The 127,056-nt window shown below is 57.1% G+C and overlaps 21 protein-coding genes across 21 annotated transcripts in view; 15 read left to right on the top strand and 6 right to left on the bottom strand.

Moving 5' to 3' along the window:
- BESB_084850 (ankyrin repeat-containing protein) overlaps nucleotides 1–114 on the top strand; it is a gene marked incomplete at both ends in the record, with an annotated part of 6,007 nt that extends 5,893 nt beyond the window's left edge. Inside the window, one exon of the mRNA XM_029366835.1 lies at nucleotides 1–114. This exon is cut by the window's left edge and continues 484 nt beyond it. Coding sequence (XP_029217295.1) covers nucleotides 1–114 — 114 coding nt within the window.
- Nucleotides 115–5,183: 5,069 nt separating this feature from the next.
- On the bottom strand, nucleotides 5,184–5,594 carry BESB_084840 (histone H3; the record flags this gene model as incomplete). Its single annotated transcript, XM_029366834.1, has 1 exon — nucleotides 5,184–5,594. One exon carries the CDS (start codon nucleotides 5,592–5,594, stop codon nucleotides 5,184–5,186), a length of 411 nt encoding a protein of 136 aa, XP_029217294.1.
- Nucleotides 5,595–6,221: 627 nt separating this feature from the next.
- On the top strand, nucleotides 6,222–6,608 carry BESB_084830 (histone H2A1; the record flags this gene model as incomplete). Its single annotated transcript, XM_029366833.1, has 1 exon — nucleotides 6,222–6,608. The coding sequence occupies one exon, from the start codon at nucleotides 6,222–6,224 to the stop codon at nucleotides 6,606–6,608; it is 387 nt and encodes a 128-aa protein (XP_029217293.1).
- A 5,206-nt stretch (nucleotides 6,609–11,814) lies between these two features.
- BESB_084820 (histone lysine demethylase JMJD6a) lies at nucleotides 11,815–17,513 on the top strand (the record flags this gene model as incomplete). The annotated part of the gene is made up of 10 exons (XM_029366832.1): nucleotides 11,815–11,911; nucleotides 12,541–12,724; nucleotides 13,200–13,321; nucleotides 13,721–13,890; nucleotides 14,226–14,314; nucleotides 14,638–14,718; nucleotides 15,175–15,276; nucleotides 15,614–15,761; nucleotides 16,188–16,420; nucleotides 16,859–17,513. The coding sequence occupies 10 exons, from the start codon at nucleotides 11,815–11,817 to the stop codon at nucleotides 17,511–17,513; spliced, it is 1,881 nt and encodes a 626-aa protein (XP_029217292.1).
- Nucleotides 17,514–23,567: 6,054 nt separating this feature from the next.
- On the top strand, nucleotides 23,568–31,246 carry BESB_084810 (uncharacterized protein; the record flags this gene model as incomplete). The annotated part of the gene is made up of 8 exons (XM_029366831.1): nucleotides 23,568–27,157; nucleotides 27,544–27,692; nucleotides 28,172–28,262; nucleotides 28,666–28,853; nucleotides 29,303–29,651; nucleotides 30,008–30,149; nucleotides 30,606–30,756; nucleotides 31,110–31,246. 8 exons carry the CDS (start codon nucleotides 23,568–23,570, stop codon nucleotides 31,244–31,246), a joined length of 4,797 nt encoding a protein of 1,598 aa, XP_029217291.1.
- A 3,305-nt stretch (nucleotides 31,247–34,551) lies between these two features.
- On the top strand, nucleotides 34,552–35,498 carry BESB_084800 (putative ribosomal protein S8; the record flags this gene model as incomplete). The annotated part of the gene is made up of 2 exons (XM_029366830.1): nucleotides 34,552–34,734; nucleotides 35,292–35,498. The coding sequence occupies 2 exons, from the start codon at nucleotides 34,552–34,554 to the stop codon at nucleotides 35,496–35,498; spliced, it is 390 nt and encodes a 129-aa protein (XP_029217290.1).
- Nucleotides 35,499–38,093: 2,595 nt separating this feature from the next.
- Nucleotides 38,094–41,015, top strand: BESB_084790 (uncharacterized protein; the record flags this gene model as incomplete). Its single annotated transcript, XM_029366829.1, has 4 exons — nucleotides 38,094–38,334; nucleotides 38,862–39,287; nucleotides 39,731–40,129; nucleotides 40,666–41,015. 4 exons carry the CDS (start codon nucleotides 38,094–38,096, stop codon nucleotides 41,013–41,015), a joined length of 1,416 nt encoding a protein of 471 aa, XP_029217289.1.
- A 424-nt stretch (nucleotides 41,016–41,439) lies between these two features.
- Nucleotides 41,440–41,913, bottom strand: BESB_084780 (uncharacterized protein; the record flags this gene model as incomplete). The annotated part of the gene is made up of 1 exon (XM_029366828.1): nucleotides 41,440–41,913. One exon carries the CDS (start codon nucleotides 41,911–41,913, stop codon nucleotides 41,440–41,442), a length of 474 nt encoding a protein of 157 aa, XP_029217288.1.
- Nucleotides 41,914–42,735: 822 nt separating this feature from the next.
- Nucleotides 42,736–46,129, bottom strand: BESB_084770 (protein-tyrosine-phosphatase; the record flags this gene model as incomplete). The annotated part of the gene is made up of 6 exons (XM_029366827.1): nucleotides 42,736–42,795; nucleotides 43,148–43,205; nucleotides 43,509–43,588; nucleotides 44,148–44,236; nucleotides 44,483–44,533; nucleotides 45,043–46,129. 6 exons carry the CDS (start codon nucleotides 46,127–46,129, stop codon nucleotides 42,736–42,738), a joined length of 1,425 nt encoding a protein of 474 aa, XP_029217287.1.
- A 1,778-nt stretch (nucleotides 46,130–47,907) lies between these two features.
- BESB_084760 (uncharacterized protein) lies at nucleotides 47,908–51,606 on the top strand (the record flags this gene model as incomplete). Its single annotated transcript, XM_029366826.1, has 2 exons — nucleotides 47,908–49,159; nucleotides 49,436–51,606. The coding sequence occupies 2 exons, from the start codon at nucleotides 47,908–47,910 to the stop codon at nucleotides 51,604–51,606; spliced, it is 3,423 nt and encodes a 1,140-aa protein (XP_029217286.1).
- A 3,088-nt stretch (nucleotides 51,607–54,694) lies between these two features.
- BESB_084750 (uncharacterized protein) lies at nucleotides 54,695–56,706 on the top strand (the record flags this gene model as incomplete). Its single annotated transcript, XM_029366825.1, has 3 exons — nucleotides 54,695–55,188; nucleotides 56,169–56,260; nucleotides 56,675–56,706. The coding sequence occupies 3 exons, from the start codon at nucleotides 54,695–54,697 to the stop codon at nucleotides 56,704–56,706; spliced, it is 618 nt and encodes a 205-aa protein (XP_029217285.1).
- Nucleotides 56,707–60,101: 3,395 nt separating this feature from the next.
- BESB_084740 (uncharacterized protein) lies at nucleotides 60,102–60,818 on the top strand (the record flags this gene model as incomplete). Its single annotated transcript, XM_029366824.1, has 3 exons — nucleotides 60,102–60,153; nucleotides 60,488–60,530; nucleotides 60,782–60,818. 3 exons carry the CDS (start codon nucleotides 60,102–60,104, stop codon nucleotides 60,816–60,818), a joined length of 132 nt encoding a protein of 43 aa, XP_029217284.1.
- A 4,316-nt stretch (nucleotides 60,819–65,134) lies between these two features.
- On the bottom strand, nucleotides 65,135–68,446 carry BESB_084730 (ARM repeats containing protein; the record flags this gene model as incomplete). The annotated part of the gene is made up of 10 exons (XM_029366823.1): nucleotides 65,135–65,194; nucleotides 65,442–65,589; nucleotides 65,906–65,972; nucleotides 66,130–66,255; nucleotides 66,462–66,516; nucleotides 66,724–66,797; nucleotides 67,053–67,152; nucleotides 67,509–67,594; nucleotides 68,023–68,101; nucleotides 68,417–68,446. The coding sequence occupies 10 exons, from the start codon at nucleotides 68,444–68,446 to the stop codon at nucleotides 65,135–65,137; spliced, it is 825 nt and encodes a 274-aa protein (XP_029217283.1).
- A 4,821-nt stretch (nucleotides 68,447–73,267) lies between these two features.
- On the top strand, nucleotides 73,268–78,910 carry BESB_084720 (uncharacterized protein; the record flags this gene model as incomplete). The annotated part of the gene is made up of 7 exons (XM_029366822.1): nucleotides 73,268–74,327; nucleotides 74,678–74,845; nucleotides 75,272–75,880; nucleotides 76,391–76,557; nucleotides 76,987–77,259; nucleotides 77,697–77,833; nucleotides 78,187–78,910. The coding sequence occupies 7 exons, from the start codon at nucleotides 73,268–73,270 to the stop codon at nucleotides 78,908–78,910; spliced, it is 3,138 nt and encodes a 1,045-aa protein (XP_029217282.1).
- A 14-nt stretch (nucleotides 78,911–78,924) lies between these two features.
- On the top strand, nucleotides 78,925–79,826 carry BESB_084710 (uncharacterized protein; the record flags this gene model as incomplete). Its single annotated transcript, XM_029366821.1, has 2 exons — nucleotides 78,925–79,322; nucleotides 79,700–79,826. 2 exons carry the CDS (start codon nucleotides 78,925–78,927, stop codon nucleotides 79,824–79,826), a joined length of 525 nt encoding a protein of 174 aa, XP_029217281.1.
- Nucleotides 79,827–83,128: 3,302 nt separating this feature from the next.
- BESB_084700 (transcriptional elongation factor FACT80) lies at nucleotides 83,129–89,373 on the top strand (the record flags this gene model as incomplete). The annotated part of the gene is made up of 12 exons (XM_029366820.1): nucleotides 83,129–83,242; nucleotides 83,835–84,026; nucleotides 84,605–84,710; nucleotides 85,167–85,290; nucleotides 85,602–85,695; nucleotides 86,032–86,204; nucleotides 86,621–86,811; nucleotides 87,233–87,419; nucleotides 87,932–88,064; nucleotides 88,261–88,405; nucleotides 88,718–88,842; nucleotides 89,332–89,373. The coding sequence occupies 12 exons, from the start codon at nucleotides 83,129–83,131 to the stop codon at nucleotides 89,371–89,373; spliced, it is 1,626 nt and encodes a 541-aa protein (XP_029217280.1).
- A 2,118-nt stretch (nucleotides 89,374–91,491) lies between these two features.
- BESB_084690 (putative U6 snRNA-associated Sm family protein LSm6) lies at nucleotides 91,492–92,707 on the top strand (the record flags this gene model as incomplete). Its single annotated transcript, XM_029366819.1, has 3 exons — nucleotides 91,492–91,588; nucleotides 91,998–92,111; nucleotides 92,670–92,707. The coding sequence occupies 3 exons, from the start codon at nucleotides 91,492–91,494 to the stop codon at nucleotides 92,705–92,707; spliced, it is 249 nt and encodes an 82-aa protein (XP_029217279.1).
- Nucleotides 92,708–95,092: 2,385 nt separating this feature from the next.
- Nucleotides 95,093–96,529, bottom strand: BESB_084680 (uncharacterized protein; the record flags this gene model as incomplete). The annotated part of the gene is made up of 2 exons (XM_029366818.1): nucleotides 95,093–95,386; nucleotides 96,062–96,529. 2 exons carry the CDS (start codon nucleotides 96,527–96,529, stop codon nucleotides 95,093–95,095), a joined length of 762 nt encoding a protein of 253 aa, XP_029217278.1.
- A 1,330-nt stretch (nucleotides 96,530–97,859) lies between these two features.
- Nucleotides 97,860–103,601, top strand: BESB_084670 (phosphatidyl serine synthase; the record flags this gene model as incomplete). Its single annotated transcript, XM_029366817.1, has 9 exons — nucleotides 97,860–97,984; nucleotides 98,715–98,822; nucleotides 99,130–99,280; nucleotides 99,662–99,769; nucleotides 100,201–100,365; nucleotides 101,030–101,367; nucleotides 101,825–102,043; nucleotides 102,855–102,978; nucleotides 103,419–103,601. The coding sequence occupies 9 exons, from the start codon at nucleotides 97,860–97,862 to the stop codon at nucleotides 103,599–103,601; spliced, it is 1,521 nt and encodes a 506-aa protein (XP_029217277.1).
- Nucleotides 103,602–105,358: 1,757 nt separating this feature from the next.
- BESB_084660 (uncharacterized protein) lies at nucleotides 105,359–116,432 on the bottom strand (the record flags this gene model as incomplete). Its single annotated transcript, XM_029366816.1, has 10 exons — nucleotides 105,359–105,681; nucleotides 106,172–106,247; nucleotides 106,586–106,670; nucleotides 107,133–107,733; nucleotides 108,002–108,116; nucleotides 108,193–112,054; nucleotides 112,399–114,009; nucleotides 114,252–114,992; nucleotides 115,376–115,989; nucleotides 116,397–116,432. 10 exons carry the CDS (start codon nucleotides 116,430–116,432, stop codon nucleotides 105,359–105,361), a joined length of 8,064 nt encoding a protein of 2,687 aa, XP_029217276.1.
- A 5,488-nt stretch (nucleotides 116,433–121,920) lies between these two features.
- BESB_084650 (hydrolase) lies at nucleotides 121,921–126,199 on the top strand (the record flags this gene model as incomplete). Its single annotated transcript, XM_029366815.1, has 7 exons — nucleotides 121,921–121,980; nucleotides 123,194–123,392; nucleotides 123,623–123,712; nucleotides 124,164–124,421; nucleotides 124,613–124,714; nucleotides 125,108–125,331; nucleotides 125,588–126,199. 7 exons carry the CDS (start codon nucleotides 121,921–121,923, stop codon nucleotides 126,197–126,199), a joined length of 1,545 nt encoding a protein of 514 aa, XP_029217275.1.
- Nucleotides 126,200–127,056: the final 857 nt, after the last annotated feature.

The raw sequence follows: 127,056 nt of genomic DNA, 5'->3' as shown, positions 1-127,056 counted from the left end.
GCTCGCGCCAAGAGCAGCGCGCGCGGCGGTAAGAAGCTGAAGCTAGAACCCAAGAGTGTGCTGCAGGTCGCGAAGTTGCCGATCGCGCTTTTTCGCGCCGCGAAAGCCAAATAGGAAATTGGGAGTGGAAGAGAGAAAGAGAGAGGCTACGACGACTGAAACGATCGACAGCCGTAGGCGCCGCCAGGAAGCGCAAACAGCGACAGCAGAAGGGGGGGGTGCGGGGGGGGCTTCACAGGTCGATGACCCCAACGGGAGGAGGCGGAGGAGAGACGCGCGTCTTCGCGTGTCTTTTTCGCGAAAAAACAGCGGCGGACGTGTGCAGAGACTGGCGAGCTGCAGTCTCTTCTGCACAGCACGCCTCCCCCTCCCCCCTCCTCCCCCCTACCCCGCGCGCGGCGGTCGCGCCACTTTTTTCACTGTGGACTTTTAAGGACGAGAAGTGCAAAAGAGAGAGGCCAGGATAGCCAAAGAAGACGCGTTTTCTGTGTCAGTGTCGCCGTGGGTTGCTCAGCCTCTCTTCTGCTCCCGGTCTGCGGGTGGGTTTCGGGTAAAGGACGCGGAGAACAGGAGTTTTTCGAGGGGCGTGCACAGAACCTTTGCTGCAGACAGGACGGAAGTCGCCAACGACTGAGGCGCATGCAAGTCAAAAGCCTTTGCAGCGAGAAAGAGTCGCAACGAAAGGAGTGATAAGCGGCGCGAGATGAGAGAGAGAAAAGGAATCGCGGCGACTCAGGCAGAGGGCCGGCGTTCAAGCAAGAGATTTCAGTTTCAGAGGCACAGCGGGCTCGCTTGTATAGATCATCGTTGCAGCCCCTGCATTATTATTCCGTGCGGCGCCCAAGACGTAGAAGGAAACGAAACGAGTCCGCAAACGAGAGACGGTGCTCTCTCGTGGGGGACTTCGTTCTTGACCGAGCGTCGATGCGCTTCTTCCGATAAAGGCAGGAAGGGCAGTACGCGGAAACCCAGCAGCTAGCACCAGTTTGCTGAGGAGAAACGAGAGTAGTCGTGATGTGTGAGTGTGTCAAGGACTCGGCGACTCCGTCTTCTTCCTGTCTTTTAAGTGAGGGAGCGGCGCTTGTGAGGAAATCCCAGGAGGAAGCGACAAAGTGTATCATCATACGTCTATTGTTTTTGTTTTTTATGCAGTGTGCGGTGGTATCGTGGAACCGCGTTTAAAGTGTTTAAGGAAACTGGGGCGAGCGAATGCTCCTTATATACGGGCTTCGAGCCTATTCAACGATGTAGCATCTGGAGCGCAGCGGAAGGATAATGTGTGTTATTGTGTGTGGACGTTTAGAGGACAAACAGGGAGACGAAGCTGGGTGTAGAGAGAAGGAACCGTGGAAGTTTCGCGAGGGGTAGAGTCGCGGAGTAGTGAGATCATGTGCGAGTCGACTGTGGGAGCTGGCCAGAAGACAGACCCTGCTCTTTTTCCTTTCCTCGTTTCACGTTCCGTGTATCTCCGTCAGGACTTCTCTAGTCGTTTTTTCGTACTCGTGGGCGTCTCTGTAGTCGTGTGTCCGAACCGGCCGTTCTTATGTCGCGTGGTCGGTGAAGCGGAGAGATCGCAGCTGGCCTCGCAAGTTCTCACCAAGCAGGCCGGCGTCTTTCCGCCTCTTTTCGGTGCACCACCCCTCTTCTTGTTGTCTTCTCTCGTGTACGACTACGCGAAACGTGCATCCGTGAATATCTGTGTGTGGACTTGTAACTAGTCTACAGTTGGGTCGGACTTCGCAGTTCTCCGGGCGTCGCCAGCACTGAGTCATACACTTCTGGCGCCTCGATAATATTGTAGAGCACACGCGTCCTTTTTTCGTGTCGCCAGATAGCGGCGAAAACTGAACTTGCGTCAAAAATACTCTACGAGACGTGCAGCCTGGCAGACGCATCCGGTCCTGCTCACACGGCGCAACCGTAGGGACACGGATCACCAGCGCGAAAACCATGAAAAATTCGTGCGACGTCACTGAGAGCCCACTTTCTGCTGGTCGGCGTAGCAATCCAAATCAAGCAGCTTCGCGGAAATGTTTGGCTTCTGTCTTGAGGGCGCTGTAGACTCCCATATGGAAGCGGCGCTCTCTTTCGGGGAGGGAAGCGGTGCACAGCCCCGCTCGCGGTTCGTAGGTTGTTTTCCACGTGTGGGAGAAGGGAAGACACACAGGGTGGTTAACCTTGAAGCAAAGGAGCACAGTTTGACAAGAAATAGAGGTAGTGCGTCGTGGGCGGGAAGCGAGGGACGTGCTTTCGGACTCGGGACAGAAAGTCCTAGCCATCTCGAGATTTGCCGACCAGAGGTCAGCAACAGCGAGGCCAGGAATATCTTCGACTTATAGTTTGCCACATCCATTATTCAGCAACGGCGAACGCGACTAGTACTCCTGGCCCGCGGATTGCCGCTACTCCGCAAAAAACCGGTGAAATAGAAATGCTTGTGAAGATACCTAATCCTGTCTGCCACCCCATCCTTCGCACCTCTCTGTGTCAGTATCGACCCAGTAAGATGCTTCCCTGAGCGTCCGCAGGGCGTTGTGAGCCCGCGGCGAGAGCGGGGAGAACACGGTAGATCGCCTTCGTGATCAATCACGTTTACATCGAGGGCTTGTGAGCAAAGCTACGTGAGTCGAATTGAACTGCTGTAAAGGTGGCACCTATGCAGAGACGTATCCCAGGTTATCCGTGTGCCGCCGCAAGATATCGATCACAAGATCCGTTTACGACGCAGAAGGCCAACGAGCCTTTGCGCTTGCTATTCCTGCCGCAGCACTATGGTGAAGGCAACACTGAGAACACTCCTGCGGTCCTTCAAACGTGTTTTGGGAGGCACACAACTTCTCTTTCATCTCCCAGCCGCAGGAAACATGAGCTCTTGAGAAGTGCTACACGTAGCCAGAGCCGAATCCCGCTGGGTACAGATGTCCCCTTGCGGAAAAGCTGCAGCTTTGCTTGCTTGTTCACTGACGGAAAGGAGAAATGCAATGATTAAACGCTGCGCTGACGTCCAACAATGACTTGGGCATAGCTCAAGCCGGGCGAGCCGATTTACATATGTGAATGTGCCTAGGTTTTCCGTGCCGCACAAGGAGCAAGCCAAAGGTGCTGCATCCGGTAGTCAGAGATGGTGCAGTGGCTAACCATCTAAGTTGTAAGTCGCTTGTGGAATAGAACTAGCGATATAGGAATCAAGAAGATGCATCTCTAACTATAAGCCGTGTTACACGAATCCAGGATGGTTCCATCGACGGGTTTTAGCACGCTGTGAATATTGCCGTCGGCTGAGTTGTCGGTGGAACTGGAAGCATTATTCTTCACTGACGTGGCGAACTCTCGGACGCCGCTGCCTCTTACCTGCTTTTGCTGCAGTACCTCAGACCGTTCAGATATACGATGGATACCACTACACCTAAAACACTTAGCACGATGACATCCCATTACCAAATGCATTATCATTAGTGTAGCGGGGCCTTCTAGGTTTTCCATATGAAATCTATTTGGCAGAAAGAGGCTCAACAGTATCACCCTAATCAAATAATACACAGTCGCACCAGTTGCAGTTGAACAATAGAAGAGCTGAACACTATCCATGCATACCAGGTGTCAATGTGTTTCATCCGGCCACTGAACACGTGTGAAAACAACCATAATCCACAATCAATAGCTGCACGGTTACGGTTACTAGAAGCATTTAAATGTAACAAAAGATTGTCTGAGCCACGGCTCGGATTCATGGTGGCCTGGTGTGGGTAAGGGGACATTAGGCCGAACCTGCTCTTGATAATTCGATTCGAGACAGCTGCGTCGCCGGTGGCTTTCTTTCTCACGGGTATCGCCAAACGTCACCCAGCTCTTCTGGGAAAAAATTTGCCACTGGAGCTGCGACAACAAAACAGGTCGGTATCACTATCATCTGACTGCCAGGATGGATGTCTCGCTACCCAAGGATGCAACCGCTCTCGGCCGGCAGGGGCATCTGCAGGGTCAGCAGAAATTAAGCTGTGAAGAGCTATGTAAATTTCGTAATGGTGACTTGCGGACGCAGTCGGCCGGAAGCGTATTTCCGTATTGGTCTCGCATTGTCTGGCAGAGCGATTCCCAACGACTGATGGTGCTGCGGCCGCTCCGGACATCAACAATCTGCTATCCCCCTGAACGCACACGTAGGTTTTGATTTAGCAGGCGCGACTGTGATGAGCAAACCAGAGAGAGGCCCAGTTCCGCATCACGACGCAGAAAATCTTCGAAGAACGGGAGAAACAAGTCACAAAAAACAGGCTACAGATCTTGTATATATACATATCTGGCGCAGTCAGCTCCGCCGACCCCTACAGTTGCGTTTTTCCGAGATCCGTTGCCAGACGTTAGCTCTTCGCATAACACGTTTCTGGTGTGCTGGGGAGCCCCAAAGCATTGCCGTTGAGCGCCGTAATTGCCGGTGAAAAGGCATGTGTGTACGGGCCGGCCGCTCCTTTCTCAGAAACTAAAGCTGGAAGTCTATGCTAGGTTGCCGAAAGGCGCCCATGTACATTAACTAGTGTACTTGTGGAGCTAATATGAATTCGAGTCTCGAAGACACCTAGATATCCCGGACGTTCGTAGCAAGTTTCAACCTTACTCGCATACTGGAGCTCCTCTAGTCAGTAATTCAATTAGCTCTGGCCCCAGTATCGGTTGAACCATGAGACTGATTGGCAGCGACACTATCGTCTTCGTATAGAACTGGCTGCGCAACATTTCCCTTCTCCGTGGGTTACAGTGAACTCTAGGAAGACAGAACTCCGGGATAGCTCAGTGCACCTTTGGTCGTTGTTCGTGTTAAGCAAAGCTTTGCAATATACCAACCACGGTGTACCGTCACTGGCTGGGACAGATTGGCCAAGACGACACCGAATTCATATATACTGATGAATCCAGAGCCACGAACACTGCCGACCTGAGGGAAATCCTAGAACTGTTGACAGCGTCCAAGATATCCGCCGCCGCATGGACCGAAAGTAACACAGGTCGCTCGGATGATGCCGTCTCATGAGGTGGCTTCTAGTGAAGCCTAAAAGGTGCTTTAAAAAATGCTGTGGTCTTACATCGTGATTTTTACGCCGCACTTCTTCGAATAACCCATCGTGCCCCCGCTAGAGTAGGCAGTATTGTGGCCTTGGCGCTGAGACACGCGGCCCTTGAAAAGTTTAAGAGCGCTCGCCACGAATTCGGCGGGCCAGCTGGATATCCTTTGGCATGATAGTGACACGCTTGGCGTGGATTGCGCACAAGTTGGTGTCCTCAAAGAGCCCGACAAGGTAGGCCTCAGCAGCCTCCTGAAGAGCCAGGACAGCAGAGGACTGGAAACGCAGATCCGTCTTGAAGTCCTGAGCAATTTCACGCACGAGCCTCTGGAAAGGCAACTTGCGGATCAGGAGGTCCGTCGACTTCTGGTATCTGCGGATTTCACGGAGAGCGACGGTACCGGGGCGGTATCGGTGAGGCTTCTTGATGCCACCGCTCATGGGGGCAGACTTGCGGGCAGCCTTGGATGCAAGCTGTTTGCGAGGGGCTTTCCCACCCGTCGACTTTCGGGCCGTCTGTTTCGTACGCGCCATTTTGCCGATGAAAGTTCCCGCCAAAAAACGATACGGCTCGTATATGAAAACACGAAGTGCTCCGTTGCGTGGGATGATGAAGTCCGGTTCACCCTATGGACGACGATGGAACGAAAAAGAATGTTAGTGACGTTTCGTTCGCGCCGCGCAACCCACCCCCAGTTCGCAGTAGACGACGCCGTCGACGCTGGGAGGGGTGAAGAACGACGATCCGCCGGGTGCACTATTCCGCAAACACACCTCTCCACCGGCGCGCCTCCCACTGTCTGCGCCAACCAGGGGGTGTACGTGTTTGCGTGTCTGGCGTTGCCGCCGCGTCATCGCGCGGGGGATTTTTCCGAGGAACTCGCGAGGGATATGGAGGAGCTAGCCGCTTTTTGGTAGATGAAGGCGACAGCGGACAGAGAGTGCGGCGTCTTTATCGCCCTCTCGTTTCTCTGCGCGGACCGTTTGTGCGCAGACAGCCCGGGGGGGGGATGCTGGTGCAGGTGTTTCGGTTACAGAAGTATCATTCTTCGACTCTCAGTATTTCCGCGGTAGCAGATTTTCTGACGTGTTTTACACGGTCCCCTTCTTCCCTCGTTTCGGTTTACCAGCCCCTCCTTTTCTTGTTTTTAAATATTAAAGATGTCGGCCAAAGGAAAGGGCGGTCGCGCGAAGAAGTCCGGAAAGAGCAGCAGCAAGTCTGCCAAGGCCGGTCTTCAGTTCCCTGTGGGAAGAATTGGACGCTACCTCAAGAAGGGAAGATACGCCAAGCGTGTTGGTGCCGGTGCTCCCGTGTACATGGCTGCCGTCCTTGAGTATCTCTGCGCTGAGATCCTCGAGTTGGCGGGCAACGCCGCACGTGACCACAAGAAGTCGAGAATCATCCCTCGTCACATCCAGCTGGCTGTTCGCAACGATGAGGAACTCAGCAAGTTCCTCGGCGGTGTGACCATCGCCAGTGGTGGTGTGATGCCCAACGTCCACTCTGTGCTCCTCCCCAAGAAGAGCAAGACCAAGAAGTCTCAGTAAAGAGTCGGACGCAACACGCGGAAACAGATTTATCCATGAGATACGGAAGAATGTGTCTCTTCTGATGTATGAGCCGTGAAAAGAATGATTGAGTTGTTTTCAAGCTGCTGGGCTTTCTGAGGAGGTCCCTCAGAGGTGTTTCGCCTGTTCAGCACCCAAAAACCTCTTAGGCTTCACTAGAAGCCACCGATGAAGGCCAGTTTGCCATTTGGCATTCGTCTGGTGTGCCTTCCAATTTGTGCGGTGTTCTCGCAGATATGTTCCATTGAGTCTTTAAGGCACTCCCAAGTCCAGCATCGTCAGATCGTTCCTCATTGGCTGTCATCCAGCTGGTGGCAATAACCTGATTCGTTCTGACCATCAGTGGACTGTACTTTTTAGCTACGGCAGCCTGGCGCATTTTTTGATTCAGGGAGCGGCAACAGACTGCAATGAAGTACAAAAACAACAGGGTACACGGGACGATAGGGCTTGAGCCCAAGTGCTCACTCAATATGGCTTAAGACAGCTAAAAGTGTTAAGTTACAGTATCACGGCAATCATGTTTGCTTGAAAGCTGGAAGACGGACTTAAAATGTCGACTTGGATTATGGCTGAGGTATAGCCTTCGTGATACATTGGCTGATATGCGTGGATGCGTCATCAATTTCACCGCAGCTTCCAGACACAAGGTTCGCAGGACTCTCGCGTTGCCGTCTTCGTCTCAAAAAAATTTGGGCACGCCATGTGCCAGCTGGTGAACGTCTTCAGCTGTACGGGCCACCGTCGTACCCTGCCTAGGTAGCACTTTATTTGTACGGTTCACACAGGACAATCGGATTGCGGTTGGGGCTCGCCCCAGAGCCTCTAGAAGGCTCGTTGCTGCACAAATGAGGCGCAGTTTCTTTCTACGCGTACGTCAGGGGCCATGGTATCCCGTGACTGTCCAGTTACCCCAGTCCCTGGCGTCCTTATTTTGAGGTAACCTGCCTGATCGCCTTTCCTTCTACACTGGCAGAGATGACAATAGAACTGGGGGGCCTCGTAACTCCGGCCCGTGCGCAGAGTCTCGTTTTACAAATACAGTTTGTTTGCCATCAGAAAGTGTAGCTGCGATTTACTCGTTTATCCGGATATGTGCATGGGTCAGCTACGTCGAAATTAATGGTACAGAGTTTAACTGTGGGTTAGTTTTAACGCCCACGGCAGAGCGCTGGATTGGATACCCCGGACAGTGCGCTCCCATTAGTAAGAATCATAGTATAAGTCACCGGGCATGCAACACCAGTCAGATATCAGCTAGCGCTGAAACCCTGCCCCCCCTCGCCGTTGGTGGCTCCTAGCATAGTATGCAGTCTACACGATGGAACGCTAAAAGGTACACAGACAGAAGGTGTCCGTGTGCAAACCCGAAAATTCAAGGTTTACAACGACGGGCAGATCATTTAGACTTGTAAAAAGAACAGACATGGGACCTCGCCGTGTTTTCGTGTGCTGTAACAACAGTGTGTCTACCTGTGGAACCAATCTTAAAACCAGGACCACTCCCAGAAAACCTAGTGTAGCCGACAGCTGGTTTTCTGTGCTGAGGAAGCAGAGCGATATACATACACGCTGAGCGACACAGGGAAGCAAGTTCGTATTCCACTACATCCGGGAACACACGATTAACATACCGGAAGTCACATGCGGAGCAGAGCATCCTCTGCCTCACCATTCCAGCATATGGTAGAAAATCAGGGTCTCCTCCCGTGTCTCGTGTGTGCAGCTATTTTTTCTTTGTAAAGCATCCGTTACTTTTTCTTTATCGGCGCGATAGCTTGGAAAGACAGTGCTGTGCTGTCCGGTCTCTGAACTTGCTATGACGCCTATGGCGTAGGGGATCTCTTGATTTCTCTTTCCTTCATCAGCAGTAGTTTTTGCGCCGACAAATCGTCATGTCCGGGGAGTGAGTAGGAGTCGTCCCTGAGAATCCAAGAAGGTATAACACGAACACCATCTGAGGCGCCTTCTACCGCAGCTCCTCGTGTTGTTTAAGTTGGGGTAAGTTAGCGCAGGAGCCAGGCGTAGCACGGAGAAAAAGTTCAACCCCTTTCTAGTGCGTTCCTTCTAACCCTTCGTGAAAGCTCCCACACTACAGCAAGGGCTTCCGTAGCATCAAGGTTCGCTCTTGAGCCTCCTGTGTTGTAACACACGTGCTACGGAGATTGGCCGTTGGCGAAAGAAGGCAAATTGGTCAGCGAATGTGGTCAAACCTTACGGTAGAACTATCAAGTACTACCTTAAGTACATAGTATACTGTCCCACCAGTTGCGGCTAACTATAGAAGATTTGAGAGCTTTCCATGCATACCAGGCGTAAAAAGCGTTCATCCAGTTACTAAACAGGTTCCAGGCCAAACAAGGATCCGATCCTCGTATTCTTTACAGACCCAAGAAGCTGGCTACCGAAGTGAACGCCATGATATTCGTACAGATTGTATACAGATGTTGGTTTTTCAAGTATACGCTGGACACCACTATACGTAATGCACTCAACATGAATCCGGTAAACAAAGACCGTCAACATTTAAACCAGTAGTCCAACTCGTAGTACATACTCCTTAGAAAAAGCTGAAAAAGAATCCTGTTTCAGAGATGATCGTTCCAAGTACGATGCTGCTGACCAGACTAGCATATGAGTAATAGCTTTTTTCCACTGTTAAGATGAAAGAGAACAGGGATCCATACATTACGCCTAGAACATAAAACCGATGTGGAATAGCCTTAGTGAAGGATATTGAAATCCAACACTTTTACCTGTCTTAAACGGTCCAGTGGGGTGGTGGTGTAGTTTGTGTCTCATAGCCGGAGTCATTTTCAGTATCTTAGGAACTATAATGTCTTTGTCTATTCGATCTGAGTGAACACATAAGATCATCGAACTTAGCGATATGCTCCTGAAAGTAAAGGTACAAGCTGTAAACGAAGGACTCCTTAACTTAAACTGAGGAGTCAAGTAGATACAAACCATACAAGGATTGATTATTGTCCATTTGTGAATCTATGTTGAGACTATCGGTTATTTATTTAGACGCTAACTTTCTCGCTATACATCCCTTCCCTTTGAAAAACACTTCTCTTCTCGCCGTTATCATGATCTCAAAGTACCAGAAGCCATGTGATATAAAGAAATGATGGGACATTAGACCGAACCTGTGATAGATAAATACGTTTCCGATGACTAGCGGCTACGTGTCATCAAACATGCGAAGCTTAGGTCTTCCAAGAAATCCATCTGGGGATCGCGGATCATTTGTACAGAGACGATAGCTAAAAGTGGTAGAAACCGTACAAGGATTAATTATGTCCATCTGTGCACGGCTCTGTCGAATTATCGCACCCAGATAACTAAAGTTTGAACAGAATCCAGCTTTAGCTCCTATGTTGTTATGGTGACCAAATCACTTTCATCGTTGTTGAGACTGCATTGACATGTTGCTAAAATAAATAGAAAAAAGACACCGGTTTTGTACGGGAGTACTTTTAAATCCGCATAATATCCTAAAAGTACCATTCAGGTACGATATGAAGCGAAATTTTGAACCGGTTCAATGGTGCGGAGTTATCAAGGTGGGATAGTTCCAAAAAGCTGTGATGTTGAGGAGCACTGGAGACGCTGCACGCCTTTATTGGTACTGCATTGATATAATTATCGTACAAGTACTCAGCTAGTTCTTGAGACACTCACGAGCCCAAAACCATACCTTCGTGGTCACAATGGTTTGCGACAGAACCATGACACAATGATCTTTACACAGTTCGACCATGTATTATAAATTTCAGTAGACTCATGTCCGTGTCGTGTATTTCGTCGAAACAGGTTGGACAGGGACTGAATATGTTTGCTTTTTTGAACACGCTACCGTATCTGGGCTACAGGCTTCCTACTTCCGCGGGACCGGTTGAGGATCATTTATCTAAGATTCGGGGTCACTAAGTTCTCTGAGAGGCCGCGCACGCCGTGTAAGAGGCCCATCATTATGCCACGCCAGTTGTGTAATGATGGTGAGTTATGTAAGTCCTTTATCCTACACAGGAAAAACCTCAGGAAAGACTTGGATCTGAGTGAGGTAGCGAGAAAGCACAACGCGACGTCGGCTGTAAACTGCTTGAAATTCTGGTACGGTGGACAGGGGCTCTAGCAGGGTTTGAATCACTCTTTTCGATCTGATATCTCATTCTTCCAACGTCTTATCGACACAGCCGAGCGCCATCAGCTACGACAAAGAACGCCTTTGTAACCAGGGGATGTCACGATGACCAGATCCTCACGAGAGCGTACCAACTCGGCCAATCAACCAGCTTTTCGCCCCTGAGTGATAATTCATCATTAAAGGAAGAAGTCGCCCAAGTTGGCAAGGCGGGTTCCGAGTGGCCCCTGAATATCGAGTTACGTTGCCTCACAGTTGCTTCATTCTGCGACGAGATATAGAGACCTGCCAAAGGCACTACAACATGTCAAGTGCAGTTCTGCCACATACTGGAGAGATACTCAAAATCGTCTGGACGCTCCGAAGTGCAACACCCAGTACACCCTCATTCGGAAGCGCATGCAGACAGGCCCCAAACTGTCAACGATCGACAGCAGGTCAGCTGAGGCCCTGTGAAAGGGATTCTACATGAACGACTGGGACAGAAGTCTCTAATCTTATTCTCTTCTATCCCTCGCCCTACATACCCGGCCGTTTCTTCTTTACACCAGTTCTCGATCGACTTTCGCAAGCGGGCGTCGACGACAGTTCTGCATTCTTGCGGATGCTACGGCGTCCAGCTAACCAGAATCATGCACGGAGCGCTCAAACGCGGACGGAAACTTCCCGGCGAATCCGTTGATATCGGTCGTTTTCCCGAAATCCCCAAGACCTGGATGGCTACGCTCGCGTACGCCCGCCAGGTCGCGCACGCGCTGTCTGTACACGGGGTACATACAGAGTCGGGAAAAAGGGCTTCCCGTACGATCCGCCGACTTCAACACTCTGGCAGCATTTTTTCTCTGTAACATTTTCTCAAAAGCGACTTTCGGTTCCCGTGCTTCTGTCCTATGTCAGCCGATGGTGCAGCGCGGATCTCGGTCACCTGTTCGAACCGGGACGTCGAGGCAATCTCCGGCAGGAATATCGTCTCCCTACAGCAGACCTTTCTCTCTTCGCATTTTTCCTCTTTTTCCTATTTCTTCTCATTCAAAAATGCTGGGACTCCTTCCTGCGGCCGAGCCCGCTGCTTCGTCACCTGAGAGGACGGCGCCGTCTGTGGCGCCACAGCCGTTCAAAGATCCCAACTCACGTAAGTCCTCCCTTCGTTTCGTGTCCTGCTTCCTCATGTTCACTCATTCGCGCTGCTTTTCTTTTTTAGCGTTGGCGAGTTTCGTCCACCGTCCCTCGTATCCTGTTTGCCTCCGTGGGATAGAGGCGAGTGCCGTGACGTCGACTCTTTCCCGCGGGGTCATATGTGAGAGTTTCAAAGCCAGCCAGGTGTAGCAGAGAATCTCCATCAAATTAGAGGCACCTACACTGTTGCGCGTCGCCGTTCTCCATAGTTTCTTCTGAAATCCTCCTGCGGCATTCTCGGCCGTCGGATATGGGCTTGACTCCCGATCCCAGGCCTCCACTTCTACAAACAGATCTACATACGTGCTCAGTACGCAAGCACGAGTGCAGATTTCCGTTTGTACATTTGAGATTCCTACGTTTTGGATTCGTGTGCACAGCGCTGTGCGTGGACAGATCCGACAAGAGGTTGGATTTTTGAGCAGTTTCCCCGCCGCCGTAGTGCACTGAATCGCTTGTCATTGTCTCGAGACGCGATGGGGTGTACACGAATCCTCCCCACTTCAGTCTTTGGTGTGGCTCCACTCCGCCTTTCCTCGTTCCTTCATCTGCGCGCTTGCTGCTGAGCCTGACTGCGCGTTTCAGATCCGATGCGCCACACGTCTTCTTCGCCGTCTTCTTCCACGGCTTGCTCCTCTTCGGTGTCTTTGAAGCAGGACAAGCTCGTCCTCAGAAGTCGCTCCGGATACACCTACTACGGGCCCAACGGGGAGATTTTCCGCCACAAAAAAACCGCCGACCGCGTTCGCCGCGCCAAGAAGTATCACAGGTAAAGTCTTAAAGTTTGTCTTGTTGGAATCCATGCAAAAACCTGCGTATTACTCGCGACTGTGCCCTCCCTGAGGGCTGAACGGAATATCGGCGTCGTCTCTTTTTGCTTCTTTCGTGAGTGGCTGGAGAACTCGTCTATGTGTTGATAGGTGCCGTGGTCTTCGGGAAACCCCTGCGATGCTCGCTTCGGCGTCGCAGACACCCGACACTCGAGCTCTTTGTTCTCTCGTATCTTTTCTGTTTGTTTTTCGCTGCGAAGTGCGGCCGGCAGGCGGTATTCGTGTCTAGCGGGGGGGCATTCTGCCGGTCTAGGATAGAATAGATCCTTCATCCTGGCTCGGTGGGCTCTACGGTAGGGTCCACGGAAGCTGCATCAAACGGCAGAACTGTTTGTCTTCTGGCCGCCGGCGTCGCCACTGAGAAGCTCTCGGCACCTCTTCGTTTGTCATTTTCGCCTTCCCTCCTTTCTGCAGGAAAGACATCGGGCCTTCCGAGTGGGGAAAATACAAGTACGTGGACTCCACGATCTGCGAGGACTCATTCAACATCAAGGAGACTCTGCCGCGCATCTACAAGACTAACACCAGTCTGAAAGGTGGGGCAACAGAAGAAGATTTGCACGCTGCTGTCTCGTCCCTCTGCACAGACATATATATGTAAATATATATATGTAAATATATCATCACATTCATGACTTCTGAAGCATTACGCGAGGCGATTCGCTTGGCTGGGCGTTTTCATTTATCTTCTCCGGGAGACGCGGGAGTCGTTATCTGCAGCGCCTCTCTCGCGTGTGAGCCTTTCGAGTTCTTCTAAGGGCCCGTCATCCCTCTGTGCTTCGTTCTTCGTCGTTTCCGCCGCGCCCGAGTTTCCTTCAGTCCTGTGGCTCCGTGGATCGTTCCCTTTTTTGATCTTGAAACCTTTTTCTTCGACTGAGGTTCATTCGCCATTCGCCGTCACGCGAATTGATTTGGCGAGTTTTGTTTTTTTTTAGATTTCGTCGAGAAATTCGAGATCCCCTGCCAGCCGGTTCTTCTCTGCGGGTGGATGGAAGGGTGGCCGGCGATGGAGCGCTGGGAGCCGCGCGTCCTGGAACGCCGCTTTCGCTCCGCTCGCTTCAAGGTCGGCGAAAAGGACGACGGCGAGAAAATTCGAATGAAGATGGTGAGACCCCACGCCTTTCTTCGCGCGGCACTTCGCGAGAGTTTTACACGTCTGATTTTCCTTCTACGACGAGATACCGGTGCTCCCAGGCTTTAGGGTTTGGCTGCGGCGCCCGCCCCCATTTCTCGTTCAAACGTGTAGGGAGAAAAGGAAAACGAGGTCTCTGAACGCTTGCTCTGCGCGCTTTCTTCGGTCTTTTGCTCTTCTCCTCCCCTCCTTCTCGAGGAGGGCATCTCTCCTCTGCGTGTTTTGTTCCTGACATGCGAGGAGGTTGGTACTGCTTCCTGCGCAACTAGTCATGTTTCCGCGGTGTTTCCTCTTGCTTCTTTTTACAGAAGTACTTCATCGATTACATGGAGAATCAACGCGACGACTCGCCTCTCTACTTGTTCGAGTCCGCCGTCGAGGAAAAAGCAGACACCTGGTAGGTCGCGAGGTTCGAGTGCGCGTCTTGGCTTCCAGAGTTTTCATCCACCCGAACCCCTAACTGGCTTCGAGGCGATCATTCGCCTCTTCTCTCGTTCGCCTCGCGGCACCCGGAATGGGGTTGCTCCAGCGCTTCATTTCGATACAGTGGCGAAGCAGGCGAGGCGTCTGCCTCGCTCAGCGTCTTCGACTGCGTGTTTCAAGCCTTTAGTATTTAGGGTTTAGGGTTGAACGCGTCGACGCGAGGGGACTCTACTGTGGATCTCGCTCTGGTGCATCAACGCTGTGGACCTCCACTTGTGTGCGTGTTTTTTTTCGCAGCGGACTCCTGGAGGACTGGATCGTTCCCGAGGTCTTCCCGGTTGACCTCCACGCAATCGTGGGAGAGGAGAAGCGACCGCCGTGAGTGATGCAGGCAGTCTGAAAGGTCAGCCTTTCGGCGCAGCACATAGATGATCCCCGAGGCCAATCGACACAACCAGACGTCTATCACTTTGATGCGGAATACAGGATCTTTCGCTATGAAGTAGGCGGAGAGGGGTGCCTAACGGCGCAGGATCTCACGCGCGAAAGAACTCGTCTACCGGCGAGCCCGACCGGCTTTCTTCTTCTCCGCATTCCGTTGACTTTCTGGCTGAAGAAGCATGGTTTTTCTAATGGCGCCTTCTTCCGCCTCCCTCGTTGCCTGTGTGGGCACGAGCTATGTTGTTCGTTCTCTCCACGAGATCCGCAAGTTCGATTCTGCGCCGGTTTTCGTTCCCAAGACCGCTTTGTGAGGGGTGTCGGCTCTCTGCAATCACCTTTTGCGGTGGAGTACGCTGTGCCTTTTTGTCTACTTTTGCAACATTTTCTACGCAGACACCGCTGGTTTTGTATCGGCCCCAAGAGGAGCGGCACCACCGTACACGTCGACCCCCTGGGGACAGCAGCATGGAATGCAGTCACTCACGGCTACAAGCGGTGAGCGTGGCAAGAAAAAGAAGGGAAAAATACGGCAAAGAAGGAACAGAAGGAGCTAGGGCAGTCTTTAGGCAGTCTTTCGCGCCAATATCACATAAATGTGCTCTTTTGGCGTGGGCAATGGAGAGGAGTCAGAGGCGTCGGTTGGGACTCGGCAGGCGGGACAGCGACGGGGAGGCAATACGCGCGTAGGGAAAGGCTGTGACATTTTGACTGGATCTGCGATCTTTTGCTGTTGAGATGGACTTGATAACGTGGGGAGACACACGCGCGCGAGGTGGCCTTTGTCCGTATTTCTCCCTTTTTCTCTTCTCGACCGTGGCTGCCCTCACTTCAGCTGGGCTCTATTTCCGCCCTCCGTCGCACGCCACATCGTGAAAGGGAAGCATCTTTTGAAACGTGGAGAAGACGACGAGGCGATTATGTGGTTCGACTTCATTCTTCCGCGGATTCGAGAAAACTATCCAGACGTCCCCATCTATGAGGTAGGCGCTCGCCCTCAGTGTCTCGGCTCGCTTCCCAAGAAGCAGGTTTCTACAGCCTCTCCACGCGGAGGAGCCTTCCTCGCCTCGATCATGTGCGTAGAGTTCACGTTTAAGCGGTCGCCCTTGTCTGGGCTAGCTGACCCTGCAGTTCTGTATGCGTTCACCTCATTTTTGACCGACTTCGCGTCTTGTTTGTTTATTTATCCCGAGGGTTGAGGCAGAATGCGAGGCAGAGTGCGAGGCAGCGTGCGCCGGCACATCCTCCAAGTTTACAACATGAAGCCGCATGGTCTCCACTATTCAAAGTGGCCTCATGCCGTCTGCTTTCTCGGCTCGCGCGCGCGGCGGTCGGTATTTTTTTTTGCGTTTTTAGCGAATTTAAACCATACAGGCGCTCGCGTTTGCGTCGATCCTTTTCTTTTTCAGTGCATTCAGCGACCGGGCGAGGTCATCTACGTCCCAGGCGGCTGGTGGCACGCAGTCCTGAACTTGACCGACTGCGTGGCATGCACGCAGAACTTTGTCTCCTTCTCGTTTCTCCCCTCGGCTTGGAGAAGCACCAGACGCGGCAGAAGGCGCTACGCGGTTCTGTGGAAGGAACGCTTCCGCCGCTTCTTCCCCGAGGACGTCGGCCTGGGCGTCCTGAACGACTGCGACGCGTAAGACATGAAGAAAACGTGCTGCAGGACGTCCGCAGCCTGAAGCAGGAGGCGGCGCTAGGAGGGGGAAGCGAACCGAGAAAATCTTGTAAAAGCAGAGAGGATGCACAGAACGCGCGACGGAAGAGGAGGACGGAGGGAGGGGGGCGGGGCTGCGAGGTGCGAGGCGGAAGGCCGCGCGACCAGGGCAGCGTCTCGCGCTGTTTTTAGAGAGAGACGCGCGGTATCGAAGCACAAGAAGAAGCGCTGCGACCGCGTCGACGTGCTTCCGCCCAAGCGCCACCCCCATCCATCCACCGCTCGTGTGCAGCATCTTGACCCTCGCGAGCGCCCTGTTTTCTTTCGACGGATGTTCCTCGGCGTTTCGCCTTTTCTCTCCTTTGACAGTCCTGCGCAGCTGCGTGGAGGCATTGTTTGCTGTATTTTCGTTTTTTTTAGGAACGACGGCTGGCAGGTGCGCGACGGCAAGTTTTGCCGCGTGCAGCCTCCGCGCGGAGCGGCGGAGTACCTCTCGGAGTCGAGTTCGTCGACTTCCTCCAGCAGCAGCAGCGACAGCGACTCGTCCGACGACGAGGACGAGCTGGAGCTCATTGGGGAGCAAGTAAACCGCATGCGTGCGGGCGTCGACGCCGCCACATGGGGCCTTTACCGGAGGACGAATGCCTTGCTTCTCACTCAGCAGCGCGGCGCCACAAGCGCCGCCACCCTCGTGCCCCCCCCGCCGCGCCGTGCGGCGCCGTTCTCGGAGGACTGCCGTCGGGAGGAGAGCACTGCGAAGGAGGACGCCGCTCAGGAGCGAGCGATGGAGGAAGACGTGCACCGCCGCGCAGCTGCAGGTCGATGTGGGCTGATCTTCGAGGAGGGCGGCGATGGCGGGGCTGCAGCGAAGTGCCCGGCGAGGGCGAACGGCGCGCCCGAGCGAACTGTAAAGAGACGCAGCGGCGACGCGGCACCGAGTGAAATAGTCGAGGCGCCTACCCAGCAGAACGTCGCGGAGGCAGGCGTGGGAGCTGCGGACGCGGACGCTACGCGGTTGCTGGCGGCGGAGGCTAATGAGCAACAAGTCAAAAAGTCGCGCCTCGCTGATGCGTAGATAGGCGCGACCCACGGCCTCTCGCCGCTTGCCCCCCTGCGCGATATCTCCACGCGCGATCGATGGCTTCTTCAACAGGAGCGAGACACGAATATACATCTGTATATCTATCGGTATGTCTATCTATATCTATATATATTTTCCCATGCGCATCACGCGCACACACGAACGTACCTTGCGCATTTGCGCTTTGGGGGGGGGGGGGGGTACGGGGGGCCTCTGCATTCAGCGAGCGAAGACGTGCGTGTTTTCTTTTCGGTTTGTCTATTTTCGAAGAGACTTGTGCGAGGTGGATGGAAAGGGGCAGGGAGAAAACGGTGCAGGATGCTTAGCAAACTGAATCGGCGCGGAGACAGGTGCCGCTTAGGAGACGAAGAGACAGTGAAGGGCCTTTTCGGGGCAGTAGGGCGTCCTCCGCGCCTGCTTACTGTATCTGTGCGTTTTGCATCAGCAGAATCCATATCGGTTCAGCGTTTCTGCAATACATCTTCTTTCTGTGTGTAGCTCTTTTACTGTTTCGCGGTTTTATATTCGTTGTACCCACCTCTTCTTTCTCGTGGCTCAAGGGGCATGCAGCGCAGCTGTGATTTGCAGAAGAGTTTTTAGAGCGCGGCGAGAGTGTGCGCATGTGGGGGCTGGAGGGGGAGAGGAGGCCCCGGGACAACATCAGGGAAGTACCCAAGGCTCTGTCTCTTTTTACATTTTTTCTTCGTTTTTTATTTCGTCGTGGCGCTGCCTGAGGACCTCGGAGTTGGTCGGGGGTCGGGCGGCAACAATTTGTTTTTCGATGCCTTTTTTTTTTGCACTTTCCGTTGTCATTTTGCAAGCCAAGGGAGGTCTGCATGCGTCTCTGTCTCACACTCGACGAGCGTTTTTGTTTTGTCTTCGCCTTCCGTCCCAGCGCGGCGCCGCGTTTTATCGGTTTTCCCTCTTGTTTTGCACACCAACGTGTCGGAAGCAGACGTCGAGAGCGACCCTGCGACTCCGCAGATGCAGACGTGCCACAGGCACAAGCTCGAAAGCGCGGAGAGGGACGCTCCGGCGCTGTGAAGGCGCGAAAACTGCAGACTCAAAGCAACGATCCTGAATTTGAAGGGACATCTGGACTTGACGCGCGTGTCAAATTCCGTTGGCAGTTTGCGGAGACACCGCCGCCTCGTTCTCGACTCAGCCGTGTATCCCTTCCCCTACACACTCACATACCCACGACCTCGCATATATATATATATATATATATATATATATATATATATAAATATAAATATTTACATCGTATATATATGCTTACGAAGTATATATATCTATATACGTAGTACCAATTCCATGCGTCCGATATATGCACATCTGACGGCCATATGCACGCCCAGTTTCATAGTTTTTGATATTTCATTGACATCTTGATAACGTAAATACTAGCACACCGGTGGTGTGCTAGTATTTACGATGGGTTCGCCCGTAAGCGTGAGACTCTTCTATACAACCTCGCCCAAAAAAACCTGCTCTGACTTTCCGTGTGGAGGCCTACACGATCACAAGTCCTTCTCTTCGTGTGCAGAGCGAGCATGTACCTGCGAATATGTATGAAAATTAAGTAGCAAGAAAGTCTATGGTTCACGTCTTTACAGCCTTCCTGCACTTGCAGGTTGCGGGCGCGCCTGCAGACGCCAGCCAGTGCCTACATCCCTTTGATAACGAGGTAATCCGCTTCCCAGACACATCCGAAGCGTAGGTTTGCATGCCCGTATATTACCAAGTAGGATGAAGCAATACGTAGAGGCCCGGAAACTCGTGAGACAACGCTCTACAGTGTATTCACCGGTTTCTCATGCGATGGCTTCCCGCGCCGCTTGCGAGGTGAGGAAAAAAGCCGACGTCCGCCGCTTTTTCCTCGTGTCAGATCCTTCCTCTCTCCCTAAGTCTAAAATGAGGCTACGGCAGGTTGAATCTCACTTTTTCTTGTGCGTGTCGGGCACCCCCAAAGGTTGCAGCTCTGTGGAAGCGCGTGGTTCCTCCCTCTTTCTGCACAAACGCCGTCTCTCTCGCGCAATAAGACCTCTCAAAAATACACGAAGGCGGGAGATGCAGGAGAAAAAGACACCCGCCGAGCTGCCTTTCGCCTTGAGTGAAACCTTTCTGCGCCTTTCATCCGGCGCCGACCTTTTTGCTGGCGAACTCTTCTGTGGAGCCACTCTGCTCTACACGTTCAGCGCGTCGAGGGTATTCACCTTGAGGCCTCCCTCCCTTTTCTGCCTCTTCGCATCCTTTCTTTTTGCCTTGTGGCGGCATCTAGGCCGACGCAGCACGCAACGTTTGCTAGGGCGTCCCCCCCTCCATCTCTGGTTTTCCTTGCAAGACAGAGCGCGCCCAGGAACACCAAATGCCCGATAAAAAGATGATGAAACGCTCACCAGGCGTCAGCGTCACGGCGTAAAGAACTCTGAAAATCAGACAGTGGAAAGCTATCTCTCAGTAGGCCGCCAAAGGCGTGTGATAAAAGGGCGCGGGGGCGCCGCATACGCTGTGTGGCTCCCTTGCTTTCTCTCTTCCTGGAGGGTCCTTGCCGCGGCGAGCGGTAGCCGTCCACTTTGTCCGCGCAAGCCTTCGAGGCGCAGCTCCCATTGCTCATTTGAGGCATGGCATTTTTTTTCGATTTTTTGCCTCCGTGCGAGCTCTACCCTTCTGAAGTTCACGACGAATCACCCTATTTTATCGCAAGCAAAACGCAAATTTTCACGTTCGCCGGTTTTTTGTCAAAAACGCCGTCACGCAGGAGCCACGGTCTTCACTAGCTCGTGTGTCTTGCTATGGCCTCTCCTCTTTGCGCCCTGGTGTCTGCCGCGCGACAGGATCTGTGTTTGAGCCGAGAAAAAATCCTAAAAAATTTAAGAACTGCCAAAAGAAGAGACAGGCGATTCGCGTTCTCTTCCACCTCCTTGCTTCAGTGGACAATCGAATTTACGCAGGAGATCCCCCCGGCGCAAAACGCCATGAACGAGCCTCGACCGCCTGCCTTTGACCTCCGTGTCTTTGACTCGTCACCATACATCCTGTTCGGCGCGTGGAGGCCGCTTTTCCTCTGCGACTGATCCTACTTTTTGAACGCGTTTAACCCTTGTTTGACGTCTTTGCCATTTACAAAGTTTCTAGGCCCTCGCTTTTTAGAAAAAGCTTCAGGCGACTCGGCTCAACTGCGCTGCGCTGTGACTTCGATGCGTCTTGGAGAGACAACGACTCGCGCTTCAACCGCCTGCTCGCGGCGAAGTTTGCCTTCTTTCGCATTTTGCGACTCTCCCAAACACACGGGAAGCCCCGCGTTTCCTGGATTTCTGCGTAGCGGGACCGCAGGGTCTCGCGTCTTCTGAGAGTAGCCGCGAGGGGCCCGCGCAGATCTTCTGACGGGAGGCCACACCGTTTTTTGAGTAGCCAAACCCGCTTGAGAAGGGGAAAACATCCCAGGAACAAGCAGGATCGGGGAGACTCGAAGCTTGAAGTGTGTGCTGGACCAATTGTTCCATAAAGAACCGCTGTGTAGCCGGGGCAGGAGGTCACGCCGTACGTGAAACACCTCCGCCGACTCAACCCGAGGTTCCTCGCGTACTTTTTGGCTGTTTTTTGATTCCCAGAGGCGCAGGTCCTGCGTCTCTGAGATCGGCCGCAGCCCCCGTCGATTTCTCTGTGTAAACAGCGCGGGAGAGAGAGACAAGAGGGAAATGCTTGGCGCAGAAAGAAAATCGAGAGACGTCCCGACTCTCAACGGCGTTCTCTCAATTTTTGCGCCTTCTGACGAGCGCTTTCGTCGTCTCTGAGTCTACGGGCATTTTCGGGTTTTTTGCTCGTCACCGTTTGTCTTTTTGACCCGAGGAGGCCCTCTTTTACTTTGCATCCGCAGCCAGTGTCGTGACGCTTGGGTTCGGCGCACCCTTTTCCGCGTGGTTCGCTGTTTTCGCGCGTTTCTGCCTCGAGGATCATTTTTCGTTTTTCCCTTTTTCGCGTACGAAACGACCGCTTTCGCGCGTAGGTCGTCTGTTAACCGTGTCAATAACTCAATTTCGCGTGGCGAAGCGCGAATTTCGCGTTCGTTTTCGCGACAGGCTCTCCTACATGTCGACGACGCGGGTCGTTGCGTTTCTCGCTTGGCTCTGCGGCCTCAATCATCAGGTAAGAATGAATTTCACGTTTTCTTTTTTCGCGTTTTCGTGATCTCCTTTGCGTGTCCGCGATCCTTTTCCGGTCACTCCCCGTGGCTGTGCATTCGGCTACCATTCGCCGCCGATCAGACATCGCCGCGTGTCGACTTCGTCTCGCGTTGCCGCTTCTTCCCCAGCTTCCGCTTTTTACGCAATGTACATACACTTCGCTCGATGCGGGAAACGGGAATTTCGCAGCGAAGCAGCGTTTGCCAGTGCATCTGCATCTTTTCCGGCCTCGTTCCCGGATCCTGTTATCCTTGCCGTGCCCTTTGTGATCCTTTTGTGCCGTCGTCTCGAAGTGCTAGCTGCGCTCTGTCCCCCAGTGCTAAGCGTCGGTCTTTTCCCGGTGCCGCAGAGCGGCCGATACGGCTCCGCTCCATTCACCCGTCTGTGTAGCGTAATTCTAGTGAACTCGCGACGACGTTTTCGCTTCCGCTTCTTCTCCTCGGCGGTGACTTGAGAGTGTGGGGCCCGACTCATGACACTGCATCTACGCATCTGCGGTTTCTCTCTACCCGCGCGGATGCTCTTTCTCCGTATTTTGCCGTTGCGCTTGGCTGCGGTCTGGGTTTACTTGGAATGCGTGCGGCATGAAAAAAGACTCGAATGAAGGCGCTGGCCGCGATCATGGAGGACAGCCTGCCCTGCACGCTGCCTCAGCGAGACCTTGTCTCCTGGACGATGGCTCGGGGCTGTTTCTCTTGCGGAACACGCGCTGTACACGACATCTCGAGTTTTTAGTTGCGGACTCTGGGTTCAAGTCCTTCCATCGATCTATTCAGCAGAGTTCCGTTCATCTACGACCCATTTGACGGCGGTATCGGACCAACGCCGTTGACTGTGAATCTAAACAGCTAGCTCCTCAGGTCTCTCTCCCACAGATCCCGATAGATCTTGGCTGGCTTGACGACGTCGGTTCTGTCCGCGCGGAAAAGTAGCGATCTCTTCTGTTGGCTCGCGGCTGGGTCGGTCCAGCTATTTTGTGGTTTCTTACGGAATATTGACTGCGTCATCTCTCAGGTTCTTGATTCGAATGCTTAGTCAGTCTGCCTTCACTCTGTCTCAGAAGCGGTCCCGCTTGATTATACAGAGGAAATCTCTGTCGTGTCTCCCCCCAGAGCGCCTGTTTCTTCACTGCAGTTTTGCTGCTGTTCCTGTTTCCGCTGAGTCACTGAGTGCCCCGTGCCCGTCGCGCTGCCCTCCCTGCGTCAAGTTGGCTTTCGAGGCGCGAAAGCAGTTGGAGGACCCATCAGGAAGTCGGGATCCGTGGCTTCTTGCAACTCTTCGTGCGTCAAGATTCTGGTTGATCGTTGCGCCTCTCTTTGTCGCGATACATGCACATTCCGCTGTGAGTGTAGGTGCCTCGATGCAGGTGGATTTCTGCCTGGTAGGCGTTACGCGACGGCAGGCCTGTTTGTGTCCGCAGAACTGTGACGAGCTGCGCTTTTCAGGTGTCTTGTGCCTCCTCCGGATGATCCGTTGCGGCTGTGTCAGATCTTACTGCCACATCAGGCTTTTCGTTGCTTTTTGCCTCGGTGTTTTGACAGCATTTGTCTGTGCCTCCGTGTGGTGTTCATACAGGCTGTTTCCCGTGTCGGGAGTCTCGCCCGTGTCAGGAGTCTGGTTTCTGCTCGTCGGCCGTCGCCTTCCGCAACTCGCCTCCGCAAGAGAGGATTTCTCTTTTCAAGGACGTCAGCTGAGGCGAGAGCTTCGTCCGTTTCTCTCTTTTTTCCGTGGCTTGTTGTGTCGAACCTTTTTGGCGCGTCACTCTTGTCGCGTTTTCCAGAGTTGCTCCTGGATTTCGAGTTCTTCTCTCTCACGCAGCCGTTTCAAAGCACCTACGTGCCGCTGCCATCGCCCCGATATGAGGTCTCTCCACCCTCCTCTCTGCTCCCACTGCGGGAGCGGAGAGCGAGGTGAGCCTTTTGCCCGGCCGTCTTCGACTTCTTTTTCTTCCGCGTCTGCTCTCGCTTTCCCCGGGGCCTTCGGGGATGCCTCGTTCGCGGCAGTCTCATGCGATGGGCTACAGGGCTGCGCAAGAAAGGAAGATGGCGTTGGGGAGACTCAGGACGGGTCGTCGAGATCTCTCGGCTTCCCTTCTTCGGTGCTTTCCACGTCTGCGGCGAGCTCCTCGGAGCCTTCTGTAACCTCCTCAGTCTTCTCCGTGTCCTCTTCGTTCGCCTCGCTCGCCTCCTCGTCTTCTTCGGCGTTTTCTAGCCGCTCATCGACGACAGATCCCACTGATCTCCCTCCTCTGTTCGACGAAGACAGAGATTTTCCCGTGCGCGGAGACGGCGGATTTTCGTTGGAATCAACCGAGGGCGCTGCGGGTGCTGCGGCCTCGCCGTCCTCGCGCGTGTCCAGCCCCCCGTCACCGGCGAACCTCTTGTCTCCGTCCTCGGGCGCGTCTCCTCTGCGGCAGTCTGAGGGCGCCGCAGAGGAGACGCGATTCCCCAAGTCCGTGGTACAGACACTTGCCCTTTCGGCCTTAGATCGCTCGGCGTTTGACATCGGCGGGGAGGAGAGGAGCCGCACGCGAGCCGAGGTGCGCGCAGATCTGACCCCCGGGGCGGGCGAGAGGGAGGCGGCGTTGTATTCGTTTGACTTTGAGCGCCTGCTCGACGAGGAAGCCGGAGCTCCGCCTGAGGGCGAGGAGGCTTTCTTGCAGATGCTGAGGTCGGTGGACTCGGAGCGAGAGGAGGAGAGCCTTGGAGGGCAGCCAGAGGAGTGTGGCAAGCGCCCATCTGCGTTCCTCTCAGAGAGCGAGGACGAAGACTGGAGTGCACGCCGCGACGCCTACACACGCGAAAGCCGCTCCTTCATCACCGCCTTTCCTCTCTCGTCACCCACCAGGCACTTCACGCCTGCCTCGTCGGTGGCGCTGGCGGGCACCGACAGGAGAGCCGCACGAGAGGCTCTGGAGACGCGCGCCGTGCCGAATGCCGTGTCCGCTGCGTCGCGCGCTCTCCCTCGTCCGCCCTCTTCTTGTTCTTCCGTATCCTCTTCGTCTTCCTCCGCGTTCCTCGATTCGCGAGTTCGCTCGCAGGTTGCGCCTGCGCCTGCGGACTTCGACGCTGCAGTTGATGCGGATGGCGGCACCCCACAGGGCGCGGCTTTTTTCCGCGGCTTGGGGTACGAGCAAGATGTCGAGATGTCGGGTTCTCCGCCGCGGAAGAAGGCCAACACGCAGCAGGGAGAAGAAAAGTTTTTGATGAAGAAGAGACACACACGATCCACGCCTGCACTCTCAGTGCTGCCGTTCTCTTCGCAGACCGCCGCTCCCCCCGAGCGTCTCCGCGCGTCTCCATGCGTCTTCCCGCGCCAAGGCCTCTCTCGCAGATATGCCTCGCTGGCGTCATCCTGCTCCTCGCCTTTCTGTTCGTCTGCTGTGTATCCTCTCTCGTCTCCCACGAGCTCGCGCAGCCTCGTCGAAGACGTCGCCTTCTCTCTCCGTCGCGTGCCGCTCGCCTCGACGCGCTCGGCGCCTTCGTCCGTCTCTCAGCGGCGGAGAGAAGGCGTGGATTTCTCCCTGGGCGCGAGTTGCGTCTCTTCTCCAGATTCCCCTGCGTCGGCCTGCACATCGTGTTGCGTCTTTCCTCGTGTCGCGGTTCCGAACGCGCGCTGCGACGCCTTCTCTGCGCCGCCGTCTTCGTCCGCCACGTGTCTCTCTTCTCTGTGCCCGAATTCGATTTCGAGCGGCGTGCTCGCGGCGGAGAGGCGGGGTCGTGGCGACTCTGAGGCTCGCGTTGACGTAAGGACGGGCGAGGATGAAGAGGCTGACCACCTGAGTGTCTCCTCGCTGCGGCGCGGGCGAAAAGAAAGGGGCAGCGCTGCGTCCGATGCGGCTTCCACCTGCCGTGTGTCTTCTTTCTTCGCGTCTCCCGACCTGGCGCACAGCAGCGGTCCGCGCGCGAGTTTGTCTTCCCGTAGGCAGGAGAGCGGTGGGGATCTGCCATCTTCCGCTTTTTGCACTTCGCTGTCGTTTTTCACTTCGTCCACGCTCGCTGATTTCCAGCGTGGATGTTTCTTCTCCCCGTCCCTTCCAGCGCCGTTTGGCGAGCTGCGGAATGCGACGCAGACACCGCAGAAGTGCAACGCCTTCTCACCCGCCCTGCGAGGGAAGGCAGAGTCGCCTTGCACGGCGCTTCTCCGGGAGTCGTCCTCTGTTCTCTCAGGCCGCTCGGGGAAGCGCATGCGGCCGCGAGAGTCTCCACGGGCCTCCACTGCCCTTAGCACGGCTGCAGCGCCAGCAGGCGAGGAGGACGGGAGCGATCTGCGCGTGTCTCCGTCCTTTCAGGCGGCGCTGCCTCTTCTCGAAGAGACGCCTGCTCCATGGCCTTCTTCCCGACTTGCGGAGGCTGCGGCTGCGTCTCCTCCGGCTGGGGATTTTGAGGCGAAAGAAGCGAGTTCGTGGGGGGCGACAGTGAGACGTTTGAAGACCTTGAGGTTTCAGAGCCCGCGGACACCGATGCACGTAGACTTCCTCCGCGACGCAGGAAAGGGTTTGAGCGTGGACGATGCCTCTTCGCCGCTCGCCGCTCTTGACTCGGCGAACCTGCACGAGGCTTCCTCATCTGGCGTGTCTTCGCGCGTGCGTCTTTCTGGCTCTTTGGCTCTCTGCGGCGCGCAGCGCGAAGAGGTGAGTTGGGCGAGTCTGCCGCAAGAGGCTCTCGCGCTCGTGTGCGAATTTCTGTCCTTCAAAGAGCTCGCGGCTTTCCAGCGACTTGACAAACGGGCGCGCGCCGTCGCCTCGCACAGGTCCGTCTGGAGGTCACTCTGCGCGAACGAGTGGGTCGTAGCGCGCGAAGGGGGAAGCGACATGCGAGACGCGACGAGTGCGCCTGCGGAGGAGTCTCAGGACACCGTTTCAGAAACCAAAAACGGCGGGGGAGAGGCTCAGAGGGTGGACGACTCGCGCGCGCTGGCGGAGGCCTCAGAGTCGACGTCCGGCGCTGCAAGCAGAGAAGAGAATGCGCAGGATCGCGCAGGATTCGAGCGCTCGTGGCAGCGTCTGGTGCGTGGCGAGGAAGAGGAGGAGATCAAGGAGGCAGTCAAGACGCGCGAGCGCCTGTTAGCGACTGGAGGACGCGACGCCTTCCGCAGGTCTCTAGATGCGCTGTGGCGACACCGGCGAGGCGACAAAAAGTCAGCTGTCTCCTTCTCCTCCGTCGCGCTCGAAGTCACGCGCGAAGCGCACAAAGAGGAGGGAGAGGAGGCGACGCGTAGCGCGAGGGAAGCGCGGCGAGTTTTCTGGCTGAACGCCGGCGCATACAAGAACGACTTCCGGCGGCTGTATCGAGACGGCAACGGCTGGTTTCCGCACCAGCCGCGCGAGAGCGACGCGCAGAGCGGAGCTCGGAAGGGAAACGAAGAAGACCTCTGGAGAGGCGCGCCGCGGTTCACGACAGCGAAGATGAAGCTCAACCCCCACCTCAGCAATTCCATGGATACAAGGTAAAAAACAGTCGCAGCAGACCGAGGAGAGAAGACATAAAGAGGCCTCCGCAGCTCCTCTCCTGAAGAGGCAATGACTCAGTCATGCGCAGGGCTCCGCAGTGATGCGTTCGGCGTCTGCAGCATATACATATATATATATATGTATAAGTACCTCCTCCTTCTTTGCATGTAGGGGGAACGTGAAGGGAGCGGTCAGTTGACGGCGTGCCGACTGAGCTGCAGAACGATATTTTCGGACTCTCCGGACTCCGAGAAAAGGGCAAGGCCACCGTTCGATGAGCTGTCTTCAGCAGTGTTGTTTTTCGCTTTCGCCTTTCCGCATGCGTGTATATATATACTATATATATACTTTTTTCATTTGTTAGTTTGTTGTTTTGCTCCAGGGAGGACGCCAAGGAGATCCTGATTGCCAGCGAGGGTGTGGCGACTCCAGGAGGAGAACGCTCGTCTTATATTCGGGTGATTGACCGCGAGAGTCTGAGCGTTGTCCGTGAACAGCAGATTCCCACGCGGAGTCTCAACTGCTTAGACAGTAAGGCAGAATGGAGTGACATTCTCTGGCGTTGGGGGGTTCTCCTCTCTTTCTTCGGTTCGTCGCGGCTGCTGGCAGACTGGAGACGTGTTGGTGCCTGCGTAGATGAATATATTTACATACACGCATATACATAAGTAGGCAAATGTGTGTGGACATAGTATCGGCGTGAAGCCTTTGTGTAGAGAGAAGTATAACTGCGGCGTCTATTGAAAGATTCCACTCAACGCAGGTGTGCGTGTGCTGGCGTCTTTTATCAGTCAACATGACAGTGCTCATTTTTGTCTTCCTCGAGTTGAGCGAGAAAGCGAGCTCTGCAGGATGTTTCTTCGAGTTTCCTCTCTGCGCTGTGTCCGTCGGGCTAAGCCGAGGAAGGGAAGCCGTCTCCACTTTCGCTGCTTGTTTTCGTTTGAGGCTGCCGATTGCCCTCTGGCGCTCGAATTTCATCCGTGAAAATCTTTTTTTTTCACTTTCTGCAGTTTGCCCCGAGCTGTACGCATGCGGAGACGACAGCGGCACGATTCGTCTCTATAGCCGGCGAACGCACTCCCTCCTTCATCGGTACACGAGGTGAGAGTGACCGCGAGTGGAGAGCCGAAATCTCCTTCCGTCAGCCTGCCATGCATTCGAGCCCATGCACACCATGCATGCATTTTACGTACATAAATACACACAAAAATGTATATATATGTATATTTGTGCGTGCTTTGAGTAGGTCTGTATGTGTATCTTTGTTGTGCGGGTGTCTGCGCGGCTCGATAAACTACTGCTCTCATGGCGTCTCTGCAGCCGCTTCGGCTTTCAGAAGCGGTTTCACGGGGAGGACTCGGGCGCCTCTGTGCGTCTCGCGCGTGCGTGGCGTGTCTTCCAGGGCGTCGCGGTGCAGATCGTCGAGGTGGATTTCATCCGGCGCTGCTCACCGCCGCGCGTCTCGCGACTGTGTCTCTCGCGCGGGGGTTTCGTTTTCCTTCAGCGTCGGCGTGGTGAACATGATGGCCATGTACGGACTGAGCCCGTCGCAGGAAGTCAACGATTTGCGCATCTGTCGCACTGAGCAGCAGATCGTCTCGGTGCGCACCGCCAGCCGCTACCCCGCGGGCATTGAGGTCGTCGACTTACACACGGGGAAAGGTACCGCCATCACGCCGGAGAAAACGAACGGTGAGGGCGCAGAGGGTGGAGGTGCGGGGGGGGGGGGGGGGGGAGGCGGAACTCCGATTTTAGTGCGGAGGCCAACTGCGGAAAGAAAGCTGCGCCTGGCAGGGTTTCACGCATGCGGCGACTTAGCGAGGAGGGCGCCAGCGATCCAGCAGACACGCGAAAGGCAGGGACACCCTCAGTTCCAAAAGAAAGATCGGAATCGATGACGCTCCCTCGCGGCGCCTAGCTCCCGTGCCTCGCGCTTCTACACCCTAGAAGGATCTCAGTGTGTGACCGCACGTCTTCTGGTTTCCTCGCAAAAAACTTGCGCGCATTTCTCTGTAGCGGGCTGTTGTGCCCACGGCGAGTGGAGACTGGGCGAAGCGGAGGGGGGCGTGCGGGATTCTTCTTCCTCGGTTCTTGTCGCTTTTCACTGTGGAATTGCGTTCTTCTTCTCTGTTTTCCGTCAGGCAACTGGATCCACGCGCTGGACGTCGAGCAGGACTTGGCGCTGGATTTTCCTGCGTTCGCCGCGCCGAATCGCAAGAGTGTGTTGTTCGCGGCTGATGCGCCTTCCTCGTACTCGCCTCCGTGGCGTCGCAGCAGCATCACGAGCCTGGTTGCTGTCAGCGAGAGCTCCTCGGCAGGGTGCTTCTCCCTCCTCCGGCTCGACTTGCGGTGCGCGCGGCCGGTTGTCCAGGAAATTCCGCAGACGCGAAGAATGCTTTGGCCCTTGCGAGTCCACGGCGCGAACGTATTTGTGAACTCGGTCTTCGCCGCGAACGAACTGTGCGGAAGAATTCGACAGATCGACCTCCGGTGAGGCCTTCCGCCGCGAGGCAGCGACCCGCGAGCGCGGGGGCGGACTGCTCTCACCTACTTCTGCCTCTACCCTGCCGCGCAGCGTCACTTCACGCCCGAGCGAAAAGACAGCGACTGATGCGTCGCCCCCAGATTCGCATGCAGACGTGCCCGGGATCGTTAAGGGGCTGAGAGCGTCGGTTTCCATGACGCGGCTGGAGGACGCGTTTCCTGTCAAGCCGCGACAGCCAAACCTGCGGCTGTGTTGCTCTGTCTGAGAGACACTATCCGTACCCACGCGCATGTATCCACGTGTATTTCTTTCTGCGGGGAGTTGAATTTTGCGTTTCTTTGCGTCTCTGCTATCTCCGCAGCGCGCCCTCGCCCGACGTACGTTCGCAGCAGCACTCGTGCGCGGCGGGGATGAGTGAAGAAGGCAGCAAACGAGCTGGAGCTTGCATGGTGCATTGGTTACCGACTCGAAAAGTCGAAGACATTCGCGTCATGGGAGAGTTTGTAAGCGCATGAACCGTTGGTCTTCTTTCAGACACAGCCTCGTGGTGTAGACGTCTTTCATCACGCCTATACATACATATACACATGTACATCACATATTTATGTAGAGTTATATGCGTACGGGTACGCCTTCCAGCAGATTCTGTGTAGATGCGCGTGGATAGACTGGTTCGGCTCATTGTTGCTAGCGAACGCGCAGGTGTGTGGCTGCCTGCGAATGACGCGCCCAGCGTGGAAGGTCTTCGAAGTCGCTGTTCGCCGTCGCGCGTTCGTGGGGGTAGATATGTGCGTGTCCGCAGGCACAGCGGGATTCGCGCCCCTGTACTGCTGCAATAGACATTGCAACAGCAACATATATATGCGTGTCGAGGGGTGTTTAAGCACTTGTCAAGACGTCCGTGACGTCGGTGTGTTTAGTCGGAATTTTTCTGTATTTTCTTCGTTTTTTGTTTTCAGCTCTACGTGCTTACCGACGACGCAGACGGGTGCCTGCAGCTGCTGCGCTTCGACACCAAGCGTGAGGGTCGCGCTCAGGTTCTGACAACGATCGACGTCTTTGACTCTTCTGAATGGAGTGAACCCCTGCGTCTTCTGCAGGTCAATCCGCGTAAGTGCAGTCTTGGCGACACACATGCCTGGCTCCCTCTGCCTTCGCTCGGCTCTCCGCGCGAGGCTGCGGCTTTGGCTACTTTAGGCTCCGCGACTTCTTGTCCACGCTCTGAACACCTGAAAAAAACCGCGACTATGAAGCTCGAGTGCGCAGCCTTTGCTTGCCAGGCTTTTCATTGATATATATAATTGTTTGCCGGCAGGCGGCTCGAATAGAGCGACTTCTACAGGCTTATCTATGGACATGCAGCTGAGTGCCCGCATGCGTATATTGGCCGCGCGAGTCGACGAGGGAGGAGGACTGCGGTATACATGGGGCGGATCGGATGTGACTTTTTTGTTTTTTGTCAGATGGATGGACGTGCACGTACGGCAACTACGTCAAGTTTGGGCGCATCGCAGATCCCGAGGACGTTGCACGACAGACATGCGGAGAAGTCAGCCTTGCCTCTCCTCTCTCGCTGAGCGCGTTTGATCAAGCGCCCTGAAGCCGTGCGCAGAGCGTGTTCCAGCAACGATTCCCGAGCGACGTCGCATGCGCCTTCAAGACTGCAATGAAGAAAAAGAATGACGCGCGAGTCGGTGACGCAGAGAGAGATGTGACGAGAGGAAGTGTCGGGACTTTCTCGCTCGCTTCGGCTGCGGAGGACGCAGGAAGTGAAGGAGGGGCGGTATATAAATGTAAAAATAACGAGAGGAAAACAGGCGACCGCGTGCGCTGGAGGCGTTGCCGCCGCGCTTTGTCTTCCCAGCGAACGCTTGCGCGGCTGCTTGGTTGAGACTCGCACAGGTGAACGCCGCGCTCTCAGGTGTGGCACGTTGAAAGGAGGAGGCGACATCGAGTTTCGGTTGGTCAGCCGCCGCTGCTGTAAAGAATCACTCGTGGGCATCCGCTCTGCCCAAGCGGCCTGTTTGCAAAAAACTGCAAGATGCTGGCTATCGTTTCGGATAAAGCTCTGGATTGAGAGAGGTTTCGCAGTGTGTCTTTCTCTCGCCAGGGGAGTTTGACACTGAGGAGAGAAAGAGGCAGAACTGGTCCATTGGGGGCGGAAACGCGTGAGGCGGCGGAAGACGAGATTCGTAGAGACACGGCAGTCTATTTTCAGAGGCGGGACGACGGAGAAAAGGGTGACTGGATTCGCGCGCATCCGCTTTTTGGACACGAAAGTGTCTTCGAGTGAGAGGCGACGGAGACGCAGTGACCGTGGACGAGACTTAGGGACGCCAGGGATGTCTGACGCACAACAGGCTGTCTTGGGGGCGTGCAGGTTGGATGGCCGAAGCGGTTTTTGCGCGTCCGCCTGGTTCTGTAGGAAGGAGCTTCATCTCACATCCACTCCTCCGTTTCTCTCGGTCACCGTTTCGATTTTTCCCTTTTTGCGGCATTTTCAAGCCGTGCCTCTGGCGAGAGACTCGTGAGAGTTTCCCCGTCTTACGGTTTTCGCTGGGGAGCCTCGTCCCCAGCGCAAGCCTTCTGTTCTTCTCTCAGCATAGAGAGGAGATTTCTCCCTCGTCATGCAGACGCATTGCACTGCGGTGCTCGTCTCTAAATTCATGGCTACATGCCTTTCGCTGGAGCGATTTCTGTCTGTTCTATTTCCGTAGATTTTTAAAGGGATCCATTCTGTATTTGTCCTAGGTGCGTTGCCACGTTTTTCTGCCTGCACATACGTATATACATATATACATATGCATATATACATTTACATATGCATATATATGTACATGTATGCATGCATATACACATCCATACATGCACATGTTAGTGTATTCTTCCTGTGTCGTCGTTTTCCGACGGTCACATGCCATCACATTTCGACATTCTGTCCGGTGTCGCCTCTCTTTTCATCCTCGGAGATGTAAAAGAGAGCTCGTTGACAGGCGCGAGGGCTGGCGGTTTCCAGTGGAGCAAAGGATCTCGGGACGAAGTCTGTTGTCGCGCGTGGAAGGACCTCAGCGCCACGAATCGTTTTTAGTTTTCTCTAACTCCGCGAGGCACGCTGTCTCCCCGAGTTGTGTTGCCTTCGCTGGCTATGAGCTGCGAAGGAAGCTCAGCGACCCGCGCGACTCACTCCTCCTGTGTTGAGAGAGCCGCGACAGCCAGGCAGAGAGAGTTTTTTGGAACTCACTCGCCTTGCGTGTCGAAAAAAAAGTGCGCGAACACACAGCCTGAGGCCATCCACGACACGCGTTTAGCGCCTAACTCAAGCGTAGCCTCATCCCAACCGCAGACGCCAGCTCAGCACTGAAGCAAGGATTCTCGTCCTGAGATACACACATGAATGCATACGTATCAATAGGTACATATATGTATATGTATGCAAATACATATGTATTTATATATATATATATATATATATATATGTACATATCGATGCGGGCACACAGCTGGGTGTTGTGGAAGGCGATCGCTTGCCTCGGGCTGGTCAGTTCTAGCTTGTGCGCAGACCTTCTGAGAACGGTGTTACAGCCCAAAAAGCAGTTTGCCAGACTCGATGAAAAAGCAGCACCGTTGACAACTCTTCACCGTACGCATCCACATGTGTCTATGTCCATGAACACCTACAGACTGTATGTCGCTGCTTATTCATGAAGGCATGTATGCAGACCTACTCCCTAGAGCTTTGAGAGCGGTTTGGCAGGTCCTTCTCGCCCCCTATATCATCCCTCATGTCTACGAGGGACGAACCCCTCTACAGACAAACATACTAAACTATTTTTATCCAACCGGGATGTCTCCAAAACCCGTCTTTGTCTCGCGTGACGGCGGTCCCTTTTTTTCATGCACGTAATCTGGGCGCCTTCTGTCTCCACTGAAGATGGAGGAGTGTAGTTTTTTTTCTGCGAAGAAAGGCGATTCGTAGCAAAAGGTGAGACGAAAGACAAGGGTTAGCTGAGGCCGGGGATGCACGCAGGGACAGAACCGAAGCGGCGCAGCAAGACTCCCAGAGGCAACCTAGAAGCGAATGAGGGAAATCGAGAAACACCGAAAAAAAATGGGAAAGATCGACCGAAGCGACGCCTTCTCAGCTGCGAGACTTGTGCCGCCAGCGGGCGTGTCGCCTCCCGGCAGACGGGAGGAAGGAGAAAGACGCCTCGACCGCAGAGTCAGGAGAAAAAAGCGACTGGAACGATGAACCTGTCTTACATTTTGGAGTCTTTTTTTCTTGGAAAAAACGGCGCCGCCTCGCAAAAACTTGAACGAGTGAAAAGTCTCTGTGCGCATGCGGTTGCGACTGCGAAGGGACATCGCGTCAGACTGCAAACGAGGTAAGAGGCCACATACGGTGGCGCCACCTTCGAAAAGCGCAACTTTTTGTCGTTTTATTGCTTTTGTTTCTCTTTTGCGGGAGAACCGCAGGCGGAAGTGCTCGGAGTGTATCTACGCGGGGTCGCAGCCGCGTCCCTCTTCTCTCTCTGCGAAGAGGTTCCTTTCGCGCCGTTCAAGCTTTTGCGAGGCGGCGCCGTTTTTTCCAAGAAAAAAAGACTCCAAAATGTAAGACAGGTTCATCGTTCCAGTCGCTTTTTTCTCCTGACTCTGCGGTCGAGGCGTCTTTCTCCTTCCTCCCGTCTGCCGGGAGGCGACACGCCCGCTGGCGGCACAAGTCTCGCAGCTGAGAAGGCGTCGCTTCGGTCGATCTTTCCCATTTTTCCCGGTTTTTCTCGCTCATCCGCTTCAAGGCTGCCTCTGGGAGTCTTGCTGCGCCGCTTCGGTTCTGTCCCTGCGTGCATCCCCGGCCTCAGCTAACCCTTGTCTTTCGTTTCGCCTCTTGCTCTTCTGGAAGTCGCCACGATGCAGCGCGCGTGTGAAATGGTGGTCTCGCTCCTGCGCGTGGACGCACTGACGCAGCGCTGTCCGTTCCACGTGCTCAACGTCCAGATTCTTGATCTGCTGCAGAAGGAGGGCTTCATTCGCGGCTTTAAAGTCGACGGAACCAAAATCGACATTCTGCTCAAATACTACAAGGGCGCCCCCGTAAGGCCACACACCTCTCTCTCCCCCGGCTCAGTACTCTCCCTCTCCGGCGATTCACAGAAAAAATCTGTGTCTGGGTGTAAACGCGCGCAGGCGTTTAGCCCTGTCTCTTTCTTTCTCCTGGCTCTCTGCATCGTTCCCCTCGTCCCGCTTCGTCACATCTAGCACGACGTGTGCTTCCTCGCGTAGCTTTTCGCTTTTTTGTCTCCGCGACTGCGCACCGCGCTCGCTCCCGCACGCGACCTCAGTTGTGGATCGCAGAATTTTTTTTACGGAGATCAGTGCTACGCATAGAGTCGTAGTAGTCTACACGGATTAATCCCCCACTGCTATGTCGTTGAGGCTCGCTCACGCGCGCTGCGCTTTTCTCCACGGGGCATCGGCTTGCAAGGACTTCTCTCGCGCTTGATACGCTGCAGGCCTCGCCTCGCACTCGAGAACGCGACTCTGGCGGCACGAATGAGAGATTTTTGGATTCTCGCTCGCGCGTGAGCTTCGCAGCTGTTGCGTGTGGATTTTCATTTTTTTCTTCGGCTTCTGGCCGTGCCTGTGTGCAGGTAATTCGCAACATCCGCGTAGTCTCGAAGCCGAGCAGAGACATCTGGCTCACGCCGCACGAACTGAAGTTCCGCACGCGATTCAATACAGGCCTCTGGGTCATGCAGACGTCCTGTGGGATCATTTCTCACCGCGACTGCCTCAGAATGGGGATCGGCGGAAAAATGCTCATGGCCATTAACAACGGCTACCAGCACTTCTGCTGAGACACGAAGGCGCAGAGCCGAGGCGACACAAGCCCCGAGAGGCGCGCCCTTCTTGCGGCGCGAGAGGGCGCCTGTGACCTCCCGCCCCCCCCCCCCCCCCCCCCACCCGACACACACAGGTCTGTCTCTTTTTTGCTTTGAGGCCTCCCCAACTGCTCATCTGTCTACCTGTCTGTATGTCTCTCTCTAGGCCTGCCTACCCGCGTAGGCCTCCCTATCTGCGGCTGTTTATTCGGGATGCCGGTGCGCAACTCTGTCTTGCTGTACTTCGTTGTCTCCTTCTCTGTCGAGTCTCTCGTCTGTCTGCATGTCCGTTTTTTTGTCTGAACTCTCAACCCGGTGACGCTAAAAAGATAAAACCGCTTCGAGCGACATGCCGCAATCTGTCGCACACGCGGCTGAGGACCGGCGGAAAAAAGTTGCCTGCTTCTTTAAAGGATATTTTCACGTTTCAGCGACCAGCCTGCTCTGCTGCTAGCTTGCTGGCGGCGGATCCCGCGCTTGACGAGGAGCTGCGCGCAGAATGGGAGCTCAGAGGCGGCTAGGTTTTCTGAGGTTACTTAACTCTAACTTTTGGATTTCATTGGGGTTCTGTGTGTGCACGCAACACTTCGAGCTCGGTCGCGTGTCTTTCTGCGACCGAAGCTACACTTTGTTTCCATTCCCGGCGCACTGCTACCACAGAGAAGGCTATCCGTCTTCGTCAGCGATGCCAGTTCGCAGGCAGATGCTTGCCGCGAGTGTCAAAAGGTCGCGAGTGACTCGCATACACACAGCTGCCCTGTGAGACGCCTCCCCTCGCACGCCGCCCGCCCAACAGGCCGGCAAGCGGAATATCCCGATATTCCGCTTCGTGGATTCACGAAAGTCCAGGTTTCACTGCCTACTCAGAAATTAAGTGACACGCGCAGAGCCCGCAGTCTCTGCGAATCCGTGGAGCCAGGTAGAGCGAGGGCACGGCAGCGACGCACTTGGAAATGCTGCGGCGGCACGACGATGGAGGGCCTTCGGCACCGCCTGACTCACCTATAGGACAAGCCGACGCGCACACGCATCCAAGAAGCATATGGACGTGTCTGTCTTTATGTAAGAGCAGATGAAAGAGGAGCCTGAGGACTGGCAGTAGAGTTGCCTACTCAATCAGGATATTCAGCACATTTCCGTGTGAGTACATACACACGAGACAGCCAGAATGACACATGCGCCGCTCTTCCTGCCTCGTGACGGAAAGTCTGCTGAGGAAGGGGAAAAATCTCTAGTCTTGAGCTTTCTATGCAACATGTTTTCCCTCAGTCTCGCCCATTGACTGAGGGGAAACGGACCAAGGAACGCCATAGCGTTCCTTGGTCCGTTTTCAGCTCGTGGCGACAGCCCGCGGTTGCCCTCCGCCTGACGCGGTGTGTCTCTCAGGGCGCCGCCCCACTGCTTCTTCTGTTTCGCTTCAGCAAGTCCCGTTTTGGTCTCGCAGAAGACACGAGCAGACACCCACGCCCGCTGCAGTTTCATCCTCGAGCAGGCCGCTTTTCTTTGTCTTTCTTTAGCGCCCTTCACACGCCTTTCGGCTCGACAGCGCAGTGCGCGGTGAGCAGCATCTGTCAACCGGCGTGGCGCCGAGTGAACGAAAAGAAGATTGAGGACATGTTTGCGCCAGAGTTTGAGCAATCTGCGCAGTGCTCGCCGCTCTGTGGACGCCAGACCACCACCAAGGGTTGCGGATCTCCCCATTTTCTCGAGGAACTTCCCACTGAAGTGCCCGAGTGCCGTGTGCATGCGGTCACCGCGCAGCTCGCGTCGAGGGGGTGACAGGCCGGCAGTCTCTTGAGTAACTTTTTCGAGCTTTCTCACGGGGATTTTAGAAGCCCCGCGCAGATTTACTTCCCCGGAGACGCGAGTTGTGGGTCGCGCCGCAGGGTTGCGTCATTTGCTGTGTGTAGCCAGGCAAAAACTAGGGTTCCCGGTGACTCCTTTCCCCCGCGGGACGGAGAGACACCACAGTCCCAAGGTGTCTCCACAGCGCCGAAGGCGTTTTTGCCTTCCCAGGATCCGCAAGAAAAATCCGAGACAGAGAACTGTCTGGCGATCTACGCGTCTTATTCCTCTCACGTGCCGCATCCGCGCGTTGCGCGCCCTTCCTCCACGGCGAAAGTCGTCGTTTCCCCCTCTGCTTGACAGGGAGGCCGCGTGGCCTCGCGTGCGCTGCTGGTCGTTCTGTTTCGTCTCCGCACCAAGCAAGCCAGAGGGCGTTTTCTTGCCGCGCTTTCCCATTCCGGCGGCTTCGCTGCTTCCCCAGTTGCGATCTGGAGTTACTGTGACGCCTTCGCCGTCGCTGTACTACCTCTCCTTCTGCCTCATTCTCTTACAACGGCCGGCGCTTCGCCCCTGAGCACCGACCGTACTGCTCTCACCAGCGCAGAGGACGAACCCGCGACCGCAGTGCCGCTCTCTTCTCTTTCAGACTTCGAGTTCGCGGCTGCGTGGGAGAAGCCGGTCTGATTCGTGCCTACGAGGATTCGGCGCGCTTCTCGCTGTCGAGCTGCGCGGCCCCCCGCGGACGCGACAGTTCTCCCTTCGCGCAGCTCGTCGTCGTCATTCGCCATGGCGGGATCTTCCCGCGAGCTCCTCTCCCCCTCACGGGTGAATGCGCGCACAGGCGCGTGGGCGCGTCGGTCCTGCGCCATATTCTGTTTTCTGCGGGAGTCTCTCCTTGTCACCTGCTGCCTCCTGGCGTGCCTCGCGGACTCAGCGCGAGGGCGCGCGGCGGAGGAAAAGGGAGAAGGCAGCTTCTGCGCCAACGGCCTGAGACAGGCTGTGAACGCAGCGATCGTCGAACTCGCAGGTGCGTCGCTTCGGCGTGAAACTGGAGGCGCGGGTCCCCGCGGGCGAAGCCAAACGCTTCGGGGGTGAGGCCGTCCCCCCCACTTCCCCCCCCAGGGGTCGCCAAAAATGACGGGTACTGGCTTTGCAAGCGCGTGACACTCGCCATTCACAGGGCACGGGCTTCGATCTGGTGGCGCTCTCGACAGTAGTCAACGCACACCTGTAGTTCTACAGAACGTTCTCATTCTCGTCTGCGCGTCAAGCGCCGTGCGAGAAAGCACGTCCACGCTGTGCCTGCCGCTAGACGCCTCTGGTCTCGCGCCTGCGTGTGCGCGTGCGCGAATCCGTGCGACGGTCTCTGCGCGCGCGGATCCCATTCATACACTGCGCGTTTGTCGGGGAGGGGGGGGAGGAGGGGGGCGGCGGGCGGCAGAGGCCCGTCTGAACCCAAACGCGTCTCGGCGCTCATTCGCTTGCGTGGCTGCTGAGTCTGTCTTTGCTGTGCGCCTTGTGGCCTTCGCTGCATGGGGCTCGGGTCGTCTGCAGGCGAGAACTACGTCGGGAGCACGTTGCTGCCGCAGTTTCCGACTGTGCCCTACGTGCCGGTGCTGGCGTGTCCCTCGCCGGCGGCGGGCGACGCGCTGCCCGCCGTGGTGCAGCCCCCTAAGCCGAGCACGGTCGTGATCGGCGAGGCGGGGCGCCCAGTCCGCGCCGAGACGGCGCCGACGCCTCCCACGCCCGAAGTCCTCGCGCGAGACAGGGCGTCGCTCTGGCCTGCGCCGACGTCGCTCCACGAATCCGACTTGCTGCTGGACGTCTTGGAGACTGGCACGCTGCGCGTCGCAGGCCTGGGCCCGCGGAGCCCGGACCCGCGCAAGGGAAGCGCCTTTCTCAGCGAAGTGGACCCCCTGCAGGCCGACCGCGGCTTCAACTGGGGACAGGAGGGCGACTACTCCGTGTCGCCGCCCGTTGGTGAGCCGTGCGCGAAGCGGGGAGAGGGGGGGTCGGGGTCGGGGTCGGGGTGTGGGTGGGGAGTCGGGTTTCGGGGGGGCCGTTGACCCTGGAGAAAAACGCTGGATCTTGGAAGTCAGATGGAAGACGCGGGTGCTGCCGCGCGGCGCAAGCGCGGGTGCAGCTCCACGCCGATCGACGTCTGCGTTTCTCGCGCCGACGAGGCGCGTCTGTCGGGACAGAGACGTCGCGTGCACGACGTGGGCGAGAAGGGAGAATCCACCTGCTTTCAGGTGGAGCCTCTCCTCAGATTCACGGGGATGCAGAACTCCCGCTGGCGTGATGGCAGAGAAAGCCGGCGCAAGCTGCGACGCCGCGCGAGGCTTGAGAAGAGAGCGTTCGCTCCCGCACGCGCGTCGCGGTGCATTGCATGTTCTTTGGAATTCTCTGCGTGCGGCTTCCAGGGTATTTCCCGACCTACCTGCAGGCGATCGCGACGAAGATAGGGAACCACTACAAGCGGCGCGTCGTGCCGGAGTATCTCTTTTTCGTTAGAGGCGAGGACGCGATGAAGAGCGTGGCTCAAGGCACTGCCCACATGACGGACATCTACTTCATCCAGGCATACCAGCAGGGGAGCACTAGCCACCTGCCGGAATTTTACCGAACTTGTCCCGTCTCGGGGTCGCCGAACAACCTCCTCACGCTCAAGGAGTACAGAATTAACTCGCTCCAGAGCCTCGTCCGCACGCTCAGAATGGCGACCAACCCTGGCATGCGGACGCTCGCCTACCTCAGCTCAGGAAACTACGAAACTGTCCACTTTTTCTTCCCCAGACAGGCGCTCGGCGAGGTCATGACTCGTAAGAACTCTGCTGCCGAGCGGAAAACGGGGAGGGAGGGGGAGGAGGCTGCATCCCAAGGGGCGCGCCTCCAGAGGCCGGAGTCTGCTGGTCTCTTTCTCGCGTTATGTAGAAGGAAACTAGTCGGTTTCTTGTTCAGCTTGCGTGAGGGGCGGCGCCTGCCGGCAACCACGCTGCGTCAGCTCGCGTATTCGCGTCATTCACGTCGTCATGTGTGTTTTCTCGCGCGGGTTTCATCGGCTACAGCTCTTGGTCGGTTTTCTTTCTGCTCACTTCTTCTTTCTTTGGTCTGGTTCTGTGGGGCTCTCGGCGTCTGTGCACGGAGGCTGGCGCATGCGGGGGAGCGAGCGTCTGCTGCGCCTTGCTTCCGCTCGTGTCGCGTTGGAATGTCCGGCGTTTCTCCCTAGTCCCGCAGGAGCTCCGCGTGGCTGCTCCATCCGACGCCGGAGATCGGTGTCTCTGCGATAACTTCGCCACTGTGCTCAGTGTTCTTCTCGTGTGGGGTCGCCTCTGCGCACTTGCGTGGTTGCTCACAGAGGAAGAAGCCGAGCGCCGCATCGCCGCGAAGGAGATCCTGGGCAACATCCGCACGGGGTCTGCGGGCATGCTCCCCGACACGTTTGAGGTGGTTGACCTGGGGCTCGTCCTCGTCCAGGGCCCGTGGATCAAACGCACAGACACTCCGCACTGTCTGTACCACCAGTTGCTCGTCCGGCAGGACGCAAAGAAACACTACAGCTCTAGCGAGGGCGGCGCGAAAGACGCCGAGGCGAAGGGCGCGCAGGCCGCCGCCGCGGGGGGGCTAGGCGCGCAAGCGTCCAGGAGCCTGGCAGCTTCGGCGGCCGCGTCGTCGCTCGCCGTCGCGGCTCTCGTCTCGCTCCTCTGAGGCCCTCTGCGAGGAAGAAAGACCTGCATGTGCAGCTGAGCGAGGCGGGCACATGACAGGGAGCACTCTGGTCCATGGGGTGTGTCGCGTCTGTCCTACTCGACACACCGCGTGTCGTTCGAACTGCGGACGCTCCGCACGCATTCAATCGCCCAACGCACGTCGGGCAAGGCGCGCGAGCCGTGTCAGGACCAGGCGATGCATGGTGCGCCTAGTTGCCTTTTTTTGGCTGTATGAACTATAGCGGTTTGACAGAATGAACTCTGCGGGGTCGCGGCGACTAGGGCCGCGGGGAATTCAAGGACTGGAGCGTGTGCAGTCTGGCAGCAGGCGTGTCTCTTCGTGGCAACTTGCTTTCGTTGCGCAGCTCGCCTTCTCGTGACCGTGCGTGCCTGTCAGGGAGGGAGCTAAACACCCCCCGGTGCTAGGCGCGCCTTCCCCAGGTGGGGCTGCACTCGGTGACGGATCGCAGCTGCCGTTTTTGCCTCGACAAGCGCGTGCTTCGAAGAGCGCCGCTCGGCGACGTCTCCGCTGCCAGGCGCGCGCTCGCTTCGTCGCTGGCGCCAAACTCGGGTGCCGATGGGGTACGCGAGTCTGAGTGTACGTGTAAAAGGACGTATGTGACGTGTTGACTTCGTGGTCGGGACGCGAGAGCCGTCGCCGGGCGGGCCCCTGTGTGCTTTCGAAGCTCCGCCTCGTGGGGTGCCCCCGGGAGAGGCACGCCGGCATCGTGCTTGTCTGGCGGCTCCTGGGAAGCGCGCTTCCGTTTTTCGTTGCGTAGAAAAAAGAGCGCAGCGCGAGCTGTCATGAGGACTTGCGTTCGACTGTGAGGGGCGCGTCTTCGCGTCTTCTGGGGTGGGCGCTCGGTGCCCGCGCTTTTCACTTCCGCTGCGGGCATCTTTCTTGACAAGAAGGAGCGCCTGCGGCGACGGAACTTGTGCGCCAGCCGCCGTGGCGACTTGGTGCTCACGTGTGCCCGAGACGTTGCGAGACGAGTCTCAGGCATGCACAGCCCTACCTACGTGTCTGTACGAAGCCGGTCTCCGCCCCCCACGCAGGGCGGAGAACACCGCGTCCCCCTCTCTATCCAGACTCTCTCCGCCGTCTTTGCGCACACACTCAGCAGGTCGGCACTCTACGCATGCGTTCGTCGCAAGCAGAACTCGGCGTCCGCCGCGTCCGCGGCTTCGCGACCACAGCAAGCGCGTTCGCACTTCTACTCCTCTGAGTCGTTTTCAGTGTCTGGCTAGCTACTGACGCGGACAGCTCTCCGCGCGCACACACAGGCGACTGCAGAACTCCTCGCGTCTTAAAATCTGGCGTGACAGTGTGCGCCGCGAAACGCACGAGGCCGCGAGGGAGTCACGCGCTCAGCTGCCAGGGAAGGTGCAGAGAGCAATTTTATAAGAAAGAGCACGCAGCTTGTCTCCAAGAGAAGGCAGAGACCGGCGCAGACGCGCGCCGCGAGCGGGAAGGGCCGATAGACAGCGGAGCCACTTGTGAGACAGCGAGGTGACAGCAACCCGAGAGGAGGCGGAGAGGAGAAGCCGCATGGACAGCGATACACAGCGTACATACACGTGCACCTATAAATATATTATTAGGCACCTATACTTGCACATATTTGTTTGGATACACGCGGCAAGAACGGCGATATCGGGGGAGGGGGTGGGGACGGCGCGGGGCGCCCGAAACGTGTGCGTCGCTTTTTCAGGGCCTTTCAAAGGGGATGGACTTTGAACGCCTCGTTGAAAGCCTGAAATATCTTTTCCGCTCGAAACTGCACAGGCGCCACACGCAGGGCACGCGAGAGGATAAATCACGTTTCCCGCTGCTGTGAATCGCCCAACCGTGCCCACGAGGCTCTGCGTTTCCGCCCACCCTCTTGGCATACCAGCAGCGCGCCGCCGGTAATTACACTCATGAGGAGAACTTTTGAAATCTATTTGGTTAAAATCACATACGAAGGCCACCGGATTTGCAGCAGCGAGTGCTTCACAGAATGACGGGCGAGGGGGCACAGAGAGAGGCGAACACAGTTCCATTCGACGCGCGGGAAACAGAGGGCAAGACAGAAAGCAACGCTTCATCAGAGACTAGAAAACAACGCACGAGAGCGACCCGACGCTTACGAGTTGCTCAGCAGAGGAGGACTGATGTTTGTCTGGGTGCGTGAGGAGGAGCGCCTTCCTGAAAAAAAGTGCATGCACATGTTTTCCCTGGGAATTTCAGCCTGAACCTCAAGCCGGGACACGCCGACGTCACTGGCTCTCGAGACAAACACCTCGGGAACCCCTTCTCCTCTTCCGCAAACGCGGGGAAGTAGACATGCTCACGGAGACGGCAGCAGAGTCGGAACCCCTCGTTGACAGCACGGAGGCAGGAAGCCACGGCCGCTGCCTCCTCTCCGCGCGAAGAGCCCTGCTCGCCAGCGCATTCGAGTCTCCCTCTCCTTCTTGCTCTGCCGAGGCGCGTCTGTCCCTCCTAGCTTACCGGTAGTGCTTCTTCACTTGAGAAGAAATCATGAGAGTGCTAATCGACACTGGTTCCCACTCTGCGCCTGGCCAGAGCACCTGCGCGCTCGCGTAGACAGCGAGGAAACAAAACACGTCAAGCAGCCACGAAGCGTCTGCGACTTCGCAGCCCCAGCGGCTGCGCAGCGTTGCAGACGAGCTCACGAGGACTCCCGAGCCGCGGGCCGGTGGCGGAAAAGAAAGTCCAACAACAAGAAAACAGACGCCGGCGCACGGACTGACCCCGAAAAGGCACTCAAGGAAAGAACTCAGCTCACTGCCCCTAGACACGATGCCCTCCCCCTCCCCCCTCCCCTCCGCCCCCCCCTTCCACACTGTCAGGCTGTTGACCGGCCGGTGCACGCGAGCCGTTCTCTCTCGCTTCTGACAGAAAAGAGGAGATGGAGTGGCAAACCACCTCGTCCTTCCCTCCACTGCGGTCTCTCGCGTGTACACCCGGGGTCACGCCAGCTCCACACTGAAGCGCGTCGTCGGCAACAGGTACAGCCGCCGCTTACTGAGTTTTTTTTCTCAGGAAAAAGTATATCTACAGTCGTCGACTCCACCAGGCATTCAACCCTAAACCCGAACGAACGGGCGTCTGCCACAGGGCACCTACCTCATGTACGGTGCATAGGAGCGTGCGAATGTCTTTGTATTTCCCGTCGGCCGACTTCGCCCACTTCTGGAGTTGCTGCTGCAGTTGGTCTGAAGAGACAGAGCGACGCGCAGCGCACGCCTTCGCCTCGCTAAAAGCGACCATCGTGAGCTCCGCCGGCGTGCCAGAGGGCTGGCGAAGCTAGGCAGACTCTTGACTGCGAACTGAGGCTGAGAAACGCAGCGCCCGCAGGAGTCGACGCGCCCGAGTCGCCTTTGTCCTCGTCTCTCGCGGGCACGGGCGCGGCCTATTGGTGCGCCGCTGGACGGAAGCGCGCGCCGGATGGAAACACTTACCCGGAATCGCTAGCCGCTCCTGCTGCCGACTGATCTCCTGCTGGCGTCTCTCTGCAGCAGGGCACGACAGACAACGACGCGAGGCACGCTGGAGGCTCCTGGGGCAGGAAGGAGCAGGGTGGGGCTGTGGCACGATTCAAAACGATTTTTTCCCGAGGCTGCATGCGACGCGCGCTTCAAACAACCGCCCCCGCGCGCTATCCACTCCGCAGAAATGAGTCAGGCTGACTCTGCCAAGCTTCACTGCACGCCGACTCAGCACACTCCCTTGAACGGCCGCGCCTCGCTGCCCTACCGCGCAGAGCCCCGCAACAGGCTTCCGCTCACGCATCTGAGACACGCCCTCTGCGTCGCGTCCACTCTTCATCGCCGCCGGGCGCCCCATCCCCATGACCAGAGGCGTCTGTATATGTATATATATGTATGTCATGTTGTGTTACGTCATGCAATGTATTTATGAATGCATGTCTGTGTGTCTATGTGTGTATGCATGTTTATGTATGTATAGGTGAATCTACGGATCAGAGTGTGTTTGTATCTGTTCGTATCTCTCAACTGACCTTGGGCCTCCTGCAGTTTTTCTTGCATGCGCGACTCGGTGCGGGCGAGGCGGTCGGCGACAAGTTCTTCGCGCTTGGGCATTTCAACTTTGGCTGCCGCCGCAGGCCTCGGTCTCTGCAGCGCACCGGGAGTGCCGGATCCGCTCGCGAAAGCGACACCAGCAGCCGGCGGACTCTCCGCACGCGAGAAGAGACCTACGCTGGCCTCTGAGCGCTTCGCCGCGTCTCCGCCGCCCCCTCCCCAAAAGTCGAACGCCTCCCCACTCGCGCCGGGGGAGGCCGCGGAGGCGGCTCTGAGCGGAGACGCCGAAAAATCGCCTGGTGGAGCCTGCCGCGGTCCCTGAAGCCCGGGGCTGTCGCTGGCGCCCGAGGAGGCCGGGTGGGCTACTCTGGCATGGGGGGAGGGAGAGGGAGAGGGAGAGGGAGACGGGGAGGGAGAGGGAGAGGAGGGGGGGGGAGAGGGTTTTCGGCATGAAGAGGCAGAGGGCGCAGACGCGCAGGAGTAGACGGCGAAGCAGGCCTCGGCTGGCACGTTCGCCTCGGGGGGAATCTGTAGAGCGCGGCACACAATGGAGCCGTGGAAGCTCGGGACGAACGCGTCCTCTTCGTCTCTAGACATGTGACGCCACACGTATCCCGCGGGGGAGGCGTCGGATGGAGTTTTGAACCGAAAGCTAAAGTGCCCAGGGACTGGAAAAAGCGCCGCGAAGAGCGAGAGGCTCACGGCGTCTGCGAGGAGGCCGTCTGGCAGCAGAAACGCGTTGACGATCGAGACAGACGGCGAAGAAGCGTCCGCGGGGGGGAGACTGGCGCTCGAGGAGGAAGAGAGCGGGAAGGGGGGCGGAGACAGTTCATTCTGAATCGAGTAGTAGACGAGACAGGGGGGAGCCGCAGGGCCCGAATTCGAGGCGGAGGCGAAGGCATCGAACTCGCCAGAGATCCCAGTCCCCGCGCCGCCCTGGAAAAACGAAGAGACGGAGTGAGGAAGACTCTGCTTATCAATTCGCTGGTTCACATACGTCATGCCGTCGCGCGCGAGCTTTTGCCCCCGCGAGGCCAGAGAGGCCGCCCAGGTCTTCAGATCCATCGCGCAAAGAGCAAACCCTGCCCCAGACAGAAGCGCTTTCCGCCTGAGAAGGGAGCACAGGTGTCTGCTAGCCAGTCCGCGGAGAAAAGGTGGAAAAAAACTGCCGAAAAAGACACAGCGGCCGTGACCCCCCTCGCGCCGCGACAGGCGTCGTGCTCGGAGGCGTCGTCTCGCAAGCGGCAGCGAACCGCCCCCAGAGTTCGCCTTCACTAGGAAAAAAGAAAAAGCCGGAATTCAGCCGCTGCTGAGTCTTATCACGGGGTTTCTCTGCGAATGGACGCTGCTGTTCCGTTCTCCGATCCGGCCTGCGGAAGCGCTGCTGCTGCTGCATGTGCGCAGATAACGCGTGTGGAGATGTGTAGAGAGGCGACGCTTACTGCTGACCCTTGACTCCAGCGCGCGCGTGCCACCGAAGGGAGCTAAAGGCAAGATGTACACGCATTTACGGAAACGCACGGTTCACGCTTGAGGGCGGAGACCCGCGCGAAGGCTCCGTCAGCCCGGAAAGGAATCCAAGCGCTGAAGGGCTGGAATAGGCTAGAATAAGAGTCGCGCTTCTTGTGTCGTTGCGACGGGGGGCGGCGTCTGGAGCCAGGCAGACGCCCTCCAGTGCGGAAAATACGTACTCGATGCGCGGAAAGGGCCTGCTTTACAGATGTTCCGCACTTTGTCCTGCTCAGCAAAGCACAGGCAGACAAGCGCGCACAGCTGCAACGAGCCGCTCGCGTCGAACGCGCGCTTCTGGCGGCACGCCCGGGGAATTCGACACTCCAAGCAGCCGCACGAAACTGAGGCACCCCCCCTGCCTTGAGGCAACACATCCCGAAAGAGGCGAGAAGCGTGACTTGTGTTTCTCCCTCGGTAGCTGCTGGGGACAAATCCTTCTTTCAAACCTTGCTGTCTCTCCGTTTCCCCCCGCCTCCCCCCTTCGCAGCCTCCCGCACACAGCGAGGCGATGAGGAGCGTTCCCGCTCCACCCCCCTTTCTCTGAGAAAAGAATCCCAAGAAGGCGAGCACAGAGATCCACCCCCTTGGGTAAATGCGGCACTGCCGGCTGCTGGTGGCTCGCAAACATTGACGTCCATTGCATCCATGAAGAAGTCCTTTTGACGAGTCGAGGGCAGTTGTGTCTCGTGCTTTTCGTTTTCTGCGCGATATACGCGGCGTGGGCTCGCACAAGACTTTGCGCGCCTTCAAGAAAGAGCCGCGAGCGTGTCACGGACGGGAACGAGATGCTAAACAGCGCTGCTCCACCGCGTTTCGCTTGTTGTGCGGCCTCCCTAGGCACCACGCAGAACTGTCGACGCTTGCGTGACTTTTTCCTTACCACGCCTCTCGTCTTGCGGAGTTCCCTGCTGACTGGCGCGCCGCTTTCTGGCTAAGCGGGTTCAACGTGTCTCGCGGAATTTACATCTGTGCAGGCGCGCGTGGAGTTGGGTCCTTCTAATGCGAACACTGGCTGTTTTCTTTCGGTAACAAGGCCAGAGCGGTGAGACTCTCGAAGCAAACCTTTTTTTTTCACAAGTGTCTCACATCCGCAAACTCAAGGATTCGCGTGTCACGGCGTGCTCGCCGTCTACCGTGCCGAGTCCTCATGTCTGTGGCAGGTACACGTTCTATGTCTTGTCGCGCGCCCTCTGCCGAATTCTTTGGCGCAATCTCTTTTTCCATTTTCCACGCAGTTTCGAGAGGAGCGCGTGGTCGCCGCCTTGAACACGGCCTGGAAGCCTCCAGCCTCGCAACCCCTTCTCTCGATTCCGTTTTTTTCGGCGGGCATCATGACCCTTCTTCGTTGCACTCCTTCCCGTTCTCACGCATCGCCGTGCCAGCCCTTCTGTCGAGGGATTCCCAAGTCGTTTGTCGCGGTGTTTGCTCTCCTGCGCCGTCTTCTCGTGCCCTCGTTCCGTGTCTTCCTCTGGGTCGTGTATCCGGTGTTTTGCATTCTCTACTTCTTGCACCAGACGCCGTCGCACCCCCGCGAGCACCTGGCAACTGTAGACGCGTTTCTCGCATGCGCCCCTGCAGACCTGCTCCAGTCTCTCTTCTCTTCTGTCCTTCTGCTGTCGAACTCTGTAGTGCTGGCGTTCTTCGCACTGTCTCTTGACTGCGGCCGCTTGCTCGTCGCGAGTCTCCGTCTCCTCTTTGTCTGGGCGAACTTTCTCTGGCCCTACTGCCGCCCCGCTTTGCTTCACCTGTGGGCGTGCTACCTCGACCTCTCCCGGGTTCACCAGGCGGCCGTTGCGGGTGTGTCCTTCGCGGCCGTGGTTCTCTCTCTCCTGTACCTAAATGGCACGCTGTCTCGCGCGGTGGCTGCTGGACGCCGCGCCGCGCGCCGCGTCAGTCGCTGGTACGTCCGCGTGACGGCCGCGGTCGCGGCGTCGGCGCCCTTCGTGCTCGCCTGTCTCTTCTACCTCGGGATGCTTCTCATCTTGGGCCCTGCGCGCCGCGAACAGCTCCAGTGTCTCCTGCAGGTCCTGTGGCATCCCCTCGTGGCCTTCGGCACAGCCGCGTGCCTATCGAGATACGTGTACCTGCCGCGCCTCCACCCGATTCTCCAGTTCTGCAAACCCCAGGGACCGCCGCCAGGCCGCGCCCCTGGAGGCGAGGCGCGGGATTCGTCCCTCTCGACCGCCGGCGCCTCGGCTGTCTCTCTGGGCGCTTCCAGACAAGGCGACGCGCTGAGACAGCGGAAGCAGGGAGCGTCGGCGCCGAAATCGCGTTCTAAAGCCGAGACTCAAGGCGGAGACTCCGCCGGCGCAGCTGCCGCCACCGAGGGTGGATGGGCGTGCTTCAGGCGCTGGGCGCCGTCGACATGGCGAGCGAGCCCTGGAGCTGCCGCCGGTGGAGAGGAGGCGTGCCGCGCGGCCGTGGGCGGAGGCGGAGACCGGGGAGCTGAAGAAGGCCTTCGCGGCGATTGGATGCAAGACGCGAAGGCCGTCTGCGACCCCGAGGTGGCGAAGGCCATCGCCGGGGAGACGAGATACGTCTGGATGCGCCTCACCTTCTGGCTCGAAGTGTGGGTGTTCATGAGTAAGTCGTCTCGCATGGGCGGGGGGGGGGGGGGGAACACGGAACTGCTGTGAGGCAAAGCGTCTGTCAGCACGAATACGGAGGGTGTGGACTGCTCGGGGATTGGGGCGAGCCCTGTAGCGAAGGCATCCGCGGCGCCAGTGTGTTCAGCCGCTGAACTTTTCGGCAGCGACTTGGGTTTTTGGACTTTCATGTGCTTTGCATAGGGCGTGCATCCGATACAGCAGATCGTGGAACGCATGTCCCGCGTGTGTGTGTCTGTCTCTCTGTGTGCAGCTGCGTGCAACCTCGTGGCAGAGTTGCCGCTGCTGAATCGTTACGTGCCCTTCGTTGAGTCGCTGCCGCACCACGTCCTCTCTCTCTTTTCAGTTCTGACTGTGATCTCCGGAGGGCCCTCGCAGCCGACCGTCCACCGCGCGGCGTTCCGCTTGATTCGGGGCTTGGCTGCGCTTCTTTCCTTTTTTTCAACTAAATTGTTCGGCGTCGCTCTCGTCCTCCCCTCTCACGGAGCGGATGCTTCGGAAGAAACGGCCACTTCAGGGATTTTCTACTTCCCAGAGCCTAATCCGCCGGCGTTTTCGCGGCAAGGCACCGCTTCCCCACCGCGCACCGCTCTCGGCCGCGGCCTCCGCCAGGCTTTTTCTTTCTTCTTGCCTTTTGTCTCGTCCTCCAATTTCTCCCTGAATGAACAGGGAACGTCTTCGCCCTCGTCGCGCGGCAGTCTGCCAGGCTCTCGCACCCCTGCGTCGGCTTCGCCCCTGGTTTCCTACGCAGCCGACGCGCTGTGCCATGCCCTCGGTTTCAGTTCTCAGTCCTGGTTGTCCGGTTTGTTCGCAGTGCTGCTCTACCTTCCCCAAGTCCTTCTGATTTTCCTTCCGCAGTTTGTGTTGACGCCTGTGCTCGTGTATCTCCGCGCAGGCCGCCCGCTCTTTGGCGCCATTGTGTCACTGAGTTCTACGCGCCCCTCGGCGCTGTCTGAGAGGCTCTACTGGGTGCTTTACTTCTTAGCGTCTTCAGGCGTCTCACTCGTGGACGTCCTGCTCAAGGAGCACAACCTGCTCCGCTACCTGCCCTTCCAGTCGTCCTTCCTCGTGCTCGTTGTGGTGACCATGCAAACTGCCGTCACATTTCTCGCCAAAGGCGCAGAGGTGCGAGTGCGGCTGCCTCAGCGAGACCCGTGGGAGCCCACGCAGTCCTTCTCGCGCGCCGGCTCCGCCGCGTCGCGCGCGAGTTCAGTTCCGCAGGCAGCGGCGGCAGAGCAGAGTGGGCGGGAAGGCGCTGCGCCTCCCGACAGATCGGAGGCGCGACAGAGCGACGCCCGTAAGCAGAGAGGCTCGTGGTTCTCCGCGCTGTTCGGCCGCGGCAGCTCAGTCCCTGCCGCAGAGACCAACTGGGGTGCTCCAGGGGGACACGACGCGGCCGCGGGGGTCAAGGCGGGGTCCGCGACTGAGGAGGGGTCGCATGCGCGACCGAAAGAGGGCACTAGGCACATACTCCCCGCCGCGATGATTGCGTCTGCGGCCGCGGCGTGTGAGAAGGAGAGCTCAGGAAGACCTCGCGCGCCGCCGCCGGCTCCCTCCCCGCAGACGTCCTCTGCTCCTTCGTCGTCGGACATTGACGACGAGCGTGCGCGCGCGGAGGGCGGCATCCCCACAGAGAACCCCGAAGAGGACGAGGATGGGAACGCCAGAGAGGCTATCAGGAGCCCAGAAGGGTCTCCGGAGCGCGCGGGCGCCGACGCGGCGTGCCAGGAGCCCAGAAGGCGCTGGGCGGACGAGGCGATCACCAGCAGCGACGAGGAGATGGAGCAGGACGGCTTTGCCAGCCAGGCCGCGCGCGCCGTCGCCGACGGCCCAGAGGCAGGCAGCAGAAGCGCCAGCCGAGTGGCCAGCCCTCGGAGCCACGAGGGGCGAATGGTTGACCGCGGCGCTCCGCGGATGGTGTGGCGCGCTCGCGCAGGGGACGGGGGATGGAGGAACTTTCGCGACGACGGCAGAGGTCGACGGCGCCCGCAGCAGAAGTCTGAGTCCTCGCCGGCACGAGAGGGGGGGTCGCCGTATTTCGGTCCTGGCCACGAAGACAGGCGCAGCCAGCAGCTTTTCAGTCGAAGGGGGGCGAGGGGGGGCCGGAGCCGCAGAGAGTTTCCAGGGGGCGGGAGCGCCGGCAACGCCCAGGCGCTGTCGAAAGACCTGAGCGAAGAGCAGCGGAGATCCCCCCCAGACCATCGACGGAGGGGCAGGCCGGTAACGCCTCCCGCGGGTGCTGGGCAGGGCGGCGACAGAGAGCGCCTCCGGCTGCGACCTGTAGATCGTAGAGCTGATGCAGAGCCCAGAGGCGGCGCCGCGCCCCAGAGAGGGCGACTGGCAGCCGAGACGGACTGGCAGGGCGCGCGCGAAGAGGCGCTGCAAGAGTGGAACTTAGTTGATGACGATCTCAGCGAGGGATGACGCTTACACAGCACACACAGGGACGCATTGGAGCACTGCTGTCACGGCGAAACAATCAGGTCACGGGTTCCCTGCGTGGTGTGGATGGGTAGTGCGGGCGAACGGGATCTCGTTTTGGGCGCGGGTGGGGATTTTTGTCTGTCAAAATGTGCTGATATCAGCGAACACTAGAGCACGCAGGTTGTACCTGCAGTTTTGTCGACTGCCCTGCGTGTGTGGCGGGAAGCGCGTCCCGCATTCACGCGTACACGTTCTGGCAGACGAAGGCTTCCCGCTCTTTCACAGCAACAAAAATAAGATTGAGCCCTGCTACGCCTGAAAGGCCCTCGTTTTGATTGCGCGTGTGGCGACAACTGGCGAGACTCGCATCAGTGGCGCCCCAATAACTTGAAGGGGGTGTCGTCCTTCCTCGTAATCAGTGACAGGTCAGTTATGTTCAGATGATGGTCTTACCAGGAGTCCTGCGCTGAAGATGCAGTCCGTTTTATTGGTTTGTTTGACGAGCAAGCCCGCTCGTGCGGACACTCAGTCCGCGCGCCGCCGCTGTGGCGTGCGCTGCCACGGGTCATTGTAACTCGCCAGCCCGCACCCTGCGCGCCGTTCCCGGGCGCGGATCCGTTGCGCATGCAGGAGGCTCCGTGACGTCACTGCAGATACAGCTTGTACTTGATGTCACTGCAGATATAGCTTGTACTTTCGCGTGGATAGCTCGCTTACATCTGCTCCTTCAATGCGCCCATCGTTCCACTGGGTCACTCGTCTCATGCAAACCGCGCCACACGCAGTCTGCTGTGGATGCACATTCGGACTGGGTCTACGGTGTGATAATAATGCCTCCTGCATATGGCCTGCGACAATATGAAAAATAGTGGTGGTTCAACGCCGGCGGTCTTCCCCAAACTCACGCTTGGGGGGGAGGCGGGCGCGAGGGGGGGTGGCTGCTTAGCTGAGAACGATTGAACTGGCGAGCTTTGTGTTGCGGCTGGGTGGGGAATTTGATCCTTTCCATTGCAAGGATCAAATTAAGAATGTGGTCCCGCGAGCGCCGCTGGTGGCATATGCGTCGCAAATGTTGAACACCCTATTTCCTGCGGGACTCTCATAAGCAATAGAGTGAATGCTTGAAGCGTGGGAAGCGCAACCGGGCACACCGTGCCTGATCCGAAGAGAAAATATCCTTCACCGCCAACCGAACAGATGTCGGACACGTTCGTGTTAAAGCGCACATTCTCACATGGCTGAGTGAGGAGTTACGCACGAACAAGACACGGGTGACCACCAGGTGTCCATCAGTGGCAATAAACCTGGGAGTAGGACTATGACATCACTGCGTAGTAAAAGCAGCACAACTTCCGGGTCACCCCCGCAGGCACCGAACTGGAGCGCACGTTTCGCGGGTACATTTTTACCTAAGGGGAAGTCCACACACGACACGGGGCCGAGACGCTTTGCTAAACTGTTCTCGAAGGTCGTGAGACTCACACAGGCCGTACAACTGACGATATCGCTCTGTATGGAGCAGAAGCCACCGAGTGCTACTTCTGTTTCGTCCTTCAGGGATGCCTGCCGTTCAAGGCCACGGCGAACGAGCCCGCGTTGGCAGGTGCGTAAGCGTGCACGACTACAAAAAACCCACTAAAGTCAGCAGAATGGCCAGGAGCCCATGTCTAAACAGATCGGCAAGCCATGCAGGGTCCCAGAAGGTAGGGCTCGGCATTGTTTTGGCCGTCCAGCGTTGTACGGCTAACCCGAAACAAGGCGGGGGGCAACGGAACCTGCTGGACGACTTCGCATCCCAAGACCACCAGCGAGGTCTTCAACAGGAACGACACCCCGTCCCCGGCGCATCCCCCACGAAAACACGACGAATCACGAATGAGGGCAAAAATTCGCGTAAACTGCACTTCCCAGGGTCACGGCGTTATCCCTGAACAAGCTACGAGAGCGTGCCTGCTTCTGCCCTGCCGTAAGCTGCATCTCTAGCCTTATATCCGGTGACTAGGCGGCTACGCCATTGTAGTGATCTAACACCAAACGCGCTGGGGCTGACGTCTGAGCTGTTTCACCGCCGGAGCTGGCTGAGCATGAAGCATCGAAGTTGGTGATTCCACGCTGTCGGAGCCCAGATACGGACTCTCAGAACCAAGTGTGTTTTCCGTGAAAACAGAGGTGTAGACAGAGTAGGTGTCAAAGGCGAATACAGTGTCCCTCGGAAACACGCGGTTCTGGCACCGAACCGGCCGCAGCGCGGCACGTGCCGCATCGTCCTCCTTGGCAGCACGCTGCTCTCTGACGCTCAACAATGCCGCTGGCAAGCTCTGCGTTGGACCAGAAAGATGCCACACAGTCTGTTCAACATGGGACCCGAGCGATGTAAATTGCATATCATGCTTGAATCATGCTCGTCTTGGCTGTCTTTCTTCTCGCTTGCCTTAGGTGTCTGACGTCTGCCAATGCTCAGTCTACCCACGGTGGACGTGTCGCGTTTCCATAAGCACATTTGGCGAGCGGGTTTCGATTGCGCGTCTACAGAAACGCGACGCTCTGGCGCCTCTACTGTTCAGAGTAGTGTTGTGTTTTTGCAGCAGATGCAGCCGAACTTCCCCCTGACAGCGGGTCTCCAAAGATTGCCGCGGTTTGACGATGCACGTCTTCCCTGTTGCACCACACTCCAAGTGTTGCGGTGCAGTTGCTTCACCTGAGACGCCTCTGTGACACTTCGTATAGAGTGCGCTCCTTTCGTGGGGATTCCTGAAATGTGCCGTGCGCAGAAAAGCTAACTTCCGCCTAGAATTTTTGGCAGGGCACAGTTGTGCTCTGACTCAGTATTTCTTTAACTGGTGCCGTCTTTCGTCATGCTGCATTGTGTGACCCCCTACGACCCGGCATTGCCAGGCAGGTACTTGGAATACGTGGGGTTCTTGAGCATCTCCTTCTCGCAAAGTAGACGGAGAGGTAGCCAGTTTGCTTGTTAACATCAGGGGGTGTGGCCTCTCGCTTGGTACCACCTCGAACTGTCGCCGCCCCTGGCACGGGGAAGAGACCTGTGTCCCGCGTGGAGATCTGGTCAGGATATCCTATGCACACAATGGGGACGAGGCAAACTGTAGATGCGAAATCCGCGCATGAGGCGCGTGCACGTGAAGACGGTAGGGAGGCTGCCCCGGCGTCGTTGAGAGAATGTCCGAGCCTACCCGTTTGTTCCCTACCTGCCTCTGAAGACAGACAGAAGCTGCGCCGAGTCTTCCTTCGCAACCAAGCAGCGATTCTGTCCGTTGCTGTTCTCTGTCCGGCGATTTTTTCCTCATTCTTTGTACCCAATGGGGGTCTTCAACCTGGAGCCTGCGCCGCCGTCGAAGCAGGGACCCGCAGCCAGGCTGCGTTTCAATTTGCGCCTGCTGCGGATATGGCGGCAGAGGATGAGCCTGCGGCAGAGACAGTGGCAGACGACTTAGGGCGAAAAGGGAAATGGTGGTGGCATTACAGTGCGATACGGCAACAGCCACGGACCTCTGCAGGGCGAGCGCGAGGGGCAGTTTCATCATCGCGTGGAAAGAACCTGAAGAAAAAGCTTTTGTTCATGTAAGCGCCTGTGCGAACAGACTTCAAAGGGTCCGAATGTTGCGCTATAGTTGTGACCCGTTGCTGCACTGAAGCGCAACTCAAACAGGGGCTACGCCGTCGTTTCGATGAACTGGCGGTAATGCCCGTCACCCTCAAGGCACGGCGTGAAGCGTTTTCCGTGCCTGTCGCGGAGAGTCCGGTAGGAGGACGGTACACAACTAGATGCTTGTTTCTTCTCCCCCACTGTTGCAACTCTCCCGAGGAAGGGGGAAATGTGCGTCTATCCGCCCGCGTTCTGCCGTGGAGTCTCCAAACACTCTGCATGGGACGGACTTCGAAAATGCATTGTGTGCACACGACGGGAGCGGACTATGAGGCTTCTTCGGGAGCACTCTTGCCAGAAGGGTCAACGCTCATTTTTAACGGAAGACTTCATGCTTTCTCCCCCACTCCAGTAGTCGTAGCTCGTAGATAGGTTTCACTGCAGCATCGGCGCATCACTGAGCCGAAGGGAGGCTCTGTCTCGCCGAGGTCTTCGAGTCCCTTAGGTGTAACGTTTTCATGACTCTGGTAACATCCGAGGCCCCTTTCGTAGGAGGCACATCTTTCAAATTTCGGGTGATATTATTTTGAAAATAAGTAGAGGCGCGCCTATCTCTCCTGGAGAAAAAAGAGCTGCAGTGTACTCCCGTCAAGCTGTCTTGAGACGCTATGAGTAGGTCGACCGCTGCAGAGAGTATCAATTGAACTACTGCGTGTCATTCAAGAGCGGACCCGCCATTCCTTGCGACCCTAAATCCTAAACCCTCAACTCTGTGTGGTTGGGCATCACACCGTGTGCATTTGCGTCGTGTCCTTTCTCACTTGACACGCCTTTCGTGGAATAGACCTGCTGCTTGTGATTGACTTCCGTCACACTCTCTCCCGCGATGCCCCATCGCATCGCTTTTGAGTGTAGGAATTCTCATTAGGGCTTGTCCATTTCTGTGCACCCGCAGGGCCTTGGGCATCGCCGTTACTGCTGCGCTTGGCTTCGTGAGCGTCAAGGCGTACAAGAAGTGGCGTTCTCTGAAAACGAAGCGATCGCCCTGTAAGTTTGGATGCGGCAGCCACGTTGCAAGATGTAGCGGATTTTTTTGTGCGTCACGCGCGGTGCAGAGTTCGTTCTGTTTCGAGAACGCACTGCGAACATCTGTTGCGCCCATGTGCTGCGGTCCCCGGTTCCAGCGGGAAAGTAAGTGCGGCGGAAGGTGTCGCGAGTGATAGTTTTCGGGACAGGAAGTTCGGGCAGCAGTCGTGTCATTATGGCTTCGCGGCACACCTTGCGAGAACGCTGAGCTCTCGGCCGTCGACGCATTGCCCGATTCTGCGGGGTTCAGATACAGGCACACGCAAGGACGAACGGCGGTACTTCAGCCATCCAACGCGTGTCGGACGGCACTCCAACTGTCCGCGTGGGCGCTATGCGCCTGCTGCTTGAACCTTTTGTCTCCCATGCGTACAGGCCCCCAGTATGTCACTAGTACTCGAAGCTAGCAATAGTTGCCTACCTCGAGGCGAAGCGACTCATTTCTCTGAGATTCGATGAGGGGGGAGCGGTAGAAAATAAGGGTGTAGTGGCGACCCGTAGACGGTGTTTTGACGCTCCAGCGCGACGCATGTAGATGTACGCTGCCGCGTCTGATGCCTGGCACCATCGGCACACCCGCGACGCTGAGGTACCCACGTAGCCGTGCTGCTGCATGGCTTGTGGCTACGTGCGCCCGTAGATGCCCACACTGAGTTTGGCTTCCTTGTTAGGGGAGCAAATCGGGCAGCGAAACAAACCAGCCGCCTGAAAGTGCTTCGTGCGTTGACCTCAGAATTTGAAGCCTTTGCGCAGCTCGTAGAGCCACGTGGTGGACGATCGTGTAGATTGATTCGCGGCATGATGGGCGTTGCACTCCTTCTCAGATGTCGATTGCTTTTTAACAAGGTGCCGTTCCCATGCTCGTGTCTTGTTGAAGTCTGTAGACAATGACGTAGTTACAGCACAGTCGCAAGAACCCAACCAGGACTCCGGGCGAGCTGGCCTTGGGGAGATATGGGGGCTCCGCGTCCGGCCTTTTTTTGATTTGTCGCATGGAAGCCGTGCATGACCTGCGCGGCTTCCTTTAGCAGTCAATATATGGGGAGCCTCGTAGTTTTCGTTGAGGCTCAGAAGACAGTGGACATGGCGCTGCTGGCACCATGCGCGGTCGTGGACGCGCTTGCCACGCACAGTGCTGTTGATTTTTCTTATCGTAGGAACGGAATGAAGGAGGGTTTGATTCGCGAAGGTTCGCTAGAGTTTTGGGGTCGTCGTGGCTGCATCATGTTGCAGCGGTGGAAGTCGAGCGCCTTACGCGATGAGAGCTGAATCGATTGATCTTCGTTTCGTCATAGATGGGAGCCGCGGCGTCTTGAGAAATGCATCAGGGGACGTTGCGATGGGGTGGCAATCATGTGCACTACTGGCTGAGAAAGCTACGAAGCAGCTAATCCACTCATGGAATGCGAATGTGTACGGTGCCGTCGCCGATCTGGCACTCCTCAGCACTGTATGAATCTTTATTTTTAGACTCGTGGTGGGAGGTCTGTTTCTGATGTCGCGTCTCGCGCGACATCTCTGGCTTGAGGGTTTCGTGGTGCTCAGAGGTCTAGCAAGCTTGGTGTGAAGGCTCCAGTTTCCTGTAAGTGGTGCCGACATGAATTTTTGATGTGAAGCAGGCTTCGCTGCGCTGTGGATGGGCAGACCATTGATGGACATGCTTCGAAGGGGCCGCCACCGCCAATACCGCCGGAACCTGTCGACATTATGGAAAGACTCCACTGGTCACTGGAAGTGAAGCCACAAATGATGGCGTTGGGACTCCCCGGTAGGTTTCTGCGACACCAGGGCGCCGCCTTTAGTATTATTGCGAGCAGCAGACATATACAGACTCCCACGATGCTGTCTCGCTTTCCAAGGGAAGCGCTGTCCGCGCTAGTTTCCGGAATGTTGTGGTGTCTCTCCTCGTACTTAGTTCGGCATTAGCTTTGTTTCTCCGATTCTGCGCGAGTGCCTCGAGTTTTTGTATCTGTGTCATATCTCATGGAACCAGTGTGGCACACCATATCATCGCTGGGATGGCGGTTCTGTGAATGCAGCGAGCAATCGTCACATGCCCTTCATGATATCGATCGTCCGTGGGTGTATACACTGTGCAGTCACGAGTCGCTCATCGTTTCTGGCCCTGTGATGCTGTGGGTGTGGTTTGTCCTGAACAGTGTCGGCGCCAGAGTAAGCCGGACAGAAGTTTTGCCTCGTCGCAGTAGTCCGCGGCGTACGGGAAGCGTCGAGCAGTACGCTCCACGCTATCGGTAGAATACCACGTGTTGCACCGGGCCTGATACGGCACCTTCGGTAGCGGATGCAGGCTGGAGGCGAATGCGAATCATGCATTTATCTGCCGTTGTGCCCTGAACAAAGTGGGAGGGATCGGACCTAGGATAGGTCCGGCATTTCTCGGCGTCTTGCCTCCCCTCTGCCTGCATTCATTTCTCTTTCGTGTCCTCTAATCCTGCTGCTTGCAGATATGATGACTTGGTACGATCCGTGGAAGGCCTCCCACTCCGCGATTGCCTCCAGATCAGAGACTCGACCTGGGGTCAGGCAGCTGTTTCCTGACTGAGCCCACGTCACATCTGGCCGTCTACAGATTCCTTGGTTTTTTGTGCTAGCGTCGCACCCGATGCATAACGAGGGGCGCTCGGAAGGAATATTGATAGGCAGACATGTCGCTCATAAAGTCAGATGCAGCACCAAAGTTTGTGCAGTCTTTGACGCTGAGGGTCGTGTCTCTTCACGGATCGCGTGCCAGTCTGGTCGCTGTTGCGTGTGCAGGACGAACTAGGTGAGCTAAGCCATCCTGTAGGCTGGAGTCACGTTTGTGTGCGGCTCTAAGATTTTCTATCTGGGGACTGAACACTCGCCGGCAGCGCGCGTAGGCGTGTGCGTCCACATTTCGAGAACTGACAGGCAACTCATTCTCATGGATTGCAGCAGAATCGATTGCCGTCAGCAGCCTTGTATTAACACGTTGAGTAGTCTCGAAATTTGTTAGTATAGGCTCTACTCGCTGCAGTGGAAGCTCTTTGTATTCTTTTCACGCAGCTGTTCTATGTGTGTTTTGTGTGTACATATGGCAGATGACGATTTCCTGGAACCTACTACGTAAGCAGGACGCACACAATCGCTGAATGATCGACTGACGGAATCCATCAGGGAGGGGAACAGCTACTAGGCGACCAGAATCTTAGTTCGTGGTGGGAGTAGCATGTACACTGACTTCCGTTCAGCCGGGACGGAGAAGAGAGCCTTGATTCATTTGACAAGAGAGGGACTGCACTGAATAGCGTCAGCGGGTTATGATGGCGGGCTACCCTTCGCTCGTGCTACTGGGTATTGAGCTCGGTCGGACAGTGTGACTAACAGCAAGCCAGCTGCAATCCATTTGTGGCTACTCCGGTAATTTTTATCGCAGTGACATCCCGGTATCGTCACCAAGCTTTTTATTTGCTTTTCTCTGTGGTGTTGACGCAACCGCTTGTTGCCCTTAGGCCACCGTTGCCAGAGGTAGGCAGGAAGCCTGGCAAACCGACTGCCATTACGCTGCCGATGGGGCATCTTGCTGGCTGCATGTGCAAGGGGGGTCCGCCGCTTCAACTCCCGAAGGAGCCCAGCCCTCTTCGTTTTCTGAAAACGCAGTTACAGTTCTGGAGAGCCACACAGTCACGAGTAGCAAGTGGAGCCCATGCTTTCTCCAGCAGTCAACTAGGCAGACTTACGATCGTCGACGGCTTTCTGGAACTGAGATGGCACGACGTATGGTCTGTGTCGTTTTGGTACATCGATCGTCGTCTGCTGCGTAATGAGGGCTTTGGTGTTGTGTCTTGTGATTGCGGTGGCTACTCCCCAGAGAGGTAAGGTGACTAGCAGCTCCCGGGCTTTGAGCTCCCAATGACGCATGATCACGCACGCGGCCATGGACGTGGAACAGACAAGTTGCCATTTCTTATATCCTTGCGTCGTGTTGCCATATCGCCGACTCACATATGTGCATAAGATATCAAAAGCAGAAGAGTGCAGACGTGTGCGCAGCGCTCGAGGGTTGGACTGTCAGACGTAGAATACTCTGCCGAGACGTGGATCACTCTGCCACTGTAGACCACATCCAGCGTAACGGTCATTCACGACGGTCGTTGTACGTCTTCTATTCTCTTCTTTCCCCCCTGTCTCAACGTGTGGTGCGCTCAGATTACTACCACTTCTACGCGGAAGCGACAGAGAGACAAGTGGAGTAAGTGCCTGGACGCGTTTCGCATCTCGGCAGTGGAACGCTTGCTGCTTGTATTTCTGCAGCGGAAGCCTGTGGTCAACGAGAGGGGTTTCAGGAGCTCCATCGCGCGCTGATGGACCTACGTCGTAGCAGGCGAAACATGCTTTGCCCATTGCGACCTCCTCAGTAGAGTTCGATCTTCGGCATGAGCCCCGGGTGCGCGGATCAGGATACGCCTGCGCTGATGCCTTTTTCTGTGCTTGTGCGTGCAGCACCGAACAGTATGAGAACGTAGAACCACGCGAGTAAGTAGGACACATATTGATGCACACGTCGTTGGTACCCCCTTCTTCAAACGCAGCGAAAGCTACCACATTCTACTTTTTCCAGCAAGGCTGTCAATACTGCCAGGACTGCTGCCATTCAGACAGAAGCACTCTGACGTGTCTTGTGTGGATCACCTTGCTGAAGCAACAGTGACATCCCTCCGATTTCCGGACCGCCTTCCACTGTGTGTGGCTCCTTCCGTGCTGCTGTTGTCGGAAAGCATATTCATTCCCACAGGCTGAACAACCTTTGAAAACTTGGACGTGCTGAATGGACAAGATTCTGCTGCTCAGTAAACGGGTTCATGTGGCCGTGCGTTGCTAATTGATGTGCGCATTTCGGAATGCGATATGTTTCTTCAGCGAAGAACAGCCGCCGGTACGATCCAAGCAGCGCTCAAGCTCTTTGGTTTCGCCTCTAGCTCTGGGTTGCACACCACGTGGCTTGCTTTAGAGGTAAACAAAAATTCGCACGCGCGTCGTTTTTGCCGTCCGGGCATGTATCCGCATGGAATACCGGTGCTGCGTGTGTGGTCTACAGTTGACAAACGAAGGCAGAGGCGAAGGCACAGCTACGCAGGAGTCACACGGTTCAATACTCAGCCATCTACAGTAAGATACGACCGGCGCTACTTGTGATGGGAAGGGTAGTTGTGCGGTAAGCAGCGTGGAGTAGCCCCCATGTGTACGCGTGCAGGCAGACGACTGCTGCTCAATCATTGACGCGGAAAGCGAATCCGAGCTGATGAGTGAGGTTCTAGCCGTGAAACGATCTCGTTGACAAAGTGTTTCGCCCAGGAACATGCTAACCTAAAAGGTCTGTCAACACATTTGATTGTGATGCGTGCAGAAGGCTCGGGAACCGCATTTTCCTACACCGTCCAAATAACGGTGCCGACGTATGAGCCGCGACACCTGGTAAGGCATTCGTAAAGTCCCGCAGCAGATGACGGTGATGCTCCAGGAAGTGCGCGCTGCCGCATTGTGTTTTTTTAGCGCAAGCGCCCGTGGTTGTCACCTCGTGGAGGGCAATCTATCAGCGTCGGTGGAACATGTCTTCTGTTTTTACGGAAGAGAAGCAGCTGCCCCGTAGTTGCCAGAGATGTTTCTCCTCTGGTATACGAACCACAACAGACGAGAAGAACGAGGCGGCGTGCAGTCCTGCTTCATGCGCACATCACTACATCGAGAGCGGCGTGATTTATTCCCTGCATCTACCATTTCCTTGGTCGTGAACTCACCCTCTATGAAATACTCGCACCGTTGCTCATACATGCTTTCATCGTGCTCTGCACTTGCTGCACCTGTGCTGAAAGGTCGCTCCAACACAAATGGCATGAAGGGCTTCATTTCGGCAGGTGTGATGCGCAGAGAAAGGAAGTAATATTACCTAGCAGATTATTTGTATTATTTCAACAAGTATGCGAGTTGTTTCGGTTTTTGCAGGCAGCATGGACGGACAAGGGCACACAAATGCGTTTGACAGTTTGTGAGAGGTAATCGCCGCTCATCGACAGCGCGGAATCCGATATCAGCGCGTGTCGCGCCACAGAATCTTCATGCGATTTCGTAGTGTCATCGTCAGGTGTGTACTGCGTTCACCATCGCGTATATTGTGCCGATACTTCTCGATTCGAATGTGGCACCTGTAATGTCAGATTACATGTTTTGGTGGAGCTGAGGCATCCGGCCTGTTTATTTCTGATGTCAGAGGTGACCCCACCTCGTCGTGTTTTGTGTCCTACTCTTTTGAGGCATGCGAGCCGTTGAACGTTGTGAACATCGTGACGGCCATAAGATATGCAGGGGTGGATCGAGACTGTACTTTTGCCAAGACAGAGACATCCCGTTGAGGGCTAGCATCACACCCGGAGAAATTCTGAACAACAGCGACAAGCTCTGTAGAATGTGACTGCAGTGGCAATTACCCGCTCCGGTAGTTGTTCTAGATTCAGCCGCGGAGTTCTCTAGTAACCCCCGCATCCAGAGTTATGCTCTAACACAAGCGAACCATAGCTCCATTCTTCGAGCAACTAATTTGCTGCCTGCAAACACTCTCCCAACCTATCATGGGAGCTTACAGTCGGCTGCTCTGCTAATTTCTACCTAGCATGCAGCAACAGCAGAGAATCATGCGGGAAGCGGCTTGCGATTAGCCATCATTGCAGATTAGTCAAGTCTGACAGCACAAAGGCATTCATCGGGAGAACGTAATCAAGTATCCAAAATAAAGAGCCTCTTAAATGGTGGCTCGCAGGACCCCCAGTTACGATTCATGGTTGAAGGCAACCTGTTCATGGAGCGATGTGCTCGACGTGATGTCTGCTATAAGTACTGGCACGCCATATTCGTAGGAGATGCGGTCATTGCATAATCGCTCGTATTAGACACGTTTTTGTTCGCCATCTGTGGAGGGTATCACTGGACCCGTCAAGAAACAGTCGATTATCTGGCTCTGCTTCCTAACACAGATACGTGCCTAAAGTCACAACAAATTCAGTCAAGGATACTGATGATTCTGAAGCGAGATCATGATGCCCGCTTGTGATACGTATGCATCGGCCAATTGAGAGCGACTCAGTGGCCTCCAATGGAAAGTCCGCAGGATCTTGCCTGAAACGCGCGTTACAGCGCAAGGCATTCAGCATGCGCTTCTCAGAACCAGATATTGCTGTTTATAGTAGTGTTTCTCGGGTGTATTCGTTAACAACCACATGCGCCAGATGTAGTTTTCACTACGTCTATAGACATGCCGGAAGCTAGGGTCACAGCAGTGCGCTTCACTGCAACGCTTGAATCAAGCAACGCATGTATTGCGCGGTACCGCGAACGCCCTGTACGACACTGCGCGCCGCGAATCTTGCGATTTCCTTCACTATTTGGCCACGTAGGAGAGTGAAACTGTTTTAGGGTAAGTGCCACAATCTGTCAATAGAATGACTGATAGAGTAGGGAATGCGAGGAATGATGACTTAATGGGGAGACACGACAAGCGCACGAGATTATTTCAACAACGTCGCCCCGCTCTCTAAAGTCACCATGACCATGGAAATGTATATGTCCAAAACGCTTCGCGCGTCTCCCTTGCTCTTCTTCAGTGCGCCTCTCCTCTTCTCCACGGCTCTACGAACGAACAATTTCTCGTCAGCACTTCCGAGAGATGGCTTCAAACGTCTGCTCGCCTAAACTTAATAGTACCGTGTGTGGTGTGTGGGGACATGAAATTGACACGCTTTCAACGATAGTCCTTGAATATGTTTACCTAAACGAAGCATCTACTTTTGAGCATGGCGACTCGGGGCACAGCTCCGAAGTCCATGAATACGAGACGCACCAGCGAGGCGCTGCAAGTAGCAAGACCGAATATCGGCCCTCGGCCATCCTTTGCCTTTAAAAAACAATCTTTGAAAACGGCCGCTCGGGAAACCTCGGCAGGGCGTGGGACAGTCCTTCTGCCCCCGGTGGCGGAATCTCAGTTTCCGCTGCCCTGGTGCACACTGCATTGTGGAACCCACTGGAGATGCAAAGGCAGGCGAGCACACAAAGAGTTCGGTACTAAAAGTCCAGCGATGCTCTGCCACGCCACGTGGCGACCAGTTTCTGTCGTGTGATGCCCATTACCGTCCACCCCATCTTCCGTGAATTCCATGCTGCTTCACTCTACAAGCAATCATTTCTATGCTCAAACATGTATCGCCTTGAAATAATACCTTCTTCACCTTACCGCTCATCTAGAACCCTCCACCCTTCAGAAGCCACTGACGTTTCCATCTATGTTTCATATTCTTCCTCCTCACTGATAAAGAAAACAGTCGCGACCCACGAGAATCACGGAATAGCACCATCTCAAACAAGCCGGCACAGATTCACATACACTTCCTACCGCAGAGCACACCAGCTTCTTTGCAAGCTGAACAAGACCTCGCTCCCTCTCGCTGGGCAGAAAGTACACATAAGCAAAGAATCTGGGAGAAAGGCGCATGGTCCCTGGACAACGGAAAGCAATCAACGATGGGAGTGGTGGAAACCCGACTGTTCGAGAGGTACACACTAGAGCTATTTCCCTCATCGAAAACGTTCACGCGCGTTAATTTGCGAAAACGCGAATCTCGAGCGATGGGACAAGACGATAAAACCCCGGCCGCGGCGTGAAGATAGTTCCCTCGTGGGAAGCCCGAGCAACGCCAGGGTCGAGACATTCCCAGAATTGATTGAAGGCGCTCCACGACACGGCCCTAATTTGCACGCGATAGTATCCTAGCACAGTGTCCAAGCCGTGACCGCCTGCAGTTGAATCTTTCAATCCGACAGCCGCACCAGCAGGAGATTCGCTGCATCTGCAACGTCTTGGTCTTTGCACTGTAGAAAAACAAACAGCTCGCATTAAACAGACATCCACAAAGTTGCAAACCAGAAGTCTCCTACGATGGGCGACGTAAGCGCGAGTCCGGTCGCTGCTTCACGACAGACCTGCAGGCAGCTGGCTCTGACCACGAAGCAGCCACCGCCTAATCATCGCCCTCAGTTTCTTGCGGCAACTACCTAGTAGTTTCCGCAAGAGGCTTCGGCTGGACAAACTGCCGACGCGCCAGCAACAACGACTCACGTCTTGCAGTTTCTTCAATTTTGGAATTGCACCTGCTGCCTTGACTGCCTGAACAAACTCCGGGATCTCCTCGTTCTCATCTCCAATCAAGTCCTCCAAATGGTAGATCGCCTCCAGCTGCGTGTATACATTTGTCGCTTCAGGGTTACTGCAGCACGCAAGCAAAAAATCAAATGTCAGGCGTGCCTGCCGTCACAGCAGTATCCTATATATGAAGCCTGTGTCTTTTACCTGCTGACCACCGGAGTCTCCTACACTACTCCGTCCGCAAGCGCTTAAAGACACACTGCACGTCCCTCAAGCACCTGCAAGAAATCTCTAGCCATCACGCCGCCTCGACGGCAACTGTGCATCGGGCAAAAACTGGCCTCAAAAACCTGAAATTGTTTCCTTCGCTCCCATCCGCGCCTGCCCATCCCCCCCCCTCCCCCCTTCCGTCCCTGGTTCTCGAACGGCGGACGTACATGTCTAGGAAGCGGACCAGCTGAGTAACTCCTCCGTTCTTCATGAATTCGCGCCGATATTTGATGTCTGAAAAAGATCCGCGACAAAAAAGTGCCAAAGATTGAGTCAAATAGACATCGCACCCACGGTTAGAGAAGATAAGACGGGACGGAGCTGAACGGGTTGGGGTTGGGCACGGTCGAAAGTCCACCTCGAAACAACGATCCCGCGCCCTTTCGCTTACCGAGGACATAAATATTGCGAGCGGTCTGAGCACAAGCAGCCCGCATTCCCTCGATGTCGCCTTTCATGCCCTGAATTAGATACGGCAGAGCGCCGGCGTTGTACATGGCAATGCAGTTCTCCGTGTCTGTCAGAACCAGGAATGACATACAGGCGAAATGCCCATCGGTGAAGGAACAGAAAGGACGACAGTCACTGACGGACTCAGAAACCTGCGTAGCGAGAGCTAAAAAAGAGGATGCCCCAGGTTTGTCGCTCTATTCCAGCCACGAGGCATTCGTTCCGTGCCACGACGACGCGGCAACTGCCGTTCGCCCAAATCGCTCCGCTCACTGTCAACAGAGAGGAAGGACAGAGCAACAACAGCTGCGTGCTTCCGGTCCAGCTCCTGAGAGAAACGCACGCATGATGTCGAATGCCAAAACAATTTCGGACACGGCACGGGTGACACGCTTCTGCGCCCTCCCTACAGGACACAGCTAAAACGCAGCGACCGGCGTTTTAGCCCGAGTAGAGCCGTGGCTGCACGCTGCCGAATGCGGGCCTGCAGAGTGTGCACAAGTCTGTTCCGCTATATGCCCGGTTTCCGCTGTACTTTGGATGCCAAGAGTTTGACGAGCGCCTCAATGCCGCCAGCCTCGCGAATCTCGTCCTTCATATGCGGCTCCTCTGAACGCAGCAGAGAGATACGTCGTCGCAGCGCTGCTGTAAACGACGGCAGGAGATCTAGCACCCGCATCGTGGATCCCAGCCAGCTGCTGGAGCGCGGCTCGCAGGCCGCAGCATCGTACACAACTGTGTACGCCGACATCACCTAACCCTGCACTTTTAGCGGTCCGTCATTCGCCAACAGCCACTCCGGCAGCAGTTGTTTGCACCAACAGCCCACGGCGCCGATACGCGCATCACAGCGGGGAGTCTTACGTTCTCGAGAGGAGAAAATCGCCAGCTGGGTCGCAGCTAGGGCGCCAATCGTCTCGGGGTCGGCGGCCCAAGGGTGCATTCGCTCCTCCAACTTCTCGATCTGAAAACACCGAAAATGAATTCCGTTGACTCTGCTTCAAGCGAGACGACCTCCCATTCACATCGATCTGCCGCTGCCCCTGTCCACGTCCTGGAGCATTTCGGGGTGTGTGGACTAGTTCCCAACCGACCGCCGCACGTCAGTTGCAGCTGAATCTTTTTCTTCTCGAAAGGTACATGGCCTCCTCTGTAGCGAAAAACCGGCGGTCACCGCAGAGAGTATCTTCGCGCCTCAGGCAATGCATGTGAGACGCCACAGAGGGCGAAGGGAAACGGGTAAGCACACAGTTGTCTCTCACAGCGGACGCTTCTGTCAAGAAACCGCGCGCGCTAAAGGATTTTCTCTAGGGTGCGTACCTCGCATGTGGAGCTGCACAGCCTGACAAACTCTGCGATGTCGTTGTTATCATAGGCGCGATCGAAGCGTACTACGTCGTCGCCAACTGCAGACCGGCACATGCGCACGCGCGGGCACATCCAGTTTGGTGTCGCTACTCGAAGCAAAGCCATGACGGTCGCGGCCGCCTGCCTGCAAACGCTATGAAAACCCTAAGGCGCGAGGCTGCTTGCAGACACCCACTATGCAGACTCCACAGAAAGTTACGATAGACCGCCAAAGGCGCTCAGGAAGTTGAACACGGTTCCCTATGTTCCTTCTGACGGCGTTCATCGCCGCTGGGTCGGCGGTTGAAATAGGCAACTGCTACGTTGCAAACAGAGAGGTAAGAAGTTTGCGCGACTCTCAGAACACGCGGAGTCGACACACCATGCAAATCAGCATTGTCTACAATCGACATTATCATCGTGGACGTGCTACAAACCCTGCACAAGTGCATCTGCGAGACGCTCTCGGCCGTGTGAGCCTCTGTACCTGCTCCGAAAGACAGCATGTGCCGAAAGGAGCCGCGGTTCCCGTATTCGTTCTCCTGGGCCTTCCGCTTGTACGCGTTCTACAGGTCCGTAGTTCGCAGCAACGAACACAAGGCGCCATAAAAGCATTCTTCTCGGCCTTTTAGCACGATCAGATCCGCCAGGGGGAAGGGACAGAGCTACGACCCACACCGCTCGCTTTCTGCGACTCAATGCATGACGCAACCGCGAGGGGCTTCCTACGGCCTCTCAGCCCTACTCGCCAACACGTGCATGCGGGGTCCACATAAGTGTGGTGAGATATCTCTTGTAGGCAGCCAGCCCTTGCTGACGATGTGCAAGCCTAGCGCATGCACAGCTGGGTGGGCCCGAAGCGAAAACCTCTGTTCACTTACATCGCGTCCTGCGCAGCACTGGTTCCCCATCTTGTCTACAGACCCTCGCAGAGACCTGGTAGCGTGGCGTACGTCCGTCTCGCCTGACCCCCCTCCGTGTCAAGCAACCCTAGTGGCAACGTGCGCAGTTCGATGCAATGCTGCGCCGGCAATCCCAGGCGTTTCGACTGCCGCTACGAGTCTAGATCGTCAGGCGAAGTCTCGCGGGCGATGAGCCGACGATGACGCAGATGCGAAAGGCCCGTACAGACGGCGAGAGTTCTTTTTGTGCGAGCGCAGACAGCAAGTGCTTTGACGGGAGACGCCAGTGCACCTACAGCCTCCCTGCTCCCTAGCCTCACCCGTTCAGCGTCGCGGCAGACTCCGCTACTCCGCTGAACCCTAAACAAGCGCCCTGACCACGCACACTGCGGTCACCTAACGAACGGCACGAGACAGGCACGCGAGGCAGAAGCACGCGAGGCAGAAGCAGGCAGCTCGGCTGTGGCCTCGTGTGATTGCCGAAAAACTTGGCCGCCTCTTGGACAGTCACAAACGCTCTCAGCGGCTCAGTGGCGGAGGCAGAGAAAACGCGAGGAAAACTGGACGGCGACGCAAGTTTGAGGCGAACCCGCCGTGAGGGCGAAGAGCGAGTGGACTAGGAATGCGTGTTTGCGCCCGACACAGGGGGTGAGGCACGCACAGAGGCAAAGGAGATGACTAGAGAATGAAGAGGCTCGACTGAAGCAGCTTGCGCCCAGCTGCCAGACGGCTGATGACGGGAGAGACACGGCCAGACGTGCTGCGACACAAACCGCCAACTGGACAAAAGCGACACTAGAAAAGACGACAGAATCCAGTGATCGAGCCGTGTTCCATAGTGTGGGACCGCGGGTTTCCGTGCCCTTGATCCCTGCTTGCGGGAGATGGGCAACGAATTCCCGTGGCGTTCTAGGTCAAGAAGAGACGAGCACAGGGAGCGACGAGAAAAAACTGGACCCTTTGCACCAGGTCCCACCTTTCTCGAAGTACGAGTTCGACTCTGGTATTCCTCCTCTGCAGAACGGAAAAGTTTACGGCGGCGGCGGGATATTTTGCCGCGTTTTTGACGGCTGTTCGCAGCTAAACAAGACCGACACATTCAAAACCGGCGCACAGCAGCGGGAAGCCATGAAAAACGCCGCGGACCTGCGCTCAACCTTGCAGTGGCAGCTGGGTAACGCAGCCAAGCCACTTGTCGCGTGTGCCCTGCGGCTCGTCGCTTCTGAAAATTCACTAACCGCGGGTTGACTTCTGCGCCTGAAGGGAAAAGGATTTCTACACTAGAAAGCAATGCACGCATCTTGATCCTCTCGAAGCCACACGAACGATTGTCGCGCGTTTGAGGGTCCCCCAGAGGATGTCGATGATGGGCGCTCGATGGCAGCGCACGGGGGTGAGATCCGGGCGCTGAGAAGAACGCTGTTGACAGCGCCACGGAACGCCATTTTGGTCGCGCAGTGGCGCGCCTTGCTCCCTGGAGAAAAAAACGTGACGGACCAAGCGCACCAAACGACACACCACCTCACATTCCACTCTGGAGGTAGGTTTGATGAGGAGAGGCCCTCGCGACTTGCGTTTGCGTCAATTCTGCATTCGGGGTCACGTCGCAAAAATGCTCAAGAATCAGGGTCCCGCGAATGACGTAGAGTTGACGGGCGTACGCAGTGGCAGTCCTCGCTCATGAGCGCCTATCTTGGGCTTCGATACGCAGCAGTCGCCGGCATCAACTCGAAAAGAATACTTTTCCTTGGAGATGACGCGTGTTTCAGCAGCTGTGCAGCATGTGCACCCCTGCTCGCGAAACGCGTGGCTAACCACCACATCAGACGATGAGGGTTCGGACGAGGAGCCAAGCTTTGTCTTCGCCTTCATCTGGGATGCACGTTTTCGCCGACCCCTTGCAGGGCTTCTGGCGAGGAAGGGGAGCCCACGGGCTACAGCTGGTCTCCGACGAGAGGCCAGTGGGACCCGGGGAAAGAAGTTCCCGTGCTGCCACATCCAGGAACGCCCGCAATGCCAGACTGTGTCCCCAGTGACCTTCTGCAGAGAGTGTTCGCCAGTGCCCATCGGCTGGGGTCCACACAGTGAGGCGTTGTTCGGGTCACGACGCCAAATACTGGGCTGAATACCGGTTGAGGCGGTCGGTCCTGAAAGCACGTAGTGGAACCTGCAGAAACGTATCACCAACGAAAAATGTAGCGAGGGCTGCTTTCTCGGGCGAGTCACTGAGGATAGCCCTCTGAGGCACTCACGCCTGCGACACGCATACGATGTGTAAGGTAGTGAACCACATGCTCGATCGGGGGCTAGCCTCGGCGTGCTCCGACGGGGACCTAAGGCGCCGATGCAGAATAATGCGGCTCGCAGTAGCTAGACATGCCAGTAGCAACTGTGGACGCATTCCTGCGTCGGCATACTGGTAGCTATAGCTTGCACTGCGGCATCACGGACAAATGAAAAGGCTTAACCCGACGGAAAAGAGTAAGCTATCAAACGAAACGCACACGCCCATCAATTTTCGTGGGACTGTGGACGACAGCGCTCGTACCTTGCGCCGTTCGTGATGCTGTGCCTCTCTTCGGCACCATCACTGCAGGAGGCAAGGGTATTAATCCATTTCTACGTCGGAGTGCAGTGAGATCCACTCACACCGGATAGAGGACGAAGTCTGCGGTATACTCAGTTGGACGAGAGGCCCGTGCCACTTACAGGCGTGGTGTTGCGTGTTGTCCACTAGGGTCAGTTTCCCCTCGGCATTGCAAACTTCTTGGGATCCTTCTTTTCACGCGACAAGCCCACTGTACCTTCCACCTAACCCACTTCTCAATGCGGCTAGAAAATGCTCAAAGGAAGCTGGAAAGCTCTTCGTGCCCTCTTACCATCCCTCTTGGGATTCTAAGTAATTTTTCAGCCTAAACATGATGAGAGCTGTTGAAAGCATTCATTGATGCATTGGGCTTCTTCAAGATGCTGCTCACGTCACCATTTCATAGTCCCCCGTTCTACGTGAACAAATGGAACTGTGCTTCATTTGGCAACGCAGCATGAGCTGCGCACTGCGCAGGAGGCGACAGGGCACTAGAACGGCGTCCAATGCGCTGCGAGCACCCCCGTATCACACGGCTAGGCGGGGTAGCTTTAGATGAGTTGGTGACGCTCCTCCGGCGATCCACAGATTCGCGTACAAACTAAACTCAGGGGTTTACACTCTGCCTGCTTAGGCGCCTTTTCCCATTGCGCTGTATGGGGCGAGTTGCCAGCTTGTCGCTGCCCGCGGATTGCAGTGAACGCAGACGTCAAATACGTGGTCTCCGTGCTTTGTAGGAGCTGCGGCGCTTTCATCGGCCTGTAGAGATGCGGGCAGAAGCCTCGAGTTCGGCCTGGCAACCGCACTGAAAGGATGCGGAAACCTCGGCGAGTATCGATACTGACCCGATTGCGCTGCGAAGCCCGTGAATGGATCTGGCAGCCACTTTGCTGCGACAAATGCCAGCGCACGACGCCTCCGCGCTCCGCCACGACGAACTTGAACGAGGGGCGCCTCCACTGCCACATTCTGCGCGTGCTGAGTCACTTTGGCGTGTTACTGACCACCGGAGGCTCCAGGCAGAATATCGCCGCGCAACCGTTCTACTCCTGCTTGTGAGTAGGATTGGGCGCAGAGAAGTCGTCTACACTTTACCAACAAAGAGAATGGTTCCTCTTGCGCGCACCTCCCTCCCCCGAGCGACCTGAACTGGACTCTGCAGCGCAGTGCTCAGAGTCCAGCCTGAAAGTTCAGAACTGCCCGAGTTGCGCTCTTAAACAGGAGACTGATTCTCAGAAACGACAGCCGACTTTCGGGCGGCCTCAGCGCCCCGAGTGCGCCTGTTTGCTTGCCGGCTCAGACATACCAGCGTCGCGCATACAGTTGCTGTTGGAGGCAGGTCGGGACGTAGCTGGAGTCGCAAGCTACGGAACGGATTCTGGAAACTGCTTCTCCTTTAAAGTGTTGGGCCTCTCCTGGCCGCGAAAATCCTTCTTGGGAACCGTGAAATGTGGCTGTTCACCCCCGCTCCTTGACTCGGCAGCCAACGGTCGAGTACGGACTACGGGCGGGCGCGGGATTGCCTCGAGGTAGGACAGCAGAGTGCACAACACGGCGTCGGATCTGGTGAGCCTTGTCGGGGAGGCGCAAGAGGAGAGCAAAGAAGTGCCGCTTGGCTCGGGTTGGAGGCGTTGCTTGCAGAGAGGGCGTCGCTGCGCATTTGTGTGTTTCGTTGGAGCTTGGCCTCTAGCCCGTTTGGGCGCCGTCGCTCCTCTATGACACCGCGGGGACCTCGCTCTTAACTGATGGAAACTCGGGACAGGGGGACTCCCCTCTCTCCTCACTTATGATGTGCGCGCTACAAGACATGCCGTTTTCACGTTGCCTCGTGTGAGTGGTCGACTTGCATCTTTTCTGCTTTCTCTCCATTCTTCACGTGAGGCATCTCCCGCCCTCTTTCGTGTCAGATACGCGGGTAACTTCGCCTGGGGGTCAGAGGACCTTGGGCATCGCGCTAAGTTTCCGCACGCAAAGTCGCAGGGTGTTGTAAAGCTGGCGCAGACCCCGAAGAAGGAAGCAAAGGAGGACAGAAGGAGGACGATACTGTTGTGGCGTGCTCCACGGCCTCTCTCTGCACGCTTGCTTTTTCGAGGTCTCCCTACTTTTTTCCTTCGTTCCCGTTTTTCCCGCGCTTCGCTGCTGCACCTGCCTAGTTGCGCGAAGGCCCGACGCTGCAGCCCCGTTCTGTGATTTTCTCTCGGGTCGCCGGTTTTCTTGCGTTCTTCACCCCCGCGCTTGACGCAATGGCGCCCTCTTCTTCGTCTTCGACAACGAAGACAAGAAGGAGATCTTCGAAGGATAGGTCGCCGTCTTCCCCCTCGAGTAGTGCCCGCAGCGGGTCGACGCACTCCTCCGTTTCGAGAGCTTCCTCTGCCTCCCAGCCGGCGTCGTCATCCAAGAGCGGAGGGGCGTCAACCTCTCCCCCAGTGTCGCGCACTTCCTCCGCTCATTCGCGATCTTCTCGCTCAGCCTCTGGATCTTCGCGATCTCGATCGTCTTCACGGCCTCTGTCCTCTCGCTCTTCGCGATCTTCGCGTTCCCCATCGTCTTCGCGCTCCCCGTCGTCTTCACGGTCTTCGCGCTCCCCTTCGTCTTCAAGGTCTTCACGCTCCCCGTCGTCTTCACGGTCTTCGCGCTCCCCGTCGTCTTCAAGGTCTTCGCGCTCCCCGTCGTCTTCACGGTCTTCGCGCTCCCCGGCGTCGCGATCTTCACGGTCCTCCTCGTCCTGTTCGCGATCGCATTCTTCTTCGCGGTCGCGTCCTTCCTCGCGGTCGCGTTCTTCGTCTCGCTCGTCGCGCAGCAGCCGCTCCAGCAGCCGGTCGTCCCGCTCCAAGGCTGCAGCGCGGGCGGCACCTGCGCCGCCCGCGACGATCACGATTGTCGAGCCAGTGCCAAAGGAGCCCGAGATCTCCGACGCGTACTCAGACCACTCCTCAGACGACGGCTCCCGCTCGCCGTCGACGGAAAAACTGAGCGCCAGCGACGAATTCTGGGCGAAACAGGCGGCTGCGTGGGTGAACTTCAAGAGCGCAGTCGCGCAGCCTGCGCCCGTCGCGCCCATCGCCCCGGTCGCGCCCGCGGTTCCCAACGCCCCACCGGCTGTGGCGAGCTTCCCAAATTTCTTCGGCGCGCAGACGAGTCAAGTGGCGAGTCGCGGCTTCGGGTTCAGCGCCCCGTCGCCGACCTCTTCCAACGTTGCGGGGCCCGCGCTCCTACGCGGCGTCGTGCCAGGCCTCTGCGTGCCTCCAGGCGGCAGCCCTGTGGCGGCGCAAAACGACGTAAACGGCTTCTCAGGCCCTGCGAGTAAGTGCGCACACGCGAGGCACCGCGTGCGACACCCTTTCCCTCCGCCTCAAATCCATCCCCCCCTCCCCCCGATTCGTGGAGCCGCACAAGGGGCGCGGAGAGGGGAAGGGGCGGCCGGCTGGAGGGATGTAGGTAGCGATGTCGCCGGGCGCGAGACCCCGCTCGAAACCGTCGTTGACGGGTGTTTTGACTTAGAGATGCCGCTGTGTTGCCATATGATGCTTCGCTGGTGTGCATGGGAACCGTAGCTGTCTACGCCTGCGTCGCACACAGCAGCTTGCGTGGTGCTTGCATCTCTGCGTCATGCTGTTCTCTCGTCTGTGTTGCCTTCTCACTTTTGCTTGCAGAGGGCGCCGGAGACTCGCCAGACAAACTGACAAATGGAAGCGTGCCTCCGCCGCCCGCCGGCATCCCGCAGTGGCTGCGCGACGCAGTCCGCGAGGCGGGAAAGAAGGCTGAAGCAGGTGGCGAGAGACGCGACGGCGGCGAAGAGGACGACGACAAGGATAACTCAGGTACGTAGCTGTGCGCAGATGCTGCAGGCGCTCCCGCGAAACTGGAGCCAGACAAAGGTAGAATCACCCTCAACGCACCATATCCTACACATATCTACAAATACATGTATACATCTATGTGTCGTGAGCCCTGAGCTTTCCGTCTTCTGCGTGCAGGCCGTTTGTATCATATTTGTGCGTGCATGTTGGTTCGTGGAGGCCCGCAGCCCCGTCACCTTTTTTCCCCTGCCCGTGCGCGGACGGGCTTATGTCTGCGCATGCATGTCTACACACGCGTGGCGCGTCGGACTGCGAGTGTCGCGTCATGAGTTTTCGAGTTTCGTCTGCGTTCTTTCGCGTTCGTTTCGCTGTTCGGGCGCGGTGCGCCCCCGCCCCGTCTGGCGCCCGCCGCTCCACGAGCCTGCGGCGGCTACGTGTCTTCTACAGGCGCGCTGCTGACTCCGTCGGCGCCGTCGGAGGTGGGGAACGACCCAGACGCCGAGGACATGGACGCGTCGCCTTCCAAGGCGGCGCCCGCTCTCCCTGCGTTTCCGTGTTCTTCGGCGCTCGGGGGCGGTCTGCCGGCGGCCGCTGCGCCTTCAGCGGCTCCCGCAATCCCCCTGGAGACACAGGTGAAGCAGGCAGTGACGGAGATCCTCTCGGCTGTCACCGACGACGTCATTCGCGAAGTGGCTCGTGAGGCGATCAGCAACTACCGCCGCAAGCAGCGCATCACCGGGAAGACCTCGATCGGCCTGAAGCTGCTCGTGGGCGGCTGCAGCGGAGGCACCGCCGGCAGGCTCGCCGACTCGTCGGGCTCCGCGACCGCGGCTGGCGAGGGCAGAGGCGCCGCACACCGGAAGACCGCCAACTCGCCCGCTGGCTCACGCGCCGACGCGAAGGACGGAAAGTCCCACAAGACCGACAAGAAGTCAACGACCGGCGTAAAAGCCGAGAAAATGGCGGCCGCAGACAAGGAGAAGCCGAAGGCTGCCGAGTCGGACGAGGAGAGCGATTCCATGGAGAAAGACGATGACCGGCTCTTCAACACACAACGTAAGGCTGAAGAGCAGGAGAGTCAGCGGAGACTGGAGCCTCACGGGCCGTCTCCGCCTCAAACGCCTTCAAGCCACACAGGACAGGCGGCCGTCCACCGCGGTGGTGCCAGCGCATGACGCAGGAGTATCTGGAGTCGCACACGCGCCCTAGAGCGCGGTCGCGGTGTGCAGGAGGCGAGCCCGTCGCTCAGTATGAGTGAGATTGGACTCCTAAATGTAGTCCAACTCCTAGTATATTCTCCCCAGAAAAAGCTGGTTTTTATAAGCGTAGGAATCCCACTTTAGTAAGCGTAACATGGAGTCTAGCTTCAGTTGTTATCTGATCGGTATTGCATGCCTGGTGACGTATACTACGCTTCGCACACTCAGGGGGCCTGATGCAGTGATGCCGATTCGCGTATGCAGATATATATGTTCATCGATTCGAACTTAAGTAGTCTCGGCGAATTCTCGTGGCGTGCACTTTCATCTGCCGCGTCAGTGCGCCGCAAGGATTCTGTTTTCTCAGCTACTGCCGGACCCTACCGGCCGCCGGCGATTGCGACTCCTCCGCCAGCCGGTCTCTTCGAAGTCCGCGTCTACGAACACGGCCGCGAGATTGGTCGCTTGCCCTTCGACGCCTCTCACTTTGTTTGGGGCAGCAGCGGAAAACAAGCGAATGTCCTCGATCGCCACGTGAGGACGCCTGAGAGCCAAACACCCCTAAGCCGCTCCTAGGGCGAGCTTTCACATTTTTTATATGTGTATGTATGTATATGTCTGAGTGGGTATATATATATGCAGGATGTGTATGTGCATGTAAATATAAATCTAGCGTACAGCGGGCGTGGGTCGTGGAACGGCGTGGCGAGCCTTCCCGAGCGCATGCGGTTTGCGTTGGAAGCGCCTTCGAGACGCCACGCGACATTTAGCGAAGACGGGACGCGTCAGCAAGATTCGTTCGACTGACGCGGACATCTCCGACTATTTCGCGCAGACGTCTTGCACCTGCGGTGCTTCGACGGCGCATGCGGAGGCCGCAGTCAGCTGCTCCGCGTTGAGGCTTCTGGCGGAGGACGTTGGGGGGTGAGCGTGAGGCGTGTGTCCGTTTGCGTGTATCCGCAGTCCTCGATCGCGAGCCAGCACTGCAGCGTCTTCTTCGCGGTCAAGCAGCTCCATCAGCAGGGCGGCTGCTTCTTCTTCTGTCCGCTGGCTGGCGAGGCGCTCCTGCTGCCCAACGCCAAGGTGCCGTTCCTGCCAGGCAGCAAGAAGGAGGACCAGAAGAACAAGTCCCGCAGACGCGACGACGAGGACGACTTCGCAGACTGGAAACCCAAGGAAGGCGAGGGCGTCCACCTGAAGCCCGGCGACGAACGCGTGGCGCTCGTGGACAACAGGGTACGTCTGCGCTCTCCCGATTGTGATGCGGGAGCCGGCGGCCTTCCGACTTAGAGGCTCTGCGAGGGAGTCATCTGGACTGTTTGAGGGGACGTTGAGGCGCAGTCTGCACGGGGAATCAGCAGAGAAAACTGGCGCAGCTCTTTATGATTGCAGGACACTACGACCTGACTGGACTGCTTAAGACAGCTTAAAGAGCTGGACTACAGTATCCAACTGCATTACGATTATTCCACATCGACGGCGTTCTAGGCGTACTACATGACTCGTGCGCCGAAACTGGCAGCGAACGCACGAGGAGGGCGCTGCGGAGTCGTCGCCGAGGCGCGAACTTCGCGTGCAGGAGATGAGTCAGACGACTGTTAGCCTCCTCTCGTTCGCGCAAGCAATGCTTTGTTTTGCTGAGATGATTGCCGCTTTTCTCTTGGTGTCTTCAGAGCTGCTTCATGCTGGGTGACTCTCCGTCCCGCGTCTACTTCATCGACGTGGCGGACTTGCCCGCGAAGCTGAAGAAAGCAGAGCGGAAGGACAAACAAGAAAAACGGAAGTCCGAACGCGGACGAAGTCGCAGCAGGTGCGTGCGACGACCATTCGCTGCACCCAGGCCCTCCTTGCGAGTGGCTTCTCTTGTTTTCCACTGTTTCTGCCGGTTTTAGGGTCTTTTCGTCTTCATCTCGCGTCAGTCGTGCAGGCGGTGAGGTCAGGGTTGCGTGCGTCTCTCCATTGGGGTCGAGGTAGGGTTCGGGGCCGGAATTGTTTCTGCGCATAGCGAACGTTTTCCATTCCTCTGCTACGCTTTTTTATGTAGAAAGTGATACGTTGGCATGTTTCTTTGCGCGCGTGGTTTCAACTGCTTGGTCTGCATGCAGCTCGACAGCCGTGCGCCCACTTTTTTTGGTCGATTTTTCCCCCCGATTTTTTTCTCAGATCCCACAGTTGCGGACTTGGACGCCGTCGCTCTTCTCATCGGCGGCCCTCGCGGAGCTCGAGCTGCGGCTCGTCGTCGTCGGGCTCGCATAGCCGCGGGAGCAGCGAGGCGTCCTCGAGAAGTGTGAGCGGCCGCTCGGCGCACAGTCGCTCTTCGCGGTCTCGTTCGGCGTCGTTTGTCTCGTCGTCCGCGCGCGGCGGGCGGTCAACGAGCTTCGTCTCCGTGGAGTCTTCGCGCTCGCCTTCGCGAGCCAAAAGCCGAAGCAGCCGAAAAAGTATGAGCGCAGCGTGGTCTGTCGCGTCGAAGTGCGCGCAGAGCCAGAAGAAGGGCAGCAGCAGGTCCCCTACCAGCGCATCTTCGCGCGCCTCGAGCGCGGAGGCTAGAGAGCGCGCGGGAAATCAGCTGGCGGCTGGACGGCGCGTCGCGAACAGCGCGCCTGCGAAATGCAAGCGCCGCAGACAGGACAGCAAGGCGAAGGACGACAAGGCGCGGGAAGAGAGAGACGCCCGCAAGAAGAAGGAACGCCGCTCGCGCAGCGGGAGCCGAAGCCAGGGCTCTTCCAGCCGGTCGCAGTCGCCGCGGAGCTCCCGCGGATCTGACTCCTCGCGGAGCCCATCGGCGAGCCGCAGCAGGAGCCCGAGTGAAGACCGGGAAGACGAGAAAGCGAGAAAGAAAAAGAAATCCGGCAGCAGGGGGGGGCGGGCGAGAGCGACGCGAAGATAAAGGGATGCAAATCGATGAGTCAGGACAGAAGAAGCTCCGCGGCGGCCTCAGAGGAAGACGACCGCGCAACCTCGCGGCGCTCGTCGGTCTGCGCGGAGAAGAAAAAGCACCGAGACCAGGGAGAGAAGAAGAGAAAGGGCAAGAGCAGCGACGATGCGAAAGATGCGAAAGACAAACACAGCAAAGATAAAGACAAAAAGAAGAAGGAAGACTCGAAGAAGGAGAATTCGAAGAAGCCGGCGCAGGAAGCCAAGGGGAAGCCTGCCGACGCTTCTGCCAATGAAAAAGAGAAAACCGGCAAGAACGACGACAAAAAAGTCAAAAAGGACGAAAAGAGCGCTCCACCAACTCCGTCGGAGAGTTCCCGCAAAAGAAAGGCCGACGCAAGGAACGACGGCGACAAAAAGAAAAAGTAAGCGGTTGCATGTTGCGCAGCTTTCACGTGAGAGGAGCCTCTACTTCCGAGAACCATCAGTAGACCTTCTCCACCTGTATTTCCTCTGATCACAGATATTTTTCTTTGCTGCGTACATGAACTAGTTGGTTCCCAGTGTATCTGTTTGGGGAGGGATTGCCTGGCTTCGTGGCGCATGGGGCGCTGTCTAAGCGACCAGGAGGAGTATGGATGCCCTTCTCTCGTGTGCCGCTGCTTCGGAGGCTTGTGAAGGGGCGCGCCTTCAGCTTCCGAGGCTCTGTTGGAGGTCTCCCCGTATGAGGCTGGATCTTCAGATGAAGTTCGCAGCATTGCTGTTTCATTGTTCGCGGAGTTCGCTCTCTTTTCGCGTGCAGGACCAAGACACATGACGAGAAAAACAAGAGAGAGAAGGACAGGAAGAGCAAAGACGAGAAGTCCGAGTCGAAGAAAGACGACTCGAAAAAATCGAGCAATCGCCACGACAAGAAGTCGCGACGATGAAGCGAGATGGGACGGCAGTCCTCGCCCGCTTCTGCAGCGTCGAAGAGACGAGCGAAGAGGCGAAATCGACTTGCTAGATCTCGTCCAAGCCGTCTGTGATGTAAAATGTCCTGATTTCTTGTTCTGTGCCTGCTTGCGTGCAGCCTAGTGACTGTTCACGGTAGTTACTTTGTTTTCTGTAAGAGCCTGACGCACCTGTCTCCTTTGCTCTTGTCCTTCGGCTCTTCATCCGCGGCGGCGCTGCAGCACATGTCACAGCGTATGTACGACCCCGATTCGTGCCTTTTTTCACTCACTTTGTTCCCCGTGCCTCCGACCCCATCGCTGACGTCGACTCCTGACTTTTTTCGCGCAGAGACGCGTAACGGTGGTGCGCCGAGTCCACTTTGCCCAGGAACATGAGGAAGTGTACCTGTATGAGATCGGCGCTCGCGTGTGACATCCGAGGTCGCTCAGCCTGCACGACTGCAAGCATGCGGAGCGCAATTGCAGTCACGGGGATACCCACGCGTAGACATTCATCCGATTCATTATTTGCATTGTTTTCCGTAGGTAACCCCTTTGCAGGCTGAGTGATGGGACGTGCTGCTTCGCTCCAGCAGCGCATGTGCGGAAAGATGAACAGCCATGCTAACGTACCAGTGGATTCCGCGATCATCTGCGCGCTGGCGCGATTCAGGAGGGCTGTTATGCCGAGAGGTTAGTGCGAGCGATGTAGGGTTTGGCCTGTCGCTTGACTCTGCCTCTTGCGTTGGATGCTAACGCTGCGCTGTATCTCGCCTTGCTGCTTCCCCCCGTCTCATCTCCGCTGCAGTCGCGTTCGCTTCTGCTCATGCCTTTCTTCGAACGATGTGAATATACATATACATGTTTTTACAGGTGTAGCAGAATATGTGCATATTTGCGTGTGGCTGACTGCCGCTGAAAGAGGCCGGCGCTCTCTAGTTCCCTGGAACGAGATCAGCCTATACACATGCGCAGGGCACCGCGGCGCCACGCATGTGGAGATGCTGCTGCGGAAAGCCGACGAGAGAAGAGAAGCAGGTGTAAAGCTCCTTCGGGACATGTCCTACTTTTGGCGCCGAGTTGCGTGTTCAAGACGGATTCTGCGCTTTGTCCGTGTGTCGAAACTGCTTGGCATCAACTGGCATACATGAAAAAACAGGCAGTGCATTCCTGCTGTGCGGCGAAGACCCGAAAGCATCGCACACAACCTTAGCGCAGAGCGACCCTCACACGCAGACTCGTGTCCGGCCGCGGAGTGATTCAGCGCAGCGACGCCTAAGCCGAGTGCACCAACTAGTCTTCGTGTGCGTATGCACCTAGCCGCCTCCACGCAACCACGCAGAGCGCACTCCGCACTCGACCAGGCCATCAGGACAGCTGGGCGCCGCTTCGGCGGCATCAGCTATGCCTCGTGCCCGAAACACACGCCGAGTCTCTCGTGGATACGTGACCCGACACAGAGGAGGGTCGCGTGAGCGTCATCCAACGAGCGCATACGCGCCTCCGATTCAGCGACTCACATCGATTCTTCGCGGGTAAAATGCATCGCACCTCCACACGCATGAAAAGAAGCGGGTGCATGGCGCACACACGCGCCTGCTGCATTCGCAGATCAATTCATCACATGGCGGAAGTGCACCTTTGCTTAAATTGCTTATACTTGCCAGCATACATCATATACAACATATCGTTTACGACTGCCCGGGTTCTCGCTTAGGTCGCGGCGCCCCTGTGGCGGATCTGCTTTTTAAAGCTGTTCTTTGATGTTTCGTGAGCTAGCAGTTACCTCCCTCTCTGCAGGGGTGCTTCATCCAGAGGTTTCTCGGTACCCACGCCTGTGGAGGAACACGTTCACTATGTAGCTTGAGCAAGGGAGCCTCTCCGCGAGAAAATCGTCGCGCCTGCGTTGAGCCCGCGCCTGACGAGCGTGCGCGGATACAGCCACGTATATGACGAGCTACAAAGGTGTGCAGCACGCTGCACGCTGCATTGCCTTTCTTTCGAAAGGGTCTATCCCGTTCGGTGCGAGGGGGAGGCAGCACAGCAGCACACAACGTCAGCAGAGATAGGCGAGCGAGACGTCTGCCGGCAGCTCAAGGCGCAGCGGCCTTTAAAGTGGGAAACTCGAGCGGAAGTGGCGAACGTCCCCGCGGCAGAAGCGAAATAAATTGCTGGAACCCGTTGGAACGCTTTCTGCTCTTTTTTTTCGTTGCACGACGGCAACCGCGGACATGACGCACACCGAGAGGCGCCACGCGCGCATGCGGAGCTTCGGCAAAGCCTCTGCTGCCCAGAGTCCGCGTACCAGCACCCCCTTGGCGTCTCGGCGAGCTTCTTTGGAGAGTCGCGTCTTTTTCTTTCCTGGATAATCTTCTGCGGAGCGTTTCCTGTTTCTCTTGGCTGTCTTTCTCAAGGGGACGTGCTCCTCTCCTCGTGGACGCTTGCCTTGTCGCGCGACGGGTCAGCCGCCCGCCTCCGCCGGCGACACTCGGCAAGGCACTCCGCCCTTCGATTCTCTCTTGTTTCTCCATTTTTCTACCCAGTCACTCGCCTCCCGCGTCTCCAGGTCTCCATCCAGTCCTGTGTAGCTTCTTTTTGGGTTCGGATTCGCTGCTTCTCCCCTGCGGTGCCCGTCTGCGCGCTTCGCTCTTTCTGTCTGACATCTTCTTCCCTGCGTCCTCTTTTCTGCCTCCTCTCCGGTTTTTCGTTCTCTCACTCGACTTGCACACGAGTCTTTCTCGTCCGCGACGATCTCCTCGTTTTTAAACTCGTTGTTTCCAAGAGGAGTCTTTGCCGAGGATCCCGCGGCGCTTCCCGTTCGTTTCTCGCGGCATTTCCTTCTCTTCGCATTGGTTTTTTCAGTCGCTGAAACTTGGGAATCGCCTTCACACACCTTGTCTTCTCTCTCTATCCTCGCCCTCCGCTTAGTTGCTTCTGCAGCGAAGGTCTCTCCGCCGTTTGCATCGTCGTTCGCTGCGCGCCTTGCGCCGCCGTTGAGCGTGGAAGTATCTGCTGACAAGCTTCCCGCCTCCACTTTTGCGATACGAGCGCGCCTTTTTAGTAAACAGCGATTCTAAACTTCTAGCCTGCATTGCATCTCCATCGGGGCTTCCTGCTCCTGTCTCCTCTCCTCGTCTGCCCGGTTGAGCGCCTTACGTCTCTCATGCACCCGGCGGAGTCGTTCTGCCGGGCCCGTTTTCTCTCGGCGCAGTTTTTGGAGCGGAGAAGTCACCCGTTTCCTTCTGACCTCGTCCTCACCCGGAAGCCTTCCCCTTTTTTTCCAACTTTCCTTCATCATGGCAGAGACACCCGCCGCACCCGCCGCGCCTGCGCCGGCGGCTGCAGCTGCTGGGGTCGGCGGGCCTGCGATTGCGATCGGGAACATTCGCGGCCTCGGAAGGAACGACATGGTGAGTTTTTTTCCCATTCCAGAAAGCACCTCATCGCGGCTCTCTCTGTGTGCAGGTACAAGAACGTGTCAATCCACACATTCACTAGGCAAACAGCCAGACTTGATATATATGTATGGATATATATATATATATATATATATATATATATATATATATATATATATATATATGCGTGGAGCTGCGTGTGTAGCTGTATTCTTGGAGACGCGTATCTAAATACGCATGCTGGCGCGAGTGGGGGAATTCAGAAATTAATCACTGGCTCCTACGGGGATGGGGCGGTCAAAGCCTCGTCTCTTTTCAGGAGGACTGTCCGGAGGCACCGCGGTGTCGTCTCACATCAGAGACGAGCGCGGGTGTCTGCCCTGCCTGTGCCTGTTTGGGTCTGTGCTCATGGGTGCGCGTGGCTGTCTGTGCATTTACTGGAGCGCATATGTAGTTGCGTATGTTGCATGTGTGCAGATATGCTTATATGTATAAGTGTATAGATGCACATAATGTGTATGTCTGAGTGCCCGGGAGGTCTGTCAGGCGCGTGGGGCTGGGAGATTGAGTCGATTTGGCCCTGAGGTTTTTTTCGCTTTGCAAGGGTCTCTTCAAGATGAGCGGCGACTTGCTGGGCTGGAAGAACCGAAAGACGGGCAGCGTGCATCAGTACAAGGCCGCAGACATCGTCAGCGCCTCGTGGATCATGACAGGCCTGGACGCGTATCAGCTGCGCATTCTCTTCGGACCGCACAAGAACGATCTCATCGTCCGCTTCGACGGATTTCACGAGAAAGTGAGGCTCTCCCGCGCCGCAGCGGACCTTTATTTCCTGCATTTTTGCGCGCTCTCGGGGCTGAGTCAGACGCGCAGAGCCGGACCTGCTTGCGTCGCCTGCGCGTCTTCTTCTCGCATCGCTCTGTGTCTAGTGTCGGTTTCTAGACGCTCACGCAGCTGCAAGTGGAGAGGTGCGCGACAAGCCGCATGTGCGACTCGTCGTCTGCGCGCAGTCAGGCGTACATGCCTGGAGGCCACGAATAATCTACTGGACGACTTTGCTGGGTTTGTATAAAACTTTTAAAAATAAAAGTATCTTTGAATCTGAGGATCCAGATGACCCGACGGTCGGACCTTGGGCAGCTTCACTTCTCTTAATTATCATGGGCATGCGTTTCTGGTTGTCCTTCGCGGCTCGAATTGAGGGAAATGGGCGTGCGCGGCTCGCCGTTTCCTGCCTCATTTTCTGCGCCTCATATGGCGAACGGAACTGCGCGCACCAGGCCGCGTTTTCGACTCTGCAGGGCGGAAGCGGAGTCTGCCGAGGGCCTAGTTGCCGTCACCTGCAGCTCCGCGTGCAACTTACGCTTTTTACAGAATTTCGCAGACCTCAGCCGGCACTTCGAGACGCACTTCAAAGTGCAGCTGCAGCGAGGCCTCCAGGCGCACCGCGGCTGGCACTGGGGCGACGTCAAAATGGAAGGTGAGAAAAAAACTTGAACTCAGCTGGCGAAGCGACCTCTCGCAGGTGGGGCCGTGGCTGCGATGGTCAAGCGCTTTTTCTTCTACACATTCAAAGCTTCAGAAATGTGTCGCGTGCAGAATACACTGAGACGAACTTAAGTCCCATAGACATACTGATCCACATATATACATTGACATTGCCACGTGTCTGTATGGATGCATGTATGCATGTACGTATATATATATATATATATATATATATATATATATATATATGGCGATGCATGAATGCATAGGTGACACGCACATAGACATGTATTCGTGAACATATATAGAGTTATGTGCAATCATGTATCTATCTATTTAGGTCGCTGGGCGCGAATAAGCAAGGCGTGTTGCCCTAGCTGTCGACGATTTAGACGGAGCGTCGGGCAGCGGTTTGTGTGCGCTGTTTTTCGTGTTGCTTCATTTTCAGGAAATAATCTTCAGCTGTCGGTGAACGGCTGCCCAGCGTTTGACATTCACGCGCAAGAAATTGCGCAGGTGACGACCCCCTCTAAGAACGACTTGGCGATTGAGTTGATCCAGGACGACACTCGGTGCGTACGTTTTTTCCAGTACCTCCGCACTGCCGCGTTGAATTGTGTCGGCGCGAGTCTGAGCGTGCCGTGAGAAGCGTTTGTGATGGATGCGGGCCTGCGTCACAAATCCTATCGCTGTCTCCCGCGCCTCCGGTCTCCGGCAGGTCCATCGTTTCTTTCGGCCTCCAGGCTGCAAGGAGGATCGGGCGTTGCTGCGGAGTTCGGTCCCGACAAACGGCGTGCCGTCAGGTCAAGGCGTGCGAGCGCGCTTGAGGGGAATATGGTTCCTGTTCATCTCGCAACGCGCCGTGTGGGCGTTTTCTCTGCAGGGATCAGTCTGAAGATCAGCTGCTGGAAGTGCGCTTCTACCAGCCGTTCGCGGGCGACGAAGACGCCGAAGGCCCGCTGCAGCAGTTGAAGCAGGTGCGCAGAAGCTCTGGGCATTTGTGAAACGCCGGTTTTTCATAAAAGGATCTCGTGGGTGCAAGTTCTCTAGTGTCGGCTGCGGCGTGGCGCCACGCGCAAGAGAGTGAAGACGCGCTCGCTTCCACTGTCGGCTGTCGGGCTTGCGAGACAGCGAGTGATGCAGCTGTGGTAAAGGCGAGACGCGACGCCCGTTATCGGTCTTCCGGGGGCGGTGGACTCCAGGCGTACATCTTGAATCTTTTTGCGCATGCGAGGGAGATTTTTCGCACCTTTTTGCGCACTTTTCGCGCGAGTGTATTGATGTGCGACTTTATTGTTGCTGTCCTCTCTCAGAAACTCGTGAAGAAGAGCGGCGTCGCAGAGACGAAGATGGACTGCGTGGCGCTCCTGAACGACGTGCCGCTCCTCGTGCCCCGCGGCCGCTACGAGATCGACATCGGCCGACGCGCGCTCAAGTTCCACGGCAAGTCCTACGATTACACGATTCAGTACACAAGCATCAACAGGTGAGGCCGCGTTGCAGAAAAGGGGATGAATTCCGCGGCACACAGGGGGGAAGAACGTCTCACGCACACCGCCGCGGACATGCCAACAAAGAAAATGCATACACACACATCTCCGCGTTCGTACGTGCCGTCGGCTTGCCCCCTGTATGTACGCGTGAACGCATGCAGGCATATATGTATATATATCTGTACATATCTGTATGTTTATGTTTATATGTATATATATGTATATATATATATATATATGTATATATATATATGTATGCAGGCCTACATGCACATAGATATTCACTGAGCCGCGCGCCGCCGGGTTCTTGCGTGTGCAGAGTCAGAGTCGTCGTCTTTTTCTTATTTGGCGAAGGCGAGAGTGGACCGTTTGGTGAATCGACGGTTGCGGTGGGTGTGTTACGCTTCAGGATGTTTCTGGTTCCGCGGCCGAACTCGCCTCACGTGAATTTCATTCTTTCGCTGGAGAACGCGATGCGACAGGGCCAGACCTCGTATCCCTTCGTCGTGATGCAGTTCGACAGCGAGAGCGTGCAAAGCGTGGAGGTCAACCTGGAGCCCGCGGAGCTGCAGCAGCGCGGCCTCGAAAAAATGATAGAGGGTACGCACGGGGGCCTCCACCGCGCTCCACGCAGATCGTTTTTTCATTTGCAGATTCGCGCTCTTTTGCATCTGGCTGTGCTGCACATGTGCCTCGTCGCGGCTGCGCAGCTGGTCGACTCGTCGTGCGCAAAGGGGGAGGGCAGGCGCGGGCGTTCTCCAGTGGAAGGCAGAGATTGAGGCGTCTGCGGCCGTGTGAGGAGATACGTTTCGTCTATCCGCACACTTAGCACGCCACTGCGACGCAGCGCCAGCATGTACAGCCAACTCTTCTTACTTCTCCATATCCATATAAGTACGTGTATATAGATGCACCTGCATATGCGTACATATGTATATATATATATATATATGAGAATGATGGAAATGCGCGCGCGCGGCTGCTAGTCTGCCGTCCGTGTTGTCTTGCTGTGTTTTTCTAGGCAAGACGTTCGACGTGGTGACGCGGCTATTCCGCGCGCTCGTAGGGAAAAGCGTCATCGTCCCCGGAGACTTCAAGAGCGTGAAACAGCAATTCGGCATCACTTGCAGCTACCGCGCGCAGTCTGGGCACCTCTATCCTCTGAACCGCTCTTTTCTCTTCATCGTCAAGCCCGTCATCTTCATCCGGTAAGCGCCACACAGGCGCCGCACGCGAATACGCAAATGTCTGTCTATCGGTTCGTCGATATGTTTCTATTGATCCGTCGATATAGTTGCACTCATCTATTGATATACTGGTGTCTTTCTAGCTATCTGTCGAAATCTGTCGATATCTGTCTATCTGAGTATCTCTCTCCATGTGTATCCATATCTATCTGTTGATCTGTCGGCCGACTTTAGGGCTGTTGCCCTGGCAGACGGACGTGCAGGGGCGACTGTCGCCCTCCAGCCGCGTGAGTGTCCTTTCGACGCCTCTTCAGGCGTCTTCTCTCTTCTTTTGAAACAGCGGCTTGGACTCCGAGCCTTTTTCGAGATGCACTGGAGACTGGAAACGCAGGCAGCAAACGCAAATGACTCCACAGAGAGGCGTGCGCCAAATACATGTCTATGTGCGAACATGTATGTCCTGTGTGGAGTGCCGTGTTATACGACGGGCTCGAGGCACGCGACATTTTCCTTTTTTCTGTTTTTTTCTATAGCTACGACGACGTTGTCAGCGTCGAGTTCAGCCGGACGGGCGCGAGCACAACGAATCGCTTTTTCGCGTTTACTGTCTCTGTGCGCGGCGGTGGCGAGTACGAATTCACTTCGATCGACAGAAACGAGTACAAAGTAGGTTTTTTTCGGAGCGGCGGTCGTGGCTTTGCGGCGTTTCTCGGTGTCTGCCGTCTCTGTTTTGCGTTTTTCGCTCTCGCATCTTTTTGGACTTTTGGGAGAGTCTCGCGCGGTGCAGAAGACAGAGCCGGTAGCGCGGAAGGCCGTGGCTCGTCTCAGAAATCAAGAGTTGTGTGTTTGTTTTGCCTCGCAGCCCCTTGTGGACTTCTTGATGGCGAAGGGCATCCGCATCAAGAACATGGAGACGCCTGAGCCCTCGCGCGGCGCCCTCGAGGCCGACCTTCCCTCTGATGACGAGGACGACGACGACTACGACGCCGGCGGCGCATCAGATTCGGGTAGGCGCGGAGCTACGGACTCCGGGGCGTCTCATCTTGCCGTACGCCCACCTACCCTGCGGCATATCAACACTCTACTCTCTTCTATCTGTATCTATCTATCTGTATGTCTCTATCTACCTCTACGTGTCTACTTTTGTAGCTGTTTCTGTGTCTGTCCATATGTGTATCTATCTCTATAAGTGTGTCTCTATCTACTTGTCTACCTCTCATATCTCTGTGTCGTCTCTCTCAGTCGTGAGGCATGTTTTTGCAAATGCGTGACACGCATGCTTCGCGATCTCATCCCTTTCGCGTTGGACTTTATTTCAGAAGACGAAGACTTCCACGACGACGATGATGACGAGGACGAAGGAAGCGAGTCGCAGTCCGACGAAGAGGAAGACGAGGAGAGCGAAGAGGAAAAGGAGTCGAAGAAGAGGAAGAAGAAAGAAAAGGTACGCGGCGCAAGTCGCGCTCGAGAAACTCGCCCCTGAGGCCGAACGGAGCAGCCCTCGACGGCGCGGGAGAAGGCGATTTTCGTTTTCTCCAGCAGTTTGAGGCGTCCTTTTACACTCACTAAAATGGGATTCCTGGGTTTATCTGGGGTTACCTGAGGGAATGCATACTACGAGTTGGACTACAGGTTTCGATCTAGGCATAGTCTTCGTTTACCAATTTCGTTCTCATTTTTTTTCTCGACTAAACGGACTCTCAGCTACGATGTACAGAAATTCCTCAACACTATTCGTCATGCCTCCGCAAACGCATCGCGTCTCCGCTGGCGTCTACACATCCACGCGTCGCTTTCAGTCCGACGTGTAGCGACCTCTCGCCCACGCGCTTCTGCGTGCAGAGTCGTGCGAGTCTGCGCCTTTCTGAAAAGTTGTGTTTTCTTAATCGCTTCGATGCCAATGAGCTCGGATGTTTCGCGTCCTGTTGTGCAGAAATCGAAGAAGGATAAGAAGAGGAAGAAGGACAAGGAGTGAGAGGCGCGGGCGCGAAGAAGTCGCCGTCGCAGCGAGGGGCTGTGACTACGCAAGAGATCAGGATAAGAACGACAGAAAGGATGGAGATCCAGACGGAGTCTGCGGCGGCGGAGAGCGGACTCGAGTTTTGAACAGAGAATAAACTGAGGAGGATGATGGCAAGCGTTCCTGCGTTGAGATACCAGGAAGTATGCATGCGCGTGGTGATGATGGAGTACGCAGTGGAAGGTGTGCGTGTGAAGTGACCTGTGTGACTTGTTCTATCTGTTTTCCTGTGAGGAGCAGGCTTCCAGAAACGTAGAAGAGTGTGGGATGGAGCTCTTTGGTGTCTGTGTTTTTGTCTGTCTTTCCAACTGCATGCGCCTACGCCCTTTTTTCTCTCTCCAAGTCTACGCGCTTCCACGCGCGAAGTCTTCGATCGCTCCGCGCGCCCTTCTTGAACGGAAAAAACCCCAGGAAAATAGAGAAGGGGCGCGTGAAGAAGAGCGGAAAAACAGCGCTCTCTAGGCGAACGCGGTGCAACTCGCCGTCGACTCGGGGCGCGGCTTTTTATTTTCTTTCTAACAGGGGAACGAAAGAGTGTGAAGCGGTTCTGGACGTCCGCTTGTCTAGCGAAGAGATTGACGATGAGTCACACCAGTGTGCGCCGATTCACAAGTTAAAGTAAATATGCCCCGGCGCGGCATGCCCGTTCATCCCAGGATAGAGTCCACTTTGCGGAGTATTCCTGAGAGGCTGAGCAGGCCGTTAACCCATCCAGACGCGCTAAGTTCTAACAAAACGCATCTGCCTCTGCGGCGAGGGTCAGGACTCGTCTCGACTGTGCGGCAATGAGAGGCGCACGTTGCAATAACTGGGGCGGGCGCATCGCTGCGTTGGTGAAAAACCGGATCTCGATTTCGTTTTGTCTCCCACGTGTTGCTGTAGCGCCAGAAGCAAGACGGGCGTCTCCAGCACTGGGGGAGCCGGTCTCTACCTTCCTCGAGCTCTCGCGCTGACGCGCACTCTACACGTGCCCACATCGTAACTGGAAGATTTCTCACTCGCTGAAGCGCCGAAGCACAGCATCGCGCAGCCTTCGTGGCTCACCCGAGAGTCGAGCACGTTGCTTAGAGGCCAGCGAGAGAGAGGTGGAGACGCGGCGGGACGTGCCCCCTGCGAACTCCGCTTTCGAGGGCAAGGCTATAATACGAGCCACTCGCCTTCGAGGGTCTAGCCGCCGCGAGTCGCGACCGGGAGGGACTTAAACAGAGGCGCAGGGGGCTTCTGTCTAGGCAGTTTCACAACCGAAGCCGCGCTAGAGAGGCCCGCGGGCTCTGAGAGTAAAAGCTCAGAACGAGACTTCTGCTGTCTGTCGTTCTTTCGAAGCGACATGCCCTCTCGCGCTTCGGCACTGTCTGGAAATTTGCGGGGGCTCCAGGAGGGAGCAGAGGACTTTTATTTCGGTTTGCCGCTTGTCGGAGATAAAAAAGCCTTCGACAGCACCAGAGGCGCGGGGAAAGATGATCTTCTTTTCACGAGAGGGACGTGAAGGGAGTCCGCGCGTGAGGACTCTGGCGACGCCTCCAGACCGGCTTGGCGTATACGGAGAAAAGGAACCCCTCGCATGCAGGCGAAAGTCATGCGGTACGTACACCGCGAGCACGTGTCCTCAAAATATCCCATTTTCACACTTAATCTCTCGCCAGTCTTCTCAAGCAGTCCCCTTTTCGCTGTCTCTCTGCTCTAGAGACTTGACTTCCAGAGTCCTCAAATAGCGCCCCTCCCTTTCTTCTTTCCTTCTCTCTTCGCCGTCTCTCCCTGCACGCGTCATTCACTCGTGCTTTCTTTGAATTCCTTCTTCTCCACATCTGCGAATTTGAGCCTCAGTCCGCCTTTTCCTCTCGTTGCCGCTGTGTTTTCTTTTGCGCTTTCGTCTCCCGTCGCGGCTTCGCTCTCCGCGTTCGGCTCTTAGGGCCAGACTCGTCGCTCTGAATGCCCGAGCGTGGCTAGAAGGACTTTGACCGTCGTTTCTTTCTCTCTCCTCTTCGATAAGCTTTCAGGGGATTGACAGTCTTCAGCGCCTCAGAGTGTTCACGGAGGAACGGCGGTCGTAAGCGCGAGAGACAAGCAGAGAAAATGGCGACGAACGCGAAGAAATCGCCCAGTGACTTTCTGCAGAAAGTGATAGGCCAGAAGGTCGTGGTTCGCTTGAGCAATGGAACCGACTACCGAGGTAAAGGAACACAAATAAAATGAGGCTTCTTCTGTCGCGTTATCTGCTTGCCCCTCTCTCTCGCATATGCTGCATAGGCCATCGGGTCTCGTCGCGCCGCACGGTGCAGGGATTGGCAGTCTGGCACGTCTCTCCTCTCTCTCGATACTCTCTTTTTCATTTTCTTTTTGCGCTTGTCTCTGCTCCAACGGGTCACGTTCCTCAAGCCCCGAGTGGAAGTCACTGGTTGTTCTCCTGAGATTTCTGACCTCGTCAGCATTTCGAAACCCCTCGTGCCTCATTTTTTACCTCCTCGTTCATCGCCATCCCGCTGCAGGCCGCCTTTTCTTTCGCGTGTCTCCGCTTCGCTACAGTCCCCTCTGGTTCCTTCTTCAGTTTTTGGTCTTCTCGTTTTTTTTATTTTATCTAGGCGTCTTGACCTGCCTGGATGACCGCATGAACATCGCTATGGATAAGACAGAAGAGTTTGTCGACGGCAACTTCATCGGCTCCTACGGCCTCGCGCTTATCCGCGGAAACAACGGTACGCGAGGCATTGTGATTCCTGCGAGAAACCGTCTTTTGGTTCATGGAAACTCTCTTCTCTACAGCGCTGGAGAGTGCCTCAACGGTCTCCATGCTGGTCTCCACCATGGACATATACATACATACTTTTTTTTTCTATGCATCTGTTAGATCTATGTGTATTTCTATGTTCCTAGCTTTACGTATTTTTGCCTGTGTTTCTCTGACCCGATTTATCTCTATTTCTGAAATTTGTTTCGCTGCATGCGTAGAGGTAGCTGCTTTAGAGGGTGGCCATTTACGCTCGGATTTTCCTCTTTTTCTCCGTCTCTTCCTCTCCTTGTCTCCCTCTCTTTCTCTCTTTTTCTCCCTCATTTTCCCCGTTTCTCCTCTATCTCTGCCAGTCTCGCGGTGAACTTGTCTGCATGTAAGCGCGTGCACTGCGTCTGCAGTAGAATTCTCTCGCGGCTGAACGCCTACTAAGGCTCGCGAGGCTTTCTTCGATTGCCTTGATGAATCACAGAGAGTCTGTAGAATGAACGTTTTTTCTTCGTGTGTATGCTGTTTTTCGCTGCAGTGTTGTATATCAGCGCAGCGGAGGCCTCAGAGTCGTAAGCAGGAACCGCGTCATGGCTACCTGCGCTTTTCTCTCGTCCTCGCCTTGTCTGGGGGTCGCCTCTTCTTGCTGCGGACATCTGTCTCGTCTTTCTGACCGCTCGCCGCGTTTTTTCTCTCTCTTGAGCTCTGTTCGTTCTCTTTATCCTTACTCTCTTCTCTTCACTCCGCCGACCCTCGTCTCCGTACGTCACGCGGCCGCCTCTTTAGGAGAGAAAGACGCGCCGAAGAAAATCGAAGCAGACCGAGCGCGGACGCAATCGGCGAATGAGGATGCAGAGACACGCCTGACACACCTGAGAAAAGTTAAGGAACGTCTCTCACATCAAAGTTTGTCTTCTCTGCGTGTTGAGTCGCTCGGCTGCCTCAACCTTTGCCTCGAAATAAAGAGAAGAGAGAGATCATAGGCGAGAGGAGGATGAGCGACGAAGGAGAGGGAGAGAAGAAACCAGGAGTCCGCGTCTGCGGAGAAGACGCCGCAGCTTGCTGCGAGCGATGAAAGAGCAGGGAGAGAGAGTGTGAAGCGTGGTCATGCAGCTTGTCGCTTCGAAAATGAGCAGGCAGCAACCGCTGAAGAGGATGGAGGCGAAAAGACGCCCCTCTTCTCTTTTCTTTCTCTTCTCCTCCCGACTTTGACTTTGGCTACACGAACTCCCTCGTTTGTTGAATTTGTCGCTGCCGAGTGTTGCTCTGCGGCGAAAACCTGAGTCTAACAGTGTAATTCCGTTTTTCTGCTTTCGCTCGCCCTCGGCTGCCGCAATCGAAGACAGCCGAAAGCTGCAAAGCCGACAACGCCGAATACTGTCAAGAGGGAGATCACCAGTATTCGGCCTTACAGCCGTTGTCCACCACATACATCAATTTATACTTATATATATCCATATCTCTCTATATAGATGTATATACATATATGTAATTTATCGATAGATATATGTACATTTAGCTAGTCTCTATATATACATACGGTGTACGTGGGGTAGCCTCGGTGATGCACCTCTCTGCCGAAACAGCAAAAACACTCAGTCTTCTACGATATATCTACACGTATATATATATATATATATATAAATGATACAGGTATGTGTACACATATATACATTGATATAGATATGTATATTCGAATACAATATTGACAGAAACACAAGGATCTGGTTGTCAGATCAAGGCTTTCTGCTCCAGTTCAAAATGACGATGAGCTGGGCGGTCTGCGTAGTTTCCACGTGCAAAGATAGATGACAACTGAAATGCGCCTTTCAAAGCGTCAAGGAGACAGGAATTCGGCAGAGAATCTCCCAAAGCCGAAGCTGCTGTGCCTTCTGAACTAACGCAACTTACGTATCTGCTCGACACTATACAGAAATACATCCTACCAATCGTTCTATGCTATCTGTCCACCTATACAGATATATATATACATACATACATTTATTATTATATGTTATTATATATATACATATATGTTTATCTGTATGGATGGATGCAGACAGCAGAGTCGAAACCTTCTCCTGTTTCGTGACTTCAGAGCCCAGCATCTACTTAGGGCGCCGTCTTCCCCCAAAGAAATTTTTCCAAGACGCAATTTTTTTTCTGCCCTATGCAGGCCAAGAGTCTAGAGTCTTTTTTCCAGTTCTGTTTCGTGTAGACAGGCGAGAAGTAAACAAGAGGAACTCGGAAAAGAGCTCAGCTTTCGAAGCGTCCAGGTGTTCCTACACCGCACCCTGGCCAGAAGCGATATATCGTGGAAAAGAAGTGCAAAGTGTCGAAACGAAGTTTTAAAGGCGCGCCATCCCCCCCGACGGAATCGCCGCGACCGTGAACATGGATTTCATCACACAATCTCTCGTGTGAGCGCTGCGCGCCTCACGGAAACGTACCTATGCCCGTATATCCTCGCGGATGCGCAGACATACATATATATATATATAGATATAGATATAGATATAGATATAGATATATATATATATATATATATATATATATATATATATGTAGCTGCCGCGTTGTTCTCCCTAAACAAGATGCCCGCACGTGAGACTCTGGATTCTACAGCGGCATGTGAAACGATTTTCGCAACTGGAAGAACGCCTCCTTCACCGAATCCACAGACGATCGGCGAAAAGCCAGCGCGTTCCCTTCCAAAAACGCCAAGTCAGATACTTACACGCATACAAATGCGTCTCTAAATACGATATCGTGCCCTAGCGCACGCGAAAGCAGTCGCGTATGAGGTGTCTGCCCCAGAGGGCAGCCAGAGGCACACAGAGCAGTTTGAGAAGAGGCACGCCCACGCGGGTGGTTAGGTGGATGCAGACATATGCAGATAACTCCATATTCAGGCATCCAATATACATACATATACGAGTGTATGAGGTGTCTGCGGATGCATCACTTGGGAGCCCAAGGTGTCTTTCCTGGGAACCACTGGAGAGTTTTTTTGTCAAGCTTCTTCCGAATCCGCTCGACAGCTTGCTCCTCCTCCAGGGCGCGGCGGATGAACTCTTTGTCGGCTGGGCAGTGCCCCTGAAGCACAGGAAAGACTTTCCGACTCGCCTTGCGCGCCTCTTCGGCGCCACCCGCCAGGGAGTCTTCCGCAGGCACCGCAGACGCAGAGGACGCGGCGGATGACGAGGATAGCGAAGACGCGACGAGGCGCGGCGCCGCGGGAAGCGCGGCCTGAGGCTGAGGCCGCAGAAAAAAGCAGAAACCTAGTGCAAAAATACCCCTAAACCGCAAAGACTAACACATGTTCACGGCGAAAGGAGATGCCTCCAAGGAGCTGCCGTGATGTCTGTTCTGAGAGGCACACACGATTCGGCAATGACGCAGACCGACGTCCTACACAGCGACACCATTCGCTCAAGACGCGCCCGTCGTTGTCTACGGCGTTTTTATCTATCCTTGTTACACCCACATTTACACTCGTCACACACATATACATATACCTCTTTATATTATATGATTATATATCTATATATGTGTATGTGAATTGAGGGCAGCAGGCTGAAGGCAGCACTGCCTGACCGGCGACTTCTCGCGCTGTCGAGGTTGCATTTTGCTGCGCAGCCACATGTTCTTCTCTGTAGCTCTTCTTGGAAAAGAAATACGGAGATAAGGAATCCTTTCGGTGTACTGGGTTCGTCTGTCGGACCCTGGTCTCCAAAAACAGACACCCGCCCCTCCCCCCGGCCCCGCGCCCCCGATTCGCGACCATCACGAGCGAGACATCCGCCTCTGTCGCACGCTCAGGCAGGCAGATCGGATCTGTATTTCTACAGGCATGTGCACAAGGCTTCACTTTCGCGTGGGTGTCTCCAGAGAGCAGCTGCGGTGTGCATGCTTCTCTGCGTAGCTCACCCTTCCAGCAAAATGCCAGGAGAAGCGGCAGGAGCAGCAGGTCTCCTTCGCCATCGCGCCTAAGGCTGCACTGAGCACTTCTTGCACGTTCTCCACGTCGTAGAAAGAGAAGGCGTAGCGGTGGTCTTCGAAGACATAGTGCCGCAGCGCATACTTGTACTTGAACGGGGACTTCAAGTACGTCACTCGCCACTGCCGCCGGCCGATGCGCCGCGGGACTGGCCATGGCGCAGAGCAGCTCGACGCCGAGCTAGGAGAAGACGGGGAAGAAGAGAGAACAGAAGGAGAGAGCGAAGAGGTAGAAGAGGGAGGGGAGGAGGAAGCGGAGGATGGGGGGGAGGAAGAAGAGGCCGGCGGCATCCAGAGGATCGTGTTTCGAAGGTTCTCGATGGTCGCCGTCATGGACGAGCGATTGCGCGCGGTATAGGTGACCGTCAGCGCACGCAGAAAGTAGGCGGAGAGCGCCATGATGAAGCAAACAACAAAGGAAGGAGCAAGAGAGGAGACGCGAGACACCGGAGAAGGAAGACGAAGAGGCGGTCGCGGTGCCGCAGAACAGCAGACGAGCGAAGAAGAAAGATACCGATTCGCCCAGACGGCGCACGGAGGTCAAGCCCCGTCGCTCCGGTGTAAGTACACCAGCGGCGCGCTTGGTCCTCCGCTCGCGGCCTTCTTTCGCCTTGTCTCGGGCTTCAAAGATGAAGAAAACGAGTATAAAAACTAGATGCAGAGGCGCCGGACGGAGGTTCGACAGCGCCTCCCTGCTGTAGACCTCAGAACGTTCTGGAGAGAGGGCGCTATTGGGTGTTCATCTGTTTTTTCCTTCCACCCGACAGCCTCACACATCATTCTGGCCTCTGAATCTCTGGAAACCGCGAAACGCTGCAGTTTCCTGTCTGTTTGCCTCAGTGTTGTTCTATGGCTCGTCCGTGCGTCTTCGGATTCTCGTTGTTTCCTTTCCCCGCTGCCGGAAAGATTTTTCAGTCTTGCAGACTCGTAGGAAAGACCGACACGCCAAAGAGAAGATGTTTTTTCCGAGCGTTTGGCGTCTTTTCTTCACGGCTACGAATCAGTCTCACGGCGTGTCAACTTTGTTCTCAGTCACACACTCGCATGCATGGCACACGCGAAAAAACGAAGCACATACATGCGAAAAAGTAATGAGGCTGTTGGTCTGAGGCTTGTGCAGACAGCTTGGCTGCGTGTCTCATTTTCTTTTATTTTTCTCTGTTTTTGAGAAGACGCGGCAGTTCTCGAGAGAAATCGGGCAGCAGAAGGGACAGCCAGCTTTCGCTTTCTCCCTTCTGCCGGCGCGAGCAGGTCTCGACTGCTCTCGTTTCGCAGCCAAGCGGAACGAACTGAGGCCTCGAAGAGAACAAAGAGGCAAGGCAGCAGGCGCCCCGCTGATGTCATCGCCTGTGGAAGGAAAGCCTCCGGAAAACAGCAAGAGCTTAGGGTCAAAAGAGCAAGAAGATAGTCGTCCTCCGTCGAGCTGCGCGACTGTCGCCTCGACCCGGCTCCCCAGCGCGCCGTACTGTACTGTACACACACTTCTCTCTGCCGCCTGTTTGCTCTCTTTCTCGTTTTTCGTTTTCCCTTCGTCTCCTTTTCCTTCTTCTTCCTTTCCTTCTTCTCCTTCTCCTTCTTCTTGTTCTTCTTGTTCCCGGCCTGTGCCGCGTCCCCACGCAGACCCGCTGCGCTTTGCTTCGAGACGTATTCCCTCGTCTTCTTTCCGTCTGCCGCCGGTCTCAGGCGGCGCTTCTTTCCCAGTTGGCTTCCTGCTCCGCCGCGATCTCACATGGAAATGGTGCTTTCCAGGCGTCACGTTGGCGTGCAGACGGCTGTGCCGAGCCGAGAGTACATCGGGCCGCAGGCTCGCGCCTCTCAAGCTCCGGAGTTCTTCAAACAGGGCTGGCTGCACAGGTGAGACGCCTCACCACCCACACAGACTGCAAGCAAAGCAGGAAGCACACAACATTTGATATCTGCGTGTATATATCTTCTTCTGCATCTATGCATGTTTCTATGCATCTATTCATCTGTCTATATATCGGCCTTCCTGTCTATATCTCTCTACGGAGATCTACCTTTCTGAATCTCCTTGCATCTACCCTCCATCTATCTGCCTGTAGCTGTATACCTAGACCCTAACTCTATATGTATGTGCCGATATCTCCATATGTTTTCGCCCATGTGTGTGTGTGTCTATCCTCTCTATTTGTGTATGGCTACGCTGGTGCGGACTGCGTCTTCATTTCGGTGCGTGGGATCGAGTCGTCTTTTCTCGTGGAGCCGGAGAGCAGCGCCGTATTTTCAGATATGGTTATAAATATATATTCTGCATCTGTGGCGGGGTGCAGACTCACACACTCCCACGCCGGCCCTAAACACACCAGGGCGTGCTCCTGCGCACGTGCGCAGACGCGACTACCCGTCTGGAATGCATCTCCAAGAATATACATCTACGTATATATATTTATAAAAATACTACACTATGTTGTGTATATTGGAGGCGCGGATCGCACTTCGTCGTGCACCTGTGCGCATTCTCGTGGCGTGGTTTGCTGGATTTTTGCGAGAGGCCCCCAACCCTAAAGCCGGAACCGTAAAGCCTGAACACCGAGGTCCGCGCCTGTTTTTCTCTTCGCTGCAGGCCCAAGACGGTCGCCACGCTATGCACTTCGCTGGCGCTTATTTTTATTGCCGCGCAGTTCGTCACGTCTGGCTCGGAAGCTGGAAACTTGAGATACCGGATTGCCAGGTCGGTTCGCGAATTCGAGAATGAGCAGCGTTCTCAGCATCTGGGAGTTAGTTTTTTGTCGAAGAAAGACAAGGCAGCAGGCGAAGTGGGTTCACGCGCGCGCAGCTGCGTCGGCCTAGAGCTCGGGCCCTGCTGCGCCGCGAAGCCTTTAGAGACTCCTTCATTCTGCGCGTCGGCGATGAAGTCATTCCTCATATATGTGTACATCTGTCCATGTTTATAAATATATTTATGTAGAGTGTGGGGAGTGTATCCATTGCATTTGTCGTGTGCAGCGTGTTGAACTGCTTCTGCGTGTTTTTTGCAGCGGCATCATCGCAGCGGTGTCGATGTTCCTTGTCTTCGCGACGCTGCAGCTGCCAGACGGTCTGCTGGTGCGACCCTCGCCGATTTTTTGGCGGTTCGTCAAAGGCTGCTCCGTCCTCTACCTCGTGCTGCTCGTCTTTCTTCTCTTCCAGGTGAGAGCCAGAAAGAGAGAGAGCAAAAGGAGAAAGAGACAGCAAGAGAGAGAAAGAAAGAGGGAGAGGGAGAGAAGGGGAAGCAGAGAGAGAGAGGGGGGGGGGGGGGGGGGGAGAGAGAGAAAGAAAAAGAGATAGAGAAAGAGAAAGGAAGAGAGGGAGGGGAGAGAGACGAAGAAAAAAAGATAGAGAAAGAGGGAGACAGGAGAGAGAGGAGAGAGAGGGGGAGAGAAGGAGAGAGAGGGAAAGAAACAGATAGAGGGAGAAAGAAAGAGGGCAGACGGCAGAGAGAGCGCGCGCGTCGTCTTCGTGTGCCTCGCGGCGTCTGTCTCAGCTGTTCACCTGCACTGTGCGAGGCGCCGCTTTTTTTTTTCTGTTCAGGACTTGGACGATGTGCGCCGCGGCCTGCACTACATCGACCCAGCACTGGGGAAGCCTCTGCCTGAGAAGAGCTACGCACAAAACTGCCACAGCTTCAGCACACTCGCGGTACGAAGAGGACTCGTTTCCGCGGCGCTGCGACGCTCGATTTGCCTGAGTAGAGAGTTGATCTGGGGGGCTTCCAGTTTTGTTTTCTCACTCGCGTTCAAACCGAGCGACAACGGAATTCAGTGCTCTGGAGCCGCGCACAGGGTTCCGCTGCTGAGCAAGAGAAGGTATTTTTGTTCATCGTGGCTCTTAGCTCTCTGCATGCCGTCGCCCCGACCGTCTGCACATGAAAGATTCGAATTGTTAGTTTTCTGCCCCAGCGCAGATCGATTTAGCAAACGCCCGCGGCCTTTAGCTCTACGGTCTCTGTGTTTTGTCTAGGGTTTACGGTTCGCCGCCTTTCGTCATCTGGTGGCCTTGCTGACGCGCTCTGCTTTCTGCTGTCCCTGAGTCGCTCTACGGGCTGATTTTCGTTTTTGTGTGTTTCCCAGGATTCCATGGACGTCTTCGTTTTGGCGCACTTTTTCGGCTGGATGGTGAAGGCGCTGATCATCCGCGACGCGCGGCTGCTGTGGATTCTTTCTCTGCTCTTCGAGTGGATGGAAATATCCCTCAGGCACATTCTCCCGAACTTCTGGGAGTGTTGGTGGGATCACGTACGTCAACGGCGAGCTTGTAGCTTTCCTCTTTCTCTGCGGTGCAAGCTGACTTTTTTTCGCAGTTTTTCAGCTTTCGTTCAGCGGCTGAGGACGTGGTCACAGGCAGATAACGCTCCTTGAGCCCTCGACTAAAAATACATCTGGAATAATTCAAATTCCTAGATATAATTTATAAATATATATTCCTTGTTATGAACTAGATTCATTTGTAACGCTATAAAGCTAATTTTATAATTTTCGCCACAGCCACCCGCGGGTTTCGGTTGGCGCTGGCCTGCTAGACAGCTGAAAGTCCTTGGATTTCGGTCTTTTCCTGCACAGAGCGTATTACGCATCGGGCGTGCCTCCAGCAGAATGGATGGATTCCTGTTTTCACTCATCTTGGCAGCGCGAGAAAACCCTGAACCCTAAGCGCTCATCGCATGCGAGTGCGCTTAGGAGCATCGTACGCTGTGTACGAGCCCTCTGAGGCAGGGTGTCTGTTTGCGTTGGAAGTCTGCGTATTTCACTTTTGCTTGTTTCTAAGACATCGACTTCGTGTAGCTCTCTAGCTTTGGGGGTGTTATTTCCTTCTCTCTCGTTCGTGTTTTCCGCTTTCCGCCGCGGCGTCGCCTCGCGCAGTGCCCCCGGGCCTTCTGTCTGGTGCGCTCTCTTTCTTCAGCTGATTCTTGACGTGTTCGGGTGCAATTTGCTCGGACTGTACCTGGGCCTGCGCCTCTGCCGCTGGCTGCAAATGAAGGAGTACGTGTGGGATAGCTCTGAGGAGCAAGGCGACGCTTCTGCGCTGCCTTCGCCGTCCGCGCCGTCCTCTCCGCGCATCGCGCCGACGGAGCCCTCGGCTGCGCTGCTTCCGCGCGGGGCTCGCGGCGGGCTGGATCAGCCCTCGGCGGCGCACGCCGAGGCGCCCGAGGCGAGGCAGAAGAAAGAGGTGAAAACCATGCGGCGGAAAACCTGCGACGCCGTTCCGGGCTCCCTCAGGGAGCTCGCGCCCTACGAGTGGTGAGGCACGAGAATCGTTAAGTGCGCCTTCGTTAGTGCAGCAAGTGCGACGCCTGCGCGCGCAAGACCGACAAGGAACGGGCGACTGTGAGCCAGACGCGAGGGGGGGGGCGGCGGAGGGGGGGAATCGCGACAACGCGCGAAAACGGTCTGCTGGAGGCCTGAACGCGACAGCGAACTCCCCTCTCTCACTCATGCCTCCCACACACACATACTATACATTAGTATGTCTAGATATACACATACACGTGTAGATACATCTGCATACCTATATGTACATACACTCTGTTGTTACAGGTATGTAGACAGGTTCCTGTAGGTGTGTGACGCGTGTGGATTCCATCTGCCGGCGTCCAGCTGCTCGCTGCCTACTGAGGCGCGTGGCTGTATTTCCGCGAGTTTCTGCGTCTCGCGCCCTCTCTGCGACTCAGTTTCGCGCATTGCGAGTTCTTTTCAGGACTGGATACCGCTGGCCGCAGCTCTTCTCGAGTGCCTCGACGTTCGTTAGTCTGCTGCTTTTTTGCGTGGCGGTCACGATGCTCGATCTGAATGTCTTTTTCCTCAAAGCCGAGCTCTGGATGCAGCCCGCGCACTGGCTCATTCTCCTGCGCATCACGCTGTGGACGTTCATGGCCGCGGCAGGCACGCGGGAATACTACGAGTTCATCACTGATGTGTGAGTCTCCCCGGAGAAGCCGAGGCATCCGTAGATCTGCAACTGCATCCGTTTCCTAAGGTGCCCGCCTCTGTATCGGGATTCAGATCCGCACATATACCGGTGCACACACTTACATATATATACATGTATATACATATATGTGTGTATATGCATATATGTGTACAGGCACGTATGTGTGGACACGAGTCAGGAGGTTCTATCTATCCAGACTTCGACGTGAAGACTATTTTTTGATGCGTGTCCCTTGGAGGCGTTGGGCACCTACGGCGCCTGACGCAGATTCACGTAGATGTGTACCTGCCGGCGGCCATGGATGCGCACAGGTTTTCGTGTTTTCGTGCACGGATATGTCAGTATTTAGTGCACGGCACGCGAAGCTGTCTGCGGGCCTGCGGGTGTCGATGTCGAGGCCCTTCCGCCTGTCCCTCGTCGGCAGAGCGAGGCTTGTGTGACGCCGCCGTTTGTTTCATCCGATTGTTTACCCTAGGTGGTACTGCAGGTGTGGCTACGGGTAAAGCTGGCATGAATATTGCCTTAGAGTATATACATACTCTACTGTAGCTCGTTTACTCAATTGTAGCTCATTTCCATCTCACACTATCTCCTGGAGCAGTATTAGCCAGTCTTTGTGACATTATTATCTTCTCTAGCAGAGGTAGGTTTGGAGATACTGTGAATCTTTGCCCTCTGTAGGCGGTGCTTCTTCATATGTGAGCATCTGACTTATGCGGTATGCTTCGTGTACCCTTCGTCCTCATCCCTGTGCACACCCTAGGTTTCAAGGTTGCGGCGTTTTCGCCTTTTTCAGGAATTGCAAGCGGATGGGCGTTCAGTGTTGGATCGACTTGGCAGTCGTGAGCACCGAGGCGCTTCTCTCCATCAAATGGTTCCACGGCCTCGAGCCGCACGACCCTTGCCCGCAGTGGATTATCGTAAGTACGACGCCTCTGTGTTTAGAAGAAACGCGCTTTCCTGCATATCTGTGTGGAGAGGCGCGAGTGGCTGTCCGCGCCGCCGACGGCGCAGCCACGAGCCTCTGGTTTCCCTCGATGGCGACTTTGCGAGAGAAGACAGCGCGTATTTCTCCACAGTATATGCACACATATGTACGTATATATGCATATATAAACAGAGGCATATATATATATATATATATATATAAGTGCGCATATACATACATATATATATGTGTAGATGTGTATGTACATGTAGGTAGAGCGGTGGACCGTGGACGGTTGCTTGGCTTTCGAGTGACGATTGTTCGCGTGTATCGCGTCGGTGCTTCTCGTATGGTGTTTCTGCCTTGCATGAATTTATATACATTGGTATTTATATGCCTTTTCGTGACGATCTCTGCGACGCGTGCCTTCAGTGGGCGTGGATTGCCTTGGCCTGCGCCCTGGGGACGGTGATTGTCTGGCTGCTGCTGTGCCGTCCGCGCCGGCCGTGCCTGAAGAAGCTCTCCAGTGTCTCGCTCAGCTACGAGAGGCTGCCAGGCACTTCGGCGGAAAATGAAGCGCAGACGTCCTCAGTACCCGACGCGAAAGAGGAGTAGTCTCCGCTTCGTAGAGGAAGGCAACCGCGTCGCGCTTTCTTTGCTCACTTTGCATGCTTGTGCGACGGGCGTGTCTTCTTGTGGGCGTGTTGCCGCCTCAAGCCTTTGCGCGTAGTTTCCGCACAGATGCGAGTCCTCCGAATCACGTATTCACAAGTTTTTTGATTTCGCTTTGTTTGATCTCGCTCGGGGTGTGTCGAGGGGGGGGGGGGGGGGGGCATGTCGGCTGAGGGGGGCAGACGCGAAGAGCTGCCTCCTCGGGGTCTCAGCGAAAATCGGTTCACGCAGCAGGATGCCCCCCCCCCCCCCCCCCCCCCCCCCCCCCCCCCCCCCCCCCCCCCCCCCCCGGCCCTCCTGCGGCCGCACCGAGAGTCGCGCGGGGGAACGTGTCTGCTGGAGCGGGAGAGTGTCTTGTTTGCGTTTGTTTTGGTGTCCAGTTATTTCCACAGTTCATGCAGCAGCGCCGCCCCGCCACTTGTTCGGTGTGGTTGTCACTCCCGCCTCGTTCGTTGTATGTCGACGCATCGACGACCCTGCGCAGTTTTCTCATTTTTTGACCACTCTTCAGAAAGCCAGCCCTCACCCTCCCTCCCCACGCGACCCTGCGGCGCAGACGCGGAAGAGAAACAGACCCCGCGTCCGGGTCGGCGCCCACGCCGTTTTCCGAGTCTCGCAGGATCGAGGCAACGAACTGACACCGCTGAACTGCATAGAGCCACAGGAGAGACTACCCTTTCGCTGGCAGCCGATCGTCTCGTGCGAGTCTCATGCCTAGCTCGAGGCGCTTGCCTCTCGCGCCACACTGTCTTGAAGTCGTGATCTCCTCCTAGCTTTAGTCGCGTAGCGTGGCACTGAAACGTCGTGCGCAGGCTGGGATGCCTCTTTTTGACACAAAAAAGAGTACCCGCGCGTGTCGCAAAGAGGGTGTTCGGAAGCTACACGAAAAATTCCGACTTCCCGTGCGCCACGTCGTTCTTCACCCGTGAGCCGATCACTTTTTCGAGCTCTACTAACACCCCGCATGCCGAATATTATATAATTATTTCTATTTGTATTTTTATATTTATATATACGCTGACAGTATGACTGGCAAGGAACAGAAGCCGCATGTGAAGCCTACGCAGAATAACGGCACAGGTCGTCGTCGTTTCAGTCTCACTGAATTCTTGCGGAATGATTGCGTCACTGCGCCTTCTGAGTAGCGAGCTGTGTTCTCTCGCCCTCAGGCGCACGATCATGTTGTGCCCTCCTCAGAAGCCCGTGGAGTGTCGTCTCACAAGAAAACGCAACTACAGCGAGAGAGTGGCGCGATTTGATCTAAAAATTCGAAAACCATGCAAAAAAGAGAAGACTACAAACACGAAACTGCGTGAATCAAGCCAACGATGCAGTCGCAGCCACAACCCCGACACTCCACTGGGTTCCCTCTCTCGAACTCCTTTCCCGACTCGCACTGTTTTCTCCTCGCTTCTTTTGTCTGGTTTTCTGTCGTGGGTGTCTGCGTACGCTCCACCTCCTGCACGCTTCCCCTCACTCGCTTTCGCCTCCACCTGGGGGGCAACCATCAAAAAAGTTGACTTTTCATTGCCACTCCCTGGCCGAACTTCTCAACACCTTCCTCCTCTGCCCTTGCCCTCCAGCGTGCGATTCGCCGCAACCTCCACTCTTACACTTCTTCGCTTCTTCACGGTCTGCGAGTGCCTTCGTCTCTTTTCCCCTCTCGAAGTCGCGTTCTCCATGTCTGTCTGCGCGCTGCCTTACAGCGTCCTCTCCGGCTTCAAGTCGCTCTGCGCTTCCTCTTCGTGATTCGCTTTCTTGGCTTGTGCCTCTGCGGTCTCTCTGCTGTCATTGCCCTCGCTCCGCGCCGCATTTCCGCCTTCTTCCTGCTTTGCTTCGTGCGTCTTCTCGGATTCGTTCTTCGCGGCAGCAGCAGCCGCGGGAGAGACCAAAGACGAAGCCGCAGCCGCTTGCGAAGGGAAAAACAGCGCGCCGAAAGAGGCGGAACGAGGCGACGCGGGCGGGCGCGCCGTGGACGGCGGCGCTCCTTCGGGAGCCGGCGCCGAAGTCGGCGACGAACGCGCTGAAAGACAAGAAAACAGACACAAAAATCTTCTATAAAGCTGGGTGTCAAACAACATTGAAAACAGCACCTTTTAGAAATAGTTAGATTTGTGATATTATATATACTTAATGAATTGAAAATATTTGAAACTTTTCTCTCGACGGGCGCAATCAAGCACTCAGGCAAAGGGAACAAACAGGGCACCCGTGATCGGCTCGAACCGTGATCCGATCCCCCCCCCCCGCCCGCCCCGCGAAGACGATCCCGGCCGCCAGAGGAATGGCGAGGCAAATATATTCCACGCATAGAGGCACAAAATCCAAGAAGGAAGCAAGGCTTTCATCCTACTCTGCAGCTGCTTCTCAACACAGCCGTTTGACGCTCGAGAAAGAAGGAAAAGAGAAAACACACACAGAGGAAGAGAGACGTGAAACGAGATGCGGCGAAATGCTTCAGCAGGCCAGCAGAGCGGGGAGGTTTTTTTTAAAAATTCGAGTTGCTTTCTTACCGCCGACGACAGCCGCGCCGATCGCCTGCGCCGCCAGACCGAGCCAATGGAGCTCGGCGTTGATGCGTTCAATTTGCTGCAGACACACGAGGAAGCAGAAAAGACACCAGGAAACAGACGAGAAGTGGGGACACGAAAACCAGGAACCCGAGGGCGATCCTGGAGATGTGCGTGCGCCAACGGCCGAAGCGGGAGGCATCGCGGAACAAAAAAAATCCAAACCGTCACGAACGCGCCACTCCTGCGGCGACGCGAGCGAAAACACGCGCGAAATGATCGCGAACGGAATATGCAGAAAGAAGGAGACAAAAAATACACGGAGGAAAGGCAGATGCAAGCGCCACAGGGCGACCCAGCCGGGAGACGAAAATCGCAGTCCGACGCTGCGACGAAGAAAAGATGATCTCCGCCTACCTCAAGCGCTGCGACACCTTGAAAGAACTCTCTCTGACGCACTTCACGCATGGAGACTTTCCACCTCTGATTGGCCTCGCGTCGGCTGAGAAAAACAGGCACCGAGAAAAAAGCCCTGAAAATCTGGAAAAGCAAACGAGACGTAGCTGATGGTGGAGAAGTTGAAGCGAGCAGTCCGCAATAGCTCCCTCGAAAGGCGCTCCGACTGTGCCTCTTGACACAAACTAGCTGTTTTCTCGATTTTCATCCAACTTCTGATTGTACAGAAATCAACCTTCCCCGTCCCCGGTCCCCCTCCCCCCCGTGTGCCTGCGTCTTTTCCCTCGTATCGAGAAAGCGCGTTCGCGTCTCTTGCTGTGCCCCGAGACTCCCCCTGCGGCCGGTGCGTCTCCATCCTAGTCTCCGCTCCCTGTGCGACTTGCGCTACGCCCCACCGCGAGTTTTTTCTTCGCGGCGCACGCTGGTACTCGAGCTGCCTCCTTTCCCCCCCCCCCCCCCCCTCCCCCCCCCTCGAGGCGGGTTTGAGGTTTCTGTGGGTAGCGCTTACGATCTGATCAGGCGGAGGAAGTTCGCGTGCTCCACGGCGCCGCTTTCGGGCACCGGGGGCAGGGCGAAGCAGGGCTTTCCAGTCGCGCCGCCCCACAGGGCGGCGAGGGGAACGTCAAGAGCGATTGGAGCGCGCGCGCGGCTCGCGCGCTCCTTTTCTTCCTCGGAGAGCTCGCGTTGGAGGATGCGCGGAGGCACCGCCGCCGCTGCCGCCGCGCCGGGCAGTGCCGAGCCCTGAAGCGAAGACGCCCCCGCGAACGCGCCCGGCGCGTGGAAGGAAGAGGCCGGATGCGAGCGCGGGGACGGGCCCGCGGGCGAGAAAGCCCGCGGGGGCTGCAGCCCCGCAGAGGGGGACAGACTGAGGCGATCCACCGCCGCAGAGCCCTTCGCGCCCAAAGGGTGGTCTGGCGGCGCGAAGGCCTCTGACAAGCCCTCGCGCCCCGACCCCGCCCGCAGCGGCGAGGGCGGCCGCGGCAGCAGCGGCGGCGCGGATGCGGGAGACGCGAAGGACGACGAGAAGGAAGAGAACGAAGAGAAGGAGGACGGCGGAGGGCGCGAAGAAGGCGGAAGCGGTGCGCTGGGGACGGGCAGGAAGACGGGCGCTGAAAAGAAAAAGCAAAAACGCGCGCAGCTGATGAGACTCGAGCAACGCGCTCGACACAGACAGGCAGCCCTAAGGAAAGACGAAAACCGAGAGCGCGCCCAAGAAATAGCAAACACGTGGAAGGGGAGAAGAGAGTGTCACGCGTGGACGAACCGGCTCGCGCGGCGGCGCGTCACACAGGGAGCCAGTCGCCCCGCGCGAGCGGGTTTAAGGCTGAGGCTCCACACGCAGTCACGAGACCACCCAGAAAAGAAGACGGAGAAAACCTGCAGCGAGCGCGATGGGACAGCATGCAGGGGTGAGAGGGGGGGGCAGGAGGGAACGGCGGGGCGACGCTCCGCAGCAGAAGAGCCGCAGACGGCGACAGACGCGCGAGACACCCTGCAAAACACAGAGAGATCTTGCAAGAGAAAAACCTCCAGTGCGCGCCACATCCGCTGTTCTTTTCTCTTCTCACCATCGCTGTCTTTTCCCGCTCGCCCCGTTCGCCCTCCTTTGGCGAACGCGCCGTGGGGAGCGACAAACGCAGGGGGGGGCCGAGGAGGCCTTGCTCGCCGGGAGGCAGGGCTCTTCCACGGGCGCGGTCTTCGCCCCGACTCGTCGCGAAGAAGGCCTCCTTTTCGTCTCTGTCTCGCTCGGCGAAGTCCTCCTCATTCGCTCGGCGCCGCGCGCGCCTAGCCTCCAGGCCGTCCGCGTTCCAGCGGCCCCCGGAGGGGAGCTTTGCAACAGGCGCGTCCCGCTCTCGCTCTCGCAGACGAGAGAGGGCGGGCGCGCACGCGTCGTCTCGCAGGTCCCTCCGCGCCTCCTCGCTGAAGTCGCGCTCGCGCCTCGGCACGCCATCCGGCAGCAGCTCCCCACAGAGGCCCTCGTCGGAGCTTCGGCGGAGGAGCGCTCCGCGAGGCGAGGCAGAGGAGGAGGAGGCGGAGGCAGAGGAGGAGGAGGCGGAGGCTCGCGGCGGCGACGCGCGGAGATCGTCGCCGGAGGCCGCCGCCGAGAACCCGCGCGGGGCGGCAGCTTTGCCTCCCGCCGCCGCGGGCGAGGAGGCGGCGGGCGACTTGCTGCGGCCACGCCCGGAGGACGCGAAGGAGAAGGAGGACGACGCGAGGGAGGAGAGCTTGAGCTCGTTGAAGCGCCGGCGGCGCTCAGCCATCTTGAACCTCTCCTCGTCACCGTCTTCTCTCTCGTTCGCGTCTCTTCGGTCTTCGCGGTCGCGCCGGCAGCGGCCTCGCACGTCGTCCTCCTCCTCGCCGAGGCCGCAGTCGTCGTCCCGCCCCCAGCGCGCTCCCAGCGGCCTCCTCCCTGGCGAGCGGCGCGCCTGCGTAGGGAAGCTCTCGTACGCGTCCTCGCGCGGGAGCGACGACGCCGAGACCGTCCTGCCGCCCACGAACTCGTCGTACGCGGCGGCCGCCTTCCCGTCGCCTCGCAGGAACTCGTCGTCGCGCAAGCCGCTCTCTCGGCGCTCCAAGGATTGCCCCCGATGTCCTCCTCCTCCTCCGCCCAGACGACCCTCTCGCGGCGAGTAGAGGCGCGTGCGCGCAAGGGACGAGGACGGACAGCTCCCCCGCGCCTGCGCCTCTCGACCTTCCTCGCTGCTTCTGCCTCGCGCGTCTCGCTCGCCGTGGTCAGCGCATCGCGCCGACGGCGACGCGTGCCCGATGCCGCGGTCCGCGTCGCCATCGCCGCCGCAGCCCTCCGCGTCTCTGAAGCCGCGCCCGCGCGCGAAGGAGATCGAAAACGACGAGGGCGACACGGGGCAGCCCGCCGACCCCCCCCGGCGCCTGTCGCCTCGGGGAGGCAGCTCGTCATGATCGCCGTGGAAGCGCGAGGGGGAGGAGACGCGCAGGTAGGCGAGCGCGGGCGAGTGCTGCCGCACCATCGAGGGCGCATAAGAAGGCGAGAAGGGCTCTCCACGTCCCTCGCTCGCCTTCGCGGCGTCCTCGCAGTCTCGCCGCCGCTCTCGCTCGCGTTCATTCTGGGCAAACTCGTCGTCGCCCCGATCCTTGTCGAAGCAGGACGCGCCGGCGCCAGAGAAGCGTGGAAAAGAGGCAAGTGAAAGCCGCGAGGGGTGAGGCAGCAGCGGACTCGGCGACCGGCCTCTCCGCGCCAGCAGCTGCTTCGCGTCGCCGTCCGTGACGGAACGAGGCGAGTGGAATTCGTCGCCCTCTTCGCCTCTCCGCGGGTCGCAGCGATCTTCGTCTCTCACTCGATCCAGAGGAGCTCTCAAGGCGGAGGTCGCGCCCTCGGCTCGCTTGCCGCCAGACACACGCCGCTCTCTCTCCCGCACCCCACCTGCAGGAGGCCGATACGAGGCGCAGCCATCGACGCCCGTCTGCCGCGAGCTGGAGGAGGCGGGCGAGGGCGAGCGGCAGCGCAGCGAGCCGCGCCTTTCTCTTCTCTCGTCTTCTCTCTCTCTTTCGCCGGACGCCTCCTCCGCGTCGCGCCGTCGCTTCAGGCCCAAACCCTCGAAGCCGCGGCGCCGCTCAAGCGATGGCAGCCGCGAAGATGCTGACGAAGAGGGAAGCCGCGCCCGCTCCTCCTTCTGCTTCTCAAACAAGCTGCGTCGGCGCTCCTGGAGCAGCAGCCTGCGCTCGCGCTCTTCAGCTGCGGAAAGCGGCAGCGACGCAGGCGAGGAATCGTCGTTTTCACGATCAAGGAGACTTCGCCTCCGCCCTTCCTCGCTCGCAAGCGCTTTGTTGCCCTTACTATCGCCTTCCCCCGCCAAGCGCGCCTTCACTTTGCCAGTCAGTTTGTCTTCATCGCGCGCGTCGCCGCTGCGGCGAATTGTCATGTACGGCTTCCTCGATGCATCTCTTCGGGCCTCCGGTGACGCGCGGTCTTCCTCGCGCCGTCTTTTCGCGTCTGCGCCACTTCTCCGCTCCCTTTCTTCTCCCTTTGGGGATGCAGCGCCGCGTCCTCCTCGCACAGAGACTCGCTCGTCGCCGCGCGCAGACGACGCCGAGGAGGAGCCGTCGTCTCTATCTCCGCCTAGGTCTTCACCTCGTCTGCGTTTTCTGTTTTCTCTCTCTCGGTTGCTGCGCACGCCTCTCGCCTCTCCTCCTCTGGCGCCACCCTCTCCCTCGGCGCTGGAAGACGAGAGAGAAGACGACGAGCAGCGGGAAAGCAGCGCCCCTCTCTTCTCCTTGCTCACCCTGTCGTCTCCTTCTCGCTTCCGCAGAGCAGCGGGCGCCGCGGCCGCCTCGGCGCTGTCTCTTCGTCTCTCTCGAGCTTCTCCTCGCTTCTCTCTCCCGCGTCGAGCGAACGGATCTCCAGGTAGCGGTGTTTCCCTCGCCTCTTCATCGAGTTTCTGCCTCGGTTTTTCGTCAGTCTTTCTGTCGCTCAGCGGGGACCTGTTCTCTCCCTCTCTATCGTCGTCGTCTCTCTCGCCCCGGTGAGGCTCCTTGGCGCCCGCGAGACGCGCCGCAGACGCAGTTCGAGGTCTCCAAGCGCCGTCTTCTCCTCTCGCATCTTCCTTGTCTCGCGGGTGCACAGAGGACGAACTTCTTCTGCTTCGAGGGAGCGCCGCTCCTCTCTGCTTTCTTGCGCTCTCGGAGTCAGCCGACCTTCGTCTTGCTTCGCCGGTGCCGTTGTGTCTTTCTCCCTCTCCCTCGCCGCTAGTTCGTTCCTCCAGGTCGTCCTCTCTTTGGCAGCTGTCGCGAGCCGCGGGGGACAGCGAGGAGACGCGCGAGTGCGAAGCGCGCCTCCAGGCCTGCGTCGATCGCTCTGTCTCCTCCCTTCCCCCTGGCGGTTTTCCTATTTCTTGCTCGCGTCTCCACTCCTCGCGGGCGTCTTCGCGCTCGCCTCGCTTTCTGGCCCTCCGGTTGTGCGAGTTGTAGGGCGACGACAGCAGCGAGAGCGAGGAGAGTCTGCGACGGCGTGCGCCCGCCTGGTGGTCGGTCTTCTCGCGAGTCCTCGCGGCTCGCGTGCCTCTCTCGGCAACCCCGTCGCCCAGAGCGGAGAACTCGTGGCCTCTCGCCTCCGCGGGAGAGAAGAGGCGACGCCTGCCGTCTCGCCCTTCTGCGTCGCCGGCGGAGGGGAGGAGGCTGCGGCTCCGCCTCTTTTCGCGACCGCTGCTGGGGGATCGTTCTCTCTCACCTCGGCCTGCGTCGTCTTGGTTTCGCATCACCCGGTCGCGCGGGTCGCCAGCTCTCCCGCCCCGATGGTGAGTCTCCCGCCGCGCGGCGCCGCGGAGCTCGAGTGCGCGTCCACCGCCCTCCCCTGCAGGGCCGTCGTCGGCGAGGCGCATCTTTTTCCCGTTCTCCTCTTCGTCCCCTCCGCCGCCCAGCGCGTCTCCTCGGCGGCTAGGCGCCCCCCCCCCGGGGCTCCCAAGAGCGGAGGCGGCGAGTCGCGGGAATACGAGAATAACGAAGGAGACCTCGCGCGGTCGGAGGTGGGCAGCGGCTCGTCATCGAGAAGCGGCGAGTGCCTGCTGTGCAGCCCGCCTGCTCCTCTCTCGCGCTCGCGGTCTGCAGGCACGCAGAAAGCAAAAGAAAACACCACGCGAATGCACCACAGAAGATCTGCGCAACTGACACACATGCCGCCGTCCGCCGCGGCTTCTCGCCAGCCGGTGTGGCATATCGACTCTCACCACGTGACCGTCTGCGAGCACGGGAAGCCGTTGCTGCCTCACTGGAAACGCAGTCGTCGCCGGCCTCTGACTGACCGTGTGACGAGCTCGACGCAGCTCTCCACGCGCGGCGGCCCGCGAGAAGACGTCACCCGTGCGAAAAGCAGATCTGTATTGGTGAACCCGCTGCAGTCTCCCTCTACGTCTGGCTGCGCAGCTCGCTTACCTTCCTCCGCCTCCAGTCCGCGTCTGCCTCCTCCTCCTCCGCATCTGTCGAAGGTCGCCTTTCTACGCCCCCCAACGGCGAACGCGGACGTCGGCAGAAAGACGCCCGCTGCGGGAGACGGCGAGGCAGAGGGCGAGAGGCGTCGCGGGCGACGCTCCCGCCCCTCGGCCTCGTCGCCTCCGCACACTCCGTCTGCGTGCCCATAGGCGGGCGACGGCAGGCGCCTGCGTCGGTGTGCCGCGTGCAGCGGGGGAAGGTCTTCGTCGCCCTCGTCGCCTCGGCGTCCCTCGACGGGCGGGTAGAGGCGCGAGCCCGGGGCGGGAGGGAAAGCCGGCGACGAGAAGGGCGGCGAGAAGGAAGATCCGAACACGGGGCCGCGCGTGTCGGGCGTCGGGAGCAGCGGCGAGGACAGCGACGTGGGGAAGCTGCCTGGCGGCGAGAGCAGCGGCCGCGAGGAGACGGACGAAGGAAACGGGGGGACGGCGGCTGCGCGGCTCTTCCCGGGGGAAAACGAAGGCGAAAACGGCGGCGGAAGGATCCGCGGAAGCGTCGAGGGCCGCGGCGGGTACAGAGGCCCGTCCGGCGGGGGCGAAGCCGAAAGAGGCCGCGCCGACGAAAAGGCCGCGCCGCCGCCGCCGCGCCCCGAGCCCCCCGTCCGAGTCGAGCCGCCTGCGCCCGACCCCACACTGTGCAGAGGCGCAGCGCCGGGGGAGAAGGACGTCGACGGCAGCGGCGCATCTTCCTCCGGCAGGCGGCCGCGGCGGCGGCCGCGCTCTTCAGCGCGAGGCCCAACGAAAGAGGAGGAAGAGGACGAAGAGGAGAACGGCGGATACCCGTAGGCGCCAGCCCGCTCGCCCCTGTCCCTGGAGCCGACCCCCGAGCTGCTGCTGCTGCTGAGGCGCGAGCCTGCAGCGCCCCCGCCTCGGCCGTCCGCGCCGAGGTAAAAGCCGCGCTCGCGCGACGCCCCCAGCGGCGCGTCTTCGCTGTACGGGGGGAGGTAGCCGTCCGGGCTGAGGGAGCTTCGTCTGTCATCGAGCGACGGCCGGCGGCCGTCTGCGAGATCGCGCGCCACGGCGGCGGCGGCGACGGGCGACGCGCCGTTCTTGTCGAGGTCGGAGTTGAATCTGCGCGGGCCGCCCGCTGGCTTCTCCAGGTCGGCGTCGCGCAGCGGCCGCTGCTCCGCCTCCCCGCCCTCGTCCCTACGGGGGCCCCGCGACGCCGGCGCCAGAGACGGCGAGAGCGACCGCGACCGCGAGCCGCGGAAGCCCTCCCGCCGTCTCTGGCGCCGGCGTCGCGGGGCCCCCGTAGGGACGAGGGCGGTCACAGCGGACGGCGAAAAGAGGCACCCGCCCGCGGGCGGCGGCAGCCCCCCTTCGCGGCGGCCGCCGCCTCCCCGCTGCCCGCCGGCGTTCTTCGAGAAGGAGTCTCTGCGGCTCAGGCAGCCGAAGGCTCCCCCCCCCGCCCCCCCCCCTGGGTCGCGCCTGCGCTCAAAGTCGTCGCGCTGCGACGGCGGAAACGCGGCGTGTCGCGTGAAACGCGGGAGAGAAGAAGGCAAGCAGTAGTCCTCCGCTCGCCCCCCCCCATGGCGCCGAACGCGGGGGAGCGGGGCGAAGGCCGTGATGAGAAACTCGACAACGAAGGCGACGGCGGCCGACGGTCGCGGGCGTCGACGTCGCCCCCTCTCGAGGGAGGAAGAAGCGGCGACAGTGAGCGCCGAAAGTACCCCTCGCGCTCTGCCCCCCGCGGACCTTCCTCCGCCCTGCCGCCGCCCGGTTCACAGTCCGAGAGAAAAGACGTCGAGGAGGCCCGCGACGCAGGCGACAGCGACCGCCGCGGCGTCCGCTTGCCCTCCGTCGGGGTGGGAGGGAGCGTCCGGAGGGACGCAGACGCTCCAGCGTCCTCCGTTTCGTGGCTGTCGTGCCCCGCGGCGCCTCCGCTGCGGTCGCCGCCTCTGGTGCCGTCGGAAGCGTCTCCGACGTTTCGCGCCCTCGCGGGCGAAAGCGCTGCGCGCGCATTTTTTCCCGCTGCAGACGAGGCGGATGCGCCTCCTGTCTGGCGGCCGGCCTTCTCTTCGGCTCTCTTGTCCGCAGGCGAGAGATCCAGCGCTCCCTCCGACCCGCCGACAGGGCCGCGGCCGCTCGCCGCAGCCCTCCCCGCTTTCTCGACGACCGGGTGTCGCTCGTCGCCCTCGGCGACGTGGCGGCCCGAATTCTCTTTGCCATCCTCACGCCCCTCCGCGGCCTCTTGTTTCCGCTCGCCGCGCGCGACAGACGAGAGCGCCGAAAGGCGTTCCCGATCGCCCCGGCGCGCGTCGAAGCCCGTGTCTCTCTCGCCGCACACTCGGTCGTCGCGCATGCGCGCGGCCGCCCCAAGGTGGAGACTTAGAGGAGAGGAAGAGAAAGACTTCTGCCGCGGAGGAGAGAGCGAGCACGCGCTACGGCTGCTAATGTTGCTCACGCTGCGACTAAACAACAAAACACATAGACACAGGAGAGATGAGAGTTAGCAAAAATCCGAGAGAGACAGACAGCCACGCAACATGCGCGCCAGGGGATCTTCCTGTCTCTGAAGTGCCGTCTGCGTCGTCGTCTTCCGCTTCCTCCAGTCTGCTGCCCTCTGCCTCCTCGCCACCCTGCCTCGTGGGTTCCTGGATTTCGCAGTTGGAGACTTTCTCTCTCTCGCCGCGGGTCGCAGCCCCCCCCCCCCCCCCCCCCCCACCCAGCTCGTTGTGTGTTCGCGGCTTCAACTTGCGCCGTCACTTCCCCGCCGGGTTCCCCTCCCCTTTCTCGCTCTTTCCTTTTGTCCCTTTCACTGTCTCCCGCGTCCCTCGGCTCTCTGGAGCCTCACCTTCTGCTTTTCTCGCGCTCTCTCCGCTCTCGGCTGCCGCTCGCGGCCCAGTGCGCGTCCTCCGGGCGCGCGTCGTCTCGCTCCATCGCAGTCTCTGTCAGAAAGCTCGGCGAAGGCTTCAGCGTGCAGGAGCCGCCGGCGCGCCGCGCCTGCGGAAAGCCCGCAAACGAAGAGTAAGGCCCCGGAGGGTAGGGGGGCGAGGAGGCGAACACGTCCGCGTTCGCCGCCGCGCGGCCGTAGCCGGGGAGCGGGCGCGGCCCTGGGTGCGTCGACGACGGCAGGAGAGGATACTTGTGGTGCGCCGTGAGCACGCAGGGGCGCTTGCCGCCGCGCTCGGGCGCGCCGTCGTCCTCCGCCACATGGTACGCCGCCGAGGGAAACGGCGGCGGATAGAGCGACGCGGAGGCGGCGGCTGGCGGCGCCTCGAAGCGGCTGTAGCCTGGCGGCGGAGGCGCCGAAAACGACCCGCTGCCCGCCGCGAGGGACGAGTAGCCGTATGACGACGAACGCCCCGAGTCGCGCGGCGGCGAGAGAGACAGCGGCCGCGAGGCGCGCGCTGAGAGACTTCGCCGAGGCGGCGACGACCCCCGCGAGCTAAAGCGACTCTCAGAGGCCTGCGGACACGAGGCATGCGCGCGACCGCAGAAACGCGTCAAAATGGAGGCGGGAACGGAGGAAACTGCAAACGCAACGGTACAGCTGGCCGCGCTGCGCTGCGTCGCACTTGCGAAGGAGGAAGCGTCTGCGTGTCACGCCTCGTGCTTCGTTTCCACAAGAAACTAGAGTCTCACGCCTGTCCGGGGGGGTCAAGATTTGACACAGATATCGACCAGAAGCGTTCCACAGCGACACTCTCCAGCCACCGCAGCGACGCATGCAGCCGACAGGGAGAAAGAAAAGAACAATGCGGGAGCTAGCGAGAAATCGCCGAAATCTGAAAAACAAGGAAGAACAACACGCAAAAGCAGCACCTCTCGCCGAGGGGGACAGCGCCTCTCGCCCCAGTTCGCCCTCTGCCTACCATGGCGCAGGAGCTCTTCTTCGCTTGCAAACACATCTGTTTCTACGAGAGTGGACCGACTCGCCGCTCTCACTCCTGTCCTCGGCGCCTCCCTGCGAGGGGATGCTGTCGCGACTCGCGGCGCTGCCGTTGGCCTTCTCGCCCTCTCTACTGTTCGCCGTCACGTTGTCTCCCGCAACCTCCGCTTCGCCCTCTGTCTTCCGTCCTCCGGACTGCGCTGGCCTCCTTCAAATTCCCGGGTCTCCGCGATCTCCACGCCTGCGGCTCGCGGACCCCTCAGTCCGGAAGTCTGCGCGGGCGACCTCTCTCCAGTGGCGACGGGGTGAAAAGAAAGAGTTCGCGAGTAGAAACCGGCTAAGAGCCCTGAGGAGGAGCGCGGCGGGCGAAAACAGAACGAGGCAGAGGGGGAGGGTGGGAGGGATGTGAGAGGAAGGAACGGGCGGCAGGGGTTTGACGAGAGCCAAGAGCTGATCTCCGAAGGCTTCAGTAGCAAGACTTTGCCGGTCTATTTAGCCGGCGGCGCGCGGATGCAGCCGCTCCACACTGACGCCGGGGAGAGGTACCTGCAAAGCGGCAAGCGATGGCGAAGGGGTCCTGCGTGGCTCGACGGACTTGGAAAAAGACAACCGCGGAAGAAAGACCCGCAGGTGCAGGCGTGGTCCTGCCTCGTCTCTACGCGTTTGTGCCTCAACTGCGGGTCGCCCAAGGCTTCAATCGAGCATGCAGCCCGCTTGGGCTTGAGATCAAATTCGCAAAAAGAGAAAAAAGACTTGCTGCCCGGCTGTGTACACCTTGACTCCTCTTCCGCTGTCTCAAACGACAGCGCGGAGAAGTCCGCCTCTTCTGGCGACCGAGTCTCTCTCTCTTCCCTTTTCTTCTTTTTCGCTCTCCTTCGGCGGTCACCGCGGAGGCGCTACGTCTCTGCTCCCTCTGTCGCCCGGACTATGCAGTCCTCTGCGCGACTGGCTTACCTTTCTGCTTCCTCCGCGATGCCCTCTTTCGCCTTCTTCATCTTCTCTCTCCGCCGCTTCCTGAAGACGCCGAGAGCGAACGCGAGAGGCAGGAACGCGAAGAGACGGGCGACGAATCGCCCCACGAGGCGAAAACAACGAGCCGAAAAAAACTGAAATCTGGTCGAAAAGAAGACGTCCTGCATGCCACGCCAAGGAATTCAGCCTCGCAGGGAGCTCGCGCCGTCACAGACGGAAAGCTGAAAACCAAAAAAGAAAAAGCCGCGTGAAGGCCTTCAGCACACCCACTCGCCCCACATCATCACCTCCTCCCTTCGCTTCTTCTGGTCATCGGCGATCTTCTCCGAAGAACGCATATTTGTACTGGTAACCACACACAGACGCAAGCATATATATACCTAAATATTGGTTGGAGAGTTTTTATGCATTCGAAAAGCAAGTTCTCGGTCCATAACAGAGACAAACCGACTCATACAACCGTCTATAAATACTATATATATTATATAAATACATATATATATATATATATATGAATAGATAGCGAGGTATGCATGCATAGCGGTGTACCTACACTGGACTTCCGTCGCCTGTTTTTCTGTTTCGTGAATGTGCATGCATCACGTGCGCATTCTCGGGACTTTATTTCTTTGAGGTGGGGAAGAGACGACGCCTACCTCTACGTTTCCCCCTGCGCCTGAAATCTCCTTCAAAGAGGGGAAACGCCCGCAGCTCGCAGCCGCGGCTGAACAGCGAAAGCGCGCAGGAAAAACGGCTCTCTCTAGCTAGGTCCGCATACACTATTAGCATTGCTAGTTTTACGGGAATATGAAGTTTTGCGCCGCTCGACACAGACGCTGAGAGGCAGAGAGAGGAAACAACGCAGCAGGGAGGGCGGGTGCAGAGAAGAGCAAAACGGCGAGTTGAGGCAGGGGAGACGGCGGAGACAAGTAGTGAGAAGGGGGCAGACAGGAGGACGGAGGTAGAAGTCACAAGCGCCGACCTGAGCGGAAGAACCGCACCGAGGAGACAAAAAATTTTAAGGAGGCTCGGGAGTGAAAGGAGAGGAAAACAACGCACAAAAGGGGGGTTCTTACAGGGAGTCGGCGAACTCAGGGAAAGAGAGAAGAGTGAGAAGAGCTTACAGTTGAGCGGAGAAAAGTTAGAGAGAGGGAAAGAAAACAACGCGAGAAAGGAAGGAGTCTGCAGAGACAAGGGAAAACCTGCTTCTCTTTTCCGGAAGTTCCTGCTTCTTTCGTGTGTCGAGGCGCCGCTCCTCCACAGAAGAAAGCAAAGAAAGCACGAGACGGCTGGCCTCAGAGAAAAGAGAAAAACGCCGCTTGGTTGAGAAGTTTTCAGAAACAAGCAGCGATGCATACACGGAGAAAAGGGAATCTGACGCGTGAGAGACGTCTCGAAAAAAAAATGCATGTCTACATCGACGGCCGTCGGCGCCCGCCCGCCAGTGGGAGGCAGCGAGTGCTTGAGCAGGAGGCAGGCCTCTGGGAGGCAGGACGTGCAGATGGCGGTACAAATGAAAGTTAAATAAAAACAACCTGGCATTCGCGCAGGACGTGCTCCCTCTCTCGCGCACCACGCGCAGAAAAACAGCCGCACGAAACCCGCAACCCCAACAACTCCGCCTCTGCGCTTCCACATACTTCGCGCACAGTCGCCTCTCCACACAAACTTATTGAACAGAAAACCGCACATCTGGCAGCGGCTCGCCATGCATTCTCGCGTCGCGCCCTGTGCGGACAAAGGCAGGCCATTGTCTCGCTGAATTCAGTTCAGTTGGATTCCTCTGCTGCCTCTCTGCTCCCGTCTCCTCGCAGGCGATGGACGCTCCAATGCGTTGCTGCCATCGCAGACGGCGCGCCTCGCATGTGCCCTTCCACAGAGCAAACTCGGGTGCTGCGCGCGTGGACGCTTCCAAACTTATTTCTGGTGTCAGGGAGGCATACCGGGTGCCGAGAGATTCTAGGCAGACTACCCACTGTCCCCCCCCCCCCCCCCCCCCCGCCGAGCTTTGCGCGCGAGTTAAGCGGCGCAGACAAGTGCGTCACACCCGACTCAGGCACTCGAATGCATTCTACTCTGTGCGAGTTGTCGCAGGCTCGACTCGTGGGGACGCTGAGGATGCCCTCAGAGGAGGGGGGGGGTATCCGACGCGCGGCGGGCGTCATCGGCCCTCGGCAGTGGCTGCGAGTCAAGCGCTCTCGAGGCTCCTCGCCACGCCTCCAGAGGGCCTCAAGCCGTAGGGAAGGCGTCTGAGTCTCCGTCGTTGCTGAAAGACGAACGAGAGAAGCCCTCTGTCTGTTCAGATGTGCATTTCGGTTTGCATGTGTTTGGCGTTTTCCTCAACGTTCTCCCGCCTTGCGGAGAGAGTGCCGCGGTGTTCGACAGAATTCTGTCGTTCTTACAAACCTCAGCTTTCGACGTTAGGTTGCACGCTGTACGCCCTCATAGATCCCCTGTGTATGTAGTGCGGAGAGTCACTTTTCAGCTGCAGCGTTCGCTCGCATTTACACCCCAGTGTGTGGCCTGCTATGGCGTCCTTCACTTTCACTGAGGCACTGCGGAAAGGATTGAGAAGAGGATCTAGAATGACGAGACTGTGAGACAACCGAGGTCGTTGTGGGCTGTGATCTTTCTTCCTCTTTCTCAGAATACGTAGGGTGCCAGTGCCCCATTCCACCTTGAGTGCACCAGGGCGCGGAGACAACTAGTGAATCCCAAAGCCTTTATACTTCACCTTACAGGTATTTTTTTATCTCGCACCACTCTGTGTGAAGCGCTAGGGCTTCGGTACTCCTGTCGTTGCTCAGTTTCGCTCCTCGGGAGCTCTGTTCCTGTCTGCTGAGAGACGATCTAGCGATGACCCTTCTAGTCTACATGGCCGGTCTGCTAAGAAATACGGATACTTCTTTTGAACACACCAGCTATACCTCTCGACGCACAGGCGTATAGTGGCGCCAGGGGCTTGTCTCAGAACAGCCATGTCGATACACCGAGGCTTCTGGGATATCCGAAAACCCCACCGGCCGAGGGTCTCTCTGCGGCTGGCGCACACCTGCGTTTCGTCTTGCGCGGAATTTCCCGTGTTCTGTCTTCCCTGCAGCTTGGCGGCGGGGGGCGACAGGCGACGCGAGCCACACAACGAACCCCGAGAGCAGAGACGGGTATCGGCTCGTAGGGCACGCTCGGAAGTCAGTCATTTTCCCTCCCAGGGACGGCGCTGGAGGACAGAAGTTGTCTTCCGCGGCCAGTTGCGACGAACGAGGGGAACTCGGGCTCTTATATGGAGAATGAAAAGATAGGGGTGATGGCGAATGTGTGACGAAATCGCTCCCTGCTGAGGTGTATAGACAGCCGTGCCGGAAAGATTTTCGTGCCTGCATCGGCTCCAGACACTCTCCAGTTTTCGTGCATATCCAGTCTTCTGTGAATAAAGTAGAAGGTCTCTTCCAGGCTGTTGAGCAAGAGAAAATTTGTTCTGCAGTTCAGCGCCAGTTGTTTCGTCCAAGTCTTCGAGTTGCCTATTCGCGCTGTGTCTTGAGAAGGGGCGACACACGCACAGAGCTACCTGCCCGCCCGCCGAACGCTTTTCGCTCTCCAAGGCGCCTTGGCTTGCCAGCGCGTCTAGCGTTTGCATGTTTTGAGTTGTTCGTTTTTGTCCTGTTTCTCTCCCTTTTGTGCGCGCGAAACTGTCAGCGGCCTCCATTTCCCGATGTCGCGTCTGCCTCTCCTTCTGGAGGTGCCTTCTGCAGGGATGCAGCTCCGAAGAGAGTCGCTGCCTCTTCGGCCGCGCAGAGGGTCAAAATCGTGAAGTCCTAGAAACAGTTTTTAGTCGTCAATCTGAACTTTTGTTGGATGGTTCGTCTCCAATCTTCTGTAGACTTTCTCTGTTTCCGAGTCTCGCGCCCGCGGCAGCACCGAAGATACCAACCCCCCTTGCGTTTCGGCTATCCCGACGAGAGCCACGAATTCGCCGTCGCTTTGTTCGTCGCCTCTTAACCTAAGTAGCAGCTTTCGTCTTGGCTTCTGCTTCGTCTCCTCCCTTCATTCTTGTCTTTCCTTTTGTCTCCGGTCGCCCTCTTTGCAAGTTGTTTCCGCCTTGCGTACGGCGAGTCGCGCGAGCTGGCGACAGTGAAGTCGTAAGTCTCCCTCCGCATAAGTGAATCTTTCTGGCCCCCAAGAAGTCCAGCACCGCCGCCTTGCCCTCGTTTTGTCTTCTTTCTTTTCTCCAGTCTCGGTCGACATGCACAGGATCGCCCAGTCCTGCTTCTGCTGTACGCCACAAGAGCCTCGTCGGTATATCTTCGGTCCGTGGTGAGTCGTCCTGCAACCGCAGCGTCCACAGTCCAGTCGTACTTCTCCTCTTCTTCAGTTTTTTTAATTATCACCACAGCCTTGCCTCTCTTCTTCGTCGTTTTCGCCCTCGTCTTCGTCGTTTTCGCCCTCTTCTTCGTCGTTTTCGCCCTCTTCTTCGTCGTTTTCGCCCTCTTCTCCTCTTCTCTCCGTTCTCTCTTCTCGTCTCGCCCACGACCGGGAAAATGGGAATAGGGCCGAGCAGCCTCGGGGATGCCATCCTCTTCCCCGCGCCAGCTTCCTCGGTACGTTCTCTTTCTCACACACATTTTCTGCCGTCCTCTCTGTCGAACGTCTCTGCCCGTAGCCGCACAGTCTGTCTGTGTTCGCGTCATTCCCGTCTTCTTGCCTCGTTTCTGGCATGCGTGCCGACTTCTCTCGCGGCCTCTTGATATCTCTGTTCGCGCGTGGACTCGGTAAAAAACTTGGGGACGTCGAAGGCCGTGCCGATTGTCCGTTCGCCCATGTGCAGTCGTCCTCTCAATACCGTACTCGCAGCCGAAGCGACACGCGCAGACATCTCCAGGGACTCTCGAAAGCACGCGAGAGAAATCCTCGGCAACACTTTTCTTTTGCAGTAGACGAGGGCGTGGCCCGGCCCCGCGCCGGCGAGTGGCGAACAAGCAGGCCAAACGAGAGAGAACTGTCGCTGGAAAACACCGCTCCGCAGTCTTGTATTTCATCAAATAGGGCCTTTGCAGTCTTTTAATCGCTGTGTTTGGGAGTCTTCCGTCAGAGGTTTGCTTTCGTTATTTTTCTAGAGTTCGTCCTGGCCGTGGTGCCTCTTGTATCTGCCGTGCTTGCGCCGAGACGACAGATCTCTTTTTGAGTCGCGGGAGTCGGCGTCTTTAAATGTGGCTCTGACTCTCGACGATTCAGCTTGTGTCGTTCTTCTCGCGTCACCTTCACTTGCTTGTGCATGCAAACCATACACAAACATATGCAAATATATATATCTTTGTATCTATCTTCAGATTCTTCTCCTGATCTACCGATTTATATCTATCTATGTATCTATTTTTCTATCTGTCTATCTGTCTTCCTATCTATCTATATATAGATATAGGTATAAATGCATCTGCAGAAAGGGCAGTGTAAGTCTTTCCGGGTCAAGAGGGCGCTGAGACTCGAGAGTCGCGTTTAGTTGGACTTCCGCAGGGGGCTTGAGAGATTTCGTCGGGAGCTGAAGCCACGACGAGGATGTCTTTTCCAAGAGCGTCTGCGTCAGTTGATTCCACGCGACTCTCCTCCTCTTTGCTGTGCCGCGTCGCTTGTTTCCTCGTCTTCTGCGAGGTGGGCTTCTTCCTCTTGCTCTTCAGCGTCCTACGCAGCTTGTGAAACTCCGTCTCTACGAGGTGAATCGCTGACGCCTTGCCTCCGCTTCACCTTTCTGTTGTGCTTCGTCTCACATCGCTGTGTCTCACCCATCGCTGGCTCGTGTTTTTCTTGTTTTCTCAGTACGACGGCGATCTGCCTGGGCTGCTGTGGATCGAGGAGGACTTCTCGCCCCTACCGCCAGTCGGGCAGCTCTCGGCTGTGCAGGCAGCGGAGCAAGAAAAGGCGCATCGCATCTCTCGCGGCAAGCAGAGGCTCTTCCCTGCGTTCTTCATCGAAGCGCCCGGCGGGGAGAGCAACAGCGTCATTCTCTACTGGCATGGTATGGCGATGCTTGAAGCGGAGACTAGGCCCGCAGTTTCGCAGCAGCAGAGACGGCACACGGCTGTCTGCGTCAAGAGGGCCCCCCCCCTCCGCCCTGACCAGCGAAGGAGCCGAGCGGCAGCTCTATGCGGGCAAAGAGAGAGACAGAGAAGAAAACTTGAACGGGGTTGGAGGGAATTCAGTTGCACTTTTTTTCTATTTTTCCGATTTTTATGGTGCGGTACGCAGGCAACTCGTGCGATCTGGGGCAGATCTATGAAGAGCTTGACGTTCTTTCCAAGTTCCTCAACGCCCACGTCCTGGCGATTGAGTTTCCAGGTCTGCACGCTCATGAGTCTTCGTCTGAAGATTCGGGATGGCCTGCCTCTGCGGTGTGTAGGAGGAGCGCTCTTCATTTCTCTCCGCTGTTAGTTTCCAGCGCTCTCGCTCGCGCTCTGTTGAATGCGAATTTTTCGTTCACACGTCTCTCGTCAGGTCGCCTTCGCCTTCCTCGCCCTCCTGGCTCTCAGCGCGGCGTGGGTTATTGTCGGTCGCGTCGCAGTTGCCGATTTCTGCTCCGAGTTGAGTTCGTCGTGTTTTCACTCCTCTGTGCAGTTCTTCTACCACGCGTCTTCTCCCTGCTTCTCTCGCCTCAACTTCATCGCCAACGAGGCAGGACACTTCGTGTCTGGGCGCTTCTCTTTTTTCCGCGCCGTCTCTGCGCCTCTCCGTCCCTTCCTCCTCGTCGATCGACCCGTCTTGCGCTCGCACTTTGTCTTTTTACTCTCAGGCTACGGCTTGGCGCCCCCGCTGAACGGGTCGACGCCTGAAGATCTGGCCGCGGCGGCGAGCGCGGCGGCTCTGAGTGGAGGGACGCCCGACGAGGCGTCGCTCGCGGCGCTGAAGCGCACGGCGTCTGCGCCCCGATCGGAGAAAAACAAAATGGGCGAACTGATCAACAAATGGAGCAGGTCAGCCTTCAACTTTCTTCTCTGGATCGGCTTCAAGCCCGCCAACGTCATCTGCTTTGGAAGAAGCATCGGAACAGGTGAGCGACGCGAACGCGCGGCGGCAGCGACACTCCTCTGTGCACTGAGGCTGGATTCCGAGGCGGTGAGAGGCTTACGTCGAGCGAAGCGTCGGGGGGGGAGGGGGGCTGAGGGGGGGCGCTTGAGCGCCGTGGCGGTTCGTACGATTTTTTCACATTTTGTTATATTTCTTCTCCACGCCTTCTCACAGGTCCGGCGAGCTACTTGGCCGCGGCCCTGGCGGAAGAAAATATTCACGTCGGAGGCGTGGTGCTGCATGCGCCGTACATCACCGTTCACAAAATCGTTCAAGGTGAGACACGCCTGCAGCGCATCGAAAACAGTCTGAAAAAACTCGTCGCGCCTCCTCGGCTCAGCCCAAATACGTATACATGTGTATATACATGTATATATGTACACACATGTACATGCATATATGCATACATATATACACATGTATATACATATCTACATATGTATATGTGTGTATAAATCGATTTGGAGCGCGGGAGCTGAGATCCTAAATCCTCTGTCTCGTTCGACGTTTTGGTCACAGTTTTGAAGTCTTCTGTTTTCTTCTCTCCCATCTTTGCTCCTCCGTCTGCTGTACATGTTCTTTCTTCGTCTCCGTGTCCGTGACTTCGTTGGCGTCCTCGCTCTGGGTCGACTTCTGTTTACGACAGCCCTTTTTTTTGTGGTTTCGCAGAGTACGCGTCCCTCGGGACGTGGCTGATTACGAATCACTGGAGCAACGCGTCGAATCTCGAAAAAATGGGTGCCTCTTCGTGTCCGCTGCTCATCATTCACGGCGTAGACGACGAGGTCATCCCCACAGACCACGGCCGCCAGCTCTTCGAAACTTACAAGGGCGAGAAAAAGGACGGCTTCTTCCCGACCGACTCGTCACACAACTCCTACTACATCATCGACGTACGCCCCAAACACATGCATACGCATGCGCTTATAGACATACTAATGTATATATATGTGTATATGTATGTGGTGTTTTCGCTATCCTTCCAACGGTACTAGCGCAAGTCTACAGCCATATATACATATACGTACATATATATACATATACTTGATGGAGGCTGACGCGCCTCTGAGGCGCGACTCAGCTTGTTTGTGAGAGGGACTGACGATGCGGTCTCAGGCGCTGTTTTTAACGTTCTTTGTGGGGTTTCAGGACCTGGGCAAGCCCATGGAGGTGTTTCTGAAGGAGAAGAGTTTGGCGTTGGCGGCGCCGTCTGTGCGCGCGACGATTCCAGCGTACATGAGGCTTCCGCCGGTCTGGCAGTTTCAGCCTGAGCAGTTTGCGGCCGCAGGGGCTGCGGCGCCTTCGCAGGCGTCGACTGCAGCCTCTGCGACAGCCGCGGCGCGCGCGGGCGTCTCGGAGACGGCCTTGGACGCGCAGAGCGCGGCGATGGTGCAGGCGAGTTTGGGCACGGGCGTCTGCGGGAAGGCGCCGGAGGCAGCCACGCGGACTGCGCAGGGCGCGCCGGGGAGCGTGGCGGCGGCGGCGGTGCATGCGGTGGAGCGCAGCAACTCGGTGCTGGGGAACCTGATCGCGGGCGCGACGGGATCCAAGGGCGGACAGTGGGACGTGGGACTGTCGCATGCGCCGAAGGAGCTCGAAAAAGCCGAGGCGGGCGGGCTGTGCGCCGGCTCCACGCGAACCTCACACTTCTCTCGCATGATTGAGAGCGGCATCTTCTCCAGGGGCTCGCTCGAAGAAATCATGGGCGAGGCCCTCAGGGAAGTCAACAGGGAGGAGCCCGCCGAGACGAAGAAGGCCTAGGCAGAGGGCCCCATAGGCTCAGTCCTCTGCTGCCGCAGAAGGCGGGGTGTCTGCATGATGCGCAGGCGGATAATGTCTCTATATAATCTCTTGCCGAGATGGCGTCGTGAAGAGGGGGGGGGGGGGGGGGGGGGGGGGGGAAATTAGGGGGGGCGGGTGGTCGAGGCTGCGCTGCAGACTGAATTAAGACACAGTGCTCCGTTCGACGGAGGAACTTGCTCTCAAGTCCTTCGGTTTTCTTGGGGAACACATAAAAACACATAAACGCCGCCAGCGCACGCAGCGTTCGGCGAGGGCGCCAGACTCGGGAGTGCGCAGCGGAGAGGCGAGGAGTCAGAAGGCATCACGAAGCGCGGCGAGAGCTGACCGCTTTGATGCCTGCAAGTCCTCTGCAGCGTTGGCGCTCGCTCCTCTTCCTCCAAGATCGAGCACGAAAAAGGAGGCACGCCTCATCTGTACGCACGCATGCGTTTCGCAGGCCCGCAGAGAGTTTCGCGCTCTTGCACGGTCGATCTTCAAACGCTCGCGCAGCGCCACACTTGTGCCGCTGCCTGCGGATGGAGCACGAAGACACGCATCTGAAAAGGAGCGAAAGCTCTGGGTACGTTCGTGGAGATATATAGATATAATATTGAAGCCTGCGTTTTACGCATGTAGGCTACAAGAAGGAACTCGGCGGAAGCATTGATGGCCCTGCAAGTGAGGGAGATTCGGAGGTTTCACATCTTCCGCCCCGCTGCTGTCTTTTCTCGGGGGGCGATCAAGCTCGCCGCTTCTGCTGGCGTCATCGAGATGCAACCGCGCTATCCGCCCGCGCGCTTCAAACGCATGCGCATGCACGAATACATATAAGCGAA

The sequence above is a fragment of the Besnoitia besnoiti genome, chromosome VIII, assembly GCF_002563875.1.
Source record: "Besnoitia besnoiti strain Bb-Ger1 chromosome VIII, whole genome shotgun sequence".
Classification (NCBI taxonomy): Eukaryota; Apicomplexa; class Conoidasida; order Eucoccidiorida; family Sarcocystidae; genus Besnoitia; species Besnoitia besnoiti.
This window is presented reverse-complemented; position numbering and strand designations above follow the sequence as displayed.